Below are 144,179 nucleotides of genomic sequence, written 5' to 3' on the forward strand. Positions count from 1 at the left end.
TTATCCGCCATCTCGTCGTCCGCCACTACGTCGTCCGTTATCTCGTCATCTGCCTCGCTATTGTTTATTTCTATAATAAGGTCGAAATTCAAAGGATTATCCTGGTGGTATATTTAAAGGTTCTCCTTTATAACCTCTTCGTCATATTTTATAATATGGTATAATTTTAATAAGTTATAGGTATTACTAGTAATTTCTAGTAATAAATAAATAGGGCAAAACAGTCTCTATCCTTAGATCTTAGTAAATGGTTTAATATATTTAGGACGTCCTAGGTGTTTTTCAAATTCGGAAAAGGTATCTTAAAGATAATCTGCAAAAATTTGGTACCTTTTAAACGGCAATACGCCTAACCATATTAGTAATCTCCTAAGGCATAAGTAGAATCACGTATATAAGACGAAGATTTCAGAACTCCTATAGCCCTAACCTTTTTAGTATAACTTTAAAATCTACTAGGATATCCAGAGCGCGCCTTAATAAAGACATGCTAGATACCTTGCCTAAGATTTACTGAAGACTATTTACATTATTTCCTTAACTTCTTTTAGATCCTAGCCTAGGGATATTATTAAATGGCAAAGAAGGGTAAATATAATAGTCTAGTAACGGCTTAATTAATTATAAAACTCTCCTGTCTTTTTATTCCGTTTTTAGGATTCCGTATAATTTGCTATAACTTCTTTTAGCGCAAAGCTATTATTTTCTAGGAGCAAGCCGCGGTCTTAAAGTACCTCGCTATAACTGAGTAGAAGTAATATTATAACATAATTCCGTTTGATAGATTTAAGGTAAGTGGTATTCCTTCTGCCTTACTATTCGGACGCGTTAGGAACGCCTTTAGTAAGTCTACTTAACCGCTATATCTAAGGGGGATCTTTATCTTTTTAGGGAGTTAGAGGGTTAGATTGGTGCTAAGACTAAAGTAAAGAGCCAGTTTGTCAGTAAGGCTAAGGCTAAGAATTAATTAAGGGGAGAGGTAGAATTGGGGCGCTAGATTAATACTAAGGTAAAGGCAGTAGAGTTAGAACGCTTTATTAATACTAAAGTAGAGAGTTAAGATAAGGGGTAATTTAATCCACTTAATTTTAAAGGTAAACAACTTCCTTCTTAAGTGAAGAAGAATATTTTTTAAGGTAATAAAAGTAAATAACTTCCTTCTTAAGCAAAGAATAGGATTCCTTAAGGTAATAAAGGTACTTTTCTTTATCTCCTCTAAAATTATAAAGACTCTTTCTACCGTTTATATTGTCTCTTAACTTAAGGCTGAGCTTATTATATATTAGAGGGAGAAATTAGGAAGAGACCTATCCTAGGCTTAGCGCGCTAATATACGACCAACCACATAGGCAAAGCAATAACGCTATTAGAAAGTCGCTTTCCTTCCCTACTATAAACCTTACGCTTTCTGCGATCCACGATCCGTTACGTATTAATTAATTAGTTTGGTTTCTATATCCTATTAGGGAGACACAGAAGCTTTTAGTAGATATTAACATTAAGTCCAATATCCGCGGCGTTCTATAAACGATTTATAAAAAAAAGAGGTACAGCTTCTAAGACGGCATATCCTTAATTTTAAAAAAAAGATGAGGTTATAATAATATAGAGCTAACTTCGCCTGGTTTAAATAAGTATATACATTTACCTTATATGCTATATTTACTGCCTTAGGCTTTTTTATATAGCTCTTATTTATCACTCCTTTTACTACCTAGTGTAGTTATTATAGAAAGCTTATAAGTTACTAGCTCTATTAAAAAATAAAGGGTTTATACTCTCCTCTTTTCCTATATAGCGTTACCCGAAATCCATTACACTATTATATATAATTAGCCTCTAAATCTAGTACTAGGAGGTAACTGACCCCCAGACGCCCTAGGTGCTTTCTTTTATATTAGGCACTAACTTACTAAAAAAGCCACTTAATTAAGTTATTTTAGTGGTAGCTCGCCTTATTTCTAAAGAATAATGCCTTATAAGCTAGCCCTCTCCCTCTTTCGCCCTTATTGTTTTCCTTTTAGATATTTAAGATTATAGCTTCTATAGGCAGATTTATTTACCTTACCCTCTTTACTATAATGGCTTAGCTTTATAGGAATCTAAACCCCTCTATCGTTAAAATAGGGCTCTTTAGTTAGTTTTTTTATTTAACTGCTTGCACGATTAGTCTATATATAGGATTACCCTATATCCGCACTCTCTATTTAGTTAATTAGTGTATAGTTTATATTAGTGGTTTCTGTTATATTCTGCACTGTTAAGGAGACTAGTTATATTATAATCGCAACTAGAATATATAAAGCCCCTCCGATTTTAGCTATTAGTTTCCTAATATATAGTATAGTTATATAGCCTTAGTATTAGGCTTTATAGTAATCATTATAAACGAACCTATAGGTCCCTACTTTATTTAACTACTAGTATATATTTCTAATTCTTATAAACGGAAGGCCAACCCACTACTACAACGAATGTCTTTGGAGATTTTTCTAAGCAGATAGCCTTAACGCATTAGAGTCTAATATATACCCCTTAAATATTAAGGTTAATGGTAAATATATAGAATACAAAGTTAGATTTAGAGAAATTTAGGGAAATATTAATAGGGGTAGCTGAATTGGATAGCTATACGATTTAATTCCCATAATCGAGGTTTATAGAAGAGAAATAGCACTAACTAACTAATATTATAACCCATAAGGCTATAATATCTGGCTTTTGCGCTTTTGCGCTCTATCCTCTATCTATACATATCTTTACAGTGTTTAATTATATGCTAAAATATTAACAAGCTTAAGTTTAGGCCGAGGGCTTCCTAATATTAAGAGTAGGACCCTTTTCTATTATTATTAATCTGCGAGCTAAGCCTTAAAAACCTACTAGAAGATACTAACCCCTCTTACGTGCAAAGCGTCTAGGTGGGTGACGCATCTCCCTAAACCTAAATTCTTAAACATGACGTGTTAACCAAATAGCGTTCTCCCGCTCTACGTCCTTATACCCCCTATAAGGAGCTATATCTAGTATACATAGATTAGATAGGGGTCTTAGTAGAACACTAGCTTGCTTTTAATATACACTACGTTTAAAAAGGAGGACGGCCTACTAGCTTAGCTTAGCCTATATATAATAGGGAGCTCCTTACCCTAGGATTTATTCTATTAAATTTATAAATATAAGCTTAAATATAAAATGCAAACAGCTCATCCTTCTCCACCCTTAGGGCCTCCCGGCCTTTATGCAATATCTTTAAAATCCTCTCCGACAGCTAAGGACCCTACGCCCTTAGATAACCTATAAGTTTTAAGGGATCTTATTAATCCGGCATAGTGGATAAAAGTTATACTTGTTAACTAGTACGGTAGCATCTATAAATATCCGATAATTAAGTGCCTTATATATTAGGTATAACTAACTAGAACTTTCTAATACTTACGCTTACTATATTTAGACGCTACGAGATTCCATACTAGAAGGGTTTAAGAATTTAAAGATTTATAATTCCATTCTATATAACAAATTCTTTTTAAAGGATACGGAGAAGAGGATCATTTTATTATACGCTTAGGAAGTATTTATAAAGAAGCGTATACAGAAGGGGAAATCGGGGCATATTATAACAGTGGTTAAATCCACCCCACTTTTTACCCTTATATTTGAGGGTTAACGCTGCGTTAATTTACCTGTATCCTTATACTGCTCCCCTAAGGTATATTAACTTAAACTTAGCATAAGAGCCATCTCTTACCACTATTCTAGGGCATGCGTGCTACGATTATTAATGCCTTAAGGTAGTATAAGGGAACCGCGAACACGATTAAGGCCGTAGAATAAAACTGCTACTATCTTAAAGGCAAAAATGGTGCGATTTCACCAGGGAGCTACTACTACTTACGCGGCATAACGGCCAATCTGATTACTTGGGGTGGTTTTGCGTCTCCTACGCCTATTCCAACTCCTATTCCTTCTTAAGAGAAGTTATATTAGGGGTCGGAAGAAGATAGGGAGCTAATCTTAAAGGGAAATGTGGAATTAGAGGAAGATGGGGAGCTAGTCTTAAAGGAAGATATAGAGTTAGAGGAGATAATCTAAAAAGTAGATATGTTTTACGTTCTTCTAACTTAATTAATTACTCGCTAATATTAATTCATTTCTAATTCTTGGACTGTTAAATTAGTTAGGGGTATAACCATCTTTTTCTAATATAGGACCTAGTTATAATATAAAACGCTTATAAAGTATAAGCTATATAACCAAGCATCTAATAACCTAGCGTATGCTAGTAATTGCGATAGTAAAGTGGCCAGATTTAGGCCGAATGGTATAAAAGCAGTCGTTATGCAATGCATACGCTATAAGCTTGCCCCTACTACAGACTCTAAGACAAGCGGCAGTAATCCATTTATATTCGCAGCCAGCCATCTTAATTTAGATTAGTGCGTTCTATTCTAGACGCCAGCTTAAATACTATATCCCTTCTCCTTATATATAGGAATAACAAAGTGGCTTATTATAAAGGCTTTTTTTTTAGGAGGGGGGGATTAGAATAAGGCGCGTATGACCCGGCCTATTATAATAGAAGCGGACCGGGAGTAATTATCACGTTTAGAATGGCTTATATATAAGAGACGTGGCGCTATATATACGAACTTACATAAAGGTATATATTAAGCCCGCTTCTCCTTTAATCTAATTAATAAAATAATTAGCTATACAAAAGCTAACTATTCTAGCAACCTAAATAAAAAATTGTATATTAAGCAGCAAGAGCAATTTAAGAAAGGACTAACACTCTAGCATTAAGCCCAAACAGTCCTTTAGCATATTATTAGCACTTAAGTTAGTAGGAATATATAACCTTATAACCGAAATACTAAATAAAACGAAATAAGAATAGACGCTAGCTCTTACAACAAATCTTTTAGATCTTATTTAGCGCACTCTTACAATATATAAGACCCCTTCGCTTAATTTAATACCCACCACTCCTACGACTTATAATAAGAACCTTCTGCAGAAGTTAGTACAAACCACGGCCGAAAAAATTAAAAAGATACTTAAAGATAAATAAAGCTTTAACGTAAAGAATGTCCGAGAAGTCCTAACTTCCATAGAGTGGGATTTTAAACCCGCCAATAAAATGATCTTAGTTATTAAGAATACACCTAGAGGAGCGCTCTACTCTAATACTCTACGCTAGGCTATGTTAGATAATCTGCTAGATCTAGCTCTTATCTATATAATAGGGCTTTCCCACTCCCCAGTATTTAAACTCCAGCGGCTAAATTACTCTAAATACCCAGGGGATACATTGGCAGACTTCTAGCTCTAAGCCTTTAACACTTTCTTAAGGGGCGCTAAAATTATTGTCATATATAACAGGTATAATTCACTTAAAGAAAAAGAGTTTCCTAAAAAACTTCCTTAAAGATATATCTGTAGGAAAAGGACCAGTAACAGGGTTATTATTAGTGCTCTCGTTATAACGGGCTTAAAAAAGACATTATCTAACAATAACAGAGGTAAATACCCTTATTCTATAATAATAAACTGCTAATATAATATAATAGCTTACCTTAAGCACCGCAAAGAATGTATTATAAGTCTAGGTTAAAATAAAGATATAAATGCTATTTGGTTATACTCCGACTAAACAAAAAATAAAAAATTAGAGTACGTATTATATAGAGATTTAATACCTTTAACTAATTAATTATAGATACTTTAATAGGTGTAAATTAACAGTTAATACACTTGCGGTACTTAAGCCTTATCAGCGCCGTGGTTATAGGACATCATTACTAAACGCATATACAAAGTTAGCCGACTCTAATAGTGCTAGAATAGCTAGATCATTTACATTATAGAGCTAAAAGATTACTAAAAGAGCTAGGTTTAATACTAAAGATCTCGTTATACAGTATGGGGAGGAGTCTTTTATTATAAGCCTTGGTATTCGCTCTGTTCCAGAAGTTTAAGTTATTAAGATAGGAATTAGAAAACAGTACTAGCGAGAAATAAACTAATTACAAGAATATACGTCTTAGGGAGCTTCCCAGATAAGAAATCCTACAGGCTTTATAATAACCTCCCGGATAAAAAGCCCTATAAACTTGGCAACAAGAACAACTCTAATAGCGCGCCCTTTTAGAGAAGGGGGTAAGGGGGTGGTAATAGAAACAAGGGGTAGGTAACCGAGTTAATAACCAAGTCAATGACCAAGTCAATGGGAGGTAGCTAAGTCGGTAATAAGATAACCTAATTTAGGTCGACAGTAAGTAAAGAATAAGGACTCTATCTATTCAAACTATGAGGAAAAGAAGCTATTTATATATAAGGTAGGTATCTAAAATAGGAAAAGGAGGGGGAGTATATAACTAAAACGGGGGTAGTAGTACAACCGGAATAGGAATAAAGATAGGGTAATAGGCTAAATTCAACCTAAATTAACAACTCTTCTCTCTTAAGAATATACCCTGTACTGAATGCCAATTAAAGAAATATGCGATTCTGCAGATAGATAGCTCTTATCTGTTAAAAATATATAATAAAATGGAACCAAACCAGCCATAAGTTTGCATATTATTAATTAGATAATTCCTGCTAATATTAAACCCAAAGAGCCCTATTATAATTAGCGAATCTTAGGGAAGGTAAAACAAAATAAACTATTAGACTAGTAATAATACGAGTAACCTTTACGCTTAGTTATTTTTACGCCTATATAACTTTATATAATCTTAGAGAATCTCTTTAAATGCTAAACCCTTGCTAGCGGATTATTTATAGCCGGATATAGGGTATTTATATTAAGGGCCGTGGACATAGTTTATATGTCCCTAAAGAGTTCTTTCCAAACTAAACTCTTGGCTAGTAGCTTATTTATAGTTAACATTAGGGCAATAATAGAAACTAGAGCTATAGACCATTATTATATAATTTTAAAGACTATCTTTACAAGATAACCCTCTTCCAGTAGCTTCTTTATAATTAGGTATACTATAGTAAAATTAAAGAGAGCTATAAGCCCTCCTTTTATGTATAGAAAGAGCTTCTTTAGTACCCAGCCCTTTGCCCTTAAAGAATTTGCAACCAATATAAGGGCAAAGATATAATTTAGAATATCCGTCTATATAGCGGCGAAAGCGGGATATGTTATAAAAGCCTTTGCTAGTAGCTCGTTTACAGTTAGAGTAGGGGTATTTCTTTTTATCGCCGTAAACATCCTTAATATGGCGGCGAAGAGCAGCTTTAGAGGGCAGGCCTTTGCCTTTAGCTTAAATGCAGGTAATGTAATAGCAAAAATATACTCTAGAACTGTGGGAATCTTTTAAGTAGCGGGTAAGGGCTTTTTTTAAGGATAGCCTTAGGCCAGTTAATTATCTATAATCTTAGTAAGGATAATAAACTCTTTTAAGGCCGTGGTGGTCTTTAATATAGCCATAAAGATCCTCTTCTAAAGGTAAACCTATCCTAATAGCCTTTTTACAACCTAGCAAAGGGCATAGATATTTTATCGGTTCTAAAGCGGCGCTATACTAGGGAAGGATTTATGGTCTATTTGGAATGCTTTTATAACGGTTTAAATCGTAACGCTTAATATAAGCGGTAAGAGCTTTTTTAGAAAAAAGGCCTGCGCCCTTAGTATAACGGCAATCTATATAGCTGTAATAATATCTTATCTAACCGTATTTCGTTCGTCTATGCAATCTAAGATAGACTTTATAGTAGGACCCCTTATAACTGTTACATAAATGTTAGTTCCTAAATATAGAGCTATAATACTTATATATAAATTTTACCCTTATTATAGGATAAAGAACTTTATCCGGAAGGCTATTTGTTTCATTATTAGGTGTTTAAAAACTAGGAGGTTCCAATTACCCTATTATTAAGACGTAATTCTCTTAGGTAAGATAATTAAGGTTATAAGCTATTTAATTTAAGATCCTTAGGTCAATAAAATGCGGTAATATTGCTATTAACTCTATAGCAATACTGTGCGTAACAGCAGCTAAGCTTTACTATTCTTCTATTCCGGGAAGATTTTAGAGAAGTTAGCATTATTAAAATAAGTTATAGCTAAGGGAATAAAAAGCTATTACAGTTTACGCTTAAGGTAGGGATACCCGCTCTAGTTTTAACAACCTCCTTATAAGGAAAATAAACGCCCCCCTCACTAATAGCTTTACTCGCAGCCTCTTTATACATCACGCTTAATAAACCTCACTCTTTAAAGGAGGCTTTAGTCGTTAACCTTAGCATATAGGTAGGCGTTCGCCCCTTACGTGTAGGACTTTAGGCTAAGGAAGTTTGTTGGGTAATTAGCAACATTTTTATAAAGAAGTTTAGATAGCTATGGTAATAAATATAGGGCAAGGCGTAGACGATTAATGTTAAAGAATAGAAAAAGTAGTAGGACCTTAATCTTTATAGGGTCCTAGCCCTCCCTAGTCCTCCCTAGCCCTCCTTAGCCCTCCTTAGCCCTCCCTAGCCCTCCTTAGCCCTCCCTAGCCCTCCCTAGTCCTCCCTAGCCCTCCCTAGCCCTCCCTAGCCCTCCCTAACCCTCCCTAGCCCTCCCTAGCCCTCCTTGGCCCTCCTAGCCGCTTTATAGAACCTCTATATAATTCTTTATTAGAGGGCGGGCACTGTTATTTAATCTGAGTTATTTTCTAAGGAATTAAACCTACCCATTTTCTCCCTCTAAGCCTTACTACCTAACCTATACTTAGTTGCTCTAAGTCTAATAGAGCCTCCAGTTTATAATTCTCCTCTTAGCACTAAAAGTTATTTCCATTTTTTACATTTATAGCACTTACCTAGACTCTGCTACTAGAGCCTTATATTATAGCCTTAAACTTATCTAATGGAGGTTAGCTATAAGGCTTATCCGCTTTAAAAGATCTAGTATATATTATTAAGGAGACTTAGGGAACATAAGCTTACACGCCTTAAGGGCCAATTATTAAATTAGATATTGCTATAATTTAACGGTTTGTTATGGGACTTAGCGTATTATATTTATCTATCTTACTAGGCATCACGTGCTAGCGAATCCAGTTGATAATTATACCCCGCCAAACCTACCCTATGTAGCTTGAATTTTAGAGTAATAAAATAACTATAACCTTAGAGTAAGGGCTATACGGCCAATTAATAAGCATATAGATATTAAGGTCGTCAAGCGCGGCGGGTAAAAGCTTTTTCTAAAAATGAATCTTAATAAGGCTTTACAAGCTCTTTATAAGGATAGGTGTCTTGTCCTTAAGGGAGCTATAAGTATTAAGCCTACTTCGCTAGAATACCTAGCCTCCTTAGACTATGTTAAAAGAGATATTATTTTAAATAAAGTAAGCATATTCTAGAGACTTTTAGAGAAGAACTAATATTATCTAGGCTGTCCGAACGATACTTTTCTTGGCTTAAAACGACGATTTTTTTATTACGGCTTGCTTTCCCGTCTAATCTAGTTATAGTAAACATATAGGCCAAGATCTAGAATAGTAAAAGATAGTATTAATTAAAGAACTTATAGGGGCTTGGTGTTTCTATTTTGGTAAAGATCGGGATATTTTGTAGATAGTTTAGATTAATGGGTCTCCTTATGGAGTAGATAGTAGATAGATAGTAGAAGTAAGAGTAAATAGGGGCGATATATATGTGATATGAAACCTCGTAGAGTCGCATTTACTAACAATATTAAGCTTTATTTATTATCACTGGTTATTACACTTAGAACCTTACCTTAAGAAGCAACCAATTCCTAATATACACGCTGTTATGGTTTTATACTTAGGTAAAGGGTTTTTTAGGCACGGAAAGATTAACCACTAAGTAGGCGATAAAATTAAAGAGCTAGCCGGAAACGACTATTCTTATAATAGCGATTATATAATTTAGAAACGGGAAGCTCTATTATAGTAGCGTATAAAGTAAATTAATTTAAGACTACTATAGTGCAGTTAGCTAGAATCTAAATAGAATACCCTTATATAGCAAAATTTCTATTTATATAAATCTACTAGCATATAGTATAACCCGGCACCTTAACGCTATACATTTGTTTAAAAACGATAGTGCTAATCCGTGGTTAGGAAGCAGGAATTAACTTAAAAGAATACGTCATTTACTTACTTTAGCGCTATTAGATAATGTTAGAAGCTAGTTAATAATACTTAGATCTAAGGCTAAATTGCGTAATAATCCACGCTATAGCATTATAGGGGAGAGAACTTTAATTAACTTACTATAATGTCCTTAATAAATGCCTCTTTATTATTATTACTTAAAGCAAGTCCGGTGGGTATCGTATTATTTATAGCTTGATCTCCTAAAAGTGGCTAATATATTGTCTCCACTAAAGGATTAAAGGATGCCGCACTAAATATATTAAAAGTCCCAGGAGGATTAAAGGGCGACGCACTAAATATATTAAAGGGTGCCGCATTAAATATATCTAAAACATCGTGTAAAAAATACTGCGTTATTTGCTCGGCAAGAGAATTTAAAGGTGCTTTATCTAACGTATCGCTAAAAGGCTATAGAAGAGGTATTGCATTAATGTCTTTATATAGCTACGAGGGCAATTACTTAGGTAGCCCTGGTCTAAACTTATAGGACCCTTAGTTAACAATATTCTCCTAAACTAACCTAGGATAATAGCCCTTTAAGTAATAGGCAAATGCTACTAACGCTCCAAATTGCCTGTTGCAAATTTTGCAGTAATTATTACATTTAAATCAATACTTATTCTTAAGGTATCTTGCGAGATTATCCGCCTAAGTAAAATCCTCAGTATAGAGCGGATATAGGAGTTTAACGCTTTTAAGCTTTCTAAACTCCCTAGGCTCTCTAAGCTCCCTAAGCTCCTTAAGCTCCTTAGGCTTCTTAGGCTCCTTAGTAGCGCTTTTACCGGATTTTCCCTTTTCTAGAAGTAATACCCATTCCTAGAGGTTCTGTAATTCCCGTATAAAGAAGGGAATAAAATCCTCAGCCTATATAACCTTTTTGGTATAATAACGCTTCCTAGTCTATTCGTTGCCCTAATATTTAAAAATCGACCTATAATATTTTTAAGCTGCGCTTATGTTGCGATAATCAATAGTAGGCATATTTTGGTCCTAAAGTTACTAAACTAAAACTATAAGTAGATGCAACTAAGACTAGGTTAATCTTGTACTTACAGTTATTATATTAGCCTTAATGGTGTTCCTTTTACCTCTAAACATCTAGTATGGCGTAGAAGAAGTAGCGGTAATATTAGCGCAGAGTAGAAACCGAATATTAAGTATAAATAAATACGTTAGGAGAACTAAGGGGTTAATATAACAACTCTTAATATAGAAATTAAAGCAAGCAAATTAAAACCCTAGTCATTCTTCCGCCTTACTGGCTAGGATAAGTTAGTTTTTATTTACTTTATTTTCTACTATTATTCTAGCCTAAGGTAGGGGAGTATAGCATAATGTAAAGTTAAAGGGATTACTAGATCTCTTTAAATCTATAAGGGCTGTACCAAAAAGAAGGAAGCGAAGGGAGGCATTAAGAGTTATTATCTAAAAAATCATTCGCAAGCTTAAATATTCGCTAACTCCTATAAAAACCCTTTTAAGAACCCTTATTCTTAGCCGCTATAGGGAGCGTTCCTAAGAAAGTTTAAAGAATTTAAAGCAGAATATGGTTGTGCGTTAATATCTAGAGGATAAAAGGCTGTATAATCTACGACCCGTATTAGTAATAGGAAGGATATACTAAAAGTCTACTAGTAACGCTACCTTAAACAGCAAAGCCGTATATTTAATATATTTTATAATTATTAATATTTAAGGCGGGATTCATTCTGTAAAGCCCTAGTAGGTCCTCGCCTTTAAACATTTTAAGAGCTAGAGAAGTGCTTTTATAGTAAGATGTCTATATTAGGGACTCTTAGTAGCTATAAAGTTCCTATAAGTAACGCTCTTCCTAATATATAGTGTAAGTACTAACCTTATAGAACATTCTTCTCCCCTCCGTTCTATAATTCCTATCTCATTTAATTTTAGGCTAACGTAGTAATTAGTATTATATTCCTCCCTAAAAGCGCTATTTATAAGGGTTCCTTCTAAGCCTACTAAGCTAGATTAGTCTTAAGCTATTTTTAATTAACCTTAACCGTAATCTCTATACCTTCCACAAAATCGTCTAAAGCTTCACTTCCGTTTACGGGAACTTCGCCAACTTTAGCATCTTCACTACAAATAGCGGGTTTCCTCCTACGGCGGGCGGTGACGGTATAATCCAACTTATGTATTACGTAGTTGGTATATAGTGCTCTATTTTTACTAAAGTTATACCTTATCTTTTGGCGTTAGTAATAGTTATAAGCCTACCTAGCCCTTAACCATTTCCTAGTCCTAACAGCTCTAGACGCAGTATTACTAAGCCTTTATAGCTTAGCGGCATCCTCTAAATTAGTATCTACGTTAGTGCTAGATATAGGCTATAGGGCGGCGCCTTTAATCTCTGGCTTTAATACTAGCAACTCTCCGTTATAATAGTACAAACTTTACAACTTATATTCTTTTATATTATGCTTAGAGATACTATTAGCTACTAATAAGGCAACTAGTCGCCTATTCTTCTCCACTAAAAGCTATATAAGAGCTTTGTTTGCCTATAAGGTACTAGCTTATTTTTCTAGGGCCGCAATATAAGCTTTCCGTCAACGATATTAATCCTCTTTAGTATAGTCTTAGGCCTATCTAAGTTAGCTTCTAGGTACTATACAACAATCTATATAACAAAATATTAAGGCTATTGTCTCTAAATTTCCTATACTAATATAATAGTTAAAGGATAGTCTATTATAGATTATAAGTAGGACTTAAAGTTTAAGTTTCCTTAATATAGCACTTCTTGGCACTTTAGCCCTCCCTAGCCCTCTCTAGTCCTCCCTAGTCCTCCCTAGTCCTCCCTAGCCCTCCCTAGCCCTCCCTAGCCCTCCCTAGCCCTCCCTAGCCCTCCCTAGCCCTCTTTATAATTCCTTTATAATTATATAGGGACTATAAGGCTTTTTAAGGTTTCTATCCCTACCCTTTCTTCTAGGCTCGCTAGCCTTACACATTCCTACAGCCCTTAATTGGCCTAACCCGTTATCTAACCCGGGATTTTAGAGTCTAGATTTAGAGATAGAATAATTTCCCTAGCTTAGCGCCGGGCGTAACACTAGGGCATAGCTAACTAAGCTAGAGAGATATATTAACTGGCTAGTAGAATAAAACATTTCCTTATAAAGCTAGATAAATTATAGGATAGCGGGCTATAAGTGTAGTTTCTTAAGGTAAGCGGAAGGTACATTAGCGAAGCCTTAATATTTTAAAGCCACCAAGAATATTTCAATAAGGCTAACTTTCCTATATTCCGGTAGCGCTTTTTCAATCTATAATTTCGCCTATAGCAACCCCAAGTTTAGTAACGGACATTTGCCAGAAATCTATTTTACCGGCCGCCTTAGACCATAACGGAGTTTCTGCCTCTATAAGCGTTACTAGGGCCGCTTATAATACCTTAAATAATTAAGAAACTTCCGTTAATACCACCAAAACCCTATAATATTGATCAGCCTGTACTACTTGCCGGAAAGCTAAAACGAGATATAGTAGGGAATTTCTATGCAGCTTCTGTAAGACTTTAGGTCAGAGTTATAACTATTAGGATATTTTGGCTATAACGGATAAAGTAGGCGGCTAACTATAAGTCTGGCGGCCTAAACCGCCGGGCTATAGCTACGCCTAGAATTCCGAATTCCTATAGGAAATAGATTACGTTCTAGTAAATCAAAATAACATCTAAATAGGAGATATAGGTTACTAGCTAAATGCCTAATAACACGCGTATAACTATCTAAACCAGCCTAGGTATAATATTCCCAGTACCTATAGCTAGCGAGGTAGACTTATTAGAGGTAGTTGCCTTAATAGGCTGTGCATTATTAGTACGTCTCCCTCCTAGATCCCCTCTAGTTTACTATACTGCTACTGTAGTTATATTACTAATATGCATCTATATACAGCTTATTATGCTCCTTACTACTATCTAATATAAGAGCGTAATTTATATTAGTTTTAAGGCCGCCTAGGAACGTTTATACTTACTAGCAGGATTAAGTAAGATAAAGGGTAATAGTTAAAAATCAGTGGCCCACATAAATATAATAAAGGTAAAACTGCTTAAGGGCTATTAGTTATAGTAGCTAGATGCCGCTAGGTAGAAGGCGATTTTCTTATATGCTGTCATTTGCTATAAAGATAGGACATAAGCAAATTATATAGAGGCTGCTGGTCTCGTGCAAATAACTATATATGAAGAGCCATATCTTATAATATATATAAGCGTCCTTAAATCCAAATATATACTGGGATATTAATAGGACGGATATACTAATAAGCCTTATAAAACTCGCATTAATATTAAATTTCCCGTTCGAAGTTCTCTTAAGTTGTTTTAGCAGCCTTAAAAATAGCTTAAATGCTATTATTTCCACATACCAAGCATTCTTCGTAAGTTTGCGGATAATCCTACACCTTGTAGTAGTTATATTAAAAGTTAAAATATATTTGTAAATATTATAAAAAATTAAAGTAATCTAGACAAACCTAATAACAAACTTTAACCTCGCCTAATTTATTTAATTTTTGTGGGTTATTTTATTCTATATTTTCCTAAAATATATTACAAACTTAGCCAATTAAGGCACGAGCACGGCAGTAGGATATATATAAGCCTATATAATTGGATTGTCTATCAATAAGGATGCAAAGCTAGAGAAAGGAAAAGAAAGGAAAAGAATAGTTATGCCGCTTATTGGGCTTTATATATCCTCTAATTACATGCTATAGTTACGTGTCTACTACTTTCTACCATCCCCCGCAGATTGCCGTTTTCTATTAGTGCCGTAATAAAATCCAGCCAACTTAGGCCAAAATCTTATATAATTTTAACGGCGTTTTAATTGCCTTAATAAGCTTATAAACTTAATATCGCCTAAATTTTAATAAAAGCGTTGGTTTCTGCTAGATCGTTAACTTATAAATATTTATCTTAGTAAATTATAATAGAAATCCAAACGGCACCTTACCCATGCTTATATATATCATTTTTTTTATAGACTTCTTAGCTCTATCTACTATTGCCATTTACTTTAAATGCTTTTTAGCAGATATAGCCTAAAGTCATTATTATAGGCTTTTGGTCCTTCTAGGCCGTAGCTGCAATATTTTATTAAGAGATCGCTAAGCTAGGGAAGAAAGGCTTAGTCTAATCACTAACTAAGTAATATAGATACGCAATGGTTCCACGGCCCTTAATTTGTTCATTACCTCCTATTTAAACTCCAAAATGGCAATATATGGTAAGTAACCCTATCTAAGTGCTATCTTAAACTAATAAGCATAAGGGAATCTTCCACCCTCCTCTTTAAACAGCTTAGTTGCTAAATTATTCCCCCTACCACCAAAGAGTAGTTTCCTTTTCTAAATATTAACATTACCCAGTTATAGATATTCCCAATTTCCCCGTATATAGCGTGCACTTAAGGCTCTTAAAGAGCGGCTTAGCAACCTTAAGAAGAGCATTAGAGTGCCATTTACTAAAGTAATGCCGTTTAACTCTAATAAGCTAGAGCATATTCTAAAGTATATTAAATTATTAAGCATCGGCATTACATATTTAGAGGGCCTAGTTAGTACTTTATTTAATAATATAGGTAAAGCTAGGGTCACAAAGTAAAGGGGTAATAATAATAATAATAATAATTCATTGCTTAACGTCCGATTTGGATCTCTATTAGGCCTACGCGGACTACTCCTTATTTACATATAGGGAGAAAACTCTATTTAAGAAAATAAGAAAACCCCGTAATCTATCTCCCCGCCTTTTAGGACTCGCCTACTTAGCGCCTATAAGTCGCCTATGGTGCTCTACTACCTTACTATTTAACCTCCTTAGGAACCACTGCTGCCGTAACAAGCCTACGGACGCGCTAGTATTATAAACTATTACTCTACTACTGTAGAGTTACTAGGGGGCACCTACTGCTCGCCCCCTTGCCTTTTATTACTATTTCCCTTATAACCCAGAACTAATTTAGCACATTTTAACTAATAAGCCACTGGGTGACCGCCTTAAGGCCTTTTTATGTTAAGAGCAGTGTATTATAGTTCTCTATGCTAGCTACTAAGAGCATTGTTTCTTAATTGGTGCGTAGGGGGTATAGTAGTATTACGTGTTTTGGTGTCTATCTTAGCCAGCTATATTCGCATCTCGGGCTACCTACTAGGACACCCACCTAGTAAAGCCAATCTTTTAGTCCTATTATTCCTGTTCTTAAGAGTATTACTATTATATTTTCTGCCTTTATTAGGCCTTCTTGGAGCCCTTAGGTATTTACCCCCTATAGCGTTAACTATACTATAGCTTAGGTTCGTCTTGCCTAAGTTAGCCTCTATACCTTTGACTCCCATTCGCCTCTCTAGCGTTGGTCCAACCAGTATTATATTGCGGTAGATGGTTTCCCGGCATTCTTACGTGTTCTACTTTAGCTCCTTTCTCTATCTTACTGTCTTTACTAACCTCTTGCGCGTCTCCCTTCCTCCTCTATATAGGCCTGGGCCCTAAAGCGGCACCATTCTTCTTCTGCTTTCTTTACCTGTTTCTCCAATATCTCTTCCCTACTTTGGGGTTATTAGTTTGTTCTCCTACGGGGCACCCTAAAGTCCCTCCATAGTTTACTTAGGCGTGTCTTAATATACTTCATAACATTAGAGTTACGTTTATTTTGCGTCCTTTATATTACAGCGGCTTTAATATATAACTATAGGGGGGGAATATTGGATTCCTTCTTAAGCAGTACTGTGGCCGTTCGCTTATACCCGCCTATAATACTCCAGAGGTAGGCTATCTAGACCTTTTAAAGTGGTTTAAGGAGTAATTTAGGGGGGCCCTTCTTAGTTTCTCTAATGGCCCAAATACTGGATTTATATATTATAGTTAGCTAGACGACTGCTATATATAATAGGCGTGACCTCTAGAAGCATGGACCCTATATAGAATTAACAATCCTAAATAAAGCGATAAACTGTGCTTGGCCTTTACGGGCCGCTTACGCCGTATATACGCTCTACCAGAGCTTACTGTCTACCTATACTCCTAATACCCTTAGGCCCTAAACTGGTTAACCCCTAAAGCCTTAAATGCGAATTATATACTAAAAATCTACAGATTAGTTGCGTTTTCTTATAAAATAGATTAGCTGGTATTTTTTTAGTAAGAATTAGACTCCATGACGTTTTGCCCATTTTATACAAGTGTCATAGGCTTTCTCTAGTATTCTGCAATTCTCTGCGGCTGTTAGCCCGTATATAATTAGGTTTATATTATTAACAAAGCCTATCCCCTAGGTCGCCCCTTTCTTAAAGAAGTTAAGTAGGTTGCTTATAAAGAAAAGGAAGAGTATAGGCGAGAGGGGTGATCCTTGTAGTATTCCTATTGCAACTATAATGGGGGGGCTCTAGTATCCGCTAAAGACCAGTAATATTTCTTTCTAGCCTGTAAACCCTTAAACAAATTATATAATCTATTCTAAGAAGCCCTTTACCTTAAGAATATGCAGGAGACGCTCGTGGGGTATATTATTATAGGCACTACTAATATCTAGGCTAAGTATTAATACTATAAAGTCCTTTCGCATCGCCCATGCAGATTTAATAGTGGTGGCGAGTAGCGTAAGTGCTAATAGTGTTAAGCGGTTCTTTCTTGCCCCTATTTAGCTTTATAGTAGTAGGGCTTGTTCCTCTACCGTATCTGCTATGCGTTCCACTATTACCCTTTTTAAGATCTTGCTAATGGTGTTTTCTAAGGCAATAGGGCGGTAGCTTCCTAGGATTAAGTAATCTGCTTTACCTTCTTTTTATAGGATAACCGTCATCATAGATCTTCCGAGTCGCGGGTAGTAGCCTATAGTAAAGCATGCTCTGGCTATATCTATAAGCCAAGGTGCTATAAGTGGCCCACAGGTTTTTAGGGCCTTATTTAGAATCCTATTTAGTCCTAGTGCTATATTATTTAAAAGGCGGCTAATAGTTCTAGCNATTTNCTNTATTNTTATNTCGCTNTNAACCCNNAGGCGAGTCACNNGTNTTTNACCNNTNATATTACTNAGGTNTACTAGAGCCGGTTAGGGGAAGAACCTTTCTATAAGGATCTTTACCTTCTTATCGTTATTGTTTATAGCCTGTAATTCTCCTACTCTTTATAGGGGTAGTAGGTGTAGGTCTTCTGCTAGACGCCCTACCTTTTTCTTTACCCATTTTGCTATAGCCTAAAGGCCCTTATTATGGGGGAGGCTCGGGTTAAAAGTATGCTCGTTTATAAACCGTCTCCAGTTATTCCTTGCTTCTTTTTTTAGGGTATTCTTTAGCTAGTTTCTTATGTCTTTATATTGTCTCTCGTCTTTAGGGTTATAGCTACTTATATATTTCCTTTTTACTCGTTATTAGCTGGTAATTAGAACTGCGTATTATATAGACCATGCGTATCGCGCATAGGGGCCCGGTTTTAAGATCGGGCAGTACTCTTTCAGCCCATTTTTAATCGCTGCCTAGATCCTTTCTAGTCTTCGGTTAATTTCCTTAGGGGTGGCTAATAAGCCTCGCTCGTTTAGTATTGGGTGGATTTCTTCTAGGTTTTAGAGTTGTTGTTTAACTGCATTAAGGAAACTATCTATCTTAAGCTTCCTTATTGCATATCTTTTTCTATTTAGTTACGCTTTGGTATCTAGGTCTAGCTATATCTAGATAGGGATATAGTCTAGGGTAAGTGCCCATTCTTCTTCGGGGTTATACCTTTTAAGTCTCTGGTATAGGCCTTCGTCTATAAATATAAGGTCAATTATACTTCTAGCGGTGCCTTATTACCATGTAATTGCTCCTAGGGGGGTGGCTAGCTTAAGGCCCTAAATATCTATAGCTCTTAGTAGGCACTCTAACTGTTAATCTACAGCAATATGGATACCCCCCTACCGCGGGTGGTAGAGGTTTATGTCTCCTAGTAGGATAGACTCTATACCTTCGGTTTCCAGTAAGCTTATTACTAATATAATATTCTCTATTTATGGGACCCCTTTAACCCTAGGGTTATACACATTAATAATTTATACCAGTCCCCTATATATTTAGATTGTTATAACTATAATATCTAGGTTAACTGCCTGCTATAACTATAAGAATAGGCTAATAGCCTTGCTAATCATAAAGCACACGTATATAGCTGCTTTTAGTTTATATAGGAGCTAGAATTCTCGGGGGCAGTATATTAATTATATAAAGGTATTATAATACGGTTCTTATATAGCAAGGATATAATATTTCTCTAGGTCTAGACTGTCTAGTAGGGGCCTTATAAGGCGGTAGTTTATATTGCCGCAGTTATACTATATAATAGATAGGTGGCGGACCCCCGGTAAGGGTCCTTTAACTCTTCTTTATTCCTTACTTCTTCTATTTCCACTTTCTCTAGGATATTTAGAGCTTTTATCTCTTATATCTATACCCTAGTTACTACTTATTTTATATAAAGCTTTCTATTCCCGTGTCTTATATTCCTGTTAGCGCTTTTATATCTAAATCTATTATTATTACCGGTTCTTCCCCTATTCTTACTGGTCGGCTATATACCCTTTATAGGTCGGCTGCGAATGTTATATTTACCGCATTAAGTCTAATTCTTAATTATCCTGGTTTTAAGCCTACTGTTGCTATCCATAGGGGTCTTCCTACGGGGCGTCCTCTCCCTTATGTCCCCTATGACCCTTATGTCCCTAATTAGTCTGGTAATATCACATAGCGTCGCTTCTGGCCCGTTAAGGCTTGGGATGGCTGGCCTAGCCCTCTAGTGTTAAAGGTAGGAAACGCTAGGAAGGCGCCTGCGTCCCCCTAGCTTATCGCCTATTATTTCCATTTGTATAACCTAGCGTGTAGTTATTCCCGCAGCTATTAAGCCCTTGCCTTCCGTCTCCTATATTTAATATAGTCTTCTCTCTCCCACGCCTTATATGTGCTTCGGTGGCAGTTTGCGCATTTTATTTGGTCTTAATTTAAGTAATATCTTATATTATAGGGGCCTGCACAGTAGCCGCAGCACACCTATACTGCGCATATAGATTAGGTGTATCCCTATTATATACAGCAATAGCATTATTCTAGGCGTAGTCTATGGTTATAGAGCCTTATGTTATATATAAGGCCATTTATAATTATTCCTTTTTGGATAAGAAGTTTTTGCATTCCTGGTATATATGTGCTAATAATAAGGGAGCTATATATTCGTCCAGCGTCTCCCTAGCAAGTCTTTAGCGACCCTTATATCCTCTTATTATTCTCATTATATGCTTAGTTTGCATTTTCCTATTAAAGTTATTAGATTTGGGTGATTTCGAGTCCTAGTATAAGGCGTTCCATTTATCTTACTATCTCCTATATAATTGCTGTGTTATCTACCTAGTGTCCCTTTTCTACCCTAAGGCTTATAGGAACCGCTAGGACTTTAACTGGGTAATCCTTATAAAGTACTTTTATGCCAATATATTCTCCTAGCCTATCCCCTGCCCTTATGGCTCGTTCCTTTACCTATTAGTCCTTTAGGGTAACTCTAATGTCTCCGCTCTTAAGGTGTTAGACTATAACAGCGTTATAGACCTCTTTACGTATCTCTATAAGGACTTCTATTTCTAATTATCCCCTAAGCCCCTCTGCTTATTCTATATTTAGTTATATTATAATTATATGCCTAGTTGTTAACTTAAGGGGGGTAGGTTCCCTATGCTGTAAAAGCGCAGCTATAGCGGCCTAGGTGCGGTTCGCCGGTAAGGGGGAGTTATACTTATTTTTAATTTTACTTAGCCGTTAGAGGATTTAATTAAGGGTTTACTAGAGGGGCGCCTAAGGTTTACTAGACTGGCGGAGCCATTCTGCTAGCTGTATTAGTTCGTTATAGCTAACGGTTACTCCCCCGCAATTTTAGATACTAAACGCGTCCAATAAGCTTTATATTTTGTTAGATGCCTTCTTAATAGAGGTATTTCCGCTTTATGGTGTGGTATTCGCCCGTCTTTATTATGGAGGGCCATTGCTAGGCGTAGTTTTAGCGGTCACGCGCAAGTGCGAGCCACCGTCGTTCGACGTGTGCCTCCCCTGCGATGCATATATCTCAGGGGGATTCTCTAGGTGTTTTTTAGGGTTCTTTTGGTTGGTTTTGGTCTTTTTAGGCCGGGTGTAGCAAGAGCTCCTTTTTAGATCTAGCATATTAGGACGTATAAAGGACAAAGTAAAGGGGTAAAGGCGAGGTTTGTCTAGTTATTAACTATAGCAGAAAATATAGATCTAAGAAAAGATTACGCAGGCATATTCGAGATACGTCTAGCCTAGGCTATAGGATTTAGGCTAAGGCTATTGCTTATACCTTCTATATAGAATATAACATTAATCTCCGCAGCATTAATAGTCTCTAGGTTTATAACAAACAGTTTTACCCCAAAATGTCTATATGCTAGATTAAAGTTCATAGACTATTTATAAGAGTTATTCCGGGTAAGTACCTTATAAAAGCTTTATTTAATCCGCTTATACCAATATTAGCATTATTTTTTAAAACTTTAAAATCAGCTTCCGACGCAGAAGCCCTAATAAGGAGCGTAGCCGAAGAGTTTCCTAGGTTATACTATTCTCAGAATGCTATAGCTACCCCTTAAAATAAGCCCCCCCTAGGTTCCACTACTACCGGTTTTAAGTTTAACTTAAATCCTCGCGGAATAGCAGTAAGGAACCTTGGCAAGCTTAGTTTTAATACCCCGGCGGGTTTTAACTGTGCTTTTATATACAACGTGGCTAATGTTAAGTTTAATATAGACCCTTACGGAATAGCAATAGGGAACCTTAATAAGCTTAGTTTTGATGCCCCGGCGGATTCTAATAGCGCTTTTATATATAATATGGCTAATATTGAGTTTAATATAGACCCTTACGGAATAATAATAAGGAACCTTAGCGAGCTTAGTTTTAGTGCCCCCGCGGGTCCTAATAGCGCTTTTATATATAACGTAGCTAATATTAAGTTTAATATAGACCCTTATAGAATGGCAATAAGGAACTTTAACAAGCTTAGTTTTAGTGCCCTAGCGAGCTCCAATAGCGCTTTTATATATAACGCGGCTAATTTTAAGTTAAGTATAGACTCTTATGAAATAGCAATAGGGAACCCTAGCAAGCTTGGTTTTAGTGTCCCTGTAGGTTCTAATAGCGCTTTTATAGGCAATGCTATTAGTTTTAATTTTAACCTAGGCGGTTACGGTAACCTAAGCATTAATTAAGGGAGCTGCTTCTTAAGCAGTAGGGAGAAGTAGTAATAATTTTTCTAATAGGCTGCTGGATATAGTGTTTTAGCTTAATATATAAACTACATTAATATAGTAGGCGGTGTTTTAAGCATGGAGTTTCGTTTAGTGGCACTTTAATTTTTCTAAGCAATTAAACAAGTTGGGATTTATAGCGAATTTAAGAGCGCTTCTAAATATAGTAAATAACTATAGCCCTTCCTGCCCTACTAATAGGGTTTAGAGTTAACCTCCTAACCCACCCATTATAAAGAATAGTATTTTCCCCGTAAGCCTTAATCCTTGCTATATTATTTATTGTCTTACCCTAAAGACTTATATTATAAAGTATATGCCATTTCTAAGTTAAGTCTCCCCTAAGATAACGACAAATAATTCTAATAACCTCCGTCTTGCTAGCAAGTTCCTCCCAGTCCTTTAACCGCCTAACTATTAAACTAGAATCCTTAGGGAACTCTCTATTATTATAATGGGAGCTTACGAATTTGCTATTACGAGGTAGGCTTAGGGTGCTTAGGATACTTTAAATATACTAGTAGGTGTTAGCTTATATTGTGACTAATATTTATAAAGGAAGCCAAACTAGGTTCTGCTTAACCTACTACCTTAATATTTCCGGCCTTAAGCCTATAACATTTTTTAATACTAACTAGCCGTTATCTTTAAGAGTTCGGCGGATAAGAGCTTGTATAGAAGGCTGAGAAAGATCTAAGGTATTAGGTTTTTCTATATCTTTTTTAAGAATTTTAACTTAATAAAAACTTATCTCTAAATAATGCAAAAAATGTTAGCGCAGGGCAGTGTGGGATATTATTCTGCCACTAATACTAAGAAGTGCTTTGGACGACGTTGGTGCCTAATATCTTAGTATATAACCGTTAGTGCTTCTAAAAGAGACGAACCATTATTACCGTTATTAAGCTTAAGTGAATTTATTCCTGCTAAAGTTATTATTAGCTTGCACTTTTAGCTCTAATAAATTATATACTAGCTTAGTAATAGTCGCCGTAGGGAGCCTAAGCAACGCTTTTAGCATTTTTACCTGCCTACTAGCCAGGTCGTTTTATCGCACGCTTAGTTAAAAATGGATTAGATATTCTATTAGCATTAGCTAGAGGATAATAGGAGAATTCCTAAAGTTAATAAGAGAGGAGTCTGGTGTTTAAAACAATAAAAGGGTGCTTACTCTTAGGTAGGGAATTCGGGTGTAAGTTTGCCTTATAATATATAAATTAGCCTATATAGGGCGCATTACGCCCCACTTCTATCCTTTCTAGCGCGATACTATAATTCACTTTCTTAGCCTTCGTCTGTGCTAGAGCTTGCCACCTAGCTCTAGCGGTCTGTTAAGACTTTATATAGGTTTTATTTAGTTAAAGTAGTATACCTAAAGGGAGGATTAGTATAGATAATAAGTGTTATAGCTAGGCCTAGGTTAAGAAGACTAACTAATTAAGACTAATAGTTTACTAGGGCTTTTATATATTACCAAATAATCAAAATATATCCTATATATGGGTGAAAGCCGTTACCCGCTTGCTCTAATAAATCGTAAATTGTAACACTACCTTTTATATAGAAAATATGGAGATTTAGATGCTAATAGCTAATATATAGAGTTAGAGACAAAGCAGAGGTAGTTCCTTATTTAATCCCAATTATTAAGCCCTATAATAAAATAAGACTAAAATTTAAAAGTCTAAAGCATAGGCTTTAGGACTAAAGGCGTAACGCTTAAAAGCCTAGTTTAGCTGCTAAGTCTTATAAGGCATAACGACTATAATTAATAGGTCTGCGCGCATGGGCACTAGAACTAAAAATAAGACGCTATAAAGTACGGGCGCCTAGATAAAAAGTAACCCTATAAAGCACGGGCGCCTAAATAGAAAGTAATCCTAAAGCACGGGCTTTGGTACTAAAAGTAATCTAAAGCTTAAGCTTTACTATAAGAATTCTAGAGTATAAGCATCCGGGCTAAAAACAAGACGCCTAAAAATGCGATACTCTCTAGCTAGGCCATTAAGGTTTGTCGCGGGGGACCGACTAAATACTATCCAAAGCCAACTATATTTACTTTAAGCGCTAAGTAATAGAGTAAAATAAAGCAAAACTATATTCTAAAAGTATGCTGGCCGCGTGCGTATATATATATATCGCGGCCCTTATTCGTTTATATAGATACTCTTTACCGCTATTATAATAAAATTAACAACTCTCCTTTAGTATATCTTAACTGCTTATATATTTATCTGCCTAAGTTTCTACTTCTATCTTTATTTTTATAATAGAAAACAGAAAGTAATATAACAAGCTTTAGTGCTAGCTATTCTCCTCTTATTACCCCAATTTATTTCTGCTATTATTTTAGTTATTATTAATATATTTTGGGATCACATACGCTATATATTAAACTATAGTTAATTTTTAGGCTAGAAATAGAACTAATATCCTATTATAGCTGACGTAAGATTACCGCTTATTATTTTATACGGGTTTGTAACTATTCCTCTAATCGCTAAAGTAATTTATAAAGTAAATTTAAAGAGGGGTAAAGCTAATAAATATAGTATACGTCGCTAAACAAAGTTCTTTTTAAAGCTAATATTGGCAAGCCAATTTTTACAGGAATTAGGGCAGTAGTGTTCTTATTAAGAATAGCACTCTTTAGACTATAGGTTCTTTCTATATACTCTCCTAACCTTTCCCTTTAACCTACATCTATAGTTTAGTTGCTAAAGTAGGCCATATACCCCTCTTAAAGAGTTCCCACTTTTAGTTTATATTAGAGGTTGGCCTCGTCAGCCTTAAAGAGATCTTTATTACCTATATATATTTAATTCTCCTTAGAAGCCGCATTAGAAGTAAGAGCGGTTTTATATACGGTTATAGCTCCTACCGCTAATAATTACTCCGTTCGTTTATTATAGAGAGTAACAACCTTATCTAAAGGCACACTATAATAGTCCTTATAAACACCATTATAATACTCCCTATCCTAGCGTATGTGGCGCTAGCAGCTACTTATAAGGACTATAACATCCCTTTTATAACGGTAAACTTCTCCTTATAAAGTATATCTAATTTATTACTAACTAGCTAAAGTTTTAAATTGCCTATATTGGCTAGAGAAGACCCTAGTAAATTATAGCATAAGCACCTTCTACTACCCTAGCTAGTCTATTGCCCTCTCGTCCCTTCTACTATAAAAAGTTAAATAATAGCCAAACTACTCTTATAAGCCCTTTGTAGCTTTCTCACTCTTTCTTAAAAGATAGTATATACTAAGGATTTTATTACGCGTAAGACAGGACGGAGGCAATTTTAATATAAGGAGATTAGTATACACTTGGCTTAACGCCGCTTAATTAAGACTTTTAGTGTCTTTGGTTATTAATATCTTACTAGATCTATATATACCATTTTTAACGGCTTTCTTGCTGTTGGGAATAAAGGCAAATAGTCACCATATAAGGCATATTGCCGTCACGTGTGGCAAGTTGCCGTTACGTACGGCAAGTTGCCATTACGTGCCGCCGCGGCACTAGCGTGGTGAGGAACCTTAGGTTCCTTACCCCTTTCTTTAAGAAGAACACAGAACAATTATTATACTATCTACGAACCGTAGCTACGTGATATCCCCTTATGAGTCTAATACTAATTAGTGGTTAACTTTACTGTTATACTATAGAACAGCTAGGTTTTTACTAAGAAGAGACGAGCTACTATACTAGTGCTACTTGTGCTAGAGGAAGCTGTCTTTTTAAGGTTAGAACTGGTCCTAAACCTTAAATAGAACTCTTTCACAAATCTAAGGATTTAAAGGCCAGAACTGGTTCTAAGCCTTTCTAAGATTATAGATTCTTGCGTCTATTATATAGAACAATACGCTTTATAAGTCTTCGTGATTTAAGGCTAGAACTGGTCTTAAGCCCTATAACCGCAAATATATGTCATGAACGCGTACTAAACGACAAACGCGTACTAAATGATAAATACACATTACGAACGCGTACCAAATGATAATCCCTATACTAATAACACTTCCCTCCCTCCGAAAATATGGCTACGCCTACCTTAAATAACTGGAAAGACTCCTTACTACTAGGGGTAGCTGAGCACGCGAAACTCATCGATAAAGATTGAGACGAATTCGCCTTTAATATAATAACTTATACTATAAAACAAGTTAACGGCTTTCTCCTATACTATATTATATTCTACCAAAATAGATGCTACGCCGACTTATAACTATGGGAGTATTTTAGGGAGGATTTTATAGGATAGACTGCTGATACCTAGGCACTTAGTAACGTTAATATTATTTAAAACTTTTAAGACTTCCTCCGTAGGAATGGGGTATATATTACTAAGAACAGTAACCCAATTACTAGTAATATTTAGGCCGTTATTAATAATAATAATTCTTTAATTAACGTCTGATACGGATGCTATCTAGCCCCACGCAGACTACTCCGTACATAAGGGAAAAGTAATATTGACGGGAAAAAACCCTTGCTGCTGGGGGGGAGGAAAACCCTATAAGCCACCTTAGTAGGATAAAAAACCCCAATTTGCCATATCCGTCCGTAGCGGCGGCCCTATAGGTCTACGGCTACGTCCTGTCCTCCTTAGATGTTTAAACTCCTTAGGAACCACTGCTTCCTTCTCTAGCTTACCCTAGCTAGGGTTTACTACGTCCCAGCTAGGCCTTGCCAATTAATTACCGTACTGCTGTTTCCCATATCTTAGCTATCCCCTATATACTATTTCTTGTCTGACCATTGCTATATACGCTATGCCTTCCCCCCCCTAGGGCCTATCGAAGGCGTAAGGGGGATTTATCCGTTCTAACTACCGTAATACTGATAAACGAGCGGGATATTGTGTTGTATTTAGGTATCTTTTATACCTAGGCCCCAGCTAGGCCCTTTCTAAGGGTCACCACTCCGTTAAAAGAAGATAGGGAAAACCGTAGGTCGCAATCCAGGCTGCTAGGTAGTATTTGGTAGAAAAAACGGCGAGTNACCGCATGCTCCGCGGGCGATCGCCCTAGGGGTTAGGAGGGGCCGTATATTTGCTTATTCGTCTGCTTGCTTATTCACAATCACTCGTTTGTCGATATAAGAGGTCGTCAATACTTTCTATTGGGGGTTAGGGGATGCTATCAAATACCGTATATCCACGTTGGATTGTATAGGTGCCTTAATAGGAGAATAGCGTAGCTAAATTATAGAGGGCCACAGTAGTGGTTTTTAAGATCTCACCATCTGAAAAATTTTTACTACTGCCTATAACGCTTACAACCACGACCACCAGGTCCTATCGCACGCTGTATAACGTCTCTGCGTTGGCTCTAAGTCTAAACTTTAAAGACCTAGGTTCGTAGCCGTCACCACATACAGGTGCAGAGTCCGTTTTCAACGGCTTAGGCCGTTATTACTAGTGTAGAAGAACTAATATGGACGGAAGCTAAGATTATACATTAACTACGGAAACCTAAAAACAACCCATATTCTTTGGAAGGCAACTTTAATTTATATTAAAACCCCTAGAACGCTAACCCCCTACCTAGAGCTACTCTCCTACCTAGAGGTGCTCTCCTACTTAAAGTTACTCCGCCTCTACCTCCTCTACTTCAGCTAATTAGTAAGCCTTTACTATGGGAAGTTACGAATCTAATAAAGGTATATTCGGATAAAGAGAAGAAGTTTGGAGGAGAACTGTATAACATACTCAGAGTAAAACTACAGGTCTTTTATAACTGTTGCAATAAGGTCGGAATTTAACGCCATTAGTACTATTACGCTTTCTCTATTATGTTAAAGGGACGGGCGGCAACATTCTATTATAACTATATTGCGGGTAAAAACTATAACTTTAATGCAATGCTTCAGCTTACTAGAGCCCACTTTAAGACTAATAAGAATTGCCAACTTTATATGTTTAAATGGCGGGAGACTACGTTTTAGAGAGTTATTGCTTCTAACTTAATAAAGACTTATTTAGAGTGCCTTTAACTACTCTTTAATAAACTTTAGAAAATCTAATATGGCCTTACCAAAACTTACTAAAATAAGAACAGCCTAAGGGACTAGGTTATCTTAGTATGCTATAGCGTTCCTAAGTGCAACTTGGCGCTATATAAACCTATAGATACGTTTAAAGGAGTATATGCTAAGCTACGCTCCGCCGTAGGTACTGTAATGCGAATATAAGAATCTTAATAGTTCTATACTAAAAACCCTACCTAACTAAGTATTCCTGACTAATACGATTATAACTGGACTAATTAAATATATAGTAGCCGCGGTAGGGAATACGGAAGAGGGTATAATTAACGTTAACTATAAGGTAATTATGGAGGTCCTTATGGAGGTTTATTTTGAAGTAATTGCTAAAAGAAGTGCTACGTTTATAAGAAGCCAAATTACTAGTTAACTAGATACTCCCTTAATGAGCGAAAAGAGGTATATAATAAGTTCCGTTAGAGTATGAGAAATGTTAGAAATCGCGAGGTTACTACGGCCTACTTCTAAAGCTTCCTGGTTTAATATAAAGGCGTAGAAGACCTTAAGGGTAAGGTTAATGAGACTAAACAGCTCCTTATGGATATAGAAATTAAGGACTACTTACCTAACCAATACTTTACTAAGTATAGTAAGGTAAATGGCATATAAACCATCGCTGTCCTTAATAACTAATCTACGCTCCATTCTATTACGAAGTTAGATATCTTTAACGAGCCAAAGGAGAGCTCCGCGTTTTCCTTTAACGATAGATACTTGGCGAATGTCTTCTATAGTATTATACCGGATACTAAAGCCGCAGGAGTATCTATAGTAGGAGAACCTTAAGTTCGAGCCCTTTAGTAGCTTAATAGCTCTGTTTAAATTGACTATTTAACGGCAGGCTAGCATACAATTTGTTTTAGCAAAGGTACTATAATCTCTCTTAGCACAATTAGGGTTTAAACCCCCTTAGGGTACATTAGTTTTCACGTTATTCCTATAAACACCCCATTTCTATTTTGCATTAGAGATATAGACAAATTAGGCGTTAAGCTTAATAACCTTAAGAATGTACTCATCTAAGGAGATAATTGGGTGCCCGTTATGCGCAAGTGGGGTTACCCCTAGTTGCTCCTTTATTAACTAGAAAAGAGTGTTACTTAGAGCCACTTAACTAAGTCAGAGTTACGCTAACTACACCATCGTTTTGGCCACCTATCTATTTATTAATTACTTAGGGTTCTTTAGCAAGCAGGCTATAAAGTTAAGGTTAAGGCAATTAAGCATCTTATAAAGTATTACTATTACTGCCAAATAAACCAAAAGTCCCCTAGCCGATTTAAGTTCACCCTTAAGGATAACTACAACTTTAACTTCTGTATCGTTATTAACGTTATATATCTTAGCGGCAAGCCAGTACTCTAAGTTATTAACTTCTTAACCTTCTTCTAAGCCGCGCGTTTCTTAAAAGATATATCAGCCAGAAACGCATAGGAGACCCTTTAGTTATGCTGGATTAATGTCTATTTAGGACCCCCTAATTAAATCGTCCATAACGTAGGAAAGAACTTCTTATCTATAGAGTTTTAATAATAGATAAAGGCAATGGCAATTAAGGTTAAGGAAGTCCCTGTTAAGGCATATAATAGTGTTAGAAAAGTGGAACAATATCACGCGCCATTACGCCGCGTATATAAGATTATCTCTTTAGAACTAAAGGACGCTAGCGAAGAACTTACCTTATAAATGGCTGTTAAAGCTATTAACGATTCCGCTAGCCTGGATGGACTCGTACCTATATTGCTAGTCTTTAGCGCCTACCCTTAAATAACTAACAATTCTCCACTATTTCCCTTTATTGTATAATGAGCCGAGGCTATCCGCAAGGTAATAAAGGAGGTGCGACGTCTCTACGCCACACGCTAGGTTAACAATGTACTAGGAATAAGAAATGGCCCAAACACCTTAACTACGCTTGACCTGCCACTCTAGTCTAAAGTACGCGTATGGCGTAAAAAGGGAGGATAGTTAGGCCCACACTAACTTATTATAATTAATGGTTAAACTTATACTATTTAGATGCCTTACAGACCTATTTAATTCCATTTAACTATTATTAAGCCTTACTACAAAGATAACAATTCCGAGCCTTTATAGAATGCCCTAGAAGATGCCCTAGAAGAGAACCACAATTAATATACTCTAGAAGGCGACTACAATCCCGATATAATTATAGTAGATGCGCTATAACCACGACGCGGTAGAGGTTGCCTAAAGGGATTACGAAATCGCCAATATCTTATTAATTTTAAAGAACAATTTATTGCCGCTATTAAGAATAAAGTTAAGTTATTAATAGCCTTTTTAATAGCTAAGGAGAAGGCTAACTTTAAACTCGTAAAACAGCTCTAAAAGGAAGGTCGTATTATAACTCCAGGAGCTCCTTTCTAAGCATCCAATAAGTAGGAGATCGATAGTCTTATTATAAGAGGAGTTTTTAAATTTAAGAAATATAACCCTACCAAGTTCGATAGAGTTCGCATCTTTAAGTTAAGAATAGTTAACGAGATTAAGGGCAAAGCTACTAACGCCCCATTTGAGAAATTAAGGCTTATTATCTAAGGTTATAACAATAATAGTAAAGAGATAATTCTTATATAATCTCCTATAATTTAACGAGCTAGTTAGCGAGTCATTATTACATTAGCTCCCTCCTTAATAAAGAATAAAATAGCAGTTTATTTGTAAAATATTACTTAAGCCTACACCCAATTAGAGACGCACCTTTAGCGCTTAATATTGGCATACCTTCCGGAGCAAATTCGCCACTAGTATCCTAAAGATACGATCATGGTTGTGCTTAAGCTATTATATAGAATCGCAGAGGTAGAAACTCACTAGTAGGCTACCTACAGCAAGCACCATAAAGAGAAGCTTTTGATGACTACTTCTACATTCGATCCCTACTTCCTTATCATAACCACGGGAACCCTATTTAGAATCATCGGTATGCAAACTAATAATATAATCATCTTAGGAGACGACCAATTCTTAGCTCTTAAAGAGGATAAGCTAGTAAAGGCAAATCTTATAGTAAAGCCAAAGGAAAAGCTTAACTTAATAACACTATTACTCTTTAATAGATGCATCCTCTCCCTAAACGAGGATTCCATTGCTTTACGCCAGAAGGGTTAAGGTAAGAAGATTAATATTATTAATATTAATTCCCCGAAGCAAGGATACGTGGAGTAACGCGCTTGCGGAGCTTATATTGCTTCTATCTATTAACCTAAGGCTTTATTTAATCTCTCCGTTGCCGCCTAATACTAGGAACCAACTAAGGACGACGTTCTTGCCCTAAATAAACGTCTTTTCTGGCAAATGAACTATCTTAATTGGGGACTACTCTACGTGCCTATTAATCTTCCTACCGCTAAGCTCTTTGTATTTGTTAATAGATCGTTCGTAAATAATAAAGATTTTAGCTCCTAGTTAGAATATAAGATTATTATCGCAAACGAATTTACTAGAGAGAATAACTTTATAATCTATAGCAATCTTATCTATTAGAGCTTAACTAAGAGCAAGCGCGTTACCTAAAGTGTTTTAGTATTAGAGATATATAGAATAGTTAGCGGAGTTAATATGGCAATTGCAATTGGAACTACCCTAAAGATAATTATAGATTAACTCGAACTTCCCGTTATCCCTATAATTATATACACCAACTTATATTCCCTCTATAAGTATTTAGTTAAGCTCGGTACCACAAAGGAGAAGCGCCTTATAATCGATATTATGGCACTTTAGCAATCCTACAAGCGTTAAGAACTCTTTAAGATTTAATGGATTAATAGCCAAGATAACCCGGTAGATATAATAACGAAGGCGAACCTAAATAAGGTATTAGAGACGTTTATTAACACAAATACTCTGCGTATACGAGTTAAAGGTTAGGTTAAAAGGGAATCCCTAGAAATTTCTTAGTTACGTAAGGTCTTGAGATGTCCAGGAACTTTAACTAGCAGTTAAAGTTGTCTAATTGGTCAGATTCTACAGACCCTAACTTAAACCAGCCAATTAGGATTTTTTATCCCTGGGATAGAAAATCGCTATTAGCTCGCTTACCGCTAGCGCCTTAGCGGCCCTACTAATAAGATACCTACCCATAACTTATAAGCAAGAAAGCACNANNTGCTAAAAGGCAAATTTTGGGATAGCGAGACTTANATTATAATNGNAATAGTAAGTAAGGAGGATTAATTTTTATTCCGCTAGTTAAGCGGTATATATATATAGATGGCAACTATAAAAGAAGAGTTGCTAGTGTTAGGAATAAAGGCAAATGGTTACTATATAAGGTATATTGCCGTCACGTATAGTAAGTTGCCATTACGTGCGGCAAGTTGCTATCACGTGCCGCCGCGGCACTAGCGTGGTGAGGAACCTTAGGTTCCTTACCCCTTTCTTTAAGAAGAATACAGAACAATCATTATACTATCTACGAACCGTAGCTATATAATATCCCCTTGTGAGTCCAACACTTGCATCTAATATATTACTCGTATATTAAAATATAACGGTATAATTGTTTTAGCCTTGCCTACTTCTATTATTAAAATAGATTTAGTATAGCCTCTAATAAAAATATATGGTGCTAAATGCACGTTTATTTAGGGCTTGCGCCTTATATAGATTTATAGGCGCCTTCTATAGGTTCTTATAATCCTTGCCCGTATCCCTTCTTGTCTACTATTCTCTTCACCTACATTCTCCTATACTTACTACTGTACTTTTAAACAAAATTTTAAATGCTAGTATAGAGAGAGGTCCTCTATAAAACCAATTTAATAGCCCTAAGCCTTCTCTTAGATTTACTTGCGGTATAGTTACCGTTAAACCTAATTAGAGATTGAAATCTATGTCTTCTCCTACTTTATCTTCTCCTACTCTCCTTTCTATTCCCTTCCCTTCTCCTCTCCTCTCTCCTAACCTCCCTTCCCCTACCTTTACTAAAATTAAAGATTATTAGTCTAATGAGGTAATGGAGGAGAAGATATAAGTAACTTTATCCACCTATTAAGAAACCAAAACTAATAAAGACAGATAAAGAAAGCCCTTTAGTAGATACTTACGCCAATTAAAGAGCAAGCTGACGGTAGTTTACAGCATAAGTGCGATAATTTGTACTTAGAAACCAAATATAACGAACTATATAAGATTAGGGTAAGAATTTATAGCTTTATAGAATGAAAATTTACTTATATACTAGTGTAGCTTATAGTAAAAGCTAGTCCTCTAGGATTATATATTCTACTAGGTTATTACCTCCGCATCTATTATATTCTTCCCTAAGTAAATAAAGTATTAATGCGCTATAATTTATAGGCACAACACAAACCCTACGAGGTTCTTCCGCCCTCTTTTGAAGGTTTACCACCTAGCCGCTAATTCTACTGGGATGGGACCACCCCTTCGGACACCGCAGTTATTTATAGGCTAGTTATACTATTTATACAATTCTAGGGAAAATCAGGGAAGATATAGATTATTAGTGGGTGTTAGTAGGCGCCTATAGCAATAAAGCTAAAATATAGCACCTTTGTATTAGCACGGGATATATAATAGGACTACCTTCGCTAAAGGTTTAGGGTCGCGCATCTATAGGTAAAAACTATGGAGTAATTAAATAAAACAATAAATTATCTTTACTATATAGTATCCCTATCTTTATATAATATTATTAGAGTATACCTCTGTCCTACTTTCTACGTTAAAGTAGTAAGGATATATTGACTATATTTTCTACTCCTTTTCCCCTTCTATAAGAATATACGCCTTATATATAAGATAACCATCTATTCGCTCTACTCTAGAATATTTAATAAACATTCCTAACTAACTGGTATTATAAGCCTTAGGCTCTTCCTAATAGATTACGCACTTTTAGAGGTAAGATTATAACAGTAAAAGAGTTATTAGGCTGGAACTTACTTCTAGTTCTGTATAATATAGAGGAAGCTATTAAGGTGCTTTAGGCGTGAGAGGTAATAGAAGTATTTTAGGTGTTATAGGTTTTATAGGTGTTGTATATATCGGTATCGTAGGTATTAGTATTGTAGGTGTTAATATTATAGGTATTAGTGTTGTCGGTAATAAGGTCGCGTATCTATTACGCTAGTTCTCTAAACACGCTATAGCTAGAATATTTATTATAAGGCCGCTAAGGAGACTTATTTTTAAGGGAATATATAGACTATATTCTAAATCCGCGGCGTTTTAAAATAATAATAATATTAGGGCACGCTCTAGGAGAGCGCTACTAGGCCACTTAATTTAATAATATAGCTACTCTTATTCTATTAGCTAATAAGTGAAAGCTAGCTTGAACCTCTAGAGCTACTCTTAAGATATAAGCCCGAACTCTTTATTAAATGCTCTCCTAGGAGATATATATACCCTATTTGGGTACTTTCCCTACCTAAAAAGGCTAGGGCACCATATATAGGCCTATGTTCTACTAAATATAACGCCAAGCGGAAAGATATATAAGGAGGGGAACTTAAATGCGTTAGCTTTGTATAGGGGGATAAGCTAATTACACCCACATAATATAGCGGGCGCTGGCTGCATATCTTAGCCCAGTTTGCGCCACCTGGGATAACTATACCAGTTATTCTTAATTAGGCTTAACGTAGAATCCACCGCAGCTGCTATGCCGAACGCTTTTATAACTAACCCTGCTGCTCCTAGGTAATTGTTATATAAATAGTCTGGCGCAATATTGGATTTTTAAGTCCTACTGCCTAAGTTTAGTATACCTAGGTATATAGTAGGTAGTGAAGAGGTAAGCAGACTTTTATAGGGCGATAAAGATGCTAATGGCGAAAACCTAGAAATAAAAGCGGAAAAAGGCTCTCGCCAATCCTAATCCCTTACTTAAGGCCTTCTTTTCCTTATATAACAACTTATTACATCTTAACAAGCGTTAAAAGGTTAGAGTCTTCGCAGAAGTATTACACGATGTGTAAATGCTATATAGTGTAGCAAATAATAGAGAGTTAAAGTTTAAGTTTATAGAAAAGGACGGTATATAAATAGATAAGTTCTGTTTAAAATCTTATTAGCCTTTTAATTTGGAGCTATGGACCTTCTAGGACATACTTTCTAAGTAATTATCTCCGCTAACTACCGATACCTACCTTGTACGTCTAATATTTAACGATATTAAATATTTAAAGGATGACTATATACGCTATAGAATAATCTACACTTTCCTCTCGCGCCTAGAGAAATATATAACTTGCTAGAAGAAGTACTAAGAGATAAAGATAAATAGGAGAAAGGCTATTATTAGGAGTGACATACTAGGAAAAACGGACTAGATAAAATATAAGCAATATATTAGCGCTGGCGAAAAGCTAAACTACTTCTACTCTGGTTTGGTTATCAGACTAGGACCTTATTTAAGTATTAAGTATAACGTTTTACCGTGGTCTAATACAACTACTAATTTTTTTTAGATGGGAGAGGGCAGCCCTACTAGGAGAAGAGTATAAGATTCTCTTATTATACGCAAATATAATGCCCTAGTATAAGATCTGCCTTAAAATATTAGCCCTAGCTACTAAGTTAATAGGTTTATACCTTTAACGATATCTTTATAAAGATAGTACGGTTTTTAAAATCTTATTCTAGTCAAACTACAAATATTAGGGTAACTCGTTGGGTATATACGCCTTTATAAGCTTATTACTTCTAAGCTAAAGCAGTTTCCGTTTTAGTAAGGTCCATAAAGTAGTTATTAAAACACCTACTAAGAGTTTTAGGGGAATAGCCGTATTAGGAAGCGGAACAGTATATAAATATTTAATTAAACATTCCGTATATTAAGGCGGACATCCTTATATCTAGCCTCTTATATCTACTAATAGGTAACTCTAATAATAAGGATCCCTAATGCCTAGCGCATATATGCTCTAATTAAGAGTTATAGTTAATATACCTCGCTTTATAACCAGAACAATAGCAAACGCTTAGGGAGTACCTTAATATATAACTAGAACCATAGGTATACCCGTAGTTTAAGTAGTACTTATAACCTAATTAATACTCTAAGGAACTATGGAGCTATAACGGGCTATATTATTTAGTGTCTGTTCCCCAAATAGATATATAAGATATCCCGCCACCAAGTTCCCCAAATAGCTAAGTTGCATTTATTTAGACTCCGAGCAACTCCCCACTTTAAAGCTTAAAGCCAGTAATCTTACTATTAGAATCTATAAAGTTAGGAAGTCTATTTTAAGAGCTTAGTTAGCTAAGTGCTATAACCACTATAGCCTTATTTATTGTCCTATCCTCTAGTATCTATTTAATCTCTTTTTAGCGTTTGGTATATATAATATAGTACAATTGTTTAAGGATAAGGAGGTCAGCGGGTAATTATAATATAGTAGCGGCCTATAGCCTAGTAACAGACTTAGTTAGGGTAAATAAGTGTTTTTATATAATCTAATAGTTATATACATACCTTAATATACTATATTTTATCTATATTTAGCAGACAAAGATATGGTTACTTAAAGAGTTAAGTTAAAACTTCTAGTAGGTTAGTAGAAACCCAATATAAAAGAGAATCATATAAAGAGTCTGCTATATTAGAATTTAAGGCTTATAAAGTCACGTAGTTTAGCATTATAAAGTAAACTATAACTAAACAGGTATATAGAAGAGCCCTATAAAAATTATATTAGATTAACTTCGGGAATGCCTAGAAGCTTAGGTTTTATTACGTGTATATTATCTACCTTGCCTTAAGAATACAGGACAATTAATTGCTATAGTGCGGCTATCTAAAACCTGTCCTAAGCCACAGAAACAGTACATTACCTATATTAGTAGGTAATTAAAAAAAAGGATTTTTTTATAATTCCTAGTTATATATTAATTCTATCTTATTATATAAAGTAATATAAGAGTATCCTAGCTACTATTAGTATATATAAGGGGGCTTTAAGTCATTATAAAGTTTATAGAAGTCATTATATAGGAATTTCTTCAATGTTTCTAGATCTGGTCTTATATATTTCTTTTATTTCTAATTTTAAAATCTTTATAAAATTTGCTTCTTATTAATTTAGATTTATATATAGCGTATAAGACTCAAATACAGCAAGGCTAAAGAGGACGCTAGCATAAAGCTTAAAATTTGCATCCGTCCTTAACTCGGCTATTTATTATAGGTTCCAGATTATTAGTAAAACCGTTTAAATGTTTTTATTAATCCGCTCCGCCTAAATTGCCCATCCGCTATAAACAAAACTCTCCCCTATACGCTCTCCCGTCATTATTATTATCGCTACTATAATATAGCCTAACAGTTACCCAATTACAAATAGCTTTTCCTTAAAGAGCAACGCAAATAGTAAGAAAAGTAACGCGGATAATAAGAAGAGCAGTATAAACAAGAAGAAGAGTAGCGTAGATGAGAAGAAGCGGAGCGTGCATAGAAAGAAGTAGAGCCCGTATTATCTAGCCTTAATTTATTACAGGAGAATCATTCTACTGTCTTTTCCGTCTCTATAGTAATCGCTAAAAGACTCTAGCTAATACTAATTAGATTGTCCTTAAACGGCGTAAGCGATGGAACGCTAGTCCTAATTAACACTAAACACTTAATCTTATCTTTAAGCGAGCCAGACGGCCATATATCTTAAGCCTTATTCTATACCTTATACACTAGGTTATTTGCCCCTATAGCCCCATTAATAAAACTCTCCTTAAAATCGCCGATTATAATAAGATTAAAGAAGGACGAGGCTGCCGACGTTGCTCGGCCTACTTCCCATATCTTAGTTGTACGGAGCAGTTATTCGCGGCCGCGTGGTAACCGGTAGCTAGTAAGTCGCACTATATCACCCGTTTTATTACTTATTATACACATAAATCTATATTATACTTGTTAATATTACTACAGCCTCGTATATAGGTGGATAACTACCTATACTTTGCAATTTGTATCTAGAGCGTCCTTTAATAGCGCATCCTCTACTAGACCTTACCTTGTAACAATTTCTTTAATTATACACTCTAGCTTATCTAAATTAAATCGTCCTTAAACCCGGCCTTTGATCATCATATAGTGTCTTTACTTTTAGAAGATCCTGTCTAATAGCGAGATATATACATTAATATACTTATTAACCGTTATCTAAAGCCGACTAAGTATAACGGCTATAAGCCTACGCTTCTCGTCAGCCTTAAATCTAGTAAAGTAATTAATATAGACAGACCCGCCGGTGCTAGTGCCTCTAATTATATTAAAGTAGTCGCAAGACTTCGGCGGTGATTTTGGGTCAATAGTGTTTATAAGCTGCTTTAAGATCTAAAGCGTTAATAGGCCGCGGACGCCGCCGCCATTAAGGGCGAGTAGGCGGAGGTTATACTTGGGTATAGCTAGAGGGGTAAGCAGGAAGGCTTAGTAAAGCGACTAGATTTAATAAAAAATATGTAGTAGTATACTTAGGACTCCACAAGGCTATAGAGCCGCTCTTATAATATAGAAAGTGTAGTAGTCCATCTTTAGCTTGACGAGACTAAGAATGTAGGTATTAAACCTAAGTGGTCTTCTATACGGCTAGGAGAAACGTTTAGCCAAACTGGCGTTTAATCTTTCCCTGCGCTATTTAAGTATAGGAAAAGTAGCAGTACTTCTAGTATAAGAATTCGCCTAAAGCTCTCTGCAGTTTGCCAGCGCTAATAAGAAGGGCGGCTAACCCGTACCGGCCACACCCTTATATGGTGGCGAATTCTAAAAGAGGTAAGTTGGTTTACTAGAGGTATAGCTACGGGTTAGGGTAAGCCCCGCTTACTAAAATATTATATAGCTATAGGTATAAGAGCTATAAGCTAGCTTAGCGGCTGCTATAAATAGATTATAATGTGATAATTATATAGCTGTTTTGCACTAGCTAAAACGGGTAATTACTCCTAATTAGAGGTACCAACTAGGGTTATAACCCTACGCGATAGTAGATATAAGGCTAATAATAACTTCCTAGCATTATAATAAGGTTTTTAGGCTTAGGTAGTACCGTTATAAGTATTATAAAGTTATTAGAGCCTTACGGTAGTGCTATAGAAAAGAAACTCTGTTTCGTTAAAGAATAAGACTCTCTGCGTATTAGGCGCGAAGGCAACAATATATAAGATAATTTTTAGATAGAAGGAGTTCTAAATGTTTAAAAGTAGCTATAGCATACGACTAATATAGAATTATAGTAAATATCTACGTATGCGCATAGTTATAGTCGCTTAATATTAAAGTACCCCTTATATTTTACGGTATGGTAGGTTTTACGCGACCTAGGGATGGACGTTATCCCTTTACCTAGTAAAATATATCCTACGGTTATCGATAAAAGCTAACTAATAGGATCTATAGTATTAAGGCTCTATAATCAAATCTATAAGGTAAAAAGTCGTTAATTTTAGTATATAATTACTATTTACACTCAATCTTTAGAGCTGAGTCGCTTAGTATAAGGAAACTAATAGCTATCCTTCCTATAGAATAGTATACGGCAAATAGAACAGCCGTATAGAGTTCTTAGAGCTCTGCGAGGCCTCCTCCAATTCCCACTATTATAAGATTTACGAGTTATATTTAGTGAGAGGTCTAAGAGAGGCTTCCTATGTCCTCTATATTATATTTAAGTCTTCCTACTAGCTTTAATATAAGTAGAGTAGTACTTCTACTTACGCCGCGTAAACAGCTTTATAAGCTTATAACCCTTTATAAGGTGCCATAAAATATTACTTATAGAGTATTATAATGGCCTCTCCCAAGTATACACTCGCCGGTAAGTTAACTGCTTAAAGAGAGCCTACTAAAGGTCCTTCTGGAACTGCTTATACGTATTATAATAGGAGGAAGATTTAGGGTGCTATAGTTGTCGAAATTCGCGATATATAAGGGCTTAAAGTAGGGCAATGGCCACGGCTGCTGGGATAGTTGTTTTGCTTTCTAAGTTAGTAGAATTAAATACTAAGTCGGTAGAACAAAGTCTATATTATTAGAAGTATAATTAGAAGGCATAGTTAAGTAATATATATTAATTAAATGTATATAAGTAATATTTTATAGTTGACTATCTACTATGGCTAGAATATTAGCTTTAGTGTAGCTTCTCCTGGCTATATAGACCTTAGAATGGTTACTAAACGTATAACCTTATAACTAACTCTTATAGCTAATGGAAACCCTTCTTAACTTTTTCTGGCTCTAGTAAACATGCGCCCATATATCTATTAAGACACTATAGTTCCTTTCTATATAGCTCGTCAAAACTTAATATAAAAAAGCATAACTAAAAAAACAGATTATAATTGGTTAGGGTAGTTAAGAAGTAAATTTAATAATTCTTTAAGCTAGAACGTAGTTTAGCCAATTCCATTAATTCTATTTATTTTAGCAGTTATAAAAGGAATTTAACTAACTTGGCTGGATTATTACTAAAGTTTAAAAACCGCAAATATAAACGGCGTAGGTTTATAAACTCTCTAAATAGAATGGTATCTCGTAACGTATACTATAGAGGGGTATTAAGTTTAAGGTATTCGGCCGTCCGGAAAAGCTTTATTAAAAAATATAATTGTGATCCGTTATGCAATAACTTTAGGTTACTAAATGCCGCTACTATAGGTTTTAGGCGTAATTAGACCTTAAAACTAACGTCTATACCTTTTAAGAGTGCCCTATAGAAAGTAATATACTTTTACACCCTATCTTTAAAATCCTCAGTTCTCTATTCCGGAGGATGCGCCGAGGAAATAGCAATACCTGTGACCTCTACATCGCGTTCTGCCGCTTATATTGCTGTGAGTATCCTCCTAAAGATCTGGCTAATATAATTAAGGGTATTCCTAGCCATTATATAGTAAACCAACGGCGCGCCGTTCTCCTGTAAAAGTCAATTAAATCTATATAGCGAGTAGGTTCCTTACCAAACGCTATTACCAAAATTAGGTAGCCTAATAGTAATTTCTTAGTAATCTAGGTTTTTAATAGTAGTTGCTAGCATTTCCATATCTAAATTGGTTTCCTAGATTTTGGCCTAGTTCTCCTAGAATAATATAATCTAGGGAAGTATAATTTAATTAATATAAGCAAGATCCTTAGGGACCTAGTAAACCTAACTTTATAGATCTTTTTTAGTTACCTAGTTACGGGAGAAGATATAAGTTAATCTAATAGATATCCTATATACGCTTATTAACAGTTCTATTGCGTATTTAAGGTCTAGCTTATCTATAAAAATTAGCAGGCTTCCTTTATATATAAAGGTATCCATAAAGGTCTTATAGGAGACGCGCTTAAATACTTTATAGGTCCTACGGATATCCTATAAGTAGAATCTAGCAGTAATAAATAACTATATAAGATCTAAAAGCTCTTCTAAAATGCTAAATATGCTATTTATAGCTACTAGTACAAATAAAGACTAAAGGCGGGAATGGTCTGTGGAGGGAGGCGTAGGGAAAACGACAGCGCTAATATAAGTAGGCTCGCCAAACTAAATAGGATTAAATGGCTTTAGAGAGATAGTAGAGAGAGCGAGAGAAATAAAGAGAGAGAGTAAGAGAGATAGAGAGAGAGTAAGGGAGATAGAGGGAGAGAGTAAGGAAGATAAAGAGAGAGAGTAAGGGAGATAAAGAGAGAGTAGGAGGGAGACGGAGAGATAGGCGGATAGAAGGTAGGGGAAGAGGATTTACGTCTGCCTAATTAATAAAGAGGAGCGCTAAACCTAATAAGCGCCTACGTATCCACTTTAGGGTAAGCCTTAGTCCATCCTAGAGCTCCATATTAGCTCTAGTCTAAAAAAATCACTAATAGCTTCCGCCTTAATACTAGGGTTATTCTTAGTTAGTGGAGTTTATAACACTTATATATAGCGTAGGCTATATCTAATATATAAGGGAGATATAAAAGCTTTTTAGTAATATAGAAATATAATACGTTTACTAGGAGCACTTAGCCTACGTACGCTAAAAGCTACTGTTTTTTAAGGACCCTTCCCCTACTAGGTTTTACTATTAACTAGGGTTAGTATGCTCTAAGCCTAGTCATTAAAGTATAACACTACGCCGCTCTAAACTAATAAAGATAAGGAAGAGAGGATACTAATAACCTTAAGTACGCCTTATTACGGGTCCTTAGATATATCCAGGACGGTTTAACTAGTCCTATAGCCGTCCTTAAGTTTATTCCTTAGCGCCCCTCTTTTATAGTATACCTTTTCTTTAGCCTTTTAAATATAGCCCGCTTAGTTCCTTTAGTTATAGAAGTATTTAGAGTATTGTCTTATAGATCTAACTAACTATTATATTCCCTAAGCAAAGATGTAGAATTAGTATTATATTTTAAGAGATAATAACTTTCTAACTTCTATAAAAGTCCGGAACCCTTTAGAAACTATAGTTCTAATTACCGCGAAACCTTAAAATCTAAATTAGGGGGTAACTTATTAACAACTAAGCAGAGCCTTTTAAAGTAAGTTAGTATCTATATATTATAGACATTCTTAGTAAACTTATACACCGTCTATTTTTCTTTTCCATTTAATTCCGTAAAGTTAAACGTGTAGATTAGGTGGCGGTAGAAGGTAGTCTTAGGCCTATTAATTATAGGGTAGTAGCCGTATATTTTTACAGTCTAGTAATTATATAAGATTAAGAAGGCAAAATTTTCTTAGTAAAGCTCTTTTTCGCGCTCTATAAGTTAGAAGAGCTTAACAATACCTCTTACTATAAGAGTTATGCTATAGGCATTTTGCTAGTCCGTAATATTAAGTGCCGCGGCGCTATACTTAACTTCGCACATTAAAAACAGGAAGTACTAGTAGTATATAGCTATAAAGAAGAAGTTATCCATAAGCTCGCTAATAAAGGGCTGAAGCTTACTAAGCTGATTATCTATAAACGCTTTTTGCCTAAATCCTATAGTATAATTAGGCTGCGGGCGAGTCTAAGTAATAGGGATTAAATTATTCCAGCCTTTATTAACGCTTTTAACTAAGCACTAAAGAGAGGTGGCGCTATATATAGCAAAGGTTTCTATAAAAGGAACAACTAATTAAGTAATATCTTAGATAACTCTAGCCTCGTTCCTATTTCGCATTTTCCAATAAGCTAATTTAAAGAGATTATTACGAAATAATATATCCTAAGGAACCGCTTGCTCTTTCTTAAATAATTTTTAGCAAAATGCCTTACTTAAATCTATAATACCTAGGTCGGATTTATCTATATAGCTCCCTTTAGTCACAAGTAGAGTTTTATAACGCGCGTCTTAGTAAGGGGCGCTTTTAACTTCCCTAGGCTTTTAATTACTAGGTATAGTAGAGCTAGGTATAATAAAGCTAGCTTCTAATTATTTCTAGCAAAGGGAAGATAATAATAATATTACGGCACTGACCTGACGCATACTGTTTCATACTATCTCGTACTATTCCCTACTGTTAGCTGGCCCACTACTAGCGACTTGGCGGCCGGCCCTACTATTTATATACAATACCCCCTTTCTACCTTCTTCCCCTCTTTATACCACAACGTAGTTATTTAGTCTACTTTATTGCAGCACTGTAACAGTTTGTGGTATCTTTAATTTGCGCCCTATCGCGATCACTAATTCCCCGTACCCTAGCTAATTAACCTTCGCCCTAAAGCAATTGCGACCTATACGCGCCTCTGCTAAAACTAATACGTCCCTAGCACAGTCCTAGAATAATCCTTAGTTTTTACCCAGTGCCTAGATGGGCGACACTAATAACGCCGAAATGGCCGAAACCTAGAACCCCCGCGACGTTTTTGTAGACCTATTTACAGAAATATACCCTAATATCGTGTAGATAATCCGCCGCTCCCTACTATACCCTAAGACTTTTAAGCCTAGCAAAGCTTACCTTACCCTTGTTAACTATACTAATGAGTTCCTTAATAATATTAAAGTAGGACTATAGTGTATGTATAATATAAATACCACTAATAAAAAAGCTAACGAAAACCTTAGTGCCCTTATCGCTTCCTAGATAGGAACTATTAACTTCTAAGCAAAGACTATTACTATTCTAAAACAATTAACCCCTATAATAACGGTAGTAACCTAGTAAAAAAAATAGAGATCTAAAGACCCGCCAATATTTAGCGGAAAAGGCACTCCGCTAGAATAATAAGCTAATTTTAAGACCTAGCATATTAAGATTAAGGGAGTCTTCGACTGGGACTGGGACTACTTTAATATAGTTTAGTCCCAGATCCTTTACATCTTAAATATACTAAAGGACAAGGCCTATAAGTTTATTAAGTAGGGCCTAGAGCTTATATATAAGAACCTAAACAATATATCTGCGTGGAAATGGCCTACTAAGGAAGATATGCTTAAAGACCTTACTGCCTACTATAAGGTCCTTAATATAACCTAGGTCGCAAAGAATAAGCTTAACCATTTCCCCTAAGGCGAGCGTAATTACTAGTTTTAGAAGGGAGAGCTTAATGAGCTAATGGTCCGCGCTAAGAAGACAGACAAATAAAAGGTGGACCTACTTTAAAAGTTTATTTCTCTAAAGATGGAAGAGCTAGTACTTAGACTGGCCTATAAAATTAATAATAGCGACTATATAGGTTGGAGCAAGCAGATAGATATATTTGCTAAGAACCTTATAAACTATGTACACTAAGCCAACCTTAAGAAGAACGCTAACCACCGCCTACCTGTCTAAGCCCCTGCCCCTATATTAACCCTAACCCTAGCAGTAACTGGAGAACCTATAGACCTTAATGGAATCTTAGATACGAAGCGTAAGCGCTATATTAATAATAGACTGTGCCTTGCCTGTGGCCTGCCCAGCTACTAAAAGGATGCCTATAACCCTACTAAGATAGTAAACCTAGTCCTAATGCTACCCTGTTAAACGATGTAAATAAATAACCGCGGACGCGGCAATTGTAGAGTCTATTATAGACGCGGCAACCGCGAAGCCTATTATAGCCGCGGCGGACGACCCCCCCCCCTTTAACCCTACGGCTTAGTTACTCTAAACTATGCCCTATATAGGAGCCTAACCCATTAACAACGCCTAGTATTAGTGACTTCGCGCTAGTAAATATAAACACGGCCATGTTATCGGCGAGGTATTATCTTTTTATACCCCGACCGAAATAGAGATAAACACCGCCAGCTAGACGGACACTGGACCACCCCGCTAAGACAGCCCCGTACCCCAGTCGTTAAAAGGTAGACCCTTAAACTAAGTCGCGCCTAAGGGTCTAAACTATATAAGGAGGAAGACGAGAAGATTAGGTCCCTGTTACTAGATTAATTAGTCCTTTCTATTAGTAAACTGCTACTTAATCTTAGATTAGTAAATAGTAATAAGAAATTAATCCTTATTTAAACCTAACTCTCCTTATTACGTAACCTATACCCCTAAGTTTATATTAATATAGTAAGCCTAGTAGACTCTGGTAGTACTATAATGGCATTTACCGACGCAGAGTCTATTATAAGAAAGTATAACGTTATAACTAAGAAGCTGCTAGCACTTAGGCCATTGCGCCTTGCAGATAGTATCCTAACTTCGCTTGTTATAGACTACTTTACCACCTAAATATTAATCGGCCTCTATACTAAAGCTATACTCTTTTTTATTACTAAACTCTTACCCACTACCCTAATTATTCTAGGTATGCCCTGGCTTTAGAAGCATAAGCCCCGTTCTAGCTTTAGGAAACTTAAGATCTACTTTAACTTAGACTACTGCTTTAGGCACTACCTCCTATAGGGGATAGCCGACGTTAGTAGGGATGCCCTATATGGATACTTAGCACTACTAAGCCTAGTGCCTAGGACTATATATAAAGCCCTAATAGTAGAAGACGTTCCTAATAAAGGGGAGCCTGTATAGCTGTAAAGAAACGAGATAGTAGAAGACTAGACTAACCTAGTACTTAAGACTAAAATAATAGGCTAGCCAGCCCTGCCGAGACCAAGGAAGAAGGTCCGCTTTGCGCCGCCACTACTAAGAAACTAACCCTAACCTAGGCACTATTTAAACCCTAGCCGCCTAGCCCAATACCTAAAACTAAGCTATATGCCATATGCGTATACTACAGCTCGCGTTATAGTAAGGACTGGCTATAGAACTATTAAGACCCGGATAATAGAAACCGCGCCACCGTAACGCCTAACCTTATACCCGTCTTCCACGCGTACCATATAGGGCCGCCGCCTTATTTCCGCCCCCCTAGGCTAACTAAGCTATACTAGCCTAGCCGTAGCACCGGAGAGCTAGATACGCCCCAACCTGGACGATATTAAATGCACCTATACTATTAATTTTACCTAGTTCTATAAATAAAAAGACGTAAAGGTAATAAGGATCTATATAGCGGAGTTAGTAGAACTAGTTAAACAAGATAAGCACTAACAGCTGCTTAAAGAGCTGCCTATAGGCCTAATAGAAGTACTAAACCTATTAGAAAGGTCTTTCCGCTAGCTAGTGGAAGGCGACTATATAATAAAGGAAGCCTATAAAGCGCTCCCCCCCTATTTCTATAACTTTCTTAAGACAAATCTAAAAACTAAACCCAAGCTTTTACGTCGGAAGATAGTTGACACTGATATTAAAAAATTCCTAAAAGGCAAACCAGGATTAACCCGCGAAGACATTCTATAACGCTTACTAAAGGAGTTTAGTAAATATATTAAGCACTTCCTCCCTAAGAACGTAGATAAGCTGCCCCCTTACCGACTATAGAACTATAAAATTAAGATTACCCCCAGAAACTAGGCCCCATACTATAAAAATAGACCACTCTTACCTACTAAACTTAGGTATGTAAAGAAGTAGATTAATAAGATACTAGATAAGGGTTTTATCCGCAAATTAACCTTACTAGCTACTATACTACTCCTCCTCACTGCTAAGCCTGGCGGCGGTATATAAATTTACTATAACTACCGAGGCCTAAATATAGTCACTATTAAGAATCGATACCTACTGCCACTAATCCGCGAGATACTTAACGCACTTTATGGCGCTAAGTACTTTACTAAACTTAATATAATTACTGTGTTTAACCGGATCTGGATTATAAAGGGCTATAAGTAGCTTATAGCATTTATTACCCAGTTCGGACTCTATAAAATACTAATTATACTATTTAGCCTTTATAACGCACCCGCTATATTTTAAAACTATATTAACCATATTCTATATAACGCCCTTAACGACTACTATACTACCTACCTTAATAACGTCCTTATCTTTTCTAAAACACGCGCCGAGCACACTAAGTATGTAAATGAAGTTATTTAAAAACTCGGCAATGCTAGACTTTAGATTAATATTAATAAGTCTGAGTTCTACTCTACTAAAACAAAATATCTTAGCTTAATTATCTCGACTAATGGTATAACTATAGACCCTAAGAAGATACAGGCCTTACAGGAATAGAAGGACCCGATATTAATTAAAGAACTACAATAATTTCTCGGCTTCGCAAACTTCTACTAACGATTTATCTAAGGCTACTCTACTATCGCTATACCTATAATAAAACTTCTAAAGAAGGATATTGGATGGCTATAGGGACTAGAACAAGCCAAATCGTTTAAGGCCCTTAAGGGAGCCTTTACTTCAGCACTAGTACTAGCATACTATAACTACATGAAGAAAACAGTGGTAGAGATAGACGCATTAAATTGGGCTTCTAGCGGAGTCCTTTCCCAATATAATAACGACAGAAAATTAAGACTGGTCGCATTCTTCTCTGTAAAGCACTCTACGCCGGAATATAACTATAAGATCTATAATAAAGAACTCCTAGCTATTATTAAGGCTTTAGAGGAATAGCGTCCTAAGCTATAAGGGACTAAGGAGCCGTTTAAAATTATCACCAACTATAAGAACCTATAGACGTTTATAACTACTAAGCAGCTAAACTAGTGCTAAGTCTAGTAGGCAGAGTTTCTTTTATAGTTTAACTTTGTAATTATATATAGACCTAGTAGTAAAGCCACGCTCCCTAATACCCTAAGCCAGCTACTAGGAATAAGGCTTAAGGACGCTAATAATAAACGCCTCCGCCACTAAGCCTAAGTCGTTATACCGCCCTAGAAAGTTAACCCTATAATTTTAAAAGAATTACTACACAAGTCCTGTAACTCTAACAACGCGGAGTTTATAGCCGCTTTAGACCCTAAAATAGCCGAAAAGTTACTAAATAAGTTAATTTAGCTAGGATACCAGGAGAACGAACTCGTAAGAGATATAGTGGCAGCCCTGTGTAATTGGAAAGCTCGCCATTAGCCAAAGAAAATTAGGAAATTACTCTGTTACGATAAGTTAGAATATAGTATCGTTAACGGATAGATCTACTTCCGCTAACATTTCTTTATCCCTAACGCCCTAGACCTCCGCCTAGAAGTTACCTATCGCTCTTATAGTAGCGGCCCCGCTAATTACCCTAGCCAGGTTAAGACTCTTAACCTCTTAAACTAAATATACTGGTAGCTAGGAATCTCCTAGTTCACGGCTACCTTTGTTAAAGACTGTGCCCTATACTTTTGTACTAAGACCCCCCGTTCTACCCTACCCGGTTTCCTAAAGCTACTAGAATTACCCGCCCGCCTGTAGACCGATATCTTAATCGACTATATTATAACGCTACCAGTATGCTAACGCTACGGTAAGGCATATAAATATATCCTTGTTATTATAGACCGCCTAACTAAAATATAATACCTTGTTCTAGTAACAGGACTCTTAATAGAGGAGTTAGTTAATGGCTTTATTAATAACGTATATAAGCTCCACGGTGCACTAAGCACGATTATCTCCAATCGCGGCATATAATTTGTTAGCAACTTCTAGCAACGACTAAGTAAACGCCTTAAGATAACCTTGCGACTAAGCTTAGCCTAGTACCTAGAAACGGACGGCCAAACTAAAATTATTAACGCCGCCATAAATAAATACCTTTGTGCTTTTGTTAGCTTTATATAGGACAACTAAGTTAACTACCTACCGCTTACTAAGTTTGCTATAAATAACCAAGTTAATAAGAGCATAGGCATCTCCCCGTTTTTTGTAAACTATGGCTTTAACCCTTACCTCGGAATTGAGCCTGCTAGTCCCCGCCTACTAATACTATTAGCACAAGCAAAGAAGGAGTTCTTCTACGTAGACTCTATGGCTAACCGCTTTAAGCGGATATTAATATAGCTTAAGGCCCTAGCCCGGATTTTATAGTAACGCTATAAAGATAATGCTAATACCCGTAGGGATAAGAGCGCGTTATTCTACGAAGGTAATATAGTTATAGTTAGCTTAGAAAATATAAAGATAAATAGACTTAAGAAGAAATGGGACGATAAATGGGACGGCCTGTACCCCGTACTCGCAGTATACTAAGGGGCAGTTATAGTAGACCTCCTAGACTATATCTGAGTAAATAAATCCTTTTATACATCTAAGGTCCGCCTTTAGGCTGCTAAAGAGATCCCTAGCTAAGTAAATATTAATATTATAGAGCGCCGTAATGTACAAGGACGAGTAGCAGAGAGAGATAATAACGGCAATATAGAAGATAAATGGGAGTTTAAGAAAATCCTTAATATATACAACGAAGACCCCTAGGGCCTAACTTATAAGATTAAATGGAAATATTATAAGGATACAACCTAGCAGCTAGAGGAAGACCTAAAGGGTTATAAATAAGCTGTATAGCGCTTCTATAAGCAACACCTTAAGAAGCCAAGACCCCCAGACTGGGCATAAGATAAGGAAAAGTCATGCTAAGGTCGCGGCCAACCACCGCATTAAAATTTATAGTGGTTGAGATGTTATAGAACTTCGACCGGCGGTTAAAGTTATCTAATTGGCCAAATTCTCGCCAAGAAACGCTATACGGACTGATTTAGGTGGCGGTGTAGAGTTCTGCCGACCTTACTTACTAAACTAACTAATTAGGATTTTCCATACCCGGTATAGAAAATTGCTATTAGTTTAGTTAAGGGCGGTAAGCGGAACTAATATCTTTGCGGTAGAAAATAGGCAACCCTATATACTGCCTATTTTTAAGTTATCTATTTAGTTTAGGGACTAAACCGTTTAGGGGAGAGGAGTACTGTCACGGCACTGACCTGACGTATACTGTTTTATACTGTCTCGTACTGTTCCCTACTATTGGCTAGCCCACCACTAGCGACTTAGCGGCCGGCCCTACTATTTATATACAATACCCCCTTTCTACCTTCTTCCCCTCTTTATACCACAACGTAGTTATTTAGTCTACTTTATTGCAGCACTGTGACAAATAATTTCTTCCTCGCAAGTAGATGTTCTATATTATTATACTTTTTAAAGTATTCTTTAGGCCAAGTTCCTTCCTTCCTCTAATAATTAATTAGATTAATCTGCGTGTTACTAATAATACTTACTACTTCTTAGCTAATTATACCCTTAACAGTAGCATCTACAAGAGACGTTTGCGGTTACTTTATAAAGGGTTTAGCCAGAATATAATTAACTAGGTCTTTAACTTCTCGCCGCCGCTTTCGGTTTTTTAATTATAGAGGTATCTGCCTATCCTTAGATAGGCTCCTTTTTTAAAGTTATAGTATCTTTTAGATACGTGCGCTTTAATAGAAAGGCTATTATACTCCTTCTTTCCTAATACCTTAAGGCTGCTTTCCTATTAATGGTTAGCAAGATATAACTAAATGTAAAGAATATATACCTTAGTCTTTTAGCACTAAGACCTTCTACTTATACCTCTAAGCTAGTAGCTATACTTAACCGCAGGCCATACTAATTAGAAGGAGGGGGTAAGATGTATATTTATATTGTTATTGCACTTAAAGTAAGTACAATATTAATAAGGAAGGATGCGACCGAAGCTCTAAACGCTTAGGCACGTATATTATATAACTCTATCTATACGGGCTAAGCTAGTTAGCAAGATCTCTAAGTTATAGCCAAGAGGATATTAGTAAAGTTTATACGTCTACTAATTTTAAAATCCTAGTTAAAGCATAGATAGTACGCACCGGTATTACTATAGGGATATTTCCAGGTAATAGGAAAATTACTTTAGTTTTTATAGCTTGGTTTATACATATATAAGCTTTCTTAGTAATTCCTTACTACTTAGCTTCCTATAAAGTGCTTAGCCACCTAACTAGTAAAGGCGGTAGGATCTTAACCGTTATCCTAGATATGCTAACTACTAACCGCTATAGACTAAATAAGTTAATAATAGTACAATGCCTATGGGAATCTAAAGTGACCTAGCTCCTAGTTTCCCAAATTCTTCTATATAAACTTATACCCCTTAATAAGCCTATAGAGAGAGTACTATCTAACTATCTAATCTACTCCTAAGTCTATTTAAACTAAGAAGTCTAGAAATAGTTCCCTTAAAGGACGCCTACCGTCCGGTATATAAAGGCAATACTTTTATAACTAATAACGGTACGGCGTAGGTTAAGTTTAAGACTGTTAAGTAGACCCTCTAGAATTCGGCATTATTATATAGGACACGGTTTTTACAAAGGTAAACCAATCCAGCATAAAGCTGGCGTAGTAGCCCCATTTGCTTACTAGCTAATTAGAAATTTATTTAGATACAGTTTAAAGCTTTAGGCTGAGAATTAATATAAAAAATCCTGGTAAAAAGAACGCCTATAATACTATAGATAATTTAGTAGAGTCGTAACCTATTATATAAAGTTATTTTTCTATACTAACTCCTCTATAGAATTCTTTATAAATGCTAATAGGAATGGCTATATATATATATTAATTCTCTCTAATAGTCTAGTGCCTGCGGAATTATATTACTTATATTAAAACTAGTAAGCTTTCTTATCCTATAGATTCCTAATCCTTCCGTATAAAATTATAACTCTCTTTTAGTATATAGAGATCAGCACTATCCAATCTAGTCCCTATATTCTCTACCTAATAGTACTTATATAATTCTACACCACTCGCTTAACTTAGAGGAGGGCCTATCACTGTCTAATCTAACCTCTTTATCCTCTATTAACCGTGTTTATATTAATCTACTTACTTAATCTAACTTTTAGAAACTAGAACTGTCCAATCTGGCCCTTATATTAAAGCTCCTATATATTCTAGGGCACCCTTAGTCTAGTATATCTTAATTATAGAACCTAGCTAGATATTCTACATACTAAAGAGGCCCTCCGCTACCAGGCGGCCAGTCTTTAAAGAGATTAATTTTATATAGCTGTCTAGTTACAACCTTATATATTACAGCGCCAAAGTATATAGATTAAGTAGCCGGCGTTATTAGCGCTAGATACACTTTTTATAAGTCCTATAGCAGCTATCTAGCTAGCCGGATTGCTAAAGGTTAGGCAGCATACTCTTACTATAGGAGTTTTTAATCTTTAAGCCCAAAACCTGCCCTTATAGTATTAGATAAATCTATACTTTTATATAAGGGCGATATAGAACAGCCAGTATTATCCAATCTAAGCCTTTACTCCTTTTTTGAGTCTATTTCCGCATTAATCTTTTAAAAATATATAAGTTAGTAAAAGCTTACGCGACCCAATTTAAGCCCCTTTATCCGCCGTACTGTTTCCGTATAACTTTGGTCTTTTTAGTTAATCCGTAAATTCTACCTAATCTAGGCCCCTTGTGCTCTACCAAACCATAGATTAGCTTAATCCTCTTAACTTTATAAAGGCTAGCACCATCCAATAACACCTAGATGCTCTCCGCTTTATAGGATCTTACCCTACTTGCTTAGGTTAAAAAGTACCGCCACTATATAATCCAGTCAGATTCCCGTAGTTTTATCCAGTATGCTTATATAAAGTTACCTAAGTGGATAAACTTCCGGAGACCAGAGCTGTCTAATCCTACCTTAACATTTATAATTAAAGCCACGTCTATATAAGCCGGCTCCGCTTAGTTAGACCTATATAAGGACATTACTAAGCCATTCCCCTTGGCTTTGCGCGGGTAGTTCAGCCTAAAAGAGCCATAATTCGTTAAATCCGACCCCAGCGTCGTCCGCCATTAGTGCTTACATAAATTTACCCCACTTAATTAACTTTTAAATACCAAACTTGTCCAATCCGGGCGCCGTTAGTACCCCCTTATTCTACATTAAGCCGTCTCTATATAATACTGTTCCCCTTACTACAGCTCCCTTACGCTCTTTAGAGCTATACCCACCTTAGATCTACACCGCTCTACCAACTAGTTAAGGTTAGTACTATCTTATCTATATTAGCCATACCCGCCCCACTTGCCTAGATAGTAGGGATCCACTAATATAACCCCTCTGCTCTAGATTAGGCCGTATCCGCATAATAATCTGCGCAACTTAGGCCAAACCTAGCTAACACTATCCAATCTGGTTTACTCTTCGCTAAGCTATGCCTCTATAAGCCCACACCGCACAGTTTAACTAAGGAGCATTTAAGTTCATACTAGGTGAAGCGGGTCCATTAGATCTCCTCTCTAACCTATACCCCGGTCCACTACTAAAGCATTTAAAGGCCCTACCTAAACTAATTATTCTAGCCATTTATATTATAGGTTTATTTAAGAATATGTGCAAATCCTTTAGCTAATTGCCTTATGGTTTTGCGGTTGTGAGCGGTATATATAAAGGGGGAAACTATATAGTTATTAGCCAGAAGTTAACACGGAAATGCTACTTAAAACACTTAAAAGAATAAAACAATATTTAATAAGGAACATTTTATACAATATAGCTATTTCAATTAATCTTAATAATAATAATTGCGGCATAATAACCTAAGATCTAAAGCTAAACATAAGTTAAGCTGAAGTCGTTAGTTATTAGGATAAGGGGTAAGCATAAATACGTTAGCAACGGGTTTTAAGGGGTAGCTAAGTCCGCAGCAGTCTTAGCCGAAATTTTAGTTTGAGGCAATATTAGGCATCTTTAGCCAATTCCCAAATTTAGGCCCCAAGGGCCCAGAACCAGGCACCCCTTACGTGCTCAGGGCGTGCTTAGGGCTACTCACCCTCGGCTTAGGTTAAAGCGGCGGCTGCTTAGGTCTAAAGACGGAAATGGACCTTAGTGAGGGGAGTTTTCGTTAAAGACTATAGAGGTAATTAACCCAGTTAAAGATAATATAAAGAGTCTTAATAGGCGATTAAGCTAGTAGATTAAGAACGCAAATAAAGGCCTAAAGTTCGTTAAGCTAGACGCCAATACCTTATAACTCCTAGTATTTATAAATACTTCCTTCGCCAATAATGAGGACCTATCTTCGCAAATCGGCTATATATTTATATTAGCAGACGCCTTAAATAAGGCAAATATTATTTACTGGTCCTTAATTAAGTGCAAAAGAGTTACTAAAAGTGTATTAGCCTTAGAGCTGTACGGTATAGCATATAGTTTTAATATAGGCGCTATAATTAAATCTATACTAGACAAGGTCTTACAGGTTAACTTACTACTTATTCTCTACACTAACTTAAAGTCCTTATACGACTATCTCGTCCGACTAGGAAATACGCAAGAGAAACGCTTAATAATTAATATAATATGCCTTTACTAAGCTTACGAATAAAGACAGATTACTAAAGTTAAGTAGATTAATGGAGATACTAACCCTGCGGACGCTATAACAAAAGGCAAGCCTTATACGGCACTATTATGGCTTATTGATACGAATTAAGTCGAATTACGGGCTATAGGGTAGGTTAAACGAACGGATTTAGATTTGGTAGGTATAACGAACTTATACAATATAGAGCCAGCCACTAAGGCGCTAGTAGTAGGCGAGCTAATAGCGATTTTCCATCCCGGGGATGGAAAATCCTAATTAGCTGGTTTAACGGTATAGCAGAATCCAACAGGTGGCGCGCTCTAGGATTAAAGGTGGAGCTATTGCGTATTATAGACGGGAGAGCTAGTTATTGCGTATACGCTACAAATAGTCTAGAAGTAGACTTAACTTTAAAGTGTAGATTAGCCTTCTTTTTAGAGTTGCTCCAGTGTCGGAACGTTAATCACGTAATGTAGTTACGAGACTACGAAGCGAGACTAACTGTCTGACCTTAGAGCAACCCCTTTCTTATAAAAACAATCAACTACCAACTTCAATACCGCATACGTACCACTACAAGTGATATTCGTGCACGTTGATAAAGCGAGTATACCGACAATAATCTTAAGTTATTAATAAATATATTCTTAAGCATTCGTGATTAAGGTATTTAAATAAAATTTAATTATATTTATATAATTTAGTTAGTAGAAAAGAGATTACCTTTTCTCTCTCCCTATTACGTAAACGCTTACCCCGATAGGATACTGGACACGGCGTGAAGGTGCGAGCTTATATCCAGCGAGGGTAAGCGCCCCGCGCAAGATATAAGGCCGCCCCGCATTATCCTTCCTCCTCCACCTACTCCTATATATATTTATATAATCTATATAATCTATATAATTAAGGCCTTCGATTTCGATTATAATTATCGGATAACCGATATAGTTATAGTTTAGATAACTAACCTAATGATTATTGGCATCACTGATGACACGTAGGGATGCAATCATTCGAATGGTATTGTTGTTGTTGGCATACTCGTCCCCGGTTGAGACTTTCGGCCACAAGGACTCGATGAGTGCGGAAACGCCTGGATGCCGTCTACATGGCTGGCTCGCCCAGAAGACGGTATTCCGATTTACTATCCATCGTTCCTGTTTCTTAGGACACTATAAATTTTAGCGTAGTTATTTTCAGTTAAGCCAGAGCATACCGTTTTTGGATTATCCATATCCATCCTATTATCGGGGTTCGAGGCCGAATCTTTGCTAGTCGTTGACATCGAACTTGTCTTTAGAACTATGGGCATTATCTAATTCTTCGCCATCAGATCTAATAATAATATCTTCCATTAAAACGTCCAAAGAGGGCATTTTATCTAGTGGCAAACCCGACTTTGGTATTAATTAGCTAACTGTTTTAAAGTTTTGTGGCCCTCAGGTCAACCGAAATTCATTTAAAAGGTTAATGCCTTACCGCAAATTAGAGTACTTATCCCATGCGCCGTTAAGGCGTACTCCAAAAGAGGCCCGTGCGCGAACACCAAAACATTAATACGCGTCTCCGCCGTAGTATCTATATAGCTTTGTATATTAATTAAACTACTATAATAGGCCGTAAACGTACTTCTAATGATGCAGACCTTGTTAAACCTGATTAATATATTGTTCCAAAGCATAAGAAAGCCAAAATTCCACCACCCGAGCCTTGGCTATTGCCTAATTTCATACCGTTTCCTATTAATTTTCTATATACTAATGGCGCACCAAATCTACCACTATACGTTAATCCTACCAATCCTCTTACATTATTTAGGCTTATATAGACGGACGACTTACTTAAAGAGCTTGCCGTATATATAAACGAGTATATAAGGCTTTACCCCTACCGAGAATATAAGGATAAAAGTAGGAGGGTTATAAGGCCTTAAAAATGGAAGCCTACCTCTTTAAGGGAGCTTCTTATATTCTTGGCAGTGACAATTTATATGGGCCTATCACCAGAAAAAGATATTGAGGAATATTAGACGACCTCCCGCAAGAAGGGAGTTGACTATTTTATAGTAAGGGAGAATATAAGTAAGGATTAGTGGTAGTAGATTGATTTAAAGCTTTATGTATTAATACTAAAGCTTCCTGGTAACAAGACGAAGGAGTCTCCTTTTAATAAGATTGCTATACTTAGCGATACCCTACGTGACCGTTTTCGGCTCTATTAGAAGCCTAGAACCTACCTTGCCATTAATGAGATAATTATTTAATTTACCGGCCGAGCTTTTAAAACAGTTAATATTCTAAGTAAACCAACACTAGAAGGCTTTAAAGTGTGGGCTGTAGCTAATTAGGGCTATATATTAGACTGGCTTTGGTATATAAAAGGTGATAAAAAGGGACCTATTAATTTGGACGAGTATTGGATAAAGGATAAGGGCTTTTCTAAGACGTAGGTGGTAGTATTGGACCTTCTGCTACAGGAGCTTAATGGCAAACGATACTTTGATAAGAATAAGCATATTATATGGCTGGATAACCTTTTCATAAGCGTTAAGCTACTTTATTAGCTTCGCGAGAAAGGAATTGGAGCTATAGGAACCGTACAAACGACTAAAATAAGACGTAAGGTAGTTAGCGAATGGGAAGCTAAACAAACGGAGCCAGCTTCACACCTAAAAAAGGATCCTCCTAAGTATATTAATCGGTTGCTCGCAGATCTCAAATTAGTACATTTAGGGCAGATTAAATGGGGGAAGTTGTACGGGAGGCTTTTAAAGGATGGCTCTGTTATGGAGTTTGCCTGGAAAGACGCCGATATAGTGCTTTTTATAAGTACGGTTAATTTAGGTATGTTTACTATTTAAAAACAAAGCTCTGCGGATGGTGACATTATATATTACTAGGTAGGGTTAAGGTTTAATAAACGCGACGATGTCCTGCTACTATAGTATCTGGAGCCTAATAAACGCGTAAAATCTTCGGAAACAAGGCTATAAAGGAGCTCTTGATACCACAGTTTATTAATATATATAACCACTTTATAGGCGGCGTTAATTAAGCCGATTAACTAAGGTTATATTATAACATACAGAGGACACACTTGAAGTTGTGGAAGTCCCTCTACTACTTCCTTCTTAATATAACTGTTACTAATTGCTATAAACTCTCTACTAAGTTAGTCCCTGGCCATTAGCCCACCCGTAGTGCCTATAAAGCCTTCCGCGAAGACCTTGTCAGTGCCTTATTTAAACATAGTGAACGTCTTACCAAACCACCCGGCCTGTTTGCTATAATGGAGGATAAGGATATTTATAAGGCTCCTGCGGAGGAACACGGGCATGAGCCCGTTTAGCTGTTTCCTAAGAAGCTAAGCTGTGTAGCTTGTGCTGCAGGTAGAAGAGGTGTAAATAAGTAAGCAAAAATAAAGCCTTTTATGGAGCTTTTAGTAAACATAATACAGAAACCTCGCGGTAGTAAGGAATGGGTAAGATGACGTCGTCCTCCAAGGACTAAATTTGGCTGTGCTCTATGCAATATACCCCTCTATAAAGAAGGACCTTGCTAGCAAGAACACCTTAGCCTAATTAGGACATAATAGAGTCAATTATATATCAAATTTGAGCTTTATTATAATGATTTGGAGCCTTAATTCGTTGATTAAATCTATAGCTTTATTTCGCCAAGATTCGATTCAATCTAGAGACTCTAGTTGGTTCGCTTACGAGTACGCCTTTCTCAACGGCGCATGGGATAGATTGCGCGTGAGCGAACCCAACAAATTAGTGGACGTCTTCAAAGTTCTGTTACCCTCAGTTCAACCAAAATCTGTTAAATGGAGTAATTCCTGCCGCAAATTGAGAGGTTTTATACTGCTTACCCTTAAGCAGTTGTATGCGATCGGAAAGGCGAGGTGAGGCCTGACGAAGGTGAAGTGGTGGCCCTATTTCGTATTAAGCTTTCGGCTATTCTCCGGGCTTCGGACTCCGGCCACTCAAGCCCTTGATAAAAATTTCACTTAACCCCAGGGGACATTTACCAATCAAATCTCACCTACGAATACCATCATCCAGCCCGCATGCATAAGCCTGACAGGTGGCTTGGGCTTGGCGATTGGAGACGGGGAGAGGGCCCTCGTCCGCCCGTGCGCGGACGGGGCGTTTGGCGCGGACGGGACGTTTGGCGCGGACGGAGCGTCCAGCGCAGACAAGCTGGCACCCCCACTACTCTCGATGAAACTGCGATCTCCTCTTCTTCGTCGTCGCCTGGCCCCCTCTCTTTACAGGTACGTTTCAACAAATCCAAAGGCCGCTTGATGGATCATAGTTACAGTTCAATAACGAAGATTCTAGCCGATGGGACCTCCGGAAGATTATATCCACGGACTTTCTCAGGTGCAATTCCACTACGGGTCGAGCAGAGACGTATCAGCCTGGTCACACGCAACTAAGAGCGACCAAGACCATGTAGCCGTTCTCGAGGGCCTGGCGCTCCTACTCGTTTTTACTCCGAAAGGAGATGTGGCGGCGACATCATCTTGGCGATCAGCAGATGAATTAAAACTCCTATGGGCGAAAAACCAGCCTGTTGACGACAATAACCAACTCCGGTATATCGAGGAGCTGCTTGAAAACGTAAAGAATGGCACTGGGACTCGTGAATTGTTGAATACGGTTATTGCTATGTGCAGAGAAAAGATTTTTCATCGAGTCAAGAAGTTGGCAAATTCATTCGGTGTGAGCCAGAACAATCAAAGGCAAGAGGAATCGAATCTGTGGCAATTTGATGAGACTAAGGAACCGCATCAAAAGTTGGAGGCTGCGCTGAAGAATTCTGGCTGGTGTAAAAATGTGTCGACTGTCTATGCACTCGATCGTTTCACGCGCGTTGTGGGAAAGGTTATAAAAACCTCTGAAGTGAAGTATTTCTGGAATATCCTTTATTTCTCATGGTCTGTTACATCAATTGCCGACCTCAACAAGGTGTTGGAAGAAAAACAAGTTAGATATCTGAGCAAGCTCGGTGATTATGTGCGGATAATTAAGCAAATGCCCTTACTTCTTAAGAAGGCTGGTAAAGCGAAGATTACTATTGAGCAGGTAATAACTTAATATATACTCCTTATCCCTTAGCTAATCACTAGTAGGTGCGACCTCCAGTAGCGAAACTTGTTGAAGTCATCTCGGGTTCTCTTGAGGTCCTTAACCTACGATGCGGTCAAATTGTCCCCGATGGAGTTAAGTCAATCGAGAATTGGGATCAAGTCACGGACGTATATCAGAAGGCACAGCCGGGACACCCAACCGTCGGGAAGAAGATAGTAAATTTTACTCAACACTGCGAAATCACTCTTGCGCTAAACATGCTTGACCGCCGTACTCAGACAAACGCTAAACAAAAAATCGAGATCGGCGTGTCGAAGGCTTGCTGCGAATGGTGTTGTGAGTATCTAAACCTCCTTGACTTAACATACTCGAACAGCACGATCTTAATCCGTGCCTCTCACGGGAAGCAACCCGACGGTTGGATGATACCGCCTAATAGTCTAAAATCAGTGGCAAAGAATATGGAACGGTTCATTGAGAAGAGGGTCGATGATGTTATATGGAAAATTAAAGGCCGTCGGCGATCTGACTCGAATGAGTTGCCGGATTTTACGATGGGGGAGCTCGACTTTGAAGCTAGTGAACGGGATATCACTGAGAATAACGCTGATTCCGACATGTGGGATGTTTAGAGACCACTCATAAATAGATAATAGACTGATTCCCTACTTTTTCTGCAAGCAAGTGGTATAAAATTTATGTCAGCACCCTCAACGTGAAGTTGAAAGGTGATGGGAATAAAGCGGGGCTAGATGCTTGCCGCACGGAACAGCTCTTGTCAATATAACGATCCTCTATTAGGACTTGGTTAGAACAATGTCGAGGCTTCCGAATAAGTTAATTTAAAACCATGTATGAAGAAATAAAGTGTTTTTCCGGATAGCTTGAACCGCAACGAGCGATACCATTGGCACGAACACCGTATGCTTATGGTAACCACAATACCTCAACAGTCCCTTCAACTGTCGAACTCAATCACAATTCAAGGCCTCACTACTTTCCAAGCAAGGAAAACGCATGGTAATTTTACGATTGATGGCCTAGCGGAGATGGTGATCAACTCGACTCGCACCGAAATAATGCTGTGAAGCACCTTTCTTACTGATGAAATAAACGCCATGCTACCACCAATTGCAGCTCCTTGTGTCGGTTATGCGACCGATGGAAACTCTGATTATGAATACATGCAAGAAGACCTAAAATGCTTTATGCGCCCTTCTATCGCTCATCGGGAGGGCCTGAGAAGATGCCCATTCGTAGCCTGTGGGCCTATGAACAAATCTAGTTAGTCTTCCGTATTATTGAAGTTTCTCTGGGATCTTTCGAATTATGAGGTTGGGGTGTCTCTAACGTACCGCCGGCAATTTCGGTAACACGACGGCTATTGTAGCTAAGAAATTGATCATGAAATACGTCAAGTCGTAATGCGTGTAATGTGTGCTGATTAAAAAGAGAATTATAGGCACGCTCATCAGAAACTTCTTTGCAGGCGTGTATTGATCGCCATTATCAATTTGTTCCCACATGTTCAGGTTGTCATAGGCCCCAGCATTGAAGTCGAAGGGCACTCCGCGAACGTAATGAAACATTAAGTAGGAGCCGAACATGTAGGATATGTTTGTAAGGGTCCAGGAAGTCTCTTGTGATACGCCAGGAATGATGTCGAAGAGGATTTTGGCCAAGACAATGAGTACGAAGTGGATGACCCATGCTCCTGAAGGAAACCACGTGTTAGCTCCAGCTTCTAGAAAATCAACCATATCCCAAGTTGTTGTTTACAGCTGCGGAGCTCCTTCGTCAGGAATATACCACATACCTTTAGCATTGACCCAATTCGCGTTCAAGTTTGGCAGAGCAGCCTGGTCATTAATATGTTCCAACGACTCTGGAGGCTCCGTATACATGAGACTACTGGAGCGCCTCCTCCGACCATTCTTGCTATTCAAGACCATGTTGCGCTCCGCGGATGATGCACTTAGATGGGCTGGGTGTGGATCGCCGGCGAAGGTAAGGTGAGAACGGTTAAGAAGTATTGGGGACAGTTTGGCGGTATTGAGGATGATGCAGGACAGGCCTGAATGATGCTTGGAGGATAGAGAGTAGCGTATAGAAAGACAAGAGAAGTAGACAAATGCTCCTAGAAGTCATGGGACTAGGATTAGTATGGGCAAGCAAGCGCAGCAATAGCTTGGGGGACTTACTGCAAAGGCAAGATTCCGGCTTGTCCGAAGTTCGAGAGTATGGACAAACGAATGGCGAGCTATAGTAAGCCTTAGAATATTATGAAGCTGTACGGAGAACAGCAAAGCTGATAGGGCAAGAAGACAAGTAGTTGGTGTGAGAAAGGCAATGGGCTGGCCAGGTGGACTAGAGATGGCGTACTATGTGTAACGTCAACGTTTCCCTCGTGAACTGCCTCACGATGCGCTAAACCACCACGCGAACCTCCCTTTACTAGACTGATCCACCCTGCTCATCACTGCAACACCAACACCATTACAACCACCAACATGGCTGGCATCGAAGCTCAACGGGAAGGCCAAGCTGTGCCTCCTCCAGAAACCACAGAACCCGCTCCTAAACCGGTCAAAAGATCATGGAGGTTAGCACGCGCCAAGCCAGGCTTGCATTGCATTGCTCAAGCTAACTCGACGGCAGGCGCAAGTATCGCAAGATGAGGGCCGTCTTCGAAGAGAAGATGCATACAAGTAATTCTCTAATTAGAGAAGAGTATAAAGCGGTGGCTCTTGCGCGTCGGTTACAAGAGCAAAACGAGTACGTTTGGTCGCAAACATCACGAGTATTTAATAGCTCACAGAAACTATCCAGCCAAATACTCGACCTCCTTCTTGTCATCAATGATGCCGCACGCATACCTAGCTCTCTCCGCTTTGACCTACGCTCCCCGTCTCCTAGCCAGTCTGCCGTTCCATCTCTTGAACCAGACGATGAGGCCAATCCCGAAGCCATCCAGAATCTCCTTCGAGAAGCACGCGTTGAGCTAGCTGCCGGACAACTCTCACCCGAAGAGTTTGCACAGATGGAAGCAAAACTAAGTACTAAAGCGCCTGCCGTAGGCCCTCGCACCCTCATACATCTCCAAAACAAGACTCCTCATACGTCGCAACCCCCCGAGCCGCTCCCCGATGACCTTCAAATCGGTGACAATGCTCCCGGTTATCTCTCGCCCAACCATGAAGAAGAATACCTCCTAGCTGCCGACGCTGCGCTTACCGACCCTTTAGTTTATGACCCGTCATCGCGCGATGGCCGTCCACTTCGCATAGCTACGCAGCCGCTACCTACCGATAAAGAGCTTACACTACGCAACCCAGACAGCGTATATAACTGGTTGCGGAAGCACCAGCCGCAGGTATTTTTACAGGACAAGGACCCGCATCACGAGAATGCGTCCGAGAAATCTAGCGCCCGGCCCGCTGCTGCGCCGCACGGACACCAGGGGCGTGGTGGAGGAAAGCGCCCTTCCGCCGTCTCAACATCAACGCCGGGCCCGAAGATGGAGCAGGATATGCTGGATGATGAGATCGGCTTCATTCCTGAGACGGGAACGGGCAGCGCCAAGGCACGGCGCAACAAGGATGACGAGCCATACAGGCCGAAGGGTGGAAGCAGCCGGCCCGCCAAACGGAAGAGGGAAGACGGAGAAAGTGGGAAGGGGGGAAGGAAAAAGTCACGAGTGAGCGGAGGAGCGGGAGGCAGTGGAGGTGTTAGCTGAGACGTCTAAGACTGAATTTTTCATCGAGGCTTATACTTACTGAATCGCTGTTAGATGAGGGAGTTGAGGCTACGGAAGTCGCGAAGAAGACGGGCTTCTGCCGCGCATGTAGCGATGATGAGGTCATGCTAGTACTGTAAATCGCCGGCCTACCGCCTCCATCTGAATGTGCGTTCTATAGGCGGTTCGGGCCGCGACGTAATTGAGGGACCAGTGTAAGGCATCAGAAAGGTACCGGAGCAATGGTAGGGAAAGTAGATACCCACTTCGGTTTCATCCAACCAAATTAGATTAAATTCCATCTGTTCTGCCAATAATACTCTCTCCTTCAACTAACAGCTCTTTGTCATGGATCCGATCTTCTATATAGAGAAACCCGTCCCTTATTACAACCGCAGACCTTTTGCAGAGGACAGCTCTGCTTACTGTACACTAGCAGATCAGATTAGTATGACGTCTGGTGGATGTAGATCTGGATGGGACCTGCCGATTCGAGTATTTCTACTGTTCTTTAGTATCAGTATATTTGAGAGGCTCGCTGTTAACACAAACCTATATGCAGCATCTTAAAATGCCGGCGGATCTTACCAATCGGGACGATATGCGGGTAAATGATCACAGGCGTGGAAGGAGACCTCTACTGGCGAATTAATGATTTGGGTAGGGCTTATTATCTATATAGGCGTCTTCAGAGGTACTTAGGTGCGAGATCTTTGGGCCGTAGATCCTGAATATCCTAGACACTTAATTAGCTTATTTATAGGTCAAAAAAGATAGGAGTAACTTAAGCGCTTCTTCTATATCTCACCACCTCCACCGGAGGGCGTTAAACGTTAGGTCTTTAAGAAAATTAAGCCGTTAACGACTCCTTTAGGCGAGGCGTTTAGAAAGTACGTTATACCTAGATCTATAGTTAGCTTTAATAAGATAATAGTAAGGTTTACTAAATAATCTACGGCTATAATTAAATTGCCTAGCAAGCTAATACTTAAGGGCTTTAAGATAATAAGCCTTTATTAATATAGATATTGCTATAACTTTATATTTACCTTACCTAGCTACTTTTTTAGGCTTCCTTCTTAAATAGATTATTAAGATATTATTCTTTTAAATACCTTTAAGTACGTCCTCTACCTTACCTAACAGCTTCCTCTTTAGGCTTGTTAATTTTGCCTATTTTAGATAACTATTTTATAAAAATTCTATTACTCTAGGTGCTTTAACAACTTGGAATTACTATAGCTAATATAGCTTAATTAAACTTAAAGAACTATCTAAAGGTATATAAAAGGGTTAATAAAATAAAGAAAAGGCTACCGTTTAACTTTATTATAGAAATAGTTATTAGCGTAATTAATCTAATACTTTTAATTATATAGTAGGATAAGAATTTAGTACGGTTTTTAATAATAGCTTACTTATATAGTAATAAAGACGTTAATAAAGTTAATTGGCGTTAATTGCGAGTATATAATTCCTTCCTTAAAAAGCTAGTGTTAGGTAAAACCTAAGTAAATAGTTATATAGCCGTAAGGTATGGGCAACCCTAGGGCAACCTAGGGGTGACTTACCCGTAAGGCACGTGCTCTATACGTACCTAGGGAAAACCTTTCCTACCTTACACACAGACTCCTCCTTTTCCCTTAAGGATTTATCTCTGTCTATATAATATACCTATTATTCTATTATTAGACTCCCTATCTATATTTTTACCTTATATTTAAATCCTTACCAATCCCCTTAGGAGGATAGCCGGTTTAATTTTTCTATAATACCTCTAAAAAGAAAACCAACGCCTATACCTAATAGTAATATACTAGCGATATAACCGCAAAATACCTTAGGATCTAGTATAGACAAAACCGCTAGAAGTATACTAGTAGTATTTAAGCCACCTTTTAAACCTTAAAACGATTAAATATCTATAAACGTTAAAGACTAGTTTAACTTATATTCTTAGGCTTAATAGGAGCTTAGTAAGGTTATTAGTGTTTTACCTAATACCGCTAATATAAAGGAGCTAAATAAGCTAGCTAAGAAAATAGCTAACTTATAGAGCATTATTAATTTAATAAAGCCCTTTTATTACCTCTTTAGTAAAGAGTATAAGTTATATAGCGAGCGTATACACTAATTAAATCTTAACGCCCTAGTTAAGAAGTTACTACCTAATATTAGCGGTACTACTTAATAGCATTTTAACCGGTAAATTGCCGCAGTTAAAACCCAATTTAAGGTTAATAACGCTAACTATAACTATAAGCAATGTATACGCTAGGCTATTAAAGGTCTTATAGAAGAAAAGATAATTACCTAACTAGTTTATTGCTGGTTAGGTACTAAGAATAAGGGTCCTTTACTATAGAATAAGTTTAAGACTATAGTCTAAAACTAGATTTGGAACCCTATAGTAAGACGCTTTAATAATGCTATAATATACTATATAGCTATTATAAAGGAGAATTAGAGGTTTAACGTCTTCTTAGCCTATATATATAGCTTAGAGGACCTCTTCTCTTATACCCCTTTTATTAATCCTAAACAATAAGTAGACTTTTAGTTCTTATATCTCCTAGCCTACCTATAAGTAGAGCTCTTCCGCTAAAACTTTACCTAATAGGTAAGAACTACTAAAGACCTCTTTAACGAAATCCGCTATATAGAGTAATTGCTTAATACTATAAAGCTCGCAGAAAATCGCGTAAGTAGTAGTAGTAAATTATTAATTATAAAGCGCGGTTATAGTATAGGCTTTATAGAGTTAGGTTTAGGGAATAGAACCTAAAAAGGGTAACGCTTTAAGTAAACTTTTAGGGAAATTACCTAAAAACCAGATGGCTTAGGGGACCCCTTAGACGCTAGTGCTATATATATAAGTTAAAGGACTATTATAACGGAACCTTGTAGCAAGAACTACGATAGGCTCGTTATTAGGCTAGGTGTGTAGGAAATGCAAGTATAAAAGTTAACAACGTAATAATAACTGGTGGAGTGGTTGCCTAATAGATTAACTTTAATTGTATTCTGAGAATTACTATAAGGAAGGAACTATCTAGGTAGGGACTAAGGGTCCTTAAATATATAACCGTACTCCTATAAAATCCTTCTTATATATAATATACGTCTTATCTATATTAAACGTGACGTTTCTTTTATTTAACGCAGCTAATACGTTTAACCATTATATGACCTCGGTTACCATTCCTCGTTATATAGTTCTATCGGCTCCATCCTAGACCGTGCCTAAATTAACTAACTAGCTTCTTCTAATTCTTCTTTAAGTAGTCATAATATTATACTTAAAGCGTCCGTAACACTATCTCCCTCCTCTTTATCTTTGTCCTTAAAGATTTTAAATATCTCTAAGTCGTTTACTAGAGGTGTAATATCCATCTAATTAATTTAGTTAATATTATTGCTTATTATACCTAAAGCAATTTCTTCTCTCTCTTGGGTTGAGCGTTACCTTCGTATAATCTCCTTAATACTATTACTAGGTGAAGTAATGGCGATACCTTGCTCTTATTGTGCGAAAGAGGGGTTAAGTTGCGTTGCGATCGTAAGTCCTTTTAGTTACTAACCCTCCTCTTATTCTAAATGCACTTGCGCTAATATGCGTTTATTATATAACGTTCGTTCTTTATCTAATACTAAATATACGTAACCTATTACTCTTAATAGTCGTCTGGTTCCCTAATTAATTTATCTTAGGGTCTCGTATTTAATCTACTGCTGCGAAACTTAACGGTAAACTGGCTTCTGCGCTGCTTAAGGTTTAGTATACCTTAGAAGAGTCCGCATATGTCCTTAAAGCTTAGCGTCTAGCTTATATTTATCTTTGGCGTTTAAAATATATCTATAAGAAAGTTTATTTAAAGAAGTGGAAGCTTATTTAATAAGGTTTATAGGAACTAGGTAATAAAAAAACAGATTCTCTTCTAATAGAGAAGAAAACAGATCCGAGTAGTTTGGCAACTGCTCTTCTTAGGTCCCCCTTAGGTAACTTATTCTTTAGCAATTCTTCTTTATTAATACTGCCTGACCTAATCTCTTTCGATACTCCTATACCTTTTCTATAGCATTTTTTAAATTCTCTAGTAGCTCCTAGGTAGTCTTATTATAGCCTATCTACTTTACCTTATACTATATTCCGTCGTTAATGTCCTTATAATTAACAATCTTTAAAACTTACTATTTGTTTTTTTTTTATCCTCTATATATATCTGCTTTATAGACTAGTGGCTTAATATTTCTATATGCTGGCTTTAGCATTATAATGTGCTGTATAGGGTAGATCTTTATTTTAGCTGGTAGGTTTAACTTAAACGTAACCGGTGAAATCCTCTATATAATTTTAAAAGGTCTTAGTCTAACGTGGTCTAACTTCTTACTTAATTATTAACTCTTAAAATTTTTATATAGTAGCTATACTTTATCTTCCTCCTTAAGATCTAGTCCCTTAGATCTCTTAGCATTATAGTATTTTTTTATTCTTTCTTATACTTTCTTTGCTAATTCTATAAGGTCTATATAAAGATTTATTAAATCCTTTATTCTCTTTTTAGCTATACTACTTATTTTCTTTACTTATTATAGTGACAACGATATTCTTAGCTTATATCCGTAATTTGCCTTAAATAGTAATATGCCTATTCCTTCTTAAGGTGTTATATTGTATATAAACTATATAACTAGTAATAGCGATACCCAATTGTTTTGTATATAATTAATATAATGCCTTAGATACTATTCTAGTGTCTAATTTAATCTTTCCGTTTAACCGTCTATCTATAAATAATATATAGTAGAAGTTGCTGCTTAAACTTTTTGCTCTACTAAGAACACTTTTTAAAATACTACTATAAATCTTAGATCTCTATCCGATATAATCTTACTTAGTACTCTATATCTTGCGAATACTTCTTTAATATAGATTCTAGCGATATCTTCCGCTAAGATTTCTTCTGTATATGCTATAAAGTATCCCTACTTTATAAGCTTATCTACTATTACTAAGATTACGTTATAATCTTGTCTAATAATAGGATCTTTTAATTTTGGCAACTTAATAATAAAGTCCTATAATATAACCTCCCATAGTCTCTCTGGTATTTTAATAGGTTATAGCCCTCTATATAGCTTATGCCTTATTAGTTTATTCCTTTAACAATCTAGATATTCCTTTATAACTTTTCTAGCTATCCTCTAGATTCCGTTAATAATGTACTCCTTCTAAAGTCTTAACACTAAGCTCGTAGCTCCATTGTGTCCTTAAGTTAGTCCTTTATAGAAGTCTTCTATAAACTACTCTGCTATACTTTTTAGGATATACTTCGCTTCTTGATTTTTATATATGTCCGTTTATAGATCTTCTAGCTATACTTCTAGAATTCTTTATGCTTAAAAGCTTTCCGGTATCTTGTAGACTTTTTCTAGTTTATTATCTTTTTAAGTTGCTATAATTTTTGGATAATTATACCTAATTAATCCGTCTGTATCTTTTTATAATAAAGCCCCCAATAGCTTTTCTTTATTTTGTAGTTTAGCTTTACGGCTTAGAGCATTTACCTATATATTATCTATACCTTTGGTATACTAAATCTTAAAATAGTATTCTATAAGCATCTCTGCCTATCTAACCTGTCTTTAGTTAAGTTCCTTTATTATTAGGAATCCTATTAGGTTTTTATAATCTGTTTTAACTATAAATGGTTTCTCTATGCCTTATAAGAATGCTCTCTATTCCTTTAATGCTATAACTATACCTAATAACTCCTTGTTATAGATGTTATAGTTTAACTCTAGTAGTGTTATCTTCTAACTATAGTATGCCACTAGATACCATCCGTCTGAATGCTTTTATATAAAGTATACTCTTAGTATATAGTCTAATGCATCTGTCTCTATAACCATCTCTAGTTCTAGTTAATAGATTTTAAGAACTGGCTCCTAGGTAAATAACTCTTTAGTTTTCTTAAAGAGTTCTCTTTACTCCTCTCCCTATGCCTATAGTTCTTCTTTCTTTATTAATTGCGTAAATAGCTTAATATCCTTTAACTACTGCGCTATAAACCTTCTATAGTAATTGCAAAACCCTAAAAACGATCTTAACTGTATAACATTCTCTAGTTCCTACCAATTCACTATAGCCTTAATCTTCTTTAGATCTATACTAAGTTGGCCTAGTTTAATAATAAATCTAACGAAATTGGTCTTCCTGGTAAAGAACTCGCATTTCTTAATTACTACTAGCATCTGTTTTTTTTGTAGTCTCTTTAAGACCCATTTAACGTATTCCCCATATTCTTCCTTAGTTATTAAGTAAATAATATTATTATTAAGATATGCTATAATAAATTCATCTAAGTGTTTTTCTAATATATTGTTAATACGCTTCTAGAATATTACTAGTGCGTTTATAAGCCCGAATTGCATAACTAATAGTTTATATAGTCCTTCCTTTAACCTAAAGGCTGCCTTCTATTTATTACCTTCCTTAATCCTAATCTAATAGTACGCCTATCTTAGATCTATCTTTATAAAGATTTACGCATTACCTATCCTATCTTAGATTTCGCTAATTAAAGGTAAAGGATACCTATCCTTTCTAGTAATGCTATTTAACTATCTGTAGTTAATACACAGCCTTAGTTTACTATTTTTCTTTAGTATAAATAGTACTAGATAACCCGCTAATGACTATAATGGTCTAATGTATCCCTTTTATAGATTTTCCTAGATAAACTCTTTTAACGCTCTACCTTCTTCTTTAGTAAGCTTATAGATTGGAAAGAACTTTAGACTTATTTTTAGTTCTAACTTTATCTTATAGTCCTATGCTGCATATTCTAATAGCTTTTTACTTTCTAGTAACTATAGTTTCTTACCGTACTTGTGGTATCTCTTTAGTATATAACTTAGTCCTTTTTTTATTTCTTTATAGGTTACTCCTACTTAGTATTATACTAACTTAGCTTGTTATTATATCTTACGGCGTTAAGTATCTCTAATATTAACCTATCCTATAATCCAGTTAATCCTTAGATTATATTCCTGTAACTAAGATATACTTAATACTGCCTCGTCCCGTCCTAATAGTAGGATATTAAAAAACATCTTAATTTATTTCCCTTTAATAGTTAACTAAATAGGTTCTGTTTTAAGATTGATAATGCCTCCTCTATAGGCTATCGGATCTCCTAAAATCGTTACTAATAGGTAAGGTTGCTTCTTTTATCTATAAGGTAGTCCTATTCTCTTAACTGCTGCTAGTAAGATATGGTTTCGCGTTACTCTACTATCTATTAGCGCTTTAAACTGCTAATCTTGCCACTTAATTTATAAATTTAGATATTATCTTTAAATTCCTTTAAGGGTTTAAGGCTCTACTACTGGCTCCCTTTAGTCCTATAGGCCTCTACTTTTCCTAACTATTAGCTGCTTAATTCTAGTACACTTAGCTTACTCTTTAGCCAATGCCTAGTTTACTTTTTATCTTTAATATACTATAGATATATATTTTCTAGGCATTCCCACCACTATTATTTATCTAAGTATTCTTCCGTAAGAAATCTTCCTAGTTAAAGTACTAAACTTCCTTCCTCTTGGACCTTTACTGGATGCCATTTATATATATATTTAGCATTTCTATACTATTACTCGTCCGTTATCCAGTATATCCTTATAGGGTATTTCCAATTCTTTTCCTTTAGATTTTTATGCATTTTATATATATTATTTACGTATATAATCCATGATAACGTATAGTGTGCTAGGTGCTTTAGGTTAACTCTTAGCTCGTTTTTATCCTTAAGTTTAAACCTTTATCGTGCTAATCTAAATGTTATAACTTTATTTATAGGTACTAAGATATATCTCTTGCTTTTCTAGTCCTTTAAACGTTCCTTTAGATCCTTTAACATTATAATTAAGGCTCCTTTAATATGCGTTATAGCCTTCTCTATAATCGGGTAGTCTTAGATAACTTTTTTATCTAACTATATATAGAAATCTTCCCACTTATTATTATGCCTTTGCCTATACTACTTTTGGTATAGCTACTAAAGTGTATATAGTTTGTCCGTAAGGAAGTATCTTTTTATTACTGTATTGTAACAGCCTTTAGTATATCGTTCTTTAAACCTAGTTAGAATCCCTAGATCCTCTTTATTTTCTAGTTCGGTAAGCTACTTAGCTCTTAATATACCTACTCTTAGCCTATTAGTAATTCTTCGTACTAGTGCTCTATCCTTTATATATCCTAATATACTAAATCTCTTATCTAGTTTCTGTTCTTACTATACGATAATTTTTTATCTAAACTCTTTTATAGTTTTTTTTAGTTTGCGTTTTACGCTCTAATCCTTAAAGTTGTCTTGCTTCTTAATCCTAGTATTAAACTTTTAATCTTTAGGCTAAACACTGCGTTCCCCTAGTAAGTCTTTTAGGTTTATATATCTGTTTCCTAATCTAACTGCTATTTGTATTATAGATTCTCTAATCTATAAAGAAGCTCCTTACCTCTTACCTATAGGTATCTTTATTTATACTCCGAAATCTTAGCCCCTTAGATTTTTTAATCCTAAGCTTACTTCTAACTTAAGCTTAGCTCTCGCCTTAGTCCAACTAGGCGTCTATAGTGTTCTCATCTCGTCTTAAAAGTCTTGAATTTCACTTATCTCGTCTTAAGAGTCTTATACCTATAGGAAACTCTATCCTAAGCTTATTCGTATGTTTCTAAACTAAGCTGCTACCCTACTCTATTAGTTTTCGTCCATTATGGGTCCTTAAGTATACCTTATCTTGTCTTAAGAATCTTAGTTATCTTTTATCTTGTCTTAAGAATCTTAAGCCTTTAGCCTTTTGCCTTTATTAAGTGGTAAGCTAGCACTAGCAGTCGTTTACTTACTTAATCGTCTTTAGATATTGCTCCTTCTATCTTATAAAGCGATAAATGCCGTATCTAACGGTGTTATAATGCCCGTTACTAAACCTTGCTTTATAGCGGTCTCAGTCTTTACTTTTATTGCGCTATTGAGGTTTAGATACCCCTAGTTAGTTTCTTTACTGTCCTTATTACTGTTAATTAATAAGTACTCCAACTCTATTATTATTGTTGCTAATCTTTATCTATATATTACTGTAATATCTTAATCTAGCTTATAGAGTTAATCTTGTTCTTTATCTAACTTTTTAGTTTCTTTAAGTCCTTTTAACTCTGGCTCTTATGGCCAATAGCTTATACTATACTTAGTGTCTTTATAAATTCGGCATGCGTTATTGTAATAAAACGCAAAACTTTGGATTAAACATTCCTTTATTCCTCGCAGCATATTGTTATCCCTTTATACGTATATATCGTCTACTAGTCTTATGCCTTTTACTATATAGTGACTCTGCCTACTTCTACAGTCTCTAACGTAATGACCCTGTTTTCCGTAATTTATATAAGCTCCTTCTTTAAACTATTTCTCTTGCTATGGAGTCCGCCTGAATATCTTCTGCTGTTAAGATCCTTAATTTAGCCTCTGCTTCTTGGACCTTTAATTACTTAATCCTTATCCTCTAGGTTTCTATAGTTTGCTCCATCTCTTATAGGCTTCTTTAGTACTACTTAGGTCTATTAGCTTTACGCCATACTATATTTTCTAACTTAGCTTTTATTATTGCGTACTCTGCGCCTTATATAACTATAGAACTCTATCCTAGCCTCTCTTAGCCTATTCCCTTTAGAAGATCCTATTGTTAATCTTAATCGCTTAATCTATTAATTCCCTTAGGGTGTCCGCATCTTCTATTAGGATAATTACGTCCTAGACTTTAGCCTTAAGTCCCTATTTATACTATGCTATAAGCGCCCTATTATTCTACTCTACTTATATTGCTAGTGTCTAGAATTATATCGTATACTTAATTGCTAAAGTTTATTGCACGAGGTTCTGGAGTTTTTTTTTTACTATAGTTATTTCTTCTAGGTCTCTAAACATCTGCGTAAGTCGTTCTATAAATCCTTCCCAACTTAAGAACATAAATCGCACGTCTTAGTTAGTAGTTATTATTCCGTTTGCCTATATCTCTATAAGGTAAGATTTAAACCACTTAAGTGCTTTTCCTAATAAGAATAGTTCTGTATAGGCTATCCGATCTACAGGTGTAGGTAACTTTACTCCCTTTTATAAGACCTTAAAGTATATCTGCGTAAGGAATCCTTTAAGCTTTAACCTTTTTCCTATAAATCTCTTAATTGATAATAGCTTAATCTTTGCTGCTTCTATCCCGTTAAGTCTTTCTTTTAATACTATATTATTAGCTGTTAGCTGGTTAACTATTTTCTGTAGCTGTCCGACCGTTATAGGTTGCTATAAGTTAGTATCTGCTATACTAGTATTACCTCCTATCCTTAAAGTAGTTGCTGCCGTCAATAGCGTTATAGTGGCTGCTTTTAGTAGTATGTTATTTAACTTCTTATATTAATACTATAATTAGGTAGTAATTGTGTAACAGAACCTTATAGCAAGAACTACGATAGGCTCGTTATTAGGCTAGGTGTGTAGGAAATGCAAGTATAAAAGTTAACAACGTAATAATAACTGGTAGAGTGGTTGCCTAATAGATTAACTCTAATTATATTCTGAGAATTACTATAAGGAAGGAACTATCTAGGTAGGGACTAAGGGTTCTTAAATACACAACTGTACTCCTATAAAATCCTTCTTATACATAATATACGTCTTGTCTATATTAAACGTGACGTTCCTTTCGTTTAACGCAGCTAATACGTTTAACCATTATATAACCTTGGTTACTATTCCTCGTCATATAGTTCTATCGGCTCCATCCTAGACCGTGCCTAAATTAACCAACTAGCTTCTTTCGACTCTTCTCTAAGTAGTTGTAATATCGTACTTAAAGCGTCCGTAACAACTATAGGCGGCTACTATAAGGAATACTAGAAGCAGGCTAATAAAGAGAAGTTAGCTCGGCCTTTAGAAAACCTAAAGCCCTAATAGCGTATCTCTTTTAACTATAACTAGGGCCTAATATAGAGGGAGAGAAGAAATATATTGTAGTATATATTGCAATAGATACGCCCTAGGGTAAAGTCTGCCTATATACTTTATATAATAATAGGTGCCAAATTAACCTTATTAATTAAGATATCGTCTATAAGTTTAACCTATCTATATACTATACGCTACGTTTATATAAACCTATTATATATTTCCCTAATAGCAACTAGATAATAATCTAGGATACTTATAATCTAATAGTTACCACTAGCAACTTATAGGGTACCCCTCGCACTATCAGCCCGTAGACCTTTTAGGGTAGCTTATTTAATAGTTATAATATAATTCTTAGATAAAATTGGCTCGCGGAAGTAGATTTATTAATTAGCTTCTATTCTAAATAGTTTATCTAGGGTACTTCGGACCCTAGACGCCTCTAAATAGTTACCCTTAATACTCTTCTAGCAGATATTAAGGCTAACGAAACAGTCTATTTGCTATAGCTAAAAAACTTCTTTTTTACGCTAGTTATAAACATAATAGAGGACCTATTATTACTAGTAGTAAGTACCTATATAAACCCTCTAAACGTAAAGATACTAGTTATAAACATAGTAGAGGACCTGCCGTTACTAGTAGCGAGTACCTATAAAGACCCTCTAGTACTAGTATAGATTACCTATATATAAGGGGGAGGTAATTAAAACCCAAAAATTATTAAGTATACTATAGCTAAGCTATACATACTCTTAGTACGAGTATACCTATAAAACGTATATTGGCTGCACCCTTCTCTTTACTAACTCCTAGAAGTATATACTACGTAATAGTTACTTTAACTTCCATGGCCCCTAGCCTACTAAATATATATAAGGAGGAAATTAATATCTTCTCTAATAAGCTAGCAAGCATACTACCGTAAAACTTTAAGTATAACTATATAATTAACTTAAAAAAAGGCAAGACGCTACTATAAATGCCCCTCTATAACCTCTTATAGAGGGAGTTATAAATCTTATAAGAGTACCTAGATAGTGCTTTTAAGAAGGGCTGGATTAGGCCCAGTAAGTCGCCTACTAGAGCGCCTGTCCTCTTTATACTAAAAGTAGACAGTATAATATGGCTATACGTTAATTATAGACGCCTAAATAAGATTATAATTAAAAATCAGTACCCCTAACCGCTAGTCGGCGAACTCTTTAATAGGCTTAGCTATGCGAAGATATTTATAAAGCTGGATCTTTATAATGCGTATTATAGGATTTATATTAAAAAGGGAGACGAATGGAGGACTATATTTAAGATATACTATAGTTACTTTAAGTACCTAATAATGCTCTTTAGTCTTACTAACGCCCCTATAACTTTCTAGAGCTATATTTATAAGGCTTTAGGAAGCCTAGTAGATACTATCTATATAATTCATCCAGATAATATTCTTATCTACTTAAATAACGAGGATAAGTATGTTAAGCACGTTAAGTAGGTACTATAATAGCCCTACGCTTAGGGCCTATACGCTAAACTATTAAAATATATTTTTTATATTAAGAACGTTAAGTTCCTAGGCTTTATTATTACCCCTAAGAGTATTATAATAGACTCTAACCGCGTAAAAGCTATTAAGGAATAGCCTAAGCCTAAGTCCTATAGGGATATCTAGGTCTTTCTTAGCTTTGCTAACTTTTATAGGCGATTTATTTAGAACTACTTAGATACTATATACCCCCTATACGCATATCTTATATAGGTATATTATAACCCAATATTAGATAGGAAGAAAAAGTAAAAGCGTAAGTTAAAATGGCCTACTAAATGGTATTAACCTTAGTCCTAGCCTAATAATGCGTAGTAGGCGTTTTATAAGCTACGCGCTGCGTTTATATAGGCCCTTCTGCTTCGCCACTTTAACCCTAATTTACCCCTAATAGTAATTACTAACGCTTTTAATTATACCTATAGTAGTATACTTCTGCAGCCTTTAGGATAGGGAGATTAACTCTACTAGTACCTAATTACTTATTATAGTTAGAAGCTTACTAGCCTAAAAGTATAGTATAATACGCATAATAAAGAACTACTCGCTATAGTATAATGCTTTAAAACATAGCGCTATTACCTTAAATACGCCGCGTATATAATGTGCGTGCTTTATAATTATAATAATCTTAGGTACTTTATAACTATTAAAAGCTTATCTATTTACTAGGCCTAGTACGCTAAGGAACTAGCTAAGTTTAATTTTAAGATTAAATATAAGCTATATCAGGAAATTTTTTTTCGGGCTCGTTGTTGCAGTTTGCGGCAATTTGCGGCAAACTGTACGGTTGCGGCAGTCGTATATGGTCTTGTGCGGTTTGCGTATTTTGCGGCAAACTGTATAGAGCCTGCGTATTTTGCAGTAACTTGCAGCAAACTGCACAGAGCCTGTGCATTTTATAGCAACTCGCAGTAAACGCGCAGAGCCTGTGTATTTTACACGTTTTATATATTTTATATATTTTGCACATTTTGCACATTTTATATTTTGCATATTTTATATTCCTATATAACTATATAAAATGTAGAGCTATTTATTAAGCAATTAAGATAAGGGGGATACCCTTTGCAAAGGCTCCAAATTATTAATTGGCGGTATTCCTGATGATCTGCTGGCTGTGTACCGATTTCCTAACTAGGCCTAGTGCCTGCCTGCCTACCTATCTGTCTGTCTGTCTGTTTATCTGTCTGTTTGTTTGTCTGTCTGTCTGTCTGTACCTGTTTATGCCTACCTGCCTATGCCTACTGTCTATGCCTACTGTTTGTGCCTACCTGTCTGTACCTACCTGTCTGTGCTACCTGTCTGTGCTACCTATCTATGCCTACCTGTCTATACCTACCGTCTGTGCCTACCGTCTGTGCCTCCTGTCTGTGCTACTGTCTATGCCTACCTATCTGTAATTTGGGGGAAAGGTTGGCCCGATCGAAGGCTCCGCCTGATTCGATTGATTGATTGATCGTATTAATTCGAATCGTTCTCTACGGCCGTTCGCTGGCTATATATTCGAACGGTGGTCGTCTGGGGTGCCTACCTAGGAGGCCTTGATTTGATTCGGCGACGGGTCGATATTGAAGCTCTGGTTCAATTCGATCGATCGGTTGATTGAATCGTTCGTGGCGTTCGCTNGATGGTCGTTNGAACGGTGGTCGTCTGGTTCTGGCGACGGTCGTCTGCTAGCTGTCGTTCTGGTGTCTCCCTAGGTAGGGAGGATATAAGGAAGGGTAGAAAATAAGGTGGCTACCTAGGTGTATATAAGGGGTATCTTGGCAGAGGCATGTGTAGGAGGCTATCGGGAAATATAGCGGGGACCCGATGCAGAGCTTCGTGTAGAGCCTCCGTACGCAGAGCTTCGCGCAAAGCCTCGTGCAGAGCCTCTGTACGTAGAGCTTCGTGTAGAGCCCTATGGCAGAGCTTCGTGTAGAGCCTTGTGTAGAGCCTCGTGCAAAGCTTCGTGTAGAGCTTCGTGCAGAGCTTCGTACAAGAGCCTCGCATAGAGCCTCTGTACGCAGAGCTTTATGTAGAGCCTTGTGTAAAGCCTCGCGCAAAGCTTTGTGTAGAGCTTCGTGCAGGGCTTTGTGTAGAGCTTCGTGCAGAGCTTCGTGCAGAGCTTCGTACAGAGCTTCGTGTAGAGCCTCGTGCAGAGCCTCTGTACGCAGAGCTTCGTGTAGAGCCTCGTGTAGAGCCTCGTGCAAAGCTTCGTGTAGAGCTTTGTGTAGAGCTTCGTGTAGAGCTTCGTGTAGAGCTTCGTGTAGAGCTTCGTGTAGAGCTTTGTGTAGAGCTTCGTGTAGAGCTTTGTGTAGAGCTTCGTGTAGAGCTTCGTGTAGAGCTTCGTGTAGAGCTTCGTGTAGAGCTTCGTGTAGAGCTTCGTGTAGAGCTTTGTGTAGAGCTTCGTGTAGAGCTTTGTGTAGAGCTTCGTGTAGAGCTTCGTGTAGAGCTTCGTGTAGAGCTTTGTGTAGAGCTTCGTGCAGAGCTTCGTGTAGAGCCTTAGTAGAGCTTTGTGCGGAGCTTTGTGGTATTTTTATTGCAGCTAAAAATTAGGGTCTGCTTAAGTCGCGATTTTAGCAATTTTAGCAATTTGCAGCAACTTGCACAGGCTACTTGCGTATTTGCAGCAATTTGCACAGGCTACTTGCGTATTTATAGTAAATTGCTGCAAATTGCCGTAAATTGCCAAAATCGCGACTTACGCAGGTTTTGTAGACCCCGATTTTCGCTTGCGACAACGTGCCTAAAAAAAAATTTCCTGATGTAGGTAAAGTAAATCCCGCTAATATACTATTCTAGCGCCCGAATTATACTAAAGGCTTTAAAATAGTAGTAAAAGGATAGTCCTTAATGCTATACTGCCTATATTATAGTAAAAGTTGTAGGTTATAGGCCTTATAGGTGGCCCTAGTGCTACTATATTAAACTAGCGAGTAGTATACGTGTAGTATATAAGCAAACCTTGTGAACTTAGCGCCGGTGGACTAGAACGTCCTACTATTCTCTTTAAGATTACTTTAACTAACCTAATAGCGCTTAACCCTAGGGAAGACCTCTTAGCCTAGGCTATAGTCCCCTATAACGACCTAGTAAGTTACCTACGTATTATATATTACTTCGCTAGCACTAACTTTATATAGAGTCTCGTGCTATAGTAAAAGGTAGTAGTAGCTACTTTAGCCAAAACGGTGTTTATGGAATAACCCCCTAAGTTACTAGTTAATTTTATTTATAGAGTATAAAAAAGGGACGCCTTTATACACTCTATATATAATTAGTTAACTTAGAAACGAGTTCCTACTAGTAATAAGGACTATACCCTTAATAATTAAAGACTTCTAAAGCAAAATAATCAGGTCTAGGTGCTAAATTATATACTATTATAATAGGAGATCCTTAAGCGGAATTATAATAATCCTATAAGCGGCTACTATAGTTTTAACTATACCTTTAAGGTAATCGCGTAGAAGTACGCTTAGAACAGCCTTACTTAGAACCTCTATAAATACCTAGATAATTATAATACCTACTAATACGTTAAATTGCGTCGCTATAAACCCTATAGTAAGCTATAGCCTCTTTAGGTCCCTACCTAAGCCTAACGGCATTATTTACTTAACTTTATTATAGATTTTCTGGAGTTTAAGACTCCTAATAGCGTAGAGTATAACTCTATCCTTATCCTTATAGACCGTTTTATAAAGCTAGTACGCTACTATTTAGTACGTAAGATAATTAATGCTATATAACTCGCAGAACTCTTATTTAGAGTCTTTATATAAATAGGGCCTCTAAATAATATTATCTTTAATAGGCGTAGTGTATTTATAAGCAAATACTAAAGTACTATATACTACTATTTCCGCGTTTAACGTAAACTTAGCACTATATTCTACCTATAGATAGATAATTAGATAAAGTATTAGAACTAGGAGCTTAAGGTATACCTACGTATATTTATAAACTAGGAATAGTCTAATTAGGCCTTCCTACTTAAAGAAGTAGCCTTTACCTATAACTCTAAGGTCTATACTATAATAAAGCATTCCCTTATTAAGCTCGCCTATAGTTAGCTACTAAACGTCTTAAACGGAGTCCTAGATAGCATCTAAAACGCCTAGTAAGGTAGAAAGGGGTCTAAATTAACAAATGTCTAACTTATAGAGATATATCTATAACGCCTGCGCCTTATATATAAGATAGCGGCGGCGTTAATAATATACGCCTAAAAGCTTTAAGTAAAATACTATAATTATTACCACCTGGCCAAGCACTTCGCCGTTAGTAAATAAGTCCTACTTTCCTCTAAGAATATCTACACGAAACGTCTTTATAAAAAGCTTAACTACAAGTTTATAGGACTATTTTAGATCCTAGAGCGCGTAGGGCAGTAAGTATATAAGTTAGAGTTTCTACCTATTATAGTATAGTGTAGTAGTATACGCGGTCCCTCTCAGATATAAAGTCACAGTGCTGTTAGGTCTATTGGTCGGTCATAATTAGTTAGTAGAAATTAGTAGGAAAGCAGTTAGTAAGAAAAGAAAAAAAGAGTGTATTATGTGTCCGTCGTGCCTATCTAAGTTATTAAAGACTCTAAGGGCTTTAGACCAATCTATATAACTTATAGAAGGCCTAGGCTCTCCTAAAGCTATACCTAATCTAGATGTTAAATCTAGGGGCTAAATCACACTACTAAATACCTCCCCTACCTAAGTTGTTGTCCCCTAACGACTTCTAAAACTCTAAAACTCCTTATCTTTAAAATAAAGACGCAGTAGGTAATTATATGCGTTCCTTACCCTTACTATAAACCTGAGATAGTAAATAAGGAGACTCTATTCTAGTTAAATAAGACTATTCTCGTCTACTTAGCTAAGTAGCAAGAAAGACTTTAGACTGGCGGCTCTTAGATAATATAGCTCTTTTACGCCCTTCTATTTACTTAGTTCTATCCTATAATTCTTTAGGTAACTCTATATAACTTTATCCTTCTATAATAACTAGGGGCACTTTACTTAGATCTACCGTAATAGCTAAAGGATTAATTTTATTATTAATGCAGTAGAAGTAAGAGCGGCTATTAAAGCGTTCTATCTTAGTTATACGTATTAGCTTAAACGCATCTTTATAATTCTTAACGGCCCTAAAATAGTAGGAATGCATCTATTTCCTAACTTCGTTCCTATTGCTATTAAGAAAAAGGTTATAATTTTAAATTACCGCTAAAGAATCTTATTGTCGTTTACTAAAAGGGGCATTAGATAGAGCGCTAGCAGCTATAAGCTTAACTACTATAGGAAAGCGATATGGAATAGCGCTGTAGAGATTATTATATCTAGACGGCGTATGGGGCGGTGCTCTTAAGTCTTGGTGCGCATCTGCTAACTCTGCCTAAGTACCTCCTTTAGTGACCTTAAGGTTATTATAATCGTCCTAAATACTAACAAACTATAGTAGTATTGTTTACTGAGTTTTAGTTAAAGGTCCTTTCGCTCTATAAGGAAGGTAAGGCATAGTTATTGTAAGCTTTGCAGTGTATGGGAATTGAACGAGCAACTTAATTATAAATCTATGGGTATTAAGTGGAATATATACATGAAATGGTGTAGATAACAGGATGAGATGGGAACAGTGATCTGCAAGCAATATTGATCTGCGATCAATATATAGGGTGGCGTTGAGGCTGTCTCGGCAGCACCCGTAGTCGGTTACACCCCCCCCCCCCAGGTTTAACGGTGTAGTTAAAGCTGTAGAAAATAAAAGGTAAGAACTGTACCAAAAATAGGAAATTTAGATACAATTTTAGAAGTAGCAAAGGGGTAGGGTAATTGTGAAGATATTGCGGATATCGCAAATATTGCGACGGAAGCAAGTAGGCAGAAAATTGGCTGTAGGAAACCATTGGTAGAATAAGATCGGCAGAAGGCTTAGCGAAGATAATAAGCTACTAAAAGAATATAAGGATAAGAACGCCTTATAGGAGTAATATGGATATATAAAGCCTAAGGGCAGGCTTTACTAGAGGGGGGCGGGGGTAATATTACGGTATTGGCAGGAAATAGTAGAACTTAGTTAGCAGAACTTAGCAGAACTTTATAGTCCTCCGTGCTAGTAAGTTGCTATAAATTGCCGCATATTACGGTTATATAACGCGAAGATCTTATAATATATTAAGCGGCGCTACTCTCCTTCTCCTTTCCTTTCTTTAGCTTTAGATCCTCGTTTATAGACAATCTAATTATATAGGCTTGCGCGTCCCTTACACTATACTTGTACCTTGATTAACTAAGTCGCTAATAAATATAAGCTTAGAGTCTAGAAATACTCCTAGGTACCTAACTAGAGGTTTAGGGAGTATTTCTATATCTCCTAGTTTTAACCCTTTTTTTATAGTAGTGCGTTTACTATAGAGGTGCATAAGCTCTACCCTGCTAATACCGAAACTAATAGCACTAAGGCGCCTTAATTACTACTAAGTAGTACTATTTTAATAAAAGAATCTATTATAGTAACTAAGGCGATTTACTTAAATTAGGCTTAATTTAGAAGTAATATATATAATAGAAGGTATAGATTTACTTTATAAACCTTATACCTTTATTATACTACGCTATAGGGGCTGCTTTATAGTAGGGGATAAGCTTTAGGCGGGCCTTATATAGAGCCTTATACAGAGCTTTAATAGAGCCTTATCCCTTAACCCGTATTATCGATAAGGCATAGCCCGTGTATACAACACTAAGGAACGGCAAGAATTTATGCCTTGTAATTGGCCAAATCCTTATCGATAATGTAGGACGATGATTAATTTAAGGGATACGTCGGTTGTGGTGTAATGGGATATATACGGTATCTAAATACTATATTAAAACCAGATGTCTAAGCGCACGTACCTACCGTTTAGGAAGTTTATCTAGAAGTCTTATAGTAGTTTTATATAATAAACCGTATTCTCTAACTGTAAGGGTTATTTTGACCCTTACCCGGGCCTGCAGCCCTCCTGTCCTCCTTATCGGTTCGTCTCCGTACGAGGCTATTGCCATACTCTTTACTATATCGTCCTCTTCCATCGACTCTTCTTGTGACTCATGCTCGGCTTGCCTGCTCCCTACCATACACCTAGGTAATATGCCTTACACTAACCCCTAGCGCAAGGCGGCAGCCGGGCTTGAGCTTGTTCTAGCAAAATTCCCCAACGCTACATATCAGGCACGTACACGGTAGCTCTGGTATTATACAGTCCTAGCACCCAATCTACCCACTCATATAACTCCCACACCCTCCCTCCACACTGCACACCTCACACCTCCGTAGACCACACCTCCCACCACCCTAACCACGCAATCGAACCCAAACCGATACTTCCAATATGGCGCGCCCCTACCTCAGACCCAGACCAAAGCATTCTAAAGCTCTCTTCCCCTTCCTCGCCCTCCCCACCGAGCTCCGCCTCCAAATTCACAACTACCTCCTCCTCTCCGTGCCTGCGAGCTACGGCTACACGCCCACCGACCTATCCCGCCCGCGTCTGCGCGGGCGCCGGCACCGGTACCCCCTCCGCCAGCACGGCATGCTCCTCGTCAACCGCCAGCTACACGCCGAATACGCGCAGGCCTTCTACGAGCGCACCAGCTTCTTCTTCTACGTCAGCGCCAACAACGGCAGGCGGTCCGCCACCACGCCCTTCTGGACCCTCCCCCCCGCGCTGCTGCCCAACCTGCGGCAATGCAAGCTATACGTCGAGCTCGGGGTGCTAGCGCTGATGCCGGGCCTCTCGATAGAGGCGTTGGCCGTGCGGATCGAGGCACTACTAGGACTCATGGAGCGGGTGCGGTGGGTACATCTCGTGTGGGATCTTAGGGGTACGGGGCAGCCGATGGGGGAGTGGGGGTGGGAGGAGCTGTGGGAGGAGCAGTGGTGGCGGCGGGTTGGGGAGCGGTCTGTGCGGTGTCTAAAGGGGGGAGCGGGGATGCGGGGGATGATTGTGACGGTTGGGAGCCGCATTCTTAGGTTGGAGAGGAAGGGAGTAGAGTGGGTGGAGAGGGAGGTGGTGCCGTATTAGGGGGGGTGAAGGTTCTTTAATGCTTTTTTTCTTATTAGGGTAGTTCACCAAAACACCAGAATCAAAAGTACGCGTATTACCTATATATATATAAATATTATATATTAATTAACTATGCCTTCTAATTATACTTCTAATGATGTAGACTTTGTTCTACAAACCCAATATTTAATTCCACCGATTTGGAAGGTAAAAGAACCCCGCCGTTGCTCTACCTAGGCTAAAAACCTACTATAGAGATATACCCTAAACGCGCGGTAGGGGACGCAGCGCCCGTATTATGGCCGTATTAGCGGCAGCGGTAAGTATAGTAGTGGCAAGTATAGTAGGCGGGGGATTTTAGGGGAAGAGGGTGGTGGGGGGAGGGCGGCGGTAGGCTAATTAATAGCCGTAAACCTGGCTAGGGGGGAGCGGTAGCGGCAGTAGTTGGAGTAGAGAGGGGCCTAGCAACAGCAGTAGCTATAGCAGCTATTTATATATTAGTATCTTCTTAAATTCTTAAATTCTTTTATAGTACTAATACTTACTAGTATACTTATCTGCTAGAACTAAAGTCCTACGCGTAGGCTGTTTGGCCTAAGATAGCGGTGGCATAGATAAAAAGCGGCGGCTAGGCGCGGATATAGTGGTAGTAGTAGTAGTAGTAGTAGTAGTAGTAGTAGCAATAGTAGTAGGAGTAGGAGTAGATGCAAGAGCGGCAGTAGCAGCAGTAGCAGTAGTAGTAATAGTAGTAATAGTACTATTGCTTAGGGAAGAAGACGACGGCAATAATAATAACGTAAATAGCTATTATTAATATATATATTACGCGATTATTATATAAGGGTAGCCTTATATTACCACTATAAGGTAGCTATATAAATTTTATAGCAATATAGTAGTAGTATAGCGGTAGTAGGGTAGTAATAGAGTAGTAGTAGAGTAGTAGTAGGGTAGTAGTAAGGTAGTAGTTGTAACGGCGCTATTGTACGTTACCGCACGTTACTGCCAAATTCTGCCATATTCTGCCGACCTGCGATTAGCCCGCCCAAAGTTAGCGCCTTAGCGGCTTACCCTATATATTTGTTTACATCGGTTCTAGCGACCCCTTTTCCTTCTCTTTAGCTTAGTATTTTCGTAATATAGCATTCTATAAGCTTTAGTTTAGAAGCATTTATATAAGCCGTAACATTATACTAAGCTTACCCTACCTTACCTAGGAAGGCCTTAATAATATCCTACCCTAAAGAAACTTCGTCTACAATAACGCATTAACGCGCTATACTTAGACATTAAAACAACTCTATATTGCCTGGGAAGGCCTAAGTAATATCCCACCTTATAAGCCAGATAGGACTAGACCTATACCCCTAAAATTAAAACTAAAGCGTATAATACTAATAAACCTTAAAAAGCTAATAATGGCACCTAAAGTAAGCTTATCTAAGAGAGCTACCTCTACTTAAGAGGAACCCGAGATCTAATTAGGATTAGAAATTAAAGATAATAATAATATTATAGACATATATAAGCAGATTTGTGCCCTTATAGCTAGCTAGGAAGCTAATTGTCTTAAAGTAAGAAATATATAAAAGACCCTATAAGAGATCCTAGAAAGCCTTATAGCCCTATAAAATAGCCTAGCTTCCCCTTCTTAAAGCCCTAGTTAACCTATTTACTCTACTAAATATAATATACTAAGGAGTATATATATAATAATAAAGTAATTAAAGTCTGTTAAGCTTTCTAACCCCTTACTACTATCTAATAGGATAAACCCTACCTTTAAAAATTAGAGGATTTAAGTATAAGGAAAGCTCTGCGTTAACTATAACTATTTCCTTTCTAAAGAATCCAAAATACTCTACCTCTTTAGTTAAACCACTAGGGACACTTAACGGCACCTTTAAGCCAAGTTTAAGGACAATTCCCCTATCTAATTTATATCTATTAATAAGATAATACGGTACCTAGTAGCTATTTACCTTAACCCAAATAAAGTACGGGATGCCCGTTATAACTATAATTGTAAGGCAGTATTGCCAGGGTGTATGGTAGGGAGCAGGCAAGCCGAGCATGAGTCACATAGGGAGTCGATGGAAGAGGACGATATGGTAAAGAGTAGGCAATAGCCTTGTACGGAGACGAACCGATAAAAGAGGAAGGAGGCTGCAAGCCCAAGGAGCTTATAAGGGGTGGCCAAGGCCTAGCCGAAGGCTAGCCTTAGCAGCCCCTAAGAGCTCCCGAGTAAGGGACCAAAAGTACCCTTATATTGCCCCCCCCTTAGTTAGGGCCGGCCCCCAGCCCGTATCCTAATAAATTAATTCTATGTATAGAAAGGTAAGCAGTGCAGAAGCCTTGCTTGCACAGGGGAATAAAGAAATGGGGGAAAAGGACCAGCTAAGCAGCCTCGATAAAAACCTTAACCTATGGCCAAAACCCAGTGGGAAAAAGGGCCTATTTTAGGTAGGAAAAGAGCGTCTGCGAGCATACAGCTCGGCCAGTGTTGCCGAAAGCTCCGGGAGTGTGGAAATACGCCACGTTACAAAATCTTACACTGGATGAACTTTAACACCGTGCGCGCACACTTAATGAGGTTTCAATACAAAATTATTTAAAATTATCGCCATTTATATACTTAATTATATAATATTATAACTATATCCTATCTTTAGGATATTTAAGATTGTATAATCTCTAGATTAGAAATAACTAACAATATATAACTACTTTAAATTGCGTAAAGATATATCTAGGATATAACCTAAGATATAACCTAGGATATAATTAAGAATATATCTAGGATATAACTTAGAATATAATTAAGAATATATTTAGGATATAACCTAGGATATAATTAAGAATATATCTAGGATATAACCTAGAATATAATTAAGAATATATCTAGGATATAACCTAGAATATAATTAAGAATATATCTAGGATATAACCTGGGATATAATCTAGAATATATTTAGGATATAATCTAGAATATATTTAGGATATAACCTAGAATATATCTAGGATATAACCTAGGATATATTAGTAATATATCTAGAATATAATCCAGGCACCCCCACGCACTTACCTATCTTAGATGGTTCTTTTATACTACTACTAATAAAAGCAACTATAGTTCTTAATTAAAGATTTTAAATAATTATAAGAGTACTTCTTTTATAAAGGGTAATAAGTATAAGAAGAATATATATATATATATATTATATATTAAAGATAGTAACTAGGATATATCTAGCTTATATTAAGAGTATTATAAAAATATATAATCCTAAATACCAGCTATCATAATCTACTAATGCCTTTTCTTTAACGCTAGTAATAAGTAAATTCTATAATATAACTAGGCTTAATATTAATTATATAACTAAATCTCATAGTAAAAAAAGACTTATATTTAGTTAAAAGATACTAGAATATTCTATATCCTCTAAGTATAGAATTAAATATATTATAGATTTATCTAATCTAGAGATATATAATAAGAATATTACTAAGATATATAAAAAATATAAAAGACTATATCCTAGATATATCCTAGATATATCCTATATATAACTTAGTTCTAATATTAATAGATATATATATTTATATATATTTAAAGGATAAATAAGTATAATATATACTCTCTTTAGCCTCTAAAGTGCTTTAGAAAATAGATACTCATATAAGGCGTATTTTATTTATAAATAATTATACTCTTAGCTATAAAACTTTTACTATAAGGAAATTATAGAGGAAGACGAGAAAAGGATATATAAATATTATATTATTATATCTATTATATTAGATATATTGGGTATATTATCTTCTAGAACTAGTATATACCTATAGTTTTAATTTATAAAGTTTATAAGGCGTATAATTAAAATCTTACTTATAATCTATAGCCTCTATTTACTCTAGTATATTATATTCTAGATCTTACTAAATTCTATAAAGCTAATATATTTAGTTCTCCTCATATAATATTAAATAATAGTTAGGTTATTACTATTATTCTAGGTCTATTTTACTATTAGGTAAGATTATCTAGATATATCCTTAATATATCTAGCTTATAAGCCAATTATATTTAGTATATAAGAGTAGCTTATAGTCTTTTACTTTATATAAATATTACTTAATAAGCTTAATTCTTATAATAGTTAATATTATAATAATCTTAATTAAATATTTATAAATAAGAAGCCTAGGGTTCTATATATAAAAGCTAAAGTAAAAGTAATTAAACTATAAAATTAAAAGATAGAGTTAGAGCTTAGAAAATTATAATAAAAACTTAGTTAATATAAGTTTTTATACTTATAAGTATAAGGAGTATAGGTTATATTAAGGTAATTACCTAAATATAAAGATATTATAATATCTAAGAAAAAGCCGATTTTAAATACTCCTACTATACTCTATACTTAATACTTAGTAGTAAAGAATAAAACTAGGATAGAACTAGGATAGAACTAAGATAGAACTATACTATATTTAAAATCTAACCTATCCTAGATACTTAGTATAGCTCTTAACTATATTAAAAGGCTTATTACCCTTAAGGTTATCTATAATATCTAATAGCGTTATATTTAGTAAAATTAAGTTCTATTTCTAATTAGATTATTAATATATTATTATTAATTCTATTTATTGCCCGATTCGGTCCCTTTTTAGGTCCATACAGGCTTCTACCTTCTATATATAGGAAAAACCCCCTAGGGGGGAAAACCTAGGTATATCCTTTCAGCTAGTCTTACGCGCTCCGCCTTCGCCTCGCCTATATACCTTTATATAATGTCTGCCTTACGTACTATGCTTCTAAGGTGTCTTAGAAGATCTAGGGGGTAGTGAAAGGGTTTGGTAATTCGCTAGCGTGCCGCCTTTAACTAGGTAGGGGGTGTCCAGTCTCTAAGGGACTAGAAGGGGGCGTATCCTTTAATATCCTCCTACTGGATCTTATTTGCTGTCTAGAACTGCTAAAGAACTCCTTAGCTTATAAGCCATTATGCTACTATATATAGACCCCTACTTATAGAGAGCATTCAGGTAATATTATTTGTGCCTACTCTAGCGAACAACTAGTCTCTTACAGTGCGTTAGTTGTAGAAAAGTAGTACATAGTATACTGACTGTGTAGGCCATCCGTACGTACAGTGTGGCGTAATATTTAGGACATAGATGCTTACTAGCTATATATTTAGCCCTAAGACCTCTATCCTTAGTAGAAAGGCAGCCATAGATTCTACCTTCGTCTGTCCTTCGTATAGGGGGAGAGTTAGTATCATCTATGGGGTAATCTATATGGCTGCCCTCTGTATTTTTGCCGCCTTCTTCTATTGTTAGTTCCACTTAATATCTGCCCATCTTGCGATGCATATAGTAGATCTCCACTTATACTAGTGGCCTCCTATCCTCTACTACCGTAGTAGCGCTCCGCCGGCGTAGCGCCGGGTCTCCATTTAGTATTATAGTAGCTCCCGTATTTCCTATTCTTTCTCTACCGCATATAGGCGGAGGGCTTCCTAGCTTATAAGCTTAGGCGCGTTGCCCCTTTAGGGGGCCCTTACTCCTTATATACGATTAAGTATTTAGCGTATATCCTTCTCCACTAGGTGGTCTTGTACTGTAGCTGCTCTTTACATAGCAATTATATCTATATATATGTCTAGTGGAGGTACTACTACTTTGCGTTCTAGTGCGGCACGTAGTGTCCTCTTATAGGCCCCTGTAATTCTACGTAGGTATTAGTTTTATAGTTTAACTAGTGGCTCTAGGGAGCTTTTTGCTAGTAGCTTGCCTTTTAGGTCTATGCCCCAGATCTAGGCGCCGTATAGCATTATTGGCCTTACTACAGCTATATATAGTAGTCGTGTGCGTCTAAATAAGGGTCCCTAGGTCGAGGCTGTAATACGCGATATCGCTACAAATGCTGCTGCTCCTCTATAAGTCGCCTGTGTAATATACGCATTCTAGTTTAGTTTAGCGTCTACCTATACCCCTAGGACCTTAAGGGTGGCTTCTAGTTTTACTTCGCAGCCCTGGATGCTTACTATTAACGCTAGGTCGTTATTCGCCCTCCTTTTCCTTGTAAAATGGATAAGCTAGTATTTATCTAGTGTAAATTTAGCGCTATGCCGTTTTGCCTATATAACGCACCTGTCGTGCGCCTGGTTTAGTTTGGTGTAGTTTTCTACTACTATGTTTCCCTACGTGATAAGGTTTATATTGTTTATAAATCCTAAGGCTACTATTTTCTGGTTACTCTTAAATGTCTCTAGTAGCTTAGATATAAAGAATAAGAATAGGATTGGCGATAGGGGCGACCCCTATAGGATGCCTGTAGGTGTTAGTATTAATTCGCTTTTATAGCCCTTAAACACTATCTTAGTAATACGCCCTGTTAGAAAGGCTTATATAAACTTAACTATCTAGTCTGGTAGACCCTTCTTTCTTAGGATTTATAGGAGTCTCTTATGCGATACGTTGTTAAAGGCTCCACTTAGGTCTAAGCTTAGCATAGATACTACGTATTCTGGGCGGGCTTGCCACGCCGCCTAGACGCTAGAGGTAATTAGGGAAAGGGCTGAGAGGGTTGATCGCTTCTTTCTTACGCCCATTTATGTCCATAGTAGTAGTCCTTGCTCCTCTGCGGCGTCTTATATACGCTCTATAACTATCTTTTCTAGAAGCTTTTCTAGCGTATTTTTAAGGGCGATTAGTTAGTAGCTTCCTGGGAGAGAGTAGTCCTTTTTATTTAGCTTTCTTAAGACGACTATAGTTGTTACTTTACAGCAGTCTGGTAGTTTGCCTTCGTATAGGTAGGTAGTTGCAGCGTTCGCTAGTGGTATTGCTAAGGCTTCTAACGCAGCCTTAATTGCCTCGTTTGGGATCCTATTTAATCCTACCGCTTTACCTATAGGGAGCTTCCGAATAGCTTCTTTTATGTCCTTTATTAAGACTATCTGGCTTATCTCTAGGGGTAGGGGGTAGTCTTAGTTGCTGGTGTCCTATAAGTCTGCTTGGCCTACGCCTAGGAAGAACCTCTCTGCTAGTATTCTTATTTTTTCCCCGTTGTCATTTGTGTACTAGTTATATACTATCCGACGTAGTGCGGGTAGGTGGGGGTCCCCTAGCATTTCCCCTATAGCTCGCCTACTCTACTTTAACATTCGCCAGAGTCCCTAGTTATGTGGCTTAGTGGGGTCTAAAGTAATTTCCTTAAGGAACCGGTGCCAGCTGTTTCTGCTCTCCTTCCGTATTGTCTTCTTAAGCCTATTCTTTAGGGCTTTATAACTCTGTTAGTAGTAGACCTCGCCCGTCTTACTATACTGTTACCTCGCCCTCCTTAAGCCTGCGAGTATCTACACTGCCTCCGGTAACCATTCGCGTCGGGCGTGTTTACTAGGCTAGGCCATTGGGCAGTACTTATCTAAGTAGTTGCTTATAGTCTTCTGGATATCCTCTAGCGTTGCCTAAGGTATTATTGCTAGCCTATTAGTGATTTCCTGGGTATATTTTTCCTAATTAAGTTTCTAGATGGCGTATCTCTAGCGGGTTCGTTACGCTAGTGCGTTAACGTTAAGGGTTATCCGTATAGGTATATAGTCTGCAGTTATTGCCTATATATTCTCTAGCCCGTAAAAAGCTAGCCGGTCTATTAGTGCTTCGTGCATAAATATAAGGTCAATTATACTCTCTTGGGTTCCTCTTTTCCAGGTAGGTTTACCTATTAGGGTAGTTAGGGCGAGGCCTCGCGTTTCTAGTTCGTTAAGTAGGTAAGTTGCCTATACTTCTACTGTGGCCTACTGTCCTCCCTATACTATATAGTGTGTATTAAAGTCCCCTAGGACTATTATCTCGCCTTCTGCTGTGTTAATTATTTATTAGAGTAGCCCCTATGTGGTTATCTAGGGCCTATTATCGCTTAGGTTATAGATATTAATTATACTAATTTAGCCCCTATTTGTAGCTATTTATAGTTTAGCTATATTAGGGCTAATAGTGTAATAGCTCTAGGCCTATATATTAATGCGTTGGCTAATTAGGAAGCATACGCGGGTAGACGGGTTTGGTTCGTATAGAAGGTAGTATCCTTTTAGTTAGTACGTTTTACGGGTTTATTTGTTATATGCTAGCTCCTATAGGGCTATTATCTGGTATTCTTTTAGGTCTAGGCTGTCGAATAAAGGGCGTATTACTCTGTAGTTTAAGTGTCCACAGTTATATTATATTGTTGTTAATCCTTTTATAGTTCGTCTGGTAACTTATAGGCGTTTTCTATTTATATCTAGGGCGTTTTACTCAGGGCCGCTATAATTGGGATTTTTTGTTAGGATGGGTCTCTGGCGGCATTAATGCTGCCTTATAGGCGTTCTACGGCTTATTTTACTGCTAGTTAGATAGAGGCTGCTCCTATTAGGGTAGGTATCCTAGTTCTCTTCCGCTATTTAATTATCCAGCCACCGTCGTTTACCCTGCTTATCTCCTTCTCCTTATATACGTTTCCCTAGAGCGTGGCTGTAATCTAGTATAGTTAGGCTTATCTTATCCTAGTAGCTTCTAGGTATACCTAGTAGGTTCTACATTCCGCCTTCTACCTTACTCTATATTTTTTTCCGCAATTTACGCATCTGACTCCCTTGTTCTTAGGGTAGTCCCTAGTGTTATAGTTATCGGCGCACTCTCCGCACCTCACTTGCTTCCCGCATGCGTTTTAGGTATATCCCCATTATTAGCATCTAAAGCATTATTGGACTTAGACTCCATAGTAGTATAGCTGGGCTTTATACTAAAGGCTGTCTATAACTACTCCTTTACAGGCTACTGTTACCTACATCTCTTAGGTTAGTAGGTTAATTATTAAGGTGCCGCGCGTTTTAACCTTTTGGAGCCCTGGTAATTCTCCTATATATATTATACGTTCTTTATAGAGCTATACAACTCTAGTTATAGTAATTCTAGGGGCTAGTTTTTTGGTGGCCTCTATAATCCTCTAGATAAGCTATGTATTTATGGCGCCTCGTCCGCTTTCTACTTATATACTAAGTGGTACTCCTATTACTTTAACTAGGTAGTCCTGGCGGAGGATCTTATACTTAGGGGTATCTTCCTGGGTGATAGTCTGGTCCTTTACCTACTGGTTAGGAAGCGTAACCTTTACGTCACCGCTGTGTAGGACCCTTACTGCCACTACCTTTGGTATATATGTTTTAATCAATGTAAGAATCTATTCTGGGTCCGCCCCTAATACCTCTAGTATTCGGACCCTGACTATAGCTCTAACCGGTGCTACGCTGGGTATACGCTAGGGAGTCGCCAGTTAGGCGCTTACGGCGATATTAGCCCATATTAGCTTTACTGCTTATACTGTTGGTATTCTCTATAATTTTATAGCATCCTCAATGCGCCCAAGCCTATCCTCTACCGTATTCTGGTTCCTATTGTGCTTTGTCCAGAGCTTTTGTGCAATAAGGCCTGCTTATTATGCCACACGCGCTACCCCTACGCGTGGGCGTTCGTCCTCTCCCTTCCCTAGATCGTCCTCGATGTTCTTTAGGAGGTCTATAAGTTTCTGCCAATTCTGGTCGTTATCCTTTGGTTGTTGTAGTTAAGTCACCCCCTATTGGGTTTGTTGTGGTGTCGCGGTTTTCTGTACGGCGCCCACCCTTTAAGTCTGCTGCGACCCTCCTGTGTCGCGCAGGCTTTCCGGCTGTGCTATATGCATTGGTTCTAGGGCATAAAATGCCGTAGATTTGATTGGAGGTGGTTATTTCTCTATTAGGTAATTGGTGGGCGTGTTCTGCTGCTGTAGCGGTATAGATAGAAACTAATAGAGTCTTATTAATATATTATTAATATATTCTAAATAGAAGAGTAATAGTTTATATTATTATAAATTCTAGCCTTTTTAACTGCCTTACTAATAGGGTATTATAATAATTTAGTTCTACCTCTATCTAGATAAGCTTTATAAAGGGTCTACTAAGCTACTATAGTAGGTTTAGATCTAGGATATAATATAAAGATATATAGATAAAAATATTACTTAGCTAAATTACTAAAATTATAGTTCTTTTTTAACCTCTAGGCTTTATACTAATAAATTATATAGCCTATATTTTTCCTTTATTTTTTAGGTTAAAAGCTAGTTAGTAATATTAAGATAATATTTAAGGGTTTTTACCTAAAAATATAAAATTTAATAATAATATTAATTAATCCTCTATAACTACATTAGTAAATTTTATTCCCCTAAGTATTAAATATTATAACTAAGTTATATTTTAGATCTTTATTATAAGTTAGATCTAGGATAAAATAGAGATATATACAGCACTTATAACTATAATCTTCCTAATAGTATAATCCTATTTAGAGAAAATATCCTCTAGTAGAATATAGATAAAAGGATGTTTACTATAGTACTATATTAAAGTTAGATCCTACGATATATAAGCCAGAATATATACTAGATATTACCTTAATATAGAAGAGATAGTACCTATATTAGTAGGCCGCTTACTAAGTTAATATACTATACCTTAATATATATGAGCTTAGGGCGCTAGAAAAACACCTTGTTATAAGTAATTTAGCTAATAAAAGTAGTATTTAAGAGAAGTACTAGAACCCTCACATCCTACTATTATCTAAGTTTAAAGAGCTTAGATTATCCTAGAAAATAAGTTCTTTAAGAATATAACCTAAAAGTTACTCTAAAGTACTACGATAAAGCGATTATATACTAATAATTTTAGAATCCTTAAATAGGGCCTATAAAAAACCTTATTAATTAATTAATATATTAAGGTTAGATTATAGAAATAATATAATAAAGTTTTATTTATCTAAAATATAATTTTTATATCTTATACTTATACTATCCCTTATAAAAAGAATTTTTACCATACACTATTTAAAGAGAGAAAGTTCTTTTTTTATTTTTTATATCCTAAATTAGATATTCCTTATTATTAAAAATAAATTAATTATTAATATATTTAAGGCCCTATTAGAGCTATCCGTTAGGTGACGAAGTCGCCTTACCTATATATATTATTTTGTATAGCTATACTTAGCATTAAGCTAGTTACTTACTTACCTTTTATAGTAGTCTAGGTAATATAGAGCCTATTACCTTATACTATCGTTATTATTCTATAGAGGCTAAAAGGGATTTAGTAGGAACTAATATAGTCTAATTAAATTTAAATAATAATATAGATAGAATATTAATAAATACCTTTTCTACTCTAATTTGCCTCTACTTCTCTAGAATTTATACCTATATTAGATCCTTAATATAACCTTAATATAACCTAAATATAACCTATTACAACTTACTTTATTTATAAGCTATTCTTCTATTATAGAAACATAATAAATTATTAAAACCACCTTTAAAAACGTTAAAATTAAAAAACAATTAAATTATAGCGTCTTAATATAGCGTAGTAAAAGTTAGATTGTGTACCTAGTGAAGTTGGGCCGGAGCCAAAATATCTACACTAGCCGAGGTTTTAGGGCCTTGGCCAGTACTCCCGGAGCTTTCGGCAACACAGGCCGAGCTCCAGACTCGCGTCTGCTGGTAGGTAAGACTTAATCGTATACGATCAGTCTTGGAGACAATCGCCTGCGATTAAGTCTCGACAGCTCTATGGCTGACAGCCAGATAGTCTCCACTTGGAGCCGGCTTAATCGCAAGAATATCCCTTACATTGCCCCCCCCCTTCTTGCGGTCAACCCCCTCTATTACCTTGCGGTAGCGGGAGATTATAGAGGGCTCGTCCCGGAAGGGGTTCGGAGAGATGTCGGGTCTTGTGAGCTTTTGAAGTAAGCTGGAGCTCTTGGAGCAACCAAAGCTTTGCAGAGATAATCGCGTAGGATCTTTGAGCTGCTGCCATATCTTTTGGGCAAGCTATAGCTCTTATACGTCTTTGACGTCTTAATTGCCTTCCCCCGCCCGCGCAACCAGTTTTTGTAAGGAAGTGATGGCTAAAATAGCTTATACGCGTGTTTCCTTCCTTTCTGAATTACACTATTATTACGGAGTAATATTGGCAATAAGAAGAGATCACGTAGGATCTAAGAGCTGCTGCCATTCTCTTGGGCAAGCTATAGCTCTTGAGGTAAGCCGTAGCTTAGTAAGAGACAACCGCCTACGGTTTAGTCTCGGCAGCCCTTAGGCTGACAGCCGGAGAGTCTCCGGGTCGGGCCGTAGCCCTTAGACGAGCCGTAGCTCTAAGACGAGCCGTAGCTCTACGAGACAATCGTCCTGCGATTAGGTCTCGGCAGCTCTATAGCTGATTGGGCAGTAGCCCTTGGTTGCATTTGATCTGGAAGAGTATGGTAGTAGCTGTAGCTTTGAAAACTAGCGGTTAGTTCTTCGGATAGCCATTGAATAGCAATCGGATAGCCTCTAGGGTAGCTGCATCTCTTTGAGGACGTTCAACCTTCCAAGCTCTGTTAGTGGCACTGCCCTGCGCAAGTGAACCGTGGTTGGCCTATAGAGTATTGCAAGCTTAATCGCGCACGATCCCCCTTGACTCCTGCCAGAAAGCCTTCGGATAGTAATCGAATCACCTTTGGGTCGCCGTCGGGGCAGAGCTGCACCGCTGCACTGTCGATTGTATGCGGGTATACCAATCGCGTTTGGAGATGATCGCGTACGATCTGGATAGCCCTGACCTTTGGCCAGATAGCTACCGTCTTCCTTGTCTCCTGATCCGTATCTACTAACCGTAAGGCGGATGCGATCTGCCAGACTCTGCTGGTGTAGCTGCTCTGCAGCATACGCGATCGTCCTAGGTAAAGGTAGAGGACCTGATCCGTATTCCAACACCGTTATGCGGATGCGATCTGCCAGGCGTCTTGCTGGTGTAGCTGCTCTGCAGCGTACGCGGTCGTCCTAGGTAAAAATGGAGGATCGTGAAATGCTCGAGGGCGAAGCCCTCGGCTTGCTGCAGGCTACCACCCGCGAGGGTGTAGGATCGGTTCGAATGTAAGGGCAGTATTGCCAGGGTGTACGGTAGGGAGCAGGCAAGCCGAGCATGAGTCACATAGGGAGTCGATGGAAGAGGACGATATGGTAAGAGTAGGCAATAGCCTCGTACGGAGACGAACCGATGAGGGAGGAAGGAGGCTGCAAGCCCGAGGAGCTTATAAGGGGTGGCCAAGGCCTAGCCGAAGGCTAGCCTTGGCAGCCCCTGAGAGCTCCCGGGATGTAGCCGAGTAAGGGACCAAAAGTACCCTTACAATAATCGCCTAATAATAAAACTAAACTAACCTTTTACTAAATTCTAGACTTAATTCCTACACTTTATAGGAGAAGGCTAGGTTCCCCTTAAGAACTACTAATTAGACCTATATAATAAGCTAATAATCTAGCTATAAGAAAAGATTGCTGTAACCTTAGATAACTTACTAACCTATAAAAAAACTCGCAGCTTATTGCCTATTATTAGACTTAGAACTAAGGTGGATTAACGCCCACCCTAATTAGTAGAAGTAACTTCATAAAAATTAGAGCTCGCTAGCTATACCTATAGGAGCTAGAGCAGGAAGATAAGTTATAACTACTCTTATACTAAAGGCGGTTATAACTATATACCGGTAAGCCTTGCCCAATTAGTTACGTACTACGCTATTAACTAGTATTCGCCGTAATACTCTAATTAACCCTACCTCGGCTATGTGCTATAACTATAATAAGTAGGGTTACTTTACCTTATTCTGCTTGGAGCTAAAGGATATAGGTAATATTAAGGAGATAGAGAAAGGAGAAACGTCTAATAAGTCGGGAAAAGAAGAACCCTAGGGAAAGACTCTTCCCTAGGGTACCCTATTAATCTTAAAGAGATTAATCTTAGTTAGTTAATAGGTGGAAAGCATTTTACGGTTTTATATATAGTATCTTAAAATAGATATAGAGTTAATATAACCGCCCTTATTAACACTAGAGTAAATAGCTTCGCCTTTATAAATACTACCTATATAAATAATATTACTAAGTTTCTAAATATAGAAGCTATTTGACTAGAGAAGCCTATCTAGGTAAAAGGCTATAACAGCTAAGCCGGCCAGCCTATTACCTACGTCTTAAAGTTGTATATCGCTCTTAATAGATAACGCTAATATAGTATCCCCTTTTATATCCTAGACCTAGGGTCCTATAATATAATTCTTAGACGAAAATAGATAACCTATTTTAATATTTAGTTAAACGTGTAATAAAGATAGTTTATCTAGCCGGAGAATAGACTAAGGTTGCCCTCCTTTATTAGGGAGATCTAAACTAACCGTAAGACACTAGCCGTAAGGGCTAACTCTACCTACTAGTAGGATATCTAGGCCCGTAACCTAGCCTTTACCTAAAAAGACGCCCGCTATAAAGCTAGAAAGAACTTTATATTAATAAAGATACTCTCCCAAAGCGCTATATTTAAAGAGGACTCTATATATAGAAGCGGGATAGATAGTAATATAGATAACGTCTAAATCGCATAGATTTAGCCGGTATGGAAAAGAACGTATTAATAGGATATAAGGGATAACCTTTAAAAGATATAATAGGAGCTAAAAGGAGTAATAATAACGCTAGTACCTTAGAAGTCCCTAAAGTTACGTACGCCCCTATTATTAGGTAAACCCCCTACTATAAACATCGCCGTAATTAGCGCTATAGCGTTCCACTTTAATATATACTAAAAGGATAATAAGGTCTTTATAATAAGCCTATATAAGATTAACCAAATTATTAATAATAGAGAGGAAAGGCTAGCTAAGGAAACCAACGAGGAACTAGTTAAATGCCTCCTTTTTACTATTTATACAGACTACAAGGATATATTCTTAAAGGCGGCCTTAAATAAGTTACCCCCCTACTAGATATACGATTATAAGATTTAATTAAAAGCTAATAACTCGCTAGGCTATAGCCCCCTTTACTATTAATTAATAGATAAGCTAAAAGTAATAAAGTAGTACTTAATTAACAACCTAGATAAAGGGTTTATTAAGCTAAGTTAAGCCCCTTTTACGTCCCTTATCCTATTTATAAAAAAGCCTAATAGAGGCCTTTATTTTTATATTAACTATTAGAAGCTAAACGCTATTACTTAAAAGGACCGGTATTTTATTCCTTTAATTAATAAGACCCTTATATATCTAAGTTAGGTAAAGATCTTTATTAAACTTAATATCCGCTAAGCTTTTTACTAAATTAGGATAAACCCTATATCCGAAGATTTAATAACATTCTATACCTATTATAGTTCCTATAAATATAAAGTTCTTCCTTTTAGACTAATAAACGGACTAGCTACGTACCAAAGGTATATAAATAACATTCTTTTTAATTACCTTAACAAATTCTACACGGTATACCTAGACGATATTCTTATATACTTAGACGACAAACTTAAGCATTAAGTTTATATTAAAAAGGTCCTAGAGAGACTACGGAACGCGGGCTTATAAGTTAATATTAAGAAATATAAATTTAGGGTAAAATATATAAAATACCTCGGGTTTATTATAACTATAGAAGGAATTAAGGTTAACCTTAAGAAGGTAAAGGCAATCTATAACTAGAAGCCCCCTTATATAGTAAAAGGAATCTAATCCTTCCTTAGCTTTTATAACTTCTACCACTAGTTTATCCGTAACTATAGAATTATAGCAAAACCTCTTATATAACTAACTAGGAAGGATACTATTACGGACGCTTTAAGTACAATATTACGACTACTTAAAGAGGAGTTGAAAGGAGCTAGTTAGTTAATTTAGGCATGGTCCAGGATAGAGCTAATAGAGCTATATAACGAGGAATAGTAGCTAAGGTTATATGACGTAATCTATATAATCTATAGGATTTATATAATCCGTAATAGAGTAAATAGAGCACACGTACCTTATATATAAAGGGGATTTCTTAGGAGTACGGTTATGTATTTAAAGGACCACAGTCCCTACCTAGATAGTTCTCTCCTTTATAGTAAATCTTAGAATATAATTAAAGTTAATCTATTAGGTAACTACTCCACTAGTTATTATTATGTTATTAACTTCTTATTTACCTATATACCTAGCCTATTAATAAGTCTACCGTAGTTCCTACTACAAGGCTTTATTATATATTTACTACTAAGGTTACAGTATTAATAAAGTCAAATAATATACTACCAAAAGCACCAGCTACAACGCTATTAACAGCGGCAACTACTTTAAGATTAGGTAACGACACTAGTATAGCAGATACTAACTTATAGCAACTAGTAACGGTCGGACAACTATAAGAGATAGTTAACCAGCTAATAGAAAATAATATAATATTAGAAAATAGGATTAACGAGATAAAAGCAGCGAAAATTAAGTTACTATTAATTAAAAGGTACTTAGGAGAAAGATTAAAACTTAAAGGGTTCCTTACGCAAATACACTTTAAAGTTATATAAGAAGGGGCAAAGCTACTAATATTTATAGATTAAATAGCGTATACGGGACTATTCCTATTAAGGAGGGCACTTAAATAGTTTAAGCCTTACCTTACGGAAATACAGGCAAATGGTATAACGACCACCAATTAAAAAGTATAGTTTATATTTGTAAGCTAGGAAAAGTTTACGGAATAACTTATACAGATATTTAGAGACCTAGAGGCGGTAACTACAGCGGAAAGAAAACTCTAAGATATTATGTAATAAACCTTAGTAATTAAGTATATAACGTAGTTCTAGACGTTAGTAATATAAGTAGAGTGAAATAATAAGGCGCTTATAGTATAGTATAAGTAAGGACTTAAGGCTAAAGTCTAGAATGTAATTATCCTAATAGAAGATATAGATACCCTAAGGGAACTAATAAATTAAGCGATTAAGATTAATAATTAGATCTACTAAAGGGAACAGGCTAAGAGAGGTTAATATAGAGTTCTATAGTTATATAAGGCGCAGAGCACGCAATAACTAAAGCTAAGTTAAAAACTATAGTATAGCGCAGAGCTAATAGACCTAAGTAGTACTAAAGAATCTAAGAAATAAAATAAGAAATTATAGAAACCTAGAGGATAAGGATTAAGTAATTAAAGGTTTAAAGAGTAGAGGCCGAACTAGGGATCTTAATAGTAGAAGACGTTTAGGCGGACTCTATAATAAGAAAGATAGTTTAAAAAAGGAGCTTATATAAATTACAGAAAATAGGGTTACTATATAGAGACTATAGAAGTGGTTAGAGTTACTATATAGTAAAAGAAACAAGACTAGTAGACGATATATACATATAGAGGGACGATAATATGCTATAAGGAACAAAAGAATGTTTAATTAAAAGTTTTGCGTTTTATTATAATAACGTATACTAAATTTATAAGGACGCTAAGTATAGCGCAAGCTATTAGCTATAGGAGCTATATTTAGCGGAATATAAAGGAACTAATAAACTAGTTTATAGATTAGATATTAAGGATAATAAATTTAATATAGGTAAAACATTTTATAATAATAAGGCGATAAGGGCGGCTTACTAGGAGTATATAGACCTCAGAGATGTTATATAAAAGGTAGAGGATAATTCCACTATCCCTTAACCCGCTGGTTTTGGCACTACGTTATCGATAAGGATACAGCCAATAAAAGGCTCTCATTTGCAGTGTTTACGCGTACATGTACATCTGATACCGGTATTCATGCACGAGCCAGCTTGGCGTTGCGCCTCGGCGGGTTAAGGGATAAAATAGGGAATATTAGTTGGGATTAAGACCTCGCTAGATACAATATCTATCGCTTCGCAAGATATAAGAGAAGTAGAATAGTAAACTACTTTAGCACTTAATAAAGGCAAAAGGCCAAAAGCTTAAGATTCTTAGGATAAGATGTAAGATAACTAAAATTCTTAAGATAAAATAAGGTAAGCTTAAGGACCTATAACAGACAATAACCGATAGAGTAGAGTAACGGCTTAGTTTAGTAATATATAAATAAGCTTAAGACGAAGTTTCCTAAAGGTATAAGACTCTTAAGACAAGATAAGTAAGATTTAAGACTCTTAAGACAAGATAAGAACACTAAGTAAGCCTAGTTAGACTAAGGCTAGAGTAAAGCTTAAAATAGAAGCAAGCTTAGGATTAAGAATCCTATAGGGTTAAGAATTTGGAGTATAAATAAGGACACCCACAAGTAAGAGGTAAGAGGCTTCTTTATATATTAGAGAATCTATAGTATAAACAGCGATTAAACTAGGAGACAGATATATAAACTTAGAAGACTTACTAGGAGAACGCAGTATTCGTTCTAAAGATCGAAATATTAATACTAAGATTAAGAAGTAAGAAGACTTTAAGGATCTATTAGTAAGATACAAACTAAAAAAAACTATAAAAGAATTTAGATAAAGAATTATTGTATAGCAAGAACAGAAACTAGATAAGAGATTTAGTATATTAGGACGTATAAGGAATAGAGCGCTAATATAAAGAATTACTAATAGGCCTAGGGTAGGTATACTAAAAGCTAAGTAGCTTACTAAACTGGAAAACGAAGAGGATTTAGGGATCCCTACTAGGTTTAAAGAACGATATATAAAAGGCTGTTATAATATAGTAATAAAAAGATACTTCCTTACGAATAAGCTATATACACTCTAGTAGCTATACTAAAAGTGGTATAGATAACGACATAATAATAAGTAGGAAGATTTCTATATATAGTTGGATAAATAAGTTATCTAAGACCACCTAATTATAAAGAAGGCCATAACTTATATTAAAGGAGCCTTAATTATAATATTAAAGAACTTAAAGAAACAATTAGAGGACTAAAAAAGTAAAAGACGCGTCTTAGTACCCGCAAATAAAGTTATAACGTTTAGATTAACATAGTAAAGGTTTAAACTTAAAGATAAAGATATGTAAGCTTTGCAGTGTGTGGGAATTGAACGAGCGACTTGATTATAAATGTAGCTCTAGAGGCTCTATATATACACGAAGAAGGTAGAAGTGATGGGGTAATAGATAGCTGAAATGGGAACGGTAATCTGCCACCAATATTGATCTGCAACCACTATATTGGGTGGCGTTGACGCCATCTCGGAGCCTTCCAAGCGGTGATCTTATGTCTCAACGCAGTGTCGGTAGTCGGTTACAAGACAAGTTAAGAGTTAACCTAAAGTACCTAGCACACTATACGCTATTATAGATTATATATATAGACGATATATATAAAATATATAAGAATCTAAAGAAAAAGAATTAGAAATACCCTATAAGAATATATTAGGCGCCAAATAAGCAATAGTATAGAAATGCTAAGTATATATACGGCTGGCATCTAGCAGAAGTTTAAGAGAAAGGAGATTTAATACTTTAGCTAGAAAGATTCCTTACGGAAGAATGCTTAGATGGATAATAGTAGTAGGAATGCTTAGAGAATACGTATCTATAGTATATTGAAGATAAAAAGCAAACTAGGTATTAGCTAAAGAGTAAGCTAAATATAATAGGATTAAATAGCTAATAGTTAGGAAAAGTAGAGGCCTATAGGACTAGAGGGAGCTAGTAGTAAAGCCTTAGACCCTTAAAGGAATTTAAGGATAACACCTAAATTTATAAGTAAAATGGTAAGATTAGCAGTTTAAAGCGCTAATAGATAGTAAAGTAATGCGGAACTATATCTTACTAGCAGTAGTTAAGAGAATAGGATTACCTTATAGATAAAAGGAGTAACCTTACCTATTAGTTATAATTTTAGGAGATCTAATAGCCTATAGAGGAGGGGTTATTAACCTTAAAACAGGACCTATTTAGATAACTATTAAAGAAAAATAAGTTAAGATATCTTTTAATATCCTATCATTAGAACGGGATAAGGCAGTATTAGAAATACCTTAGTTATAGGAATACAATCTAAGGATTAATTAGATTATAGGTTAGGTTAATATTAAAGATACTTAACGTTATAAGACGCAATAGTAAACTAAGTTGGTATAGTACTAGGTTAGAGCGACATATAAAAAAAACTAAGTAAGGCTTAAGTTATATACTAAAGAGATGCTATAAGTATAGTAAGAAACTATAGAGCCTAAAAAGTAAAAGGCTAGCAGATTATATAGTATAGAACTATAAGATAGAGTTAGAACTAGGAATAAGTCTAAGGTTCTTTCTAACCTATAAGCTTACTTAAGAGGAGGCGAGCGCACTTAAGGAGTTTATCTAAGAAAACTTATAAAAGGGATATATTAGACTATTACAGTTATTAGTACGTTATCCAGTACTATTCATACTAAAGAAAAACGAAAAACTTAGGTTATGCATTAACTATAGGCAGTTAAATAGCATTACTTAAAAGGATAAGTATCCTTTACCCTTAATTAGTAAAATTTAGGATTAGATAGGTAACGCGTAAATCTTTATAAAAATAGATCTAAGATAGGCGTACTATTAGATTAGAATTAAGGAAGGCAATAAATAAAAGGCAGCCTTTAGGTTAAAAGAAGGACTATATAAACCATTAGTTATGCAATTTGGATTAATAAATATACTAGCAATATTTTAGAAAAGGTTTAATAGTGTATTAGGAGAATACCTTAATAAGTTTATTATGGTATACCTTAATAATAATATTATCTATTTAATAACTAAAAAAGAATACGGGGGATACGTTAAATAGGTTTTAAAGAGACTATAGAAAGAATAGATGCTAGTAGCAATTGAGAAATATAAGTTCTTTATAAGGAAGACTAATTTTGTTAGATTTATTATTAAACTAGGTTATATTAGAATAGACCTAAAAAAGATTAAAGCTATAGTAAGTTGATAAGAACTAGAGAACGTAATATAATTAAGGTTATTTTTAGGGGTTTATAACTACTATAGAAGGTTTATAGTATAGTAGTTAAAGAATATTAAACTATTTACTAGGCTTATAAAGAAAGAGGAACTATAGGTATAGGGAGATAAATAAAAGAAGTTATTTAAGGAACTTAAGGAGTTGTTTACCCAGAAGCTAATCCTTAAGATCTATTAACTAGGACTAAATACGGTTATAAAAACGGATGTATTAAACTACGTACTAGGAGTATATTTGCTATAGAAGTATAAGGACATATAGTATCCAGTAGCATACTATAGTAGAAAGATAATACTACTAAAGTTAAACTATAACGTCTATAACAAGGAGTTATTAAGTATAGTTATAGCATTTAAGAAATAGAGAGCATTCTTATAAGGTGTAGAGAAACTATTTATAGTTAAGACAGATTATAAAAACCTAACGGGGTTCCTAATAATAAAAGAACTTAACTAGAGATAAGTTAGATAGGTAGAGATGCTTATAAAATACTATTTTAAGATTTAGTATACTAAAGGAACTAAGAATGTAAGGGCAGATATACTTAACAGAAAAGCTAAACTATAAAATAATAAGAAACTATTAGGAGCAATACTACGTAAAGATAAGGATAAATTAATTAGATATAATTACCCTAAACTAGCAATAACTTAAAAGGATAATAAACTAAAAAGAGTTTATAAGATACTAGAAAGCTTTTAGGTATAGAGAATTCTAGAAATATAGCTAAAAGATTTATAGACGGATATATATAAGAATTAAAATATAAAGTATATCCTAAGAAGTATAGCAAAGTATTTTGTAAAAGATTTCTATAAGGGAATAACTTAAGGATATAACGGAGTAATAGGCTTAGTGTTAAGACTTTAAGAGGAATATATTATTAACGGAATTTAGAATATTATTAAAAAAGTAATAAAAGAGTATTTAGATTACTAGAGGAATAAACCAATAAGGTATAGGCTATATAGAGGGCTATAACCTATTAAAATACTAGAGAGACTATAGAAGGTTATATTATAGGACTTTATTATTAAGTTACTAAAGTTAAAAGATCTTATTACCGGATAAGATTATAATATAATCTTAGTAATAGTGGATAAGTTAACTAAATAGGGCTACTTTATAGCATATATAGAAGAAATCTCAGCAGAAGATGTCACTAAAATCTATATTAAGGAAGTGTTTATAAGATATAAAGTACTAAATAAGATTATATTAGATAGAGATCTAAGATTTATAGCAGTATTTTAGGAGGTATTCTTAGCGGAGTAAGGAGTTTAAGTAGTAACTTTTACTATATATTACCCGCAGACAAACGGTTAAACAGAAAGATTAAATTAGACGCTAAAACAGTATCTAAGGTATTATATTAATTATGCATAGAATAATTAGGTATCGCTATTACTAGTTATATAGTTTATATATAATATAATACCATAAGGAATAAGTATATTACTATTTAAGGCAAATTATAGATATAAGCTAAGAACATTGTTATTACTATAGTAAGTAAAGAAAACGAGTAGTATAGCTAAAGAAAGAATAAAGATATTAATAAATCTTTATATAGACCTTATAGAATTAGTAAAGAAAGTACTATAATACTAAGAGATTTAAGGGACTAGATCTTAAGGAGGGAGATAAAGTATAGCTACTATACAAAAATTTTAAAAGTTAACGATTAAGTAAGAAGTTAGACTATGTCAGACTAGGACCTTTTAAAATTACTTAAAGGATTTCACCAGTTACGTTTAAATTAAACCTACTAGCTAGGATAAAGATCTACCCTATATAGTATATTGCGATACTAAAGCTAGTATACGGAAATATTAAGCTATTGGTTTATAAAGTAGATATATATAGAGGACAGGAAGAAGACAAATAGTAAGTTTTAAAGATTATTAGTTATAAGGACATTAACAATAAAATATAGTATAAAGTTAAGTGGATAGGCTATAATAAGACTACCTAGGAGCTACTAAAGAATTTAAAGAACGCTATAAGAAAGGTATAGGAGTATTAGAAGAGATTAGGTTAGGTAGTATTAATAAAGAAGGATTACTAAAGAATAAGTCACTTAAGGGGGACCTAAAAAGAGTAGTTGCTGAACTACTTAGATCTATTTCCTTCTCTATTAAAAGAGAATTTGTTTTTTTATTACTAAGTTTCTATAAACCTTATTCTATAAGTTTCTACTCCTTAAAATGGACCTTCTTATAAACCTTCTTAAGATAGATTAACTAAGTAGACGTAGTAAGATAAGAATTAAGGGCTTTTTGCTAAGCTTTAGTAGCCTCTTATTTAGTATTACGGGAATAATATAATTCTACTAAAGTAATAGATAGTTTATTATCTAGTTAGGCAGTAGTAAATTAAATATAAAACCCTAAAATAAATTAATTAAGGAACTAGACGATTATTAAAAGTAATAGGTTATATATATTTAGTATTAGAGACGGAGTAAACGTTATAGGATAAATAAATATTCGCTTTAGTATTGTTGGGAATAAAGGTAAGTGGTTACTATATAAGGCATATTGCCGTCACGTGTAGCAAGTTGCCGTTACGTGTCGCCGCGGCACTAGCGTGGCGAGGAGCCTTAAGCTCCTTACTCTCCCTTACGAAAATATAACAGAATAATTATTATACTATCTACGAACCGTAGCTACGTAATATTACCTTATAAGACCAACACTAATTAATGGTTAACTTTACTGTTATACTATAGAACAGCTAGGTATTCCACTAAGAAGAGACAAGCTACTATACTAGTGCTACTTATGCTAAGGGGAGCTGTCTTTTAAGGTTAGAACTGGTCCTAAACCTTAAATAGAACTCTTCTGCAAATCTAAGGATTTAAAGGCTAGAACTGGTCCTAAGCCTTTCTAAGATTACGGATTCTTACGTCTATTATATAGAACAATACGCTTTATAAGTCTTCGCGATTTAAGGCTAGAACTAGTCCTAAGCCCTATAACCGCAAATATATATTATAAACGCGTACTAAATAATAAACGCGTACTAAACGATAAATATATATCACGAACGCGTACTAAATAATAATCCCTATACTAATAACACTTCCCTCCCTCCAAAAATATGGTTACGCCTACTTTAAATAACTAGAAAGACTCCTTACTACTAGGGGTAGCTAAATACGCGAAACTTATTAATAAAGATTAGAATAAATTCGCCTTTAATATAATAACTTATACCATAAAACAAATTAACGGCTTTCTTCTATACTATATTATATTCTACCAAAATAGATACTATGCCAATTTACAACTATGGGAGTATTTTAGGGAGGATTTTATAGGATGGACTGCTGATACCTAGGCACTTAGCAATATTAATATTGTTTAGGATTTTTAAGACTTCCTCTATAGAAATAGGGTATATATTACTAAGAATAGTAACCTAATTGCTAGTAATATTTAGGCCGTTATTACTAGTATAGAAGAACTAATATAGATAGAAGCTAAGATTATAGGTTAACTATAGAAACCTAAAAACAACCTATATTCTTTAGAAGGTAACTTTAATTTATATTAAAAACCCTAGAACGCTAACCCCCTACCTAAAGCTACTCTCCTACCTAAAGGTGCTCTCCTATTTAGAGTTACTTCGCCTCTACCTCCTCTACTCTAGCTAACTGTAAGCCTTTACTATAAGAAGTTACAAATCTAATAAAGGTATATTTGGATAAAGAGAAGAAGTTTAGAGAAGAACTATACAATATACTTAAAGTAAAACTATAGGTCTTTTATAACTGTTATAATAAGGTTAGAATTTAACCCCACTAGTACTATTACGCTTTCTCTATTATATTAAAAGGACGGGCGGTAATATTTTATTATAACTATATTACGGGTAAAAACTATAACTTTAATATAATGCTTTAGCTTATTAGAGCCTACTTTAAGACTAATAAAAATTGCCAACTTTATATATCTAAATAGCGGGAGACTACGTTCTAGAGAGTTATTACTTCTAACCTAATAAAGACTCGTTTAGAGTGCCTTTAACTACTCTTTAATAAACTCTAGAAAATCTAACGTAGCCTTACTAAAACTTACTAAAATAAGAACAGTCTAAGGGACTAGGTTATCTTAGCCTACCGTAGCGTTCCTAAGTGCAATTTAGCGCTATATAAACCTATAGATACGTTTAAAGAAGTATATACCAAACTATGCTCTGCTATAGGTACTATAATGCAAATATAAGAACCTTAATAGTTCTATACTAAAAACCCTACCTAACTAAGTATTCCTAACTAATACGATTATAAATAGACTAATTGAATATATAGTGGCTATAGTAGGGAATATAAAAGAGGGTATAATTAATGTTAACTATATGGTAATTATAGAGGCCCTTATAGAGGTTTATTTCGAAATAATCGCTAAAAGAAGTACTACGTTTATAAGAAGCTAAATTACTAGTTAACTAGACACTCCTTTAATAAGTGAAAAGAGGTATATAATAAGTTCCGTTAGAGTATAAGAAATATTAGAAACTATAAGGTTATTACGGCCTACTTCTAAAGCTTCCTAGTTTAATATAAAGGCGTAAAAAATCTTAAGGGTAAGGTTAATAAGACCGAACAGCTCCTTATAGATATGGAAATTAAGGACTACTTACCTAACTAATACTTTACTAAGTATAGTAAGGTAAATGGTATATAAACCGTCGCTATTTTTAATAACCAATTTACGCTCCATTCTATTATAAAGTTAAATATCTTTAATAAGCTAAAGGAGAGCTTCGCGTTTTCCTTTAATAACAGATACTTAGCAAACGTCTTCTATAGTATTATGCCGGATACTAGAGCCGCAGGAGTATTTATAGTAAGAGAACCTTAAGTTTAAGCCCTTTAGCAGCTTAATAACTCTATTTAGATTAACTATTTAATAGCAGGCCAACACATAATTTGTTTTAGCAAGGGTACTATAATCTCTCTTAGCATAATTAGGGTCTAAACCCCCTTAGGGTGCATTACTTTCTATATTATTCCTATAAATACCCTATATCTATTTTGTATTAAAGATATAAATAAATTAGGCATTAAGCTTAATAACCTTAAGAATATACTTGTTTAGGGAGATAATTAAATACCCGTTATACGTAAGTAGGGTTACCCCTAGTTACTCCTTTATTAACTAGAAAAGAGTATTACTTAAAGCCACTTAACTAAGTTAGAATTACGCCAACTATACCATCGTTTTGGCCACCTATCCATTTATTAATTACTTAGGGTTCTTTAGCGAGTAGGCTATAAAGTTAAGGTTAAGGTAATTAAGCATCTTATAAAGTACTGCTATTACTACTAAATAAACTAAAAGTCCCCTAGCCGATTTAAGTTTACCCTTAAGGATAACTATAACTTTAACTTCTATATTATTATTAATATTATATATCTTAGCGGCAAGCCAGTGCTCTAAGTTATTAACTTCTTAACCTTCTTCTAAGCCGCGCGTTTCTTAAAAGATATATTAGCTAAAAACACATAAAATACCCTTTAATTATACTAGATTAATATCTATTTAGGACCCCCTAATTAAATCGTCCATAATATAGGAAAGAACTTCTTATCTATAGAGTTCCGATAATAGATAAAGGTAATGGCAATTAAGGTTAAGGAAGTCCCCGTTAAGGCATATAATAGTATTAAAAAAGTAGAGCGATATTATACGCCATTACGCCATATATATAAGATTATCTCTTTAAAACTAAAGGATGCTAGTAAAAAACTTACCTTATAAATGGCTATTAAAGGTATTAATAATTCTACTAGCCCGGATGGACTCGTACCTATATTACTAGTCTTTAGCGCCTACCCTTAAATAACTAATAATTCTCTATTATCTCCCTTTATTATATAATAAGCTAAGGCTATTTATAAGGCAATAAAGGAGATATAACGTCTCTACGCTATATATTAGGTTAATAACGCACTAGGAATAAGAAATGGCCTAAATATATTAACTACGCTTAACCTATTACTTTAGACTAAAGTACGCGTATAGCGTAAAAAGGGAGGATAGTTAGGCCCATATTAACTTATTGCAATTAATAGTTAAACTTATACTATTTAAATACCTTATAGACCTACTTAATTTCGTTTAACTATTATTAAGCCTTACTATAAAGATAATAATTCTAAGCCTTTATAGGATGCCCTAGAAGATGCCCTAGAAGAGAACCACGATTAATATGCTCTAGAAGGCGACTATAATCCTAATATAATTATAGTAGATGCGCCATAACTATAACGCGGTAGAGGTCGCCTAAAGGGATTACAAAATTACCAATATCTTATTAATTTTGAAGAATAATTTATTATCGCTATTAAGAATAGAGTTAAGTTATTAATGGCCTTTATAATAGCTAAAGAGAAGGCTAACTTTAAGCTTGCAAAACAGCTCTAAAAGGAAGGCCGTATTATAACCCTAGAAGCTCCTTTCTAAGCATCCGACAAGTAGGAAATCGACGGTCTTATTATAAGAGGAGTCTTTAAATTTAAGAAGTATAACCCTACTAAGCTTAATAAAGTTCGTATCTTTAAATTAAGGATAGTTAATAAGATTAAGGGCAAGGCTACTAACGCCCTATTTAAGAAATTAAGGCTTATTATCTAAGGTTATAATAATAATAGTAAGGAGATAATTCTTACGTAATCTCTTATAATTTAACAAGCTAGTTAATAAGTTATTATTATATTAGCTCCCTCCTTAATAAAGAATAGAATGGCGGTCTATTTACAAGATATTACTTAGGCCTATACCTAATTAGAGACGCACCTTTAGCGCTTAATATTAGCATACCTTCTAGAGTAAATTCGCCACTAATATCCCAAAGATATAATTATGGTTATGCTTAAGCCATTATATAGAATCGCAGAGGTAGGAACTTATTAGTAGGCTACCTACAGTAAGCACTATAAAGAGAAGCTTTTAATAACTACTTCTATATTTAACCTATACTTCCTTATTATAACTACAGGAACTCTATTATAAATCGTCGGCATATAAACTAATAATATAATTATTTTAGGAGACGACCGATTCTTAGCTCTTAAAGAAGATAAACTAGTAAAGGCAAATCTTATAGTAAAACTAAAGGAAACACTTAATTTAATAATACTATTACTCTTTAATAGATACATCCTCTCCCTAAACGAGGATTCTATTACTTTACGCCAGAAGGGTTAAGGTAAGAAGATCAACGTTATTAACGTTAATTCTCTAAAGTAAGGATATGTGGAGTAACGCGCTCGCGAAGCTTATATTACTTCTATCTATTAACCTAAGGCTTTATTTAATCTCTCTATTGCCACCTAACACTAGGAACCAACTAAGGATAACGTTCTTACCCTAAATAAACGTCTTTTTTAATAAATAAACTATCTTAACCGGGGACTATACTACATGCCTATTAATCTTCCTACCGCTAAGCTCTTTATATTTATTAATAGATTATTTATAAATAATAAAGATTTTAGCTCCTAGCTAGGATATAAGATTATTATCGCAAACAAATCTACTAGAGAGAATGACTTTATAATCTATAGTAATCTTATCTATTAGAGCTTAACTAAGAGTAAGCGCGTTACTTAAAGCGTTCTAGCGTTAGAGATATATAAAATAGTTAGCGGAGTTAATATAGCAATTGCAATTAGAACTACCCTAAAGATAATTATAGATTGACTTAAACTTCTTATTATCCCTATAATTGTATATACCAACTTATATTCCCTCTATAAGTGTTTAGTTAAGCTTAGTACTATAAAGGAAAAGCGCCTTATAATCGACATTATAGCACTTTAGTAATCCTATAAGCGTTAAGAACTCTTTAAGATTTAATAGATTAATAGCTAAGATAACCTAGTAAATGCGATAACGAAGGCGAACCTAAATAAGGCACTAAAGACGTTTATTAATATAAATACTCTATATGTATAAGTTAAAGGTTGGGTTAAAAGGGAGTCCCTAGAAATTTCTTAGTTATATAAGGTCTTAAGATATCTAGGAACTTTAACTGCCGGTTAAAGTTATCTAATTAGTTAGATTTTATAGACCCTGACTTAACCTAGCTAATTAGGATTTTCTATCCCTAGGATAGAAAATCGCTATTAGCTTGCTTACCGCTAGCGCCTTAGCGGCCCTACTAATAAGATACCTACCCATAACTTATAAGTAAGAAAGCACTACGTGCTAAGAGGCAAATTTTAGGACAGCGAGACTTATATTATAATAGCAATAGTAAGTAAGGAGGATTAATTTTTATTCCGCTAGTTAAGCGGTATATATATATAGATAGTAACTATAAAAGAAGAGTTGCTAGTATTAGGAATAAAGGCAAGTGGTTACCATATGAGGCATATTGCCGTCATATGTGGTAAGTTGCTGTTACGTGTCGCCGCGGCACTAGCGTGGCGAGGAGCCTTAAGCTCCTCGCCTCCCTTACGAAAATATAATAGAATAATCATTATACTATCTACGAACCATAGCTACGTGATATCACCTTGTGAGACCAATAAGTATACTTTAAGTAAAAGGATGGTTATTATAAAGATAAACTCGCTAACGTAATATAGACTAAACCCTCTTTTAAATAGCAAGAATATAAAGATAGTATAATCTTACTAAGAGATAATATCGCAGTAATAGTGCGAGCATAATAAGTAGTTAATAAAGAAGAAGGAACTTTAGGTATAATAAGTAATAATATTACCTAAATTAATTAGATGGATATTACACCTTTAGTAAATAACTTAGAGGTATTTAGGATCTTTAAGGATAAAGATAAAAAGGAGGGAGATAGTATTACGGACGCTTTAAGTATAATATTACGACTACTTAGAGAGGAGTTAGAAGGAGCTAGTTAGTTAATTTAGGTATAGTTTAAGATAGAGCCGATAGAGCTATATAATAAGGAATAGTAGTTAAGGTTATATAACGTAATCTATATAATCTATATAATCTATATAATCTATAATAGAGTATATATACCTTATATATAAAGGGGATTTCTTAGGAGTACGGTTGTGTATTTAAAGGACCATAATCCCTACCTAGATAGTTCTCTTCTTTATAGTAAATCTTAGAATACAATTAGAGTTAATCTATTAGGCAACCACTCTACCAGTTATTATTATGTTATTGACTTCTTGTTTACCTATATACCTAGCCTATTAATAAGTCTACCGTAGTTTTTGCTATAAGGCTTTATTATAGATACGCCTTTTATTTTTAATAATAGTTATATAAAAGCCTTTAAAGAGATAAAGGATCGGCTTATCTCTTCCCTAATCCTTTATTACTATAACCTAGACCTTAAANTAATACTAGAAACGGATGCCTCTAATAGGGTCGTAGCGGGAATCCTATTATAGTTATATTTAGACAGCGAATAGTACCCTATAGCTTTTTTCTTAAAGATAATAGACCTGGCTAAGTATAACTATAAAGTATACAATAAAGAAATGCTAGCTATTATTTAATTACTCTCCTAATAGCGCGTAGAGCTTAAAGGTATAAACTCCTAGATTAAGATATATATAGATTATAAAGCCCTAGAGTACTTTATAACTATAAAGCAGCTTACTAAATAATAAGCCTAATAGGCTAAAATACTCTCCTAATTCTTTTTTACAATTATATATTATTCTAGTAAGTAAAACTCTAAGGCTAATGCTTTAACCCAAAGAGAATAAAATATAGGACCTTAGGATAAGCTAAAGACCTAATATTGGACGCGCGCCCTCCTCTATCTAAAATAGCTTAACCTACAGATCCTTAAGAAGCTAAACTCCTAGTAAAACAAGCTAGCACTAATAGAGGAGTCCTTAGATAAGCTAATAGTGCTAATTAACCGCCTCCTAACTGCAAACCGCACGGCTAATACCCTAAGGGCCCTCCGTAAATAAGCTATAAAAGGAGACCCCAATTTTAAGACGGAGGAAGGATTGCTCCTATACTAGGAGCGGCTTATAGTCCCTAATATTAACAATTTATAGACTAAACTAATCCGCGAAGCTTATTATACTATTAAATAATTAGGATTTTCTATCCCTAGGATAGAAAATCGCTATTAGCTTGCTTACCGCTAGCGCCTTAGCGGCCCTACTAATAAGATACCTACCCATAACTTATAAGTAAGAAAGCACTACGTGCTAAGAGGCAAATTTTAGGACAGCGAGACTTATATTATAATAGCAATAGTAAGTAAGGAGGATTAATTTTTATTCCGCTAGTTAAGCGGTATATATATATAGATAGTAACTATAAAAGAAGAGTTGCTAGTATTAGGAATAAAGGCAAGTGGTTACCATATGAGGCATATTGCCGTCATATGTGGTAAGTTGCTGTTACGTGTCGCCGCGGCACTAGCGTGGCGAGGAGCCTTAAGCTCCTCGCCTCCCTTACGAAAATATAATAGAATAATCATTATACTATCTACGAACCATAGCTACGTGATATCACCTTGTGAGACCAATAAGTATACTTTAAGTAAAAGGATGGTTATTATAAAGATAAACTCGCTAACGTAATATAGACTAAACCCTCTTTTAAATAGCAAGAATATAAAGATAGTATAATCTTACTAAGAGATAATATCGCAGTAATAGTGCGAGCATAATAAGTAGTTAATAAAGAAGAAGGAACTTTAGGTATAATAAGTAATAATATTACCTAAATTAATTAGATGGATATTACACCTTTAGTAAATAACTTAGAGGTATTTAGGATCTTTAAGGATAAAGATAAAAAGGAGGGAGATAGTATTACGGACGCTTTAAGTATAATATTACGACTACTTAGAGAGGAGTTAGAAGGAGCTAGTTAGTTAATTTAGGTATAGTTTAAGATAGAGCCGATAGAGCTATATAATAAGGAATAGTAGTTAAGGTTATATAACGTAATCTATATAATCTATATAATCTATATAATCTATAATAGAGTATATATACCTTATATATAAAGGGGATTTCTTAGGAGTACGGTTGTGTATTTAAAGGACCATAATCCCTACCTAGATAGTTCTCTTCTTTATAGTAAATCTTAGAATACAATTAGAGTTAATCTATTAGGCAACCACTCTACCAGTTATTATTATGTTATTGACTTCTTGTTTACCTATATACCTAGCCTATTAATAAGTCTACCGTAGTTTTTGCTATAAGGCTTTATTATAGATACGCCTTTTATTTTTAATAATAGTTATATAAAAGCCTTTAAAGAGATAAAGGATCGGCTTATCTCTTCCCTAATCCTTTATTACTATAACCTAGACCTTAAANTAATACTAGAAACGGATGCCTCTAATAGGGTCGTAGCGGGAATCCTATTATAGTTATATTTAGACAGCGAATAGTACCCTATAGCTTTTTTCTTAAAGATAATAGACCTGGCTAAGTATAACTATAAAGTATACAATAAAGAAATGCTAGCTATTATTTAATTACTCTCCTAATAGCGCGTAGAGCTTAAAGGTATAAACTCCTAGATTAAGATATATATAGATTATAAAGCCCTAGAGTACTTTATAACTATAAAGCAGCTTACTAAATAATAAGCCTAATAGGCTAAAATACTCTCCTAATTCTTTTTTACAATTATATATTATTCTAGTAAGTAAAACTCTAAGGCTAATGCTTTAACCCAAAGAGAATAAAATATAGGACCTTAGGATAAGCTAAAGACCTAATATTGGACGCGCGCCCTCCTCTATCTAAAATAGCTTAACCTACAGATCCTTAAGAAGCTAAACTCCTAGTAAAACAAGCTAGCACTAATAGAGGAGTCCTTAGATAAGCTAATAGTGCTAATTAACCGCCTCCTAACTGCAAACCGCACGGCTAATACCCTAAGGGCCCTCCGTAAATAAGCTATAAAAGGAGACCCCAATTTTAAGACGGAGGAAGGATTGCTCCTATACTAGGAGCGGCTTATAGTCCCTAATATTAACAATTTATAGACTAAACTAATCCGCGAAGCTTATTGCTAAGTCTTTATATTATACCCTAGTAAGAACAAGACCTATAAAATTATTAACTGCCGCTATTACTAGCTAAGAATAGTTGCGGATATTAATTAATATATATAGAACTGCAAAGACTACTAGAGAGCTATAATTTTATAGGATAAGACTTTAGGACTACTTAAGCCACTCCTAATACTAGAGCGCCCTTAGCAGTATATTTTTATAGACTTCTATAAACTACCTAGGGACCGTAATAGATACGATATGGTTATAGTTATAGTCAACCGCTTTAGTAAACGCCCGTTCTTAATTCCCTATTATAAAAACATTGATGCTAAAAAGGCAGCCTAGCTATTTATTTATTACGTCTACTAAATCTACGGACTACTAAATACTATTATGTCTAATTATAGGCCATAGCTTATATCGGCCTTCTAAAATAAGTTTACCTAAATCCTAGGCATTAAGCTAAAGCTTTTTACAGCTTATTACCCCCAGATAGACGATTAGATAGAGATTATAAATTAGTACCTAGACTAGAGGCTTAGGCCCTTTATTAACTATTTTTAGGATAACTGGTCTAAACTACTACCCTTAATAAACTACGCGCAAGTAACCCTACCCTATAACTCTATAGGGTTTGCCCCGATTTAGCTAGAAATAGGATACTTACCCTATATAAGCTTTAACTAGAAAAGGCTAGAAAAACCCTAAACTGTATAAGAGAAGCTATTCTATACTAAGGCCTAATAGTACGCTAAACGATTAGAGGAAGCCTAGATAGTAGCCTATAAGAACCTAGAAAAAGCTTAAAGGTTAATGGAATGGTGGGCGAACGGGTACTGTTAAGAGCCTAATTTTGCCCCTGGTGATATAGTCTAGGTTATAATAAGGAATTGGAAAACTAAACGACCTAGCCGTAAGCTGGACTACTAGATGGTAGGACCGTATAAGGTTTTTAAGAAGATAGGCAACTCATATAAGATAAAGCTCTTAGATTTAATTAGGGTTTACCCTATCTTTTTGCTAAATAAGTTACGGAAAGCTATAAACGACCTATTGCCTAGATAAAAGAACGAGCCTCCCCTACTAGTTTAAGCAAATGGTGGTAATAAATAGGAGGTTAACAAAATACTAGCCTATAAGATAGTACGGGGAACGCTAAAATACTATATTTAATAAAAGGGCTATAATCCTAACCTAACCTAGTACCCTACGTAGAACTTTATAGGCTGCCCCTAAAAGCTTAAAGAATTCTATAACTAATACCCTAATACGCCTAAACCCCTAAAGTACCTAGACAAATAGATGGAATGCTAGTATAATAAAGATAATAAGTTACTAGAAGAATATAGGGATAAAAACACCCTAAAGCCCTAATATAGCTATCTGCTAAATTCTACTATATTCTGCCGTTTTCTACTAGTACTATAAAATTTTAGATATTTAGGAACTTTGACCGCTAGTTAAAGTTGTTTAATTAGTTAGATCCGTGCTAAGACTTTTAGCGGCTACTCCTTCTAGCCTAGCGCTTCCACTTAGCCTATAATTGCCCTTTATACTTAGTCTAGACGTACTTATATCCCCTTTATCTCCTTATCTTATATTTTAGTAATCCTATATTTATAAGCCTAGTGCTACCCTATTTTCTAACTAAGCCTAAAAGTAGGTTTTCTTTTAAAGAGGGGGGTAATATAACGGCGCTATTATACGTTACCGCATATTACCTACCAAATTCTGCTATATTCTGCCGACTTATAATTGGCCCGCCCAAAGCTAGCGCCTTAGCGGCTTACCCTATATATTTGTTTACATCGGTCCTAGCAACCCCTTTTCCTTCTCTTTAGCTTAGTATCTTTGTAATATAGCATTCTATAAGCTTCGGTTTAGAAGTATTTATACGAGCCGTAATAGTAGTAAAGTAGTAGTAGGGTAGTAGTAAGGCAGTAGTAAGGTAGCTACTTAGTTTTTAAAAGGACTTTATTTAAAAGGACAAAAGCCTACTATAGGCGTAAGAAATATATAGAACAGTTCTTACATTTACTCTATCTAAATACTATTGCGTAAGGAACACTAAACCCCTAATATATACTTATACTTATAATGTACTCCCTAATATATAACGGAATTCCCCAGAAGGTACATATTAGATAAGACAGAAGGAGGTCTCATCTATGTTTCAGAGGAACGTCTCATCTATATTCCAGAAGGAGGTCTCACCTATATTCCATCTATGTCCTAAAAGACACGGTCAGACAGATAAGGGGTAAAGGGTTTTACTAGCGTCTTAGAAAGATTATATAGGGAGCTAGTTCTCCTCTAGAGAAGAACTAGCGATTAGTCTCTAAATAGAAGTGGTTAGAAGCATTTATCCTTTAATACGTAAAACTTATTCTACCTTTAACTTATCTTTTATTTACCTTTAACTTACCTTCTACTTACCGGTAATACTGTCGATTAGATAATTATATATTCTAATTAGGCTGGCCTTTTATAATTCTAATCGCTTACAATCCGTTAGGAACGTACAGCTATTAATTAACGATGACGAACTATACTCCTATACCCCATAAAGCAACGCCCTTACCGTAGGAGGCTTAAAGAGTCTCCCCAGAGGAGCGCATTCCCTCTTCCTATAAAGAAGCCACGGCTGGTCCGTCTAACCTTGCGAGACCCTTAGGAACGATTACTGCTAGGGAGTCATTAGAGCGGTCGCTATACGAGACCCTATAAAAAACAAAGAAGTTGGAGATATAATTGAGATAAGCATATTAAGACTACCAAGAATAATTGTAAGGACAATTAGGGAAAGTATAGACACCCTAGACACGAAGCGGACTCAAAGGGGTAACGCTATACTATGTTATAATATTAGAAAAACCTAAATTCCGCATAAAGGAACCTAATAAGTACTATAGTAATAGTCTTTAGAACTACAATCGTTTTATCTAATAATGCGAAACCAAGTTTCGGCTAGATCCGAAACGTTACTCTAATAAGTATAATTAGACACTAATTGCTTCTACCTTCCTGCGTAGCACCGTTAAGAGTTTATAGACACGCTATAAGAAGAAACTTACCACACCCCTTAAATTTAGCGAACTTAGGACCTGGTTAGTTAATTAGGTCTAAGACCCTACTAATTAAGGGATGGACTATAACTAGCGATACTATAACGCCAAACAGCGGGATGGTTAAACTATGGTCCAGTTTATAAACTACTTAGAAGAACTAGAAGACAATATACCCTACTTAGATCTATGGGATAACGCTATATAACTTTACCAGCTACTCGCTAAGCTATAACCTAAGATTTAACAGGCCATATAAGAGAAGGGCGAAATTCCTACCTCTTAAGAAAAGCTTATCTCTAAAGCTACTCGGATTAAGAGTACTAAAAGAGACCATTTAGGCAAGCAAAAGGAACGAGACGCTAACGATAAAGAGCGTAGGACTAGACCTAGCTTTAATAATAGGGGCAGATTCCGACCTAACCGCTCTACAGAAGAATAACGCGAGCAGGCCTTACAGCCCTAGAGCAACGCTGGTTAACCTTAAAATAATAATAGGCAGAGACCTAATCTATAGGAGGGGAACCGGGAGATACGTACCTATTATAACTACGGTAAGAAGGGCTATATAAGCCGCTTCTACCAGCAGAAGAAGCAAGAGTCAGCCTAATTAGGAAAAGAGACAGCCTAGTAGATCTTCACTCCCTTACACTAGGCTAGTAAGAGAAGGAGGGAGTAAACTACCGCATGGTTATTCCTGTCTCCATTTAAGTTAATAACAAATAGGTAACGTAAGACTGCCTTATAGACAGCGGCGCGAGTATAGGGTTCATTTCTCAATTACTAGTGAAAGAATTAGATTTAGACCTTAGCGGCTTATAGGTGCGCACCGTTTAAAGCATTAGAGGCCACCGGATTCTATACTATAGGGAATAGGCTTTTTCCGTAGCCAGCTAGGACCGCGATAGTCTATAGGACATGTAGGAGATACGCTTCTATACCGTAGAAATTAAGGGGTACGACCTTGTTTTAGGATACCTATAACTTCGCTAAGTTAATCCGGATATTAATTGGCCTTTAGCCTTATATCAATATCAGAAGTCTCAACCGCGTATTATAGTTAAAGATTAAGAGACTTTCTTAAACTATATATAAGAAGAAGGGTGGGCATATACTATATATGCCACTCTTAACACCAAGAACGGGGACACAGGATATTCATTTTTAGATGTCCGGCTATACGCAGTTAAGGAACTAGAGATTCTATAGGAATATATAGACTTAGAGGATATTTCTAGTAAAGAGGCTGCACAAACCTTATTTAACCCTATATTAGTTAAGCACAAGATAGACATAGGGGATAAACAACCTCCTTTTGGACCGCTGTATAACCTATTAAAAAATGAGCTAGCGGTACTGCGTTAATATATAGTAGACAATCTTTAGAGAGGATGGATTTAGCCCTCTATAAGCCCAGCAGGGGCACTAATTATATTTATACCTAAGAAGGACGGGACCCTTTACCTCTATATCGACTATTAGGCGCTAAATAAGATTACTATAAAGAATTACTACCCGTTACCCTTAATAGGGGAGCTTATTAATAGGCTGTTAGGCGTAAAAATATTCACAAAATTAGATCTAAAAGATGCATACCATCGAATCCGGATTAAAGCCGGCAATAAGTAGAAAACGGCGTTCCGAACACGGTACGGCCACTTTAAGTACCTAGTGATGCCATTTAGGCTCACTAACGCACCAGTGATATTTTAGGCCTATATTAATAAGGCATTATCGGGCCTATTAGACACGATATATATAGTCTACCTTAATAATATTATAGTCTACTCTAATAACTACGAAGCACATACGCACCACGTGCGAATGGTACTAGAAAGACTACGGGAATATAAGCTCTATATAAACCTGAAAAAGTACACGTTCTATACTACTAGCATTAATTTTTTAGGCTTTATCGTCAGCGTTAACGGAGTATTAATAGAGAAAAGTCGGGTGGACGCTATTAGGGAATAGCCCTACCCTACGACATTTAAAGAAGTATAGGTTTTCTTAGGCACGGCGTACTTCTATTAAACGTTCATTGTTTACTACTTACGAGTAATACTCCCAATTACCAATCTACTAAAAGGATCTAAGAATGGCAGAAAGTTAGGACCCTTTATATTTAGGGAAGCTATTAAGCAGGCTATAGACCGGTTAAAGAATTTATTTATATCGGCGCCTATTCTAATACACTTCTACTAGGAGCTACATATATATCTTAAAACGGATGCATCCGGCTTTGCCCTAGGGGCAATTATATCTTAATTAAAAGACGGAAAATAGTATCCTATGGCGTTTTAGTCAAGGAAAATAACCCCTATAGAGCAGCGTTATATAACGCACGACCAAAAGCTACTCGCGATAATCATAGTAATAAAGCACTGGCGACATTATTATATAGGAAGCAATTATCCCATTAAAGTTCTTACAGACTATAACAACCTAGAATACTTTATAACTACGAAGGTATTAAGCAGTCGATAAGCTAGGTAGGCAGAAGCACTATTATAGTACGATTTTAAGATTATATACCGCCTAGGAAAGACAAATCCTGCTAATAGGTTATTAAGACGTCTGGATTATAAGACAGGGAGGATCCAGGACAGTATAGGGGAAATAATCCCCACATTGCAAAATTTGCTTAGGAAGAAAGAAGACTTTTTCCCTAGAACTATAGAATTTCGCGGCAGGGCAGAGGTCCTAGCAATACAGCTACAAAGTAATATAATTATAGAGCCGTAGGATATAGTTATAGACTAAGTTATAGACTAAGCAGATATTACAAAGTTAGCGTACCCTAGAATTAGCGAGAATTCTGTGGGATGTACTAGAGGTATCGCGGTACCTTTAACTCGACGGCGTATTAGCTATAAGTTCTCGGATCCAAAGGGGATAGGCGAGATGCCTATCCGTAGTATGGTATACTGCACAACAGCAGGAGAATCTGCTAGCACTAATGGTTTAAAACGTCTCGTGCTATGCCTTAAGTCTATAATAGCGGCAGGCGAAATAGAAGCAAGCAATCTACATAAAACCTTTCCGGATCTTCTTCTTTAAGCTTAATAAAGGGACGCCTTCGCCTCTGGGAAGAGGTAGAAAGATATAGTAGAAACCGACTTAGCCGGAGTTACTAAGAAGCTATAGCAGTAAGACTAAAAGGGTCTGTTACGCTTTAAGGGTACTATATATATCCCAAAGGACCAAGCAATTTAAGACGAAATTCTAAAGGTCTTCTACAACAACCCTTTTAGGGGTTACTACGGTGCCAATAGAACCCTTAAGGCCGTTTAAAGGAAATACTTTTGGGACGGAATATCTAAAGAGGTTAAGGACTATATATTAAGGTGTAATACGTACCAAAGGATATAGATATCTAGGCATTACCTATATAGTAAGTTATTAGTGCTTCCTATTCCACAAGGACCCATATTAGAATTAATAATAGATTTTATTATAGGCTTACCCCCTACTAAGACAAGAACTAGAGAGGTTGCTAACGCTATCCTAGTAATCGTTAATAGGTATACAAAGTTTTTAGGATACTTTGCTATTATAACAATGATTACAGCAGTAGAACTAGCAGACCTGTTTTTGGAACGGTAGCTCTTATTTAGCACGCTAAGGGGAATCGTGTCTAACAGAGGCACCGTATTTAATAGTGCATTTTAGTCTTTATTTTGTCTCTTGTTAAAAATACGGCAAAGAATAAGCACTACCTTCTACCCGCAAATAGACGGGTAAACAGAGCGTCTAAATGCGTTATTGGAACACTACCTCCGCTGCTATATTAATTATCAACAGGATAATTAGATATTGTGGTTGGCTTTAGCGCAGTATATATATAATATAAGCATTTACAGCAGCACAAAAATGACCCCTTATAAAGCATTGTTTGGGGTAAAAGTAAATAACCCCTAAAACGTTAAGGATATTGTTCCCGAAAGAAAGGCACTAGTGGCGTCCGAAAGAATTAAGCAAATAAGAATTCGCAGAGAGGAACTTGAAAAGTACTTACTAGACGCCTAGGCCGTGCAAAAAAGGTACTATAACGAAAAATATATGCTAAAAGAATTTGAGATAGGAGACGAAGTCTTACTGTTTATAAAAAATATCCGAACAAAACGCATTAAGAAGAAGCTGGATTACTAGTAGCTTGGACTCTTTAAGGTAGTTAAGAAAACTAAAGGAAACCAAGCCTATAAATTGGAATTACTAAAATCTTATCTAATATATCCTATATTTTATATTTCCTTACTAGAGCTATACTGGAGAAGAGATAGTACAGAACCGCCCCTACCTAGCGAAATTAATGGGGAACTGGAATAGAATGTAGAAGACATTCTAGACTAAAGATAGCGCTAGAAGAAGCGCGAATTTTTAGTTTATTAGGAAGGATACTCCTAGGCATATAACAGTTGGGAACCTAAGGAGTACCTTCGGCCAGAATATAATACCGCAATTAAAACCTTCCTAAGAACCAAAGGTAAAGACTTAGAAATGGTTCTGGATATGCTATAGGTAAAGTAATAGGGAAAACCCCGTAAATTAAAACTATAGGAGTAAGTATAGGCATTAAAAACGGAAACGTTTCGCCATTATAATAGGGATCCTAAAATCCTATAAGAGGAAGCCTATAAGGACCTATAGAAAAACCACCAGGGATACTGTTTAAAGAAAACGCTATATAAGAAGGAGTAGTAGCACTATAAGAAGTGGCCTCGGGGATTTAGAAAGATCCCCTAGGGATAAAAAAAGAGTATCTAGCCTAGCACCGGAGATACGCAGTAAAGTTAATGGTACAAAGAGGAGCAAAAGGACAGCCTATAAAGAATTAGAAATTTTAAGGAATCGTAAGGCACCTATAGGAACACCACCCGTTTATTATATATAGGGATTATAGTAGTGCACTACGTTTATATAGATTGTCACCGAAGCTTAGAATAAAGGCATCCCTAAAGTATGAAATTAATTCCTAATAATAGGGCATCCTAGAGGCACCCGAGAGGCACTATATAAAGCTATTCTACAAAAAGAAAGAAAGAGCTAGGTAATAACTTAAATACTAGCAGTAGTAATAGGAGCCTCCTCTTCCATCTTAATGTTATTATCAACGGTATTATTAGCTCCTCTATCCCTAGAAGCATTAGCACTTCTACTAACATTCTTCTTAGAACGACGGGTACTGGAAAAACTAGCACAGGCGGGAGACTAGCGAGGAGAACGTTTATTTTAACCGTTATTACTATCCTTAGTATCCCTAGGTTCCAAATTAGCGTCCAAGCAGGGATTAGAGAGATATTGGCTAAAGGAGTTAACACAGTTCCTAAGCAAGTCACTAAAGAAACTTACCTAGCTAGAGTAGCCCGCGTAAGAGTATAAATGTTATTATTAATAAGGACGAGCTATTTGCATATGCGCTCCTAGATACTATATATCCAAGAACGTTGCGTCTCTATAGTAGTAGAAACCCTTATGGAATTAAAAAGTCTGCGAGCAAGGGAAGACACCTTCTGTCCCTGCCTATTACTATTAAGATATCGGCGGAAATCTTAGATAGCGCGTTGGAGCCTATAAGTCTTATACGCATAGACAGCGGGGATCTAGTATAATTAGCGAAATCTAGAATAGGACGGAATGGGAAATACCAGGACGTAGGTTTTTCTTCTGCTGCAATAATGGGAGTACTTAGATTTATTTTTGCTGGAGCAAGGCATCTTATAGACGTAGGAAGGATCCTACGTAAGAGCATAAACGCAGCAATAACAGCATTTTAGGGAAACTGCTATAGGAGTAATAGACGCTGTCTAGGGCGTCACTAGGAGATTAATAACACTGCCGCCGGTCTAGGGACCATAAGCCATTATAAGAGAATACTCTAAGAAGTTAGCATTGTTATAAGAAGATAAGGTGGGGATCCTATTGCTTATAGATGTGTTACGAGAAGAGAATAAAGTAGCTATAAAAGAATAGCTAGAGACACGGAAGCTAAAAGCGGAGATATAGAGGAAATAGTCTACTAAAAGATAAGACAAATAGTGTTATTAATAAAAAGACGCGTAAGAGGCGACAGCTTATAAACTAGAAGAAAATTAAAATAAAGACGTTATTATCAGAATCTATTTTAGGTAAATGGGGATAGTAGCTTATAGACGCGTTGTACAGGACAACCTCCAGATTAACTTATAACAAACTCTTATAATAAGAAAGGTAAATCCTATCTAATTTTTATTATTATTATTTTAGTTCTATTATAAAAGCATTATAAGGAACTATAGTAGGAAAAGAGCAAAGGAACTAAGGATAAAGTAAGGTTCCACGCTAGTGAAGAACTAGCTATAAGCCGTATTATAAAGTACCTTTCCACTAAGAATTTCCCTAGTAGTTTTAGCCGGAACTCTATAAAAGCTTAGTAGAGGCGAAGTCTTAGAGGACTAAGACCCTTAAAGGGGAGGCAATTGTAACGGAATTCCCTGGAAGGTACATATCAGATAAGATAGAAGGAGGTCTTATCTATGTTCTAGAGGAACGTCTCATCTATATTCCAGAAGGAGGTCTCACCTATATTCTATCTACGTCCCAAAAGACACAGTTAGACAGATAAGGGGTAAAGGGTTTTACTAGCGTCTTAAAAAGATTATATAGGGAGCTGGTTCTCCTCTAGAGAAGAACTAGCGATTAGTCTCTAAATAGAAGTGGTTAGAAGCATTTGTCCTTTAATACGTAAAACTCATTCTACCTTTAACTTATCTTCTATTTACCTTTGACTTACCTTCTACTTACCGGTGACACTGTCAATTAGATAATTATACGTTCCGGTCAGGCTGGCCTCTTATATAATATTACCTAAATAAAATTTCTATTAGTATAGATTTATAGAGCTTACGAAGCGCTTTAAGATACTACTACTCTTATCTAAGAATAAGTAATATTATATAGACGTAGGGCTTATAAGAGCTTGCTAAATAAAGTATAGAGGAGCGTATAGAGCTCTACTAAAGCTCTATACGAAGCTCTAACATTCTATATTATTATACTATTCTTACGTCTACTTTATACGAATACTATAATATAAACTCCTACGCATATACCGCGTATAAACTACCGCATATACTATATAACTACTGTATATACAATCCTTATTACTACTAGTACTCTATAAATCTCCCCCTTAACCGCCTATTTTATTCCCGTTATTATTACACTAAGTCTATTTCTAAACACCCCTTTAATTCTAATAGCCTCCGCCTTATTATATATGTTTACTACTAGTATAGGCGAAAGGAGAAGAAGTAGGCCTAATAACCGCCTCTATAGCAGTCTTTATAGCCTCTATAGTAGTCTCCACTACCTTTATAGTAGTCTCTATTACCTTTATAGCAGTCTCTATAGCCTCCGCAGCCTCTATGCTACTACTTTAATTATAACTAGCTACGCCAACCCTTCCAATTTAGCCCGTTTAAAACTTGTAATATTTACCATATAACTAATAAGAAAGCTTTACGCTAAAGGCCTAAATAGGGGCAGTTATATAACCTATAGAATTAGAATTAAAACTAGAATTAGTACCAGCCTCTATTATAGGACTTAGTATAAACACATCTATAGTAATAGGTATAGTAGGTTAGTAAAGAGAAGATATCTAATAGCTAGTGGCGGCTATTAACTATAAATAACTATCTTTAGGAGATTAGGCTATAGGAGCAGCTATAATAACAAAGGCTGTATAAGCAGTGTAAGCAATATTAGAAGCAGCACTGCTAAAAGCTACGGTAATAATAGGAGAGGGACCCTATAAACGGTCCGATAGGGGTAAAGGTAGTAAGGGCAAACTATAGTAGTAATAGGGGTATACTACGGCAGTAATAGGGGCAAACTACGGCAGTAACTATAGTAGCTATAGCAGCACTTGGAGCACTTGGAGTAGTAACTAGAATAATAGCTAGGGCAGTAACTAGGGTAGTAACTAGGGGAGTAACTAGGGCAGTAATTAGAATAGTAGTATATCCCTAATAAATTTACTAATTACCTAGCACGGCTACGGACTTTTGTTTAATTAATATAGTAGAAGCTAATACTAATATAATAGCCTATAAAAGTTACTGCCTACTAAGCTTTTATAGACCTTTAGTCCTATCTTACCGCTCTCTAAGCTCTATCTAAAGGTTAGCGCCTCTTATAGGGCCTTTATATAAGGGAAAGCCTCTATAATATTATTATATAGTTATTATCTATATCACCCTCTGCTATATTAAAGCCTATATCTTTAGTAGGACCTTTAATAGTTAACTACGTCTAATCTACTATATTAAGCTAAGATCTATAAAAGGTAAACAACTTTATATTATAAGTAGGATCTAGTTTCCTCTTCGCTTATACTTTACTATAATTATAAATAAATTATAGAGTTAGCTATTTAACTATATTAATATAGATTTGCGCGTACTATAATTTACTTATAGCTAATTATATATAGTACTATTATATATTACTAATATAGATAATCTACTACTACTACTACTACTACTACTACTACTACTACTACTACTACTACTACTACTACTACTAATACTAAATAAGGCTATTATAGTAACGGGTATTATATATCTAGAAGTGCTACTTAACTAGGAAAATCTATATAATAATATACAACTTAGATAAGCTATTAAAAAGTATTATATTATTAAGTTATATATATTTAAAAGTGTTACTCTATTCGCTAAATCTATATAATAATATATATATTGTTAAAGCTAGCAAGTATTACCTATATTAGGCTAATATAGACTCTAAGTCTATTAACTTATAGCTAACTATATATAGTACTATTATAAATAATCTATTTACTACTATTGCTACTAAATAAGACTATTACAATAGCAAATATTATATACTTAAAGGTATTACTCTACTGGCTAGATCTATATTATTATATAAAAAGTAAGTAAAGCTTTTATAATATTTCTAATAGGCTACTATAATAGCTAATATTATATACTTAGAAGTACTACTCTATTAAGCAGATTTAGTATAGTAAATATAGTAGTAAAAATAATAATACCTAAAATAATAGCTAAAACTATTGTTAAAGTACCAAGTTACCTTTTAACCTTAACTATATATTATCTTAATAAATTTAGACTTACACGCCTACTATACACAGCAGTCGTAAGGCCAACAATGCTATACGGCTCCCAGGTCTGGGGCCCAGGACTAAGCGGCAAGGTGCGAGCAAAGAGCGCCCTGGCGCCACTAGCTAAGCTACAAAACGAGTGCCTGCGTAGAACCACAGGGGCATATAGGAGAACACCACGCGCCGCACTCGAACGTGAAGCGGCAGTTCCACCACTAGACGTATATATCGACACAACCGTAATGTAGAGAGCAGTTACAGTACAAGGCCACCCAGTAGAAGAAAAAATCCGCTAAACGCTAAAACGTATACGAGAAACGAGATACACACGAAGAGCGAGGGCTCCTTAAAGGGGAGACACGCCTAAGTACACTAGCCAGGAAGCCCTCTACCTGCGAGCGGTAGAGAGAGAAAAGGAAATGCGGGAACTACTAGCCCACCAGGCAGAGACCCGACGCCACACTAGTAGAGTGCCATAACGGCAATAGAGGATAGGAGGCTACTAACACAAGTGGAGATCTACTACACTAATCGCAAGATGGGCAGATCTCGAATGGAAGCGATAATGGAAGGAAGTAGTAGAAACACAAGACGCAACTACATGGAATACCCCATAGTTAATACTAACTCTCCCCCTATACGAAGGACTAATAAAAGCGGAGTCTATAGCCGCCTTCCTACTACGGATGGAGGTTTTAGGCCTAAACGCATGGCTCGCGGGCGTCTATGTCCCAAGTACTATACCTTAGTGTATATGCGGATGGCCCGCTTAGACAGTACGCTATATACTACTATTTTGCAGCTACCGCTTAGTAAGGGACTAGCTACTCGCCAGTGCAGGCATAAACGATATTAATTAGATGCTCTCTATAAGTAGAGGCCTATAAGCAGCAGCAAAATGGCTTATAGGATAAGGAGTCCTCTAGTAGTTCTAAACTGCATATAAGATCCAACAGGAGGACACTATAGGACACGCCCCCCTCCAGCCCCTTAGAGACTGGTCACCCCCCGCCTAGCTATAGGCGTCATACTGGCGAATCGCCAGACCCTCTTACCACTCCCTCCCCCTAGATCTTCTGATATACCTAGGAAGTATAGTACGTAAGGCAGATAAAAGACACAAAGATATACTAGCTAGGCGAAGGCGAAACGCGTATTACTAGCGGCAAGGAAATACTTAGGTTTTTCCCCCTTAAGGGGATTTTTTTCCTATATAGATAGGTAGAAGCCTGTATGGACCTAAAAAGGGACCGAATCGGGCAATAAATAGAATTAATAATAATAATAATATCTTAATAAATTAACTAAAAATATACCGCGTAAGCTATTTATTATAATACTTTTACTATCTTTATTAAATTATATATAGAAATAAAATACTTAATATTTATAATGGGAGAACTTATAACTTTAATATCTATAATATCTATAATAGTAGCAAAATAAAAGTAAAATAATAGCTAAAACGCGTCCTAATTATAGAGAACTATTCTTAAAAAGCAGATTTAAATTAATAAAACTAATAGCTATAATAATAATAAAAATTACTAAACTGGCTGCGAGACAGCTCCCTAAAAAAAACTAGTATACGAGTCCTAGGGATCTAGGTGGACCCTAAGCTCTAGTAGAAAGAATAGGTTAAGAAGGCTGTAAGTAAGGGCTTAGTAGCCTTCAAAGTGATATTAAGGGTCACCACATCTATATAGGGACTATTAATGCGCTACTCGCGACTTCTATACACGGCCACCGTCTAACTAGCGATGCTATACAGCGCCTAAGTGAGGGGAGTACGGGACGACGGTGGAACGCTAGTAAAAAGCTTACTTAAACTACTATAGAAGGTCTGGAATAAGTGTCTCCGTAGGATTATAGGAGTATACTAGTAAACACTAATAGCTATAATAGAGAAGGAAGCGGTTATCCCCCTAATCTAGCTTTATATTAAAATAATAGCCCTTTAAAGATCTACTAAGATAGCTCCTAATAGGGTAGAAAAGAAATTAGTAGAAGCACTTAATAGTATCTAAAAAATACTAGTAAAACGCTAGTAAAAAGTAAGACAGCTATTAGTACTATTAAAAGCGCTTAAAGACTATATAAGGGACTATAAGAATAAAATATAGGGCTTTCTTATATATTAAAAGGATTATATAAAGTAAAAAGCTATAATAAACCTCTATAGACGTAGCTAACGGAACGCCAATAGAGCGTAAATGGAGCACCGCCGCTATATAGGAGGTTACTAGCACTACTAGTAGGTAACTACCCTTATCGCGAAATAGGCAGACCTAAAATAGCGCTAATAGTAGGATAAGGCTAAAGACCGTATAGAAACTATATAGAGGACCCTATAGGGGAAGCCTATAATTCTACTATATAAAGACTTAATAAAGGCAGAGGCTATAGTACTATTTCTTCTTTATATAGAGGTAATAGGGCTTAATATATAGCTTATATCTATTAGAGTACTAGAGATTCTTCTATAGTATAAATATAGCTAAATAAGGCAGATAGTTTACTATATACTATTTTAGTATCTATACTACTGTTATAGGACACCCTATAATACCCTATATATACCTACCTATTTTTGCTATCTATAAGACCGTAATTTATCGCAACCTATAGCAATCTAACGGCAGTTTGCCATATTCTGCTATATTCCGCTAGGTTTTACTAAATCCTACTAGAACCACTACACGAATCCTATTCTACTCTGTGTATATATTAACTAAGTAACTAAGTTAATAATATATGCCCTTTCTTTCCGTTTTTCTACCTTCTTTCCTTATATAACATCTTAATCTTATTATATAGTTTATATAGATAGCTTAATAATATCTACTCTGCTATATATTATTATCGCTTATACTTACTTTGTAACACTATATTATATTAAACCTATACCCTATACCGCCTAGTTAGTATATTAAATAACCTAAAAGCCCCTATATCTATAAAAGACCTATATAATAGGTTTTTATAAATACCCTTACTTATTAAAAAGCTTAACATTATAAGTTAATTAAATCTCTAAAAAAAAAATTTAAAGAGATTTACTAAAACCTACTATCTACTATACCGTTACCTCTACTTGCCCCTACTAGTATTAACCTATAAATACTAGGTAAAGAGAACATGTTTAAAACTAGCTTTTAACCCTAAATTTGCCAACTAGTGCCCCTATAAAGAAGTTAATTAATCGTCTCCTTAATCCTCCCGCCTATTTAGGTAAAAGAAGTAAACTACGCTCCTTTTTTTAACTAACTTAAGAATAAGCTAAATAGTAATATTAATTACTACCTTACCCCTAATAGCTAACTATATTACGCTATAAGTTGTTTAATAGAAGACGCTATAGAAACTATATACCCGTTCTAGCTAAGTACTATAAAAAAACTAGTTACTATACTAAAAGTATCTTATAGCGACCTTAACTAAATTACTATAGTATAAAGAAAACTAAATAAGATAATATAAGGCTCTAAGAGCTTTCTATTATACTTTATTAAATCCTGCCGCTATACTAAGGAGACTAAATAGAACAAACCTACCTTAATTAATCGCCTATTAAAGTCCCTAAACTTTAAACTAAAGGCTTTCCTTATAGAAGTTAAGCTGCTAAATACCCTTACCGCCTATACTAATATTATAATTAGCTTATATAATAATATGCTATATCTTACCCTAAAATATATACCTTAATATATTACCCCTTAGCTACCTAAGACCTGTAAGGACCTAGATACTATAAATATTAACACTAAAATCCTTTCCTACGCCCTAAAAGGATCTGCTAAATAAAAATAACGAATTAAACTTAGCCTTTGCTTTAAATACAGAAGCAACACTTATATTTTAAAATACTGCTCTATTCCTATACCCTAATACAATATATAAATGGCTAATACTAGTAGCCGTTTATTATATTAATCTTCTAGTTACTATTCCTAATTATTATTTAGTTCTAGTCCTATATTTAGTAAGTACTACTTATAAGGACAAAGCTATAACTAATACGCTATAAAAACTCCGCCTTAATTGCCTCTAAAAGGAAGTTTTTAGAGCTAAGTCGCTTTCCAGAACGGCTTTACCTTAGGATTATAGTATAACCGTTAACTATTGTCTTTAATAGAATAATTAATAGGTTAATACTTAAGTCTTAATTAATATAGGAGCTAGTAGTATAGGATTTATTAATAAGATCTTTGTATAAGATAATAGTTTTACCCCAACCTTCCTTAACTAGTATACTAATGTATTCAGATTTAATGGCAAATGCATAGTTTTAGGCTAAGTTACCTATATAGTATACCTAAAACTCTAATACCTAAATTATAAAGAACCGATTAGGCTTTTTATTACTACCCTAAGTTACTTAGTAATTCTTAGGTAACCCTAAATAAAGCTATATAAGGTAGCTATTAATTAAAACAGCCTTAAGCTTTTACCTACCACCTCCTATTGCAAGCAAAAGTACCTTATAATTTACTATTTAGACCCTAAACTAAAATCTAAAAAATCTACTAGGATCCGCTAGTCTAAAATTTCTATAACTGTCTACCCCGTACATAAGGAATTTACTTAATTCTACTAACGTAAGATTTTTACTAATATCTATTAAGGACCTAAAAATTCTACTAAACCCCGTAAATTAATCCTAAGTACTATACTGCCTAAAGCTAGGCAGAAGCTTAAGCTTACTATATAAAGATATTAGAAGGACTAGTATTCTACTATAAAAGGGATACTTAAAGAATATAAACCTAAATCTAATACTAAATCTAAAATTAAGTAAGGAACTATATAAGAAACTATAGATAACTAAAGCCTGCTTAACGCCCTAAATATCTATATAATTAGAGCTACTTTGCTAATATAACTCGCCAAGAGACCCAAATATACAATCTTTGCTATTACTATAGCTAATATTAAAAAGGCCTTAGTACTAAAGAAGTATACTAACCCTACTATAAAGGTACTAGTAGAGTACTATAACCGCTTAAAGGTATTCTTATAAAAGGAAGCTAATAAGCTACTAAAATACTAACTATATAATTATAAGATTATACTTAAAGAAGAAAAGTAGCCTAGATTTAGACCCCTATATAGGATATCCTAAAATAAACTTTAAGTACTATAAAAGTACCTAGATAAGAACCTAAGTAAAGGATTTATTAGAGCAAGCTCTTTACCTATAGCCGCACTAGTAATCTTTATTAAGAAACTAGGTAGCGGACTACGCTTTTACGTAGACTACTAAGCTTTTAATGCTATTACCGTTAAGAACTAATATCCAATCCCGTTAATATAAGAGACGCTAAACTAACTAAGTAAGGCTTGCTTCTATACAAAGCTTAATATTATCTCTATATTTAACCATATTGTATTATAAAAGGAGACAAATAGCTTACTATATTTTATACCCAATATAGATTATTTAAATGTTTAGTAATACCCTTTAGCCTTATATAAGGTGAGGATATAAATAGGAGGTCTAATAATAGAATAATAGGGTATATTGTATAGACAAAGACGAATCCTTAAGGGAAAAAGGAGGAGTCTGTGCGAGGTAGGAAGGGCTTTCCCTAGGCACGTATAGCGCACGTGCCTTATAAGCGAGTCACCCCTAGGTTGCCTTAGGGTCGCCTATACTTTACAGCTATATAATTATCTACTTAGGTTTTACCTAATAATGCTCCCCCCTTTAAAAGGATTGTCCCCAATTCTTTATATACTTAAGCCTTAATAAAACCCTATAAAAAACCTTAATAAGAAAAAAATTTCAAGGGGAAAAGGTGTTTTAATTTTGCGTATAGAGAGATAGGTAGTATATATACGCGGCGCAAAGATATTAAGAAACTTTAACCAGCGATTAAAGTTATCTAATTAGTTAGATTTGCCTTACTAAAACTCCCCCGCATTTAACCAAGCCAATAGTAATTATATATACCTAGTATAGAAAATCCTAATTAGTCTATTTAATAGGTAGGGCTAGTAAAGCTTAATACCGTCGCCTAAATTTAGTAAACTAGAAATATTTTAAAAGCTTACTTATATGGGTAGGTAACTAGTACCTCGCGGGTTAGTTATAAGTTATTTGTATATAGCCAGATTTATAAATAGTAAGGCTATATACCTATTAAATCCGCTACTAACCCTATTTTAGTCTTACGCCATACTGGTATAGCGCTATATATACTTTATAGGTAGGTTATAGGTTACTTATATATAGCCAGGTTTAGAACAATAAGGCTATATACCTGTTAAATCCGCTATTAACCTATACTTTAGCCTTACGCGTTATCTATATAGTATATATATAGAATAGTATAAGTTATTAGTATAGGTTACTACTAGCGGGTTACTAGCAGGTTATAAACTTTGGTTAAATAGACTCTAGTTATAAATAGGCCTATTCTTTAATATATAAATAGTCTGCTAAGCTAGCGTAGAGCGATAAATTAGGTATAGAATGGTGCTTTCTAAATTAAGCTTCGTTGCCAGTATACGCTATAGCCCCATCTATAAGTCGCCTATAAGTCGCCTATAAGTTACTTATAAGTTACTAGCATAGCTAGGTTATATTAGAGTATAGCTTATATAGGATATTAATAAATTAGGCTTTGCCCTATATATATACCACAGTTCTTACCACAAGTATTAGCTTATTCTTTAATCCCTTAAAACGTCCTCTACTTTGCTTTAACGTAGGCTATATCTTAACAGCAGCGCTAGCTTTTCGCCTACGCTTTAGCTACGAGGCTAGGGTATTCTACTTATGGTACTTATCTAGTACTTATTAATAATTTTTAAGTTCTATCTTATCTCTCCATTTATTATACTTATTTAGCTATTTTAGCTATTTAATAAGGTACTACGGTTATCTAGTGCGATCTTAGTAGGTAATAATTACTTTTACTTCCCAGCTACCTTCCTTAAGCTCTTTTACTACTAAGGGTTAAAACTTAAGGCGGAGCCTATAAGGCTCTAATAGGGAGATATAAAAGACTAGGTAGAGCCGTACTATAGTAGGTGGAAGCTCTAGCTTATATACTTACTGCCCTACGCGCTTTAGGATTTAAAGCGGTTCTATAAACTTATAGTTAAGCTTTTTATAGGGATGTTTTGTAGGGATATTTTTAGAGAAGAGTAGGACCTATTTACTAACGGCGAAGTACTTAGCTAGGTGGTAATAATTATAGTATTTTACCTAAAGCTTTTAAGCGTATATTATTGGCGCCGCTGCTATCTTATATATAAGGCATAGGCGTTATAAATACGTCTCTTCAAGTTAGACATTTATTAACTTAAACCCCTCCTTACCTTATTAGGCGTCTTAAACGCTATCTAAAACTCTATCCGAGATATTTAGTAGCTAGCTATAGGCAAGCTTAATAGGGGAACGCTTTATAATAGCATAGACCTTAAAGTTATAGGTAAAAGCTACTTCTTTAAGTAGGGAGGCCTAATTAGACTATTCCTAGTTTATAAATATACGTAGGTATACCCTAAGCTTTTAGTTCTAACGCTCTATCTAACTATTTATTTATAGGTAAAATATAGTACTAAGTTTACGTTAAACGCGGAGATAGTAGTATATAATGCTTTAGTACTTACTTATAAATATACTACCCCTATTAAAGACAATATTATCTAAAGGCCCTATTTACGCAAAAACTCTAAATAAGAGTTCTGCGAGTTATATAGCATTAATTATCTTATATACTAGATAGTAGCGTACTAGCTTTATAAAACGGTCTATAAGGATAAGGACAGAGTTATACTCTACGCTATTAAGAGTCTTAGACTTTAGAAAATCCATAATAAAGTTAAGTAAATAATACTATTAGGCTCGGGTAGGGACTTAAAGAGGCTGCAGCTTACTATAGGGTTTATAGCGGCGCGATTTAAAGCGTTAATAGGTATTATAGTTATTTAGGTATTTATAGAGGTCCTAGGTAAGGCCGTTCTAAGTATACTTTTGCGTAATTACCCTAAAGGTACGGTTAAAACTATAATAGCTGCCTATAGAATCGCTATAATTCTGCTTAAGGGTCTCCTATTATAGTAGTATATAATTTAGCACCTAAACCTTATTGTTTTACCTTAGGAGTCCTTAACTATTAAGGGTATAGTCCTTATTATTAGTAGGGATTCGCCCCTAAGTTAACTAATTATATATAGAGCGTATAAAGGCGGCCCTTTTTTATACTCTATAAATAAAATTAACTGGTAACTTAGGGGAGTGTTCTATAAACGCCGTTTTAGCTAAGGTAGCTACTATTACCTCTTACTATAGTATAAGACTCTATGTAAAGTTAGTACTAGCGAAGTAATATATAATATATAGGTAACTCACTAGGTTACTATAGGGGACTATAACCTAGGCTAAGGGGTCTTCCCTAGGGTTAAGCGCCATTAGGCTAGTTAAAGTAGTCTTAAAGAGAATAGTAGGACACTCTAGTCCGCTAGCGCTAAGTTTATAAGAGTTACTTATATACTACATATATACTACTCGCTAGTATAGTATAGTAGTACTAGGGTCGCCTATAAGGCCTATAACTCGCAACTTTTACTATAATATAGGCAGTATAGCATTAAGAACTATCCTCTTACTATTATCTTTAAAGCCTTTAATATAATCTAGGCGCTAGGATAGTATATTAGCAGAATTTACTTTATATAGCTTATATTTAATCTTAAAATTAAACTTAGCTAGCTTTTTTTAGCGTGCTAGGCCTAATAAGTAGATAAGCTTTTAGTGGTTATAAAGTACCTAAGATTATTATAATTATAGAGCACGCGCGTTATATACGCGGTATATTTAAGGTAGTAGCGCCATATTATAAAGTATTGCATAATAGCGAGTTGTTCTTTATTATATATATTATACTATACTTTTAGGCTAGTAAGCTTCTAACTATAATAAGTAATTAGGTGCTAGTAGAGTTAGTCTTCCTATTTTAAAGGCTGTAGAAGTATACCGCTATAAGTATAATTAGAAGCGTTAGTAATTACTATTAAAGGTAAATTTAAGTCAAAGTGATAAAGTAGCGGAGCCTATATAAACGTAGCGCGTAGCTTATAAAACGCCTACTAAGCGTTATTAGGCCAGGACTAAGGTTAATACTATTTAGTAGGCCCTTTTAACTTACGCTTTTACTTCTTCTCCCCGTCTAATATTAGGTCGCGATATACTTATATAAGATATATATATATATAGGGGGTATACAGTATCCAAGTAGTTTTAAATAAATTGCCTATAGAAGTTAGCAAAGCTAAGGAAGACCTAGATGTCCCTATAAAACTTAGGCTTAGGCCATTTCTTAATAGCTTTTACGCGGGTAGGGTCCATTATAATACCCCTAGGGGTAATAATAAAGCCCAGAAACTTAATGTTCTTAGTATAAAAAGTATATTTTAATAGTTTAGCGTATAGGCCCTAAGCGTAAAGTTATTACTATACCTGCTTAACGTGCTTAATATACTTAACCTTATTATTTAAGTAGATAAGAATATTATCTAGGTAAACTATGTAAATAGTATCTACTAGAATTTCTAGAGCTTTATAAATATAGCTCTAAAATTTTATAGGGGCGTTAGTATAACCAAAGGGCATTACTAGGTACTTAAAGTAACTATAGCGTATATTAAATGCGGTTTTTTATTTATCTTTCTTTTTAATATAAATTCTATAGTACACATTATAAATATCTAGCCTTATAAATATCTTCGCATAGCTAAGCCTATTAAAGAGTTTGCTAGCTAATAGTAGTGAGTACTAATTCTTAATTGTAATCTTATTTAGGCGTCTATAGTTAATATATACGGAGGACGGAGCAAAAAGAGATTTCTACTTCCTTTTTGGGACTAGTGGCAAACCCCTATAAGGTCGCTAAAGTTATGGGGGCTCTGTCGCCTAAGTAACGAGGTTTTAGGCAGTCTATGCCCCTAGACCCGCTAAAGGCCCCCTAAAGAGGCCTAAAACCTTAGCAACCTTATAGGCACCTTATGGGGAGAAAACCGCTAGTCCCAAAAAGGAAGGGGAAATCTCTTTCTGCTCTGTCCTCCGTAGCCGTATTATACCGTCTGCTTTAGTATAAAGAAAATAGGCACTCTAGTAGGTAACTTACTAGGCCTAATCTAGCCCTTCTTAAGAGCACTATCTAGGTACTTTTATAAGATCTATAAATCTTGCTATAAGAGGTTATAGAGGGGCATTTATAATGGCATCTTACTTTCTTCTAAGTCAATTACATAGTCGTACTTAGAGTTCTATAGTAGCATACTTGCTAGCTTATTAAAGAAAACATTAATTTCCTCTTTATATATATTTGGTAGGCTAGGGGCTATAGAGGTTAAAGCAACTATTGTATAGTAGTGTGCTTTTAAAAGCTAGTAAAGAGAAGGGTATAGCTAATATACGTTTTGTAGGTGTGCTCGCACTAAGAGTATATATAGCTTTATAATATTAAGCAATTACTCTATACAGCGAATTGTATTAAAGAGGTCCTTAGTAGTTTTTACCTGTTAGGTAAAGTTCTAACAAAAGAGCTCTGCTTATAGGTAGGCTAAGAGATATAAGAACCAAAAGTCTACTTATTACTTAGGATTAACAAAAGGGGTATATAAGAAGAGGTCCTTTAAGCTATATATATAGGCCAGAAAAACGTTAAACCTTTAATTCTCCTTTATAACAGCTTTATAGTATATAGTAGTATTATTAAAGCGTCTTACTATAGAGCCCCCTATCTAGTCTTAGACTATAGTTTTAAACTCGTTCTATAGTAAAGAACCCTTATCCTTAGTACCTAATTGGCGATAAACTAATTAGGTAATTATCTTTTCTTTTATAAGACCTTTAATGGCCTAGTATATACGTCACTTACAGTTATAGTTAGCGTTATTAACCTTAAATTGGTTCTTAACTGCGGCGATTCACTAGTTAAAATGCTGTTAAGTAGTGTTGCCAATATTAGGTAGTAACTTCTTAACTAGGGCATTAAGATTTGTTTGGCGTACTCTTTACTAAAGAGGTAACAAAAGGGCTTTATTAAATTAATAATGCTTTATAAGTTAGCTATTTTCTTAGCTAGCTTATCTAGCTCCTTTAGGTTAGTAGTATTTAGTAGGACGCTAGTAACCTTACTAAGCTTCTATTAAGCCTAAGTATATAAGTTAAACTAGTCTCTAGCGTTTGTAAATATTTAATCATTTTAAGGTTTAGGAGGTAGCTTAAATACTGCTAGTATGCTTCTAGTGGTTTTGTCTATACTAGATCTTAAGGCGTTTTACGGTTATATTGCTAGCGTATTACCGTTAGGTATAGGCGTCGGTTTTCTTTTTAAAGGCATTATAGAAAAATTAAACCGGCTATACTCCTAAGGGGATTAGAAAGAATTTAAATATAAGGTTAAAATATAAATAGGGAGTCTAATAATAGAATAATAGGGTATATTATATAGACAGAGACAAATCCTTAAGGGAAAAAGAAGGAGTCTGTATGCAAGGTAGGAAGGGTTTTCCCTAGGTATATATAGCGCACGTGCTTTAAGGGCGAGTTACCCCTAAATTGCCCTAGGGTCGCCTATACCTTACGGCTATATAACTATCTATTTAGGTTTTACCTAACACCTTATAAACGCTCTAAGCTTGTTTTAATATTACGTAAATAATACCCTATATCCCTATCTAGATATCTTTTATACTACTTATATTAATAATATCCTAATATATAGTAATAACTTAACCAAATACTAAAAATACGTTAATCTTGTCCTATAAGCCCTATAAGGAGCTAGTTTATAATTAGATATAAATAAATACAAATTTTATAAAATAGAAGTCCTATACCTTAGGCTTCTTATTTTTATAAATAGCATCTAAATAGACCTAAAGTAAGTTAAAGTAATTATAAACTAGTAAGAACCTAAAAATATTAAAGATATAAGAGCCTTTATAGGATTTGCCAATTTCTACTAACGATTTATTAATAACTTCTCCGCCCTAGTTTTACCCCTTATAGCTCTAACCTAAAAGGATAAAGCCTTTATCTTTAATAAGGAATATAAAAAGGTCTTTACTTATTTAAAGGTTATATTTACTACCGCGCCTATACTTTAATACTTTAACCTAAACTAAATAAGTATTATAGACGCTAATTTATCTAACTATATTACTAGAGGTATCCTATCTTAATATAATAAGGATAGAGTATTACACCCTATAGTATACTTCTTAAAATAATTAAGCCTAGCTAAATATAATTATAAGATTTGCGATAAAGAATTACTAGCTATTATTAGATATTTTAAATAATAGCGATCTAAATTAAAAGGCGCTAGATTTTTAATTAAGGTCCTTAGCAACTATAAAATAGCTAAGCTATTATTAGGCCTACTAGTTAAAATATCTATCTTACTTCTAATTCTTAATTATATACTACCTAGCTATAATAAACTTAAGCTTAAGCTCCTTAAATATATATACAACCTACTAGTAGCTAGCTATCTGTTACGAAGTAAATATAAGCGACAATAATATATAGCAGAGTAGATATTATTAAGCTATATATATAAACTGGATAATAAGATTAAGACGTTATATAAGGAAAAAAGGTAGAAAAACGGAAAAAAGGGTATATATTATTAACTTGGTTGCTTAGTTAATATATATATAAAGCAGAATAGGATTTAGGTTGTAGTCCTAGCAGAACTTAATAAGATTTAGTAGAACTTAGCAGAATATAGCAGAATTTAGTAGAACTTAGTAGAATATAGCAGAATATAGTAGATTGCCATTAGATTGCCATAGGTCGCGGTAAATTATAGTCTTATAGTTAGTGGAAATAGGTAGGCGTGTATAAGGTATTATAGGGGTATCCTATAACAGTACCCTTCCTTTAAACTCGAGCTTCTGTAAAATATAGCTATAATTATTCTAAGTAGAGTTTGTAAAAGTCTTTTGCGGCTTATATAAGTCCTATAGAGTTAGTGAGTTTTTTTATAAGGGTTATTTTAGCCCTTACTTAGCTACATTGCCTAGGAGCTCTAAGGGGTAGCCAAGGCCTAGCCGAAGGCTAGGCTTAGCACCTCCTTATAAGCTCCTCGGGCTTATAGCCCTTTCCCTCCTTATTAGTTTGTCTCTCTTTTTCTTTCTCTCTCTATACTTAAGCTATTGCCTACCCTTATTACTATACTGTCCTCTCTTATTAACTCTCCTTATAACTTATGCTTGGCTTACCTACTCCCTACCGTATACCCTAGTAATATGCCTTATAGTTTCTATAAGGACTTAGTAAAGCCTTTTTATTTCGTAAAATATATATATTAGCGTTTCCGTTTATTATACTTAATATTATTAATTCTTTTAACAAAGTACTTGTTCTTACTATCCACTTCAACTAGTAGAGGAGGGCCCTATATTTATTTAAGCAGGGCGTCTAATATAGAAGTAGTACGGCGGAGGACTAATGTATAGAATACAGAGTGGATTTTAACCGTATTAGGAAGCTTTAATTGGTAGAAGTAAAAGGAAACAACCTTCTTAACTTTATAAGGGCCAGCGTTCTTCTAATTAAGTTTCTTAGTAGGTTGCTTTATATTTAGATTTCTTATATCTAGCCAAACAAAGTTACTAATTTAGTACATCAGCATTTTGTTGGGGTGCCAAGATCCTGGAGGCCTCCTGACAGGATTTTGATTTTCCTGGAGGTCCTGATCGTCCACAGGCTCCTGGCAGGCTCCTGGCAGGATTTTGATTTTCCCGATCGTCCTGTCAGGGTCCTGACAGGAAACTAGTATTTCCTGATCGTCCTGTCAGGTTCCTGGCAGGATACCCCTAAGCGACACCCCTCCCCACCCCCCCCCCTAAAGCGACACCTATGCACAATGCACATACCCCCCAAGCAACACCCTCAAGCAACACCCCCCTAATGCGACACCTTAGGTGCGCGCGCGCGCGACATAGTGCTATCAGGCGCGACACACAGTGCTATCGGGTCCCCGCTATATTCCCGATAGCCTACACGTGCCCTACTAAGTTACCTCCTTTGTAGCCACCTTATTTTTTACCCTTCCTTACATCCTCCCTACCTTAGGAAACACTAGAACGGCAGCCAGTAGACGACCGTTACCGTCACCAGACGACCGTTGCCAGAACTAGACGACCGTTATCAGAACTAGACGACGACCGTTACCAGAACTAGACGACGACCGTTACCAGAACTAGACGACGACCTTTNGAACAACCAGCCAGCGAATACCACGAACGATTCGATCGATCAAATTTGATATCGGCCCATCACCGAATCGAATTAAGGCCTCCTAGGGAGGCACCCTAGACGACCACCGTTTGAATGTACAGCTAGCGAACGGCCATAGAGAACGATCTGGATCAATTAGAGCCTTCAATCGGGCCGACCCCTCCCCCGAATTGAATTAGATACTGACATAGGCAGGCAGGCAGGCAGGCAGGCAGGCAGGCAGGTAGGTAGGTAGGCAGGCAGGTAGGAGAGGACCGTCGCCAGAACCAGACGATCGATTCAATCGATCGAATCGAATCGAATCAGAGCCTCGATATCAGCCCGTTACCGAATGAGGCACCCCAGACGACCACCGTTCAAACGTACAGCCAGCGAACGCCCATAGAAAACGATT

The 144,179-nt window shown here is 35.7% G+C and overlaps 5 protein-coding genes across 5 annotated transcripts; 3 read left to right on the forward strand and 2 right to left on the reverse strand.

Moving 5' to 3' along the window:
- The first annotated feature begins 59,409 nt into the window (after positions 1 to 59,409).
- Positions 59,410 to 60,925, forward strand: K441DRAFT_651221 (uncharacterized protein). Its single transcript, XM_067647150.1, has 2 exons — positions 59,410 to 60,158; positions 60,206 to 60,925. Exons 1-2 carry the CDS (start codon positions 59,415 to 59,417, stop codon positions 60,794 to 60,796), a joined length of 1,335 nt encoding a protein of 444 aa, XP_067509830.1. The 5' UTR covers positions 59,410 to 59,414; the 3' UTR covers positions 60,797 to 60,925.
- Positions 60,926 to 61,382: 457 nt separating this feature from the next.
- K441DRAFT_535159 (Orm1 type endoplasmic reticulum protein) lies at positions 61,383 to 62,116 on the reverse strand (the record flags this gene model as incomplete). Its single annotated transcript, XM_067642358.1, has 3 exons — positions 61,383 to 61,433; positions 61,520 to 61,878; positions 61,981 to 62,116. The coding sequence occupies 3 exons, from the start codon at positions 62,114 to 62,116 to the stop codon at positions 61,383 to 61,385; spliced, it is 546 nt and encodes a 181-aa protein (XP_067509831.1).
- A 486-nt stretch (positions 62,117 to 62,602) lies between these two features.
- Positions 62,603 to 64,212, forward strand: K441DRAFT_600826 (uncharacterized protein). The gene is made up of 3 exons (XM_067645210.1): positions 62,603 to 62,766; positions 62,823 to 62,939; positions 62,994 to 64,212. Exons 1-3 carry the CDS (start codon positions 62,675 to 62,677, stop codon positions 63,898 to 63,900), a joined length of 1,116 nt encoding a protein of 371 aa, XP_067509832.1. The 5' UTR covers positions 62,603 to 62,674; the 3' UTR covers positions 63,901 to 64,212.
- A 17,454-nt stretch (positions 64,213 to 81,666) lies between these two features.
- On the reverse strand, positions 81,667 to 81,825 carry K441DRAFT_534572 (uncharacterized protein; the record flags this gene model as incomplete). Its single annotated transcript, XM_067642332.1, has 1 exon — positions 81,667 to 81,825. A coding segment is annotated over one exon (159 nt), but the record flags the coding sequence as incomplete, so codon positions are not given.
- A 1,647-nt stretch (positions 81,826 to 83,472) lies between these two features.
- Positions 83,473 to 84,571, forward strand: K441DRAFT_99503 (uncharacterized protein). Its single transcript, XM_067654590.1, has one exon. The coding sequence runs from the start codon at positions 83,804 to 83,806 to the stop codon at positions 84,494 to 84,496; it is 693 nt and encodes a 230-aa protein (XP_067509834.1). The 5' UTR covers positions 83,473 to 83,803; the 3' UTR covers positions 84,497 to 84,571.
- Positions 84,572 to 144,179: the final 59,608 nt, after the last annotated feature.

Source organism: Cenococcum geophilum (genome assembly GCF_001692895.1).
Source record: "Cenococcum geophilum 1.58 unplaced genomic scaffold K441scaffold_2, whole genome shotgun sequence".
Classification (NCBI taxonomy): domain Eukaryota; kingdom Fungi; phylum Ascomycota; class Dothideomycetes; order Gloniales; family Gloniaceae; genus Cenococcum; species Cenococcum geophilum.

Excerpts from the sequence above, each read along its gene's own strand:
- K441DRAFT_651221 (XM_067647150.1), top strand. The coding sequence starts at position 59,415 with ATGGGACCTCCGGAAGATTATATCCACGGACTTTCTCAGGTGCAATTC. Across the intron at positions 60,159-60,205 it reads CGAAGATTACTATTGAGCAG|GTGCGACCTCCAGTAGCGAA; the intron begins GTAATAACTTAA and ends AATCACTAGTAG.
- K441DRAFT_600826 (XM_067645210.1), top strand. The coding sequence starts at position 62,675 with ATGGCTGGCATCGAAGCTCAACGGGAAGGCCAAGCTGTGCCTCCTCCA. Across the intron at positions 62,767-62,822 it reads CCGGTCAAAAGATCATGGAG|GCGCAAGTATCGCAAGATGA; the intron begins GTTAGCACGCGC and ends ACTCGACGGCAG. Across the intron at positions 62,940-62,993 it reads CGGTTACAAGAGCAAAACGA|CCAAATACTCGACCTCCTTC; the intron begins GTACGTTTGGTC and ends GAAACTATCCAG.
- K441DRAFT_99503 (XM_067654590.1), top strand. The coding sequence starts at position 83,804 with ATGGCGCGCCCCTACCTCAGACCCAGACCAAAGCATTCTAAAGCTCTC.